This window comes from Hypomesus nipponensis, chromosome 16, assembly GCF_054491055.1.
Source record: "Hypomesus nipponensis isolate SF chromosome 16, ASM5449105v1, whole genome shotgun sequence".
Classification (NCBI taxonomy): Eukaryota; Metazoa; Chordata; class Actinopteri; order Osmeriformes; family Osmeridae; genus Hypomesus; species Hypomesus nipponensis.
Genome location: NC_140376.1, coordinates 5,913,351 through 6,030,000, shown reverse-complemented (window position 1 = coordinate 6,030,000; position 116,650 = coordinate 5,913,351). Strand labels below are relative to the sequence as shown.

The 116,650-nt window shown below is 45.4% G+C and overlaps 5 protein-coding genes across 7 annotated transcripts in view; all 5 read left to right on the top strand.

Annotated features, from left to right (window-relative positions):
- LOC146254541 (ephrin-A2-like) overlaps positions 1-25,517 on the top strand; it is a 95,276-nt gene extending 69,759 nt beyond the window's left edge. The window contains exons 2-4 of the mRNA XM_084675996.1: positions 17,561-17,853; positions 22,339-22,404; positions 25,384-25,517. Coding sequence (XP_084532122.1) covers positions 17,561-17,853; positions 22,339-22,404; positions 25,384-25,514 — 490 coding nt within the window. The 3' untranslated portion in view covers positions 25,515-25,517. The remainder of the gene's footprint in view (positions 1-17,560; positions 17,854-22,338; positions 22,405-25,383) is intronic.
- A 32,576-nt stretch (positions 25,518-58,093) lies between these two features.
- On the top strand, positions 58,094-70,784 carry LOC146254540 (calcium/calmodulin-dependent protein kinase type IV). Its single transcript, XM_084676061.1, has 11 exons — positions 58,094-58,200; positions 60,998-61,076; positions 61,160-61,222; positions 61,384-61,466; positions 62,123-62,195; positions 65,921-66,011; positions 66,283-66,357; positions 66,642-66,717; positions 67,330-67,456; positions 67,805-67,957; positions 68,734-70,784. The coding sequence occupies exons 1-11, from the start codon at positions 58,094-58,096 to the stop codon at positions 69,259-69,261; spliced, it is 1,455 nt and encodes a 484-aa protein (XP_084532187.1). The 3' UTR covers positions 69,262-70,784.
- Positions 70,785-75,270: 4,486 nt separating this feature from the next.
- LOC146254539 (uncharacterized) lies at positions 75,271-78,997 on the top strand. Its single transcript, XM_084675505.1, has 5 exons — positions 75,271-75,816; positions 76,640-76,736; positions 77,886-78,039; positions 78,167-78,291; positions 78,469-78,997. Coding segments are annotated over exons 1-5 (702 nt in total). The 5' UTR covers positions 75,271-75,492; the 3' UTR covers positions 78,471-78,997.
- A 332-nt stretch (positions 78,998-79,329) lies between these two features.
- Positions 79,330-84,961, top strand: LOC146254538 (PWWP domain-containing DNA repair factor 3B-like). 2 transcript variants are annotated; one of them, XM_084675783.1, is made up of 16 exons: positions 79,330-79,383; positions 79,933-80,031; positions 80,116-80,189; positions 80,286-80,356; positions 81,305-81,819; positions 81,951-81,993; positions 82,100-82,264; positions 82,365-82,429; positions 82,548-82,633; positions 82,910-82,970; positions 83,183-83,258; positions 83,527-83,577; positions 83,696-84,039; positions 84,168-84,368; positions 84,502-84,590; positions 84,690-84,961. In XM_084675783.1, the coding sequence occupies exons 2-16, from the start codon at positions 79,975-79,977 to the stop codon at positions 84,757-84,759; spliced, it is 1,968 nt and encodes a 655-aa protein (XP_084531909.1). In that variant the 5' UTR covers positions 79,330-79,383; positions 79,933-79,974; the 3' UTR covers positions 84,760-84,961. The 2 variants fall into 2 exon arrangements, with proteins under 2 accessions (XP_084531909.1, XP_084531910.1); XM_084675784.1 differs by lacking the exon at positions 79,330-79,383 and adding an exon at positions 79,401-79,476.
- A 160-nt stretch (positions 84,962-85,121) lies between these two features.
- wdr18 (WD repeat domain 18) lies at positions 85,122-115,565 on the top strand. 2 transcript variants are annotated; one of them, XR_014731458.1, is made up of 11 exons: positions 85,122-85,369; positions 85,672-85,782; positions 85,966-86,099; positions 89,049-89,190; positions 94,854-94,997; positions 100,188-100,252; positions 101,064-101,188; positions 108,776-108,942; positions 112,463-112,531; positions 113,917-114,683; positions 114,945-115,565. XR_014731458.1 is itself a non-coding variant. In XM_084675785.1 (10 exons), the coding sequence occupies exons 1-10, from the start codon at positions 85,160-85,162 to the stop codon at positions 114,043-114,045; spliced, it is 1,296 nt and encodes a 431-aa protein (XP_084531911.1). In that variant the 5' UTR covers positions 85,122-85,159; the 3' UTR covers positions 114,046-115,565. The 2 variants fall into 2 exon arrangements, 1 of the variants encoding a protein (XP_084531911.1); XM_084675785.1 differs by having other exon boundaries at positions 113,917-115,565.
- Positions 115,566-116,650: the final 1,085 nt, after the last annotated feature.

The window sequence follows — 116,650 nt, the reverse complement described above, 5'->3', positions numbered from 1 at the left end:
ATATTATTATGATTTGTCTGAGTACTGTACAATTGTTATTCCGGTGCTTGGCCTAGAATTGTGGTGAATGTGTCGTACAGCGTTACATTGGCATCAGACAAAAATGGCCTTCTCTCCTGGAACATAACTAACACAGGTTATACCCCACTCTCATGCTGGATCTGCTGATGCTATATTGCCTTTGGCCAGATGGCGAAGAGTTCAGAAAGTTTTCATGTAAATGTATATTCATGTAAATGTATATTCATGTATATGCATATTTTCTCATTTGCCCTGTTCTTCCTCTTCATCCTCGTCCATCCTTTTCTCCTTGCTCATTAGATGAGTCGGTTCCGTCTTCGCTCCTTCTCCGCAGGGCAGACTGAGAGAGAGAGAGACAGAGAGAGAGAGAGAGAGAGATTTTCTTGGACGGGTGTGATAGCCAGAAGGCTCCCGCTTGGCATGTGAAGATGGCGCTCCATGCCATGCCCAATTAACCCGCCAGTTGGCCTAATGGGCCTCTGCAAAGCCTGGGGATGGTAGTTGGAGGCGTCTGGAGGTGTGATCCGCGGTACAGGGCAGGGGGCAGTGGGACACGCCCTCAACCCTGGAGTTCAGGCCGAACACTTTGAAATAAGAGTTCTCCAAACTCCCGCAGAGCAATCAGGGTTGCGAAACCCAAATTGTGGGAGACAATTTGGCTCCCGTCGAGTAATGGTTCTCGATAGGTTAAACTGAGGGTTTTCAGTGGCAATCTGATTGGCGACTGGCGATTTGCTCCAGAGGGAGAAAGCATGGAATGGGAGCCTGGTAGAAGTATTAGAGCTCATCTCCTCTCGCTGGTTTCCTCATCAGTGAATCCGTCCACGCCCCCACCCTCCACCAGCCTGCTCCCAGCCCTCACTGTGAGGCTGCAGCGTGACTGCAAATAATTATTGCATTCGTCTCTATTTTCATCCACTTCTTAGACCTGTTGGGTCGATTTTGAGCCACTTAAAGAAGCATCGATATCCATTCGCAAGACTTCCTAAGGTGAATGCTCTGAACAAGTCTAAAACCTTCATATCCATCACTGCTGAATGAACCCTTAAGCGAGTCTGATTAAAGCGTTCAAGTGTTCCCCATGACAACAAGCAGGAACAGTAAGACTAATAAAAAAAATAAAAAAAATAAAAAAAATTAAAGGGGGGGTGTTGAAGGAGTTTTGGAAGGTGCTTCAAAAACCGCGTCCCTTCTCCCATCAGCACATTGAAGAGGGCTTCTGCCAGAGTGCGTTTGGAGAGTGGTGGCGACGGTGGTGTTTTAATGAGCTGCGCGGCCCAGCCTGGCGCGAGGCAGCGCAGGCATAATGAGAGCTGGGCCTGGCACAGCCGGCAGCATGTGAGAGCCTCCTGTGGCCGCCCGCTCCTCCCCGGCACGCCGAGCCATGCTGCCAAACCGGCCCTGGCTCTGGAGCTGAACACACTGGGAGGCTGCGCTCCGGCCCCAGAACCGTTTCTGTGTGTGTGTGTGGGGGGGGGGGGATTGGGTTGGTGGAAAAGGCATTGAAAGATCCATCCAAAGGGGAGATACAAAAGGAGGAACCGAAGGGTGGTTGTGTCTCGCGAAACCTGGTCAGCGCGAAACCTGGTCGGCGCGTTTCGGCCGCTCGCGTCCAAGCTACGGAGACGACAAACCCCTCGGAGGGTGCCCCCGTCGCTGGCTGCCTGCTCCCCGCTCTCTCCCCCCGTGCTCCGTCCTTCTACCGGCGAGTTAGCTGGAGCCCCTGTGTGTCGCCTCTCCCCCCCCCCACCCCCCTCTGCTCCTGCAGCCCTGTTGCTCCGTGATAGATTGAGCTGTCTGCCGAAGGCAAACGAGGCCCCGCGCCACACGGAGAGCAGGCGCGTAGCAGCAGCTGTCTTGATTCACCAAGAAGAGACACTTCATTAAATCCAATCAGAAGAGCTAAGGCAATGAGGGGAGGGGAGTGGGGAGGAGAGGAGAGAAGGAAGGAAGGAGGGAGGGAGGGGGCGCGCAATAAAGATGGGATCAAGTCAGTTGACTGTAACTCTAAATCTACCTGGGTGAGACTGACGTCGCCTTGGCTTTTGGAAAATTTCCTCTGAAGCGTCTCGCCGTCTATTCATTCGCCCGCGTCGACGCCTCCTCGCGAAAGGGAGCGATTCAAAGGCTGTGAAGGACAGAATAAATTGAGGTGTTTTGAGAGGGAAAAAGTTCCCCGAGGCTTTTGGAGATCAGAGAGGAAAACATGTCCTACTGTCACAGTTAGTCCCTGACTCAATCTTTTTTTTTTTTTCCTCTTCTTCTTCTGTAATCACTATCATGTGACATTTCAGAGAGGACTGAGAGCAGCTTGCGCTGAGCTCAGAGTGACAGTAGACCAGCCATGAGAGCGGTGACAGATGGAGTGCTTGGATGCTGTCAGGACAATTAGAGCACATTTCATCTCGCCGTCGATATTGACCGCGCGGGCAGTCATAACCTTTACAGCCGCCGGGCATTGAGAAGCCTGCGTAGCCGCGAGCGCAGGGGGGGGAAATTGGTCGGCTCGAATGCCTCGCCACGGACACACACACAAACGCACGCACACACTCCCACCGTTGTACTTCAGCGCTGTAAGGGGTTTCGAGAAGCGGCATAATTATCACAACACTGACTTGAGCATCGCTGGGGTCGAGTGGCAATCAGCAGTAGCTGGGTCCCCCCCACCCCTCTCCTCTGGTGCTGCTGGCTCCAGGCTGGAGGTCAGGGGCAAGAAGCCCGTCCCCAAGCAGACAATGAACGCCCCTCATCGAGGGCCTCGTTATGGGCCTCCGGACAAGGGCTTTTTAGCCCTCGTGGTTAATTTGCTGGTGAGGCGTCTGGGGGTGGCGTGGGCTCCGGGGGGAGGTTTGGTGGCGGTTAATAATAGCGCCGGGGGGGGGGGGGGGGGGGGTGAAGAGGCCCAGACTTGCTCTCCCCCAGAGTGTGGCTCCACGGTGCCCTTGTCTCCCCTTGATTAACACGGTGGCTAAATGATGCCCGCTCCCCTCCACACCCACACACGGACAAGCGCGTGCATGTGCGAAACGCGAATGCACACACACACAAACACACACACACACACACGGGAGCTCAATTCCCTTCATCCCTCAAGCCTCTCACTCTGGACCCCAATCGATCGGCCAATCACAGCTGCTTCTCAGTGACACAGGCTGTGAGGGCTGGCTGGGGTCGCGACCCCGCATCGATTCCCTTCTCTGGGAGCCGTCTGCTCCAGTGATGGATTCCGTCTCTGGCTCCTCTGCTGTTGGAATCCCCCCCTCCTCACAGCCAGAGTTTAATCTACAGCGTTGGCGTCCTAACAAGTGCTCAGGCTCTGCTGTCAGCTCTCTCTCTGACACCTCACCTAGTCTCTCACTCTCTCTCTCACTCTCACCTCACCTAGTCTCTCTCTCTCTCTCTCTCTCTCACTCTCTCTCTCACTCTCTCACCTCACCTAGTCTCTCACTCTCTCTCTCACTCTCTCAACTCACCTAGTCTCTCTCTCTCACCTCAGCTAGTCTCTCCCTCTCTCTCTCACCTCAGCTAGTCTCTCCCTCTCTCTCTCACCTAGTCTCTCTCTCTCTCTCTCTCTCTCTCTTTCTCTCACCTCAGCTAGTCTCTCTCTCACCTCACCTAGTGTCTCTCTCTCTCTTTCTCTCTCTCTCTCTCTCTCTCTCTCTCTCTCTCTCTCTCTCTCTCTCTCTCTCTCTCTCACCTCACCTAGTCTCTCTCTCTCTCTCTCTCTCTCTTTCTCTCACCTCAGCTAGTCTCTCTCTCACCTCACCTAGTCTCTCCCTCTCCCTCCGTGTTCCCCCTCTGTTCCACGGTGTGTGGGTTAACACAGGTCTGTTAAGGCGTCTCGTATCAGAGCAACTTGGAGAAAGTGACCCGCTATAGCTAGAGAGTCAACCAGAGTCGTCTTTCGAGCGATCTACTTGCGTTTCACCACGTTCATTGTTGCTTCCCTCAGCCTTCTCGACGAGGCTGGTTCATGCAGAGTTCACCAGGGGTCACAGTAGTAATAGTAGACAAAGAGCACAGGGTCCGATTACACCGAGCATGTAGTTTGGTGCAGTGAGGTCCTGCAGAACGGTGTGTGTGTGTGTCGATGCGTGTTTGCGTGCACGTCCTAACAGAGCCTGGATAGTCTTACTCTCTGAATATCTCCTACCATAACTTTTATCACTCGGAGGAAATGGTCTGACACCATGTGTGTGCGAGAGAAAGAGAGAGAGACTGTAACTATGTGGAATACAGTGTTAAAATACAGTGGCTTCTCTGTTTTAGCAATCCCTAGTAGCATTAGCCAGGAGCTTTACCTGTTTGACCGAGCGTCTCTCTCCTCTTCTCTCCTCCTCTGTTCTCCTCCTCCGCTCTCCACCTCCGATCTCACCCATTCATTCATAATTCCCCCCCCCATCCCAGTTTAGCTGAAGCTGTGGCGTCAGTAGAGGCTCTTTGATTCAGACTCCTGTGCGTTGCTGGCCTGTCAGGTTTCTCTCTCTCTCTCTCTCTCTCTCTCTCTCTCTCTCTCTCTCTCTCTCTCTCTCTCTCTCTCTCTCTCAGCATGTGCACCTCTCTCTCTCTCTCAGCATGTGCACCTCTCTCTCTCTCTCTCTCTCTCTCTCTCTTTATTGTTCTTTCTTTCTCTCTCTCTCTCTCTCTCTCAGCATGTGCACCTCTCTCTCTCTCTCTCTAGTATCTCTCTCAGCATGTGCACCTCTCTCTCTCTCTCTCTCTCTCTCTCTCCTGGCTGTAATCCCTTTTTTACATAAAAAACGTTTGAAACGGTTAATTGATGTGGTCATAGCCCTGTCGAGCCAACCAATGTCAAAGCACAGGTGCAAAGTGGCTTTGAAGGCCCCTCGCCGTGAAAAACACCCTCTCCTTTTTTTTCTCTCCACTTTTCTTTTTCATTTTTCGCCCTCGACGCCAGCGTACTCCACTGCCCCGCGTACTGAAAACACGCTCTCGCCACCGCCTTTGTAGCGAGAGCGAGCAGTTGAAGCCCATGCCGTACTTCAACGCAACCGAATCGCAACGCGGCCTCGTTTCCCTCCTCGCTGTCTGTTTCAGAGTCTTTTCTCCTCAGCCAGATTCATCAGCCGCACCCTTTGATCTGAGCGCAGGTTTGCAGGCAGCTTCTTCTCTTCCTGCAGGGAGAGCAAGCCCAAACTTTGCGTGATGGGCCCTGTCTCCATAAAGAAAGGCCTCACCCCTTGCCTCGTCCCACGTGAGAGAGCTTGACGCACGGGGGGGAATCTGAATAGCGTGCTCTCGCATCCGGCCAGGCCATACCGGAATGCAGCGAGCGCTGACATAGTGGTGGATGAGTTGCTTTGAGAGATCTGTCATCCTTTTGCTGGGCGTTGGGAAAGCTCCAGGTAGGATAACTGACAAGGAGTTTGTGTGTGTGTATGTGGGTGTGTGGGTGGCCCTATCTTCTGTGTGAGTCAGCATGTATTTAAGTACTTGTCTGTGTCTGTTCCTGGCTATCTGTGTGTGTGTGTACGTGTATGTACCTGTCTGTCACCTTGCGTGTGCAGCTATCTGTGTGTGAGAGTGTTTTGAAGCCAGCCGGCACTTTGACGTTGAGAGGGAAAGAGAGAGAGAAAAGCTCGGAGAGAGCCTGGGAAACGTATGGAGGGTGCAGCTTGTGTTACCCATCAGGCCTACCTGTCAGCCCAGAAGGGGGGGAGGGGGGGGGGGCGGGGGTCCTGGGCCCTACTCCCTGCCGTCCACCACTTCTGTGGGCGCTTCTTCCACACGCACACCGCTGCGCTCCGCCACAATAGGATCTGGTTTCCAGGCCCCCATCCGCAGATACAGGCCCGAGATAACTTTGTCTGCCTGCTTGTATCTTTTATCTCACATCTGGGAGCTTTGCCTGGGAGCAGCGCAGTGACAACACTGCCTGCATTGTCCCTGCTCTTGTCATGACAAGGCTCCGGTTTCGGGCGGTCCACGGAACAGCGAGAAACCCCCCCCCACCCCCACCACCCCTCCCCTAGCCCTTACCGGGGTGAGAACCGTGGCCGGGGGGGCAACCGTGGCCTGACACTGACACAGGGGTGGGGTAAAGGTGGAGGTAGGACTTGTGGGTTGGACAGTGTGGCCAAATCAGGTGCGAGTGTGCGTGTGCATGCGTGCGTGTGTGGTTTGGGGGCGGAGAGCAGGGTGAAAACCGATGACAGGAAGTGTTGTTCGCTTGTGTGCGAGATTCGGAGCTCTGACCAATCGGTGGCCTGCATCGTGTACCTCTGGGATCCCGGTGGGCGGGGCTACTGTGCTCTTCATGCCAGCAGGTATCTGATGTTCCCTCCCTGGAAACAGATTCCTGCCTCATAATGCCTGTGTCGGGAAGATTAGATGTCAGATGTATTAAAGTGGTGTGACTCACATTTTCTGTCTTTCTGACAATGCTGACTAGGTGTTGACATTACCACAAAGCATGTTCTTGCGTCAAGCGGTAATATGTTGTTTTTCGAACAGTTGGTGCATTTAACTTACGGTTGCTGTGTCATATAAAAAGCATTTCCATGTAAGAGCATCTCTTGGTAGCTTTCTTTAATTACACTGACATTTTATGAAAATTGTGTTTTGTTTTTTTTTGCCCCCCACGTTTAATTTTATTATTACTTTTCTTTTTTTCTTTTCACAAATAAGGCCCAGTACAAAAAGGCTGTTGTACAGTTGTCGTCATTCAGCCTTTGATTGCCCACCAGACAGTTTATAACGGCACAGAAAATACTAACTCTTAACCTTCCAGCTGATAACCATTAATCATCTCCCAATGCTGCTGCCATGGAAGGTAATTATTTACCGTGTTTTAGTCTTGGTACGGGAGGAGAACGCCCCCGCCACCCCCCCTCCTCCAGCCTGTGTCCAGCCTGCCTGGCAAGGTGACAAAAGACACTGACACATCTCCACTTAGAGGAAATATATATTTAATCAATACCTTCAAGGAGTGGACTGAGATTGAACCGTAAATCCTCGTAAAGCTGGTGTGAGGTGGGTGACACTGGCTACCTGTTTGCTTCCACCGAAACTGGGGGTTTCTGAAAAACATGGTAAGCCTTAAATACAATGTCCCGAGGTTTTCATATCCCTCAATGGGAAAGTCAACAAACATCCTATATTTTTTATCTCCTCTGTGCTTTTCTTTGCTGGTCCAGTGCCATGCAGTGTCGCAGTTGTCTTTGTCCGACTGTATGTATTGAAGTTCTACTGTAATGTCATTTTGGAGTGAAACTGGGTGATTGTGCTCATGTGGGGAGTTTTCGAGGGGCTGAACCTATGGACTGTTTTCCCACCTATTTTTCTCATTGTGTTACCAGCGAAAGAACATGCTAACAAAAGCAGGTTACATGCTGTGTGTGTGACTGTGTTGGTTTGTGTGCGTGCGAGAGAGAGAGAGAGAGAGAGAGAGAGAGAGAGAGAGAGAGAGAGAGAGAGAGAGAGAGAGAGAGAGAGAGAGAGAGAGAGAGAGAGAGAGAGAGAGAGAGACAGACAGAGAGAGACAGAGACAGAGAGAGACAGAGAGAGACAGAGAGAGACAGAGGTGCACATGCTGAGAGAGATACTAGAGAGAGAGAGAGAGAAAAGTACCTCCGTCCAACTTCGCTGAAGTTTATGTGCCTGAGAAAATGGCCTCTGTGCTCTTCCGAGAAAAGGTTATAAAAGTTTTGAATAATGACGTGATGGGACCTCAACATTGAACCCTGAAAGGCAGCCTGCGCGCTGACTTAAGGACGAACAGCAGGGTTTGGGCCTGTTAGTGTCACCCTATCCCTCAACGCTGAACTGCACTAGCTCGCTAACTGTATTACCTTGCACTTTGCTAATGGTGTTAAAAAAGACAAAGAGGGCAAGGCGGAGGAGAGGGTAGCGGGCATTATACACTTATCTCTGGGAGTGCATGGCATCATAATCATTTTCATTTAGCTTCGGTGCTTCTTCAAATCCTTTTCCCTGCTCACTGCCTTGCGCCCTCCCTCACACACACACACACACACACACACTCCTTCACTTGACTGTAATGTACAAAGAAGCCACAGTAACTTGATATGGACAAATAGGCAAACAGAAGCGTTTTGTTTCTCTTTCATTCTCCAATTTTTCAAGGTTTTGTTGTGTGTGTGTCTGTGTGCACCTATGTGCAGGGGAAGCAAGTTACTGTGTGTGTGTGTGTGTTTGTTTCCATATGTGTGTGTGTGTGTTTGTTTCCATATGTGTGTGTGTACACACCTCACACCATGCCTGACATCCCATATACCGTTTCACTTCACCATTTTACACAATTTCGTCTGTAGTTTGTTTGTTTCTGATGTTTTCTAATATGCCAGGTGGGCTCCGCCCCCGAGAAGCATGGCACCGCAGGGGGGCCCTCCCTCTGACAGCAAGAGGCCGGCCTCCTGCCGCTCCCACCAGCCCCCTGGAGCCCACCTCGCACGCATGCCCTGTTTACATTTCCCTCCTCTTCCACCGTAATAATCAACCTAATCTGGGAAACTTCCATGAAATCCTCCAGTTTGGTTGGACGTGAAAGTTATGGATTTAGACGAGGTTCATTTAGCTCTGCACTTTGCACTATTTTAAACAAATTACTTAAAAAAAAAAAAAAAAAAGATTCTACATTTCTTAAGTCACGCTCGCAAATGTTTTTGTTACACGGGGCGTGTTTGGATAAACGTGAAAGGAGCAGAATCTGCACGATTGAGCGAGATTTTTCTGTCGCTCTGAATTGTGAAGGGCTTCAGGAACCAGGTTATGTTTCGTCAAAACAAACAAAAGAAACTCAAAACATATTATGTAGATGGACTCCAAGTGCCTCTCATGATCATAATCAAATAAAATAAAAAACGTTTTTAAGGTTATTTTGGAGCACAAGTCACTTAAAGTAATAGATGTTTTTGTCTAGAAATCTTTCAGAATCATTGTTTTTATGTCAGGTCGCATGCAAACTTGGCGCAGGCCGAAGCGAAAGACGTGCCACAAATGTGGTCTGCTGTCTGTCTTTTTCCACAAGTTAAAATACTCATAAATCATAGCTGCACTCAGTGCTGCCTCACAGTCTTTCTCTGGGACATTTACCGACAGCTGGGATACTTAATCTTTCCTTAAGCTCTTGACAAGTACCTGATGCCTGTCCTAAACAGATGACTGTGTTACTTGATTACTTGCCGTTGTCTCCTGGCTTATCTGTACATCTGCACTGAAAAGGGGGCAAATCCTTTAGTTCTATACACAGCATAGTTTACATTCTTTAAGCAGATATCTTACCAGTACATGTACTGAACAGTTCTCTAGGTTTCTTGATTCGAGCACTTGCATAATATGCCGACTGTGAATACAGCATAATTTAAGTTAAATTGTTTTATATATAAACTGTCTATATGTTTGACACTTTTCAATTCGCAAGAAGGATCATCTATAATACACAGACAGAATCATTTAAATCATTTTTGACTTGAGTGTGATTCATGTATAGGTTGTATACCTAGGATACAATCCTAATTGTGTACTCTGTTACCTGATGGATTGTTTAAGTAGAGTCGAAAGCCCTTCCCTTGAGGCCGCTCTCTCATAATGTCAAAGTTTTGAAACCTCACTCTCTAAATTCACCAACTCAAGAATATCCAGTGACTCTAGCCGCTTGTAAAATGTCCCTGCTCCTGATCCGTGTTGTCATCTGAAACAGATAACAGATTCCCAGGGATCCATAAATTGTACAACCGCAAACCAAGAACAAAAACATGAGCAGGCTCTCCTAAAAAGAGAGCAGTTTTAACATGCCATGTGGACCTGAGGTAATACTGGTGATTGTATTTACATTTAATCATTAAGTACAGGAACCCAAGGCAAGTGCCTTGCCCAAGGACACTTCATTTGGCATGACCGGGAATCGAACCAGCAACCTTCTGATTACTAGCCCAATTCCCTCATTGCTCAGCCATCTGACTCCCTGTATGCATAACAATGACCCACAGGTATGCACTACTAACACCATGCTGTTCAGTCACAGGAGGAATTATTCACACCGTTAACAGAACTGCAAAATGACCGGAATGACTATTTCAGAATACTTTCTCTAGCTTTTTCTGAGGCTGCAAGTTTCTCCCCCGATTTATACAACAAACACCAAGTGACTCCTTTAATCAGGATCTGGCTGCTTGTTGTCCCAGTTAGAGCAGAGAGAGGCTCATTGGGAGTCATGGCGATGATGCGCCTTCTCACCAGGCCGGCGGACAGCGAGGCCGACGAGAATTAGCCAGAGTGTAATTTATCACCACTCTGCCAATACCCATCGCTTCGGATCTGTACCCCATCTGCAAGGGATGTGCTCAGTGTTTGAGAGAGCGCTTACTTTCGCCTCCACTTACGATTATTCCCAAGTGCAGCAGGAGGGGGCGGGGGGGTGGGGGGGTATTGATGAGACTCTGCTTGGACCCTGTGGCCCTGAAAGACAATGGATTGCATTAGCCATTTAAACGCTACTTAGCCCCATATCACCTGTTTTTGGCCTGAGGTGAAGTCAGGTGTCGGACGGCGTGTGTGTGGGGTGTGCGAATGTGCTTGTGTATCTGTGTGAATGGGATTGTGTGTGTGTGTGTGTGTGTTTGTGGGTGGGGGTGTGAATACGCGCACGTGTGTGTGTGTGTGTGCACATTTATGAGGGATCGTGCCCAAACCTTTCCCTTCCTCTCAAGGTGTGCGTGCTCTCAAGCATCCCCAATTAGTTTTCAACAATCCCCCTTCCTTCCTTCCCTCCTCCCCCCCTCCTCCTCCTCCCGTCCCCTGCCCGAGACCACTAGGGGGTTTTCCATTGCGCAAACTGTCACAGATGTGTTCTAGTTTTCTTCCCTGTGTGTTCGTGTGTGAGTGTGTGTTTTGTGTTTGTTGTTGTCGCGCCTGCCTCTGCTGTTGCCGTGGAGAGAGGAAGGGGGGGGGTTCGGGGTGGGGGCGGGGAGAAGATAAATAGTTTCCCATCAGATGAAGTGTAATTATTCCTCCCTTGTCTGGGAGAGTGTGAAATAAGAAGGGAGCCTCGTTTCCGCGGCCGATGCCAGCAGGTATCCAGAAGCAGTGTGTGTCTTCGTCATCTCATTTAGCAGCTAAGAGTCCCGGCGTTTACTATTATCACAGGCATAGAGGTGGGAACTTGCCAGGGAGACTGGGTAAGGCTGGAGCTGGAACGCCGCGCGCGAGGAGAAATGGCTCCTTCATGTTGATCAAGCCATCTCTTAGTACATTGTCATATTTGACTTGTTTAGGGATCAAAAGGCAGTGGGTCATATTTTTTTTATTTTTACATTCTTAGCGGAATGATTTTCCATCCCAAGTGACAAAGCCACTGAATAACGGTTATTTCGGCGCTATCATGTGTACAATTTGTGAAGTGGAAAACAGCAAAGGCTACCCCCCGTTGCAGGCCTCAAGAAACATCACACGATTTAAAAAGGGAAAGTGACAAAGAGGCGGTTAGCGCGGCCGTCTGCAGCCCCAGTCAGCGGACGTAAGTGTGATGCGGCCGGCCTTTGAGTCAGCGCCTCATCAATGATTTCACGGAAGCCCAGATATAGCTTGAGGCCCGTGTAGCGACTGAGACCGACATGTTTTCTAGCTCCCACTCCGCTCTCCTCTGCTCCTTCGTAAAGACTCTGAACAAGCTCTGATTAAAACACACTAAACCCGTGACTGTGAATCTATGTGTCTCATATGACCGCCCTCTGCTATCGTCTTCCTTATCGAAATGAGGTGTCACTAAGTACGGTTCAGGACAGACAGAGACATGAAAATGCAATTACCAGAGAAAGCTCGTTGCTGCTCTCCTCCGCCAGCCCTTTGCATTGTGGGTAAACAAGGGCTGCATGTTAACGGAGTATGGATCAAGCCCCTGACTCATGGTTAATTCAAGCCTGCGCAGGGGTACAGCACTGTGCAGATAATTATAGCCCATGCACACATGCTGTAAGGTGGTTTCCCGCCATGCGCGCACACCTACGCGCGCGCATGCGACCGCACACACCCTCACACGCCTCGTGTTTCTGGTTACAATTCAACAGCATGAGAAAGACGTAAGCGTTTTAAACAAAGACCTCAATCTCTTTTATCTCTCTGTGCACACACACACTCACACACACACACACACACACACACACACACACACACTCTCCTTCCCCCGGAGGCGTCCATCCCCAAAACATTTCTGTTTGTTTGTTTTGTTTAGCTGCAACGGTTCTTCTCGGAGTTGGCCGAACACCAACTGGAGGTTAAGTTTGTGTAAACGCCTCAATAGAAAAATTGCTCACAGGGAGTTGCAATAACAAGAGAAGTTACGTGGATGCAGTGAGGTCTGGGAGGGGGGGGGGGGGGGTTGGGGGGAGGGAGGGTTGGGTGGGGGGGCAGAGGGGCTGTCTGTGCGTCTGCCTGACACAAAGAACAATAAACACGTTCCACATGGTGAGAGGTGGGCGGCAGATGACGAGGCTTGCAGGACCAACACGTGGAAATGGCTTCCAGACCGACCTCACCGAGCACAAAGGGCCTTTCTCACCACCAGTCCTCCACTGCTGACCCGCCACCTAGCTGTCCTGTCTCTCAACCCCCCCCACCCCCAACCCCCCACCCCCCTACCCCTCCAGCTACTGCTGCCGCCGCTCCTCTTCGAATTATAAACACGGGAGATGTTTCAATCGCCTGAGACCTTTGCAAAGCCTTACGACTGAACTTTAAAGCTGGAAAGTGAGTTGATGTTTATAAAAAAATACATTAAAAAAAGAGTAGAAAAGATGAGTTTTGAGACTAAGTGCGTCGCTCTGTAACCCCCCCATCCCCTGTTAGGAAATCCTCCCCCATCCAACGTAATCACATGAAAACGCGCCAATGAAAAATGAGGTTTGAAGTGCCTGAAAGGGGTTGTGTCAAGTTATTAAGTCCATTTGTTTACATTTAGTCAGCTCTCCCAGGTCATCGGTTAATTGCAGAGTAAATTCCTGTGTTTTCTTTGGCTGTGTGTCAACAACGGAGGAGCGAGGCACGATTAAAAGAAAGAAAGAAAGAGAGAAAAAAAAAGGGTCACATTTCCACGTCTTGGACACTGGCAGCAGGCAGACGTCGTTGTCCTCATGTTTGCCAAAATCCACAAGATGGCTGGCTTTTGTGTTGACTCAGGGATTCCTGAGAAAGCATTAGAAACGACGACCCTCCCCTGCTCGAGTTTGTCCGACCGCGCCTCACATGCTGATTGGGGGAGGGCCACGGAGGCACGGAGGCATGTGGGTGTGGCGAGGGGGCGACACGGCCAGGCACAGAAACGAAGAGACTCGATTTTGCCTGCCCTTTCCCAAACGGTTTCCAAGGACATCTTCCCAGATGGATATGTGTAACATACCATCTGGTGAGTCAGGTGAGGCACTCTGGACCGGGGAGACAGAAGAGCTGTGTTTTCCCTGTGTGCCTCCCTGATTCCCCAGACCTGCACTGTCCCACTGCCTTGATTTATTCTGCATGGCTGGTGGTTTGTCTTGTAAAGTGTGTTTCACAGACAAACAAGCAAGCAGCTGGGGCTCTGTGACGGTGGTAGGGGAGGCGGCGTGGAGAGAGAGCACTTGTCTGCCGCTCCAGGGGGAGGGGTGTTTTCTCCCCCCGCTGCGATCCCTCCGTCTCATTGGTTGGGATGTCGTTAGCGCTTGGATGTGATTGGTCATGAGGGATGTTGGAACATTTGAGAGATTAGGTTTGTGTCGTCTAATGTAATGTGATGGCTGAGTGTCATGTGAAACCTTGTGTAGTGAATTATTTTTAATTGAATGACATCATGGTGTTAGGTAGAATATTATAGGTGTCATTTATATCCAATTAAAACAAATAGCTGAGACCTACATTTTAGGTGTAATATATACTCTAGCCTTATAAATATATTGTAAATCTAATGACTGTGGGTTAATGTTTCATTCCTTTTTATGTGAAACAATTTTTTTCCCCCAGCCCTGAGAAAGTACCTCATAATGTACATCAGCAATCAGTGAGTCTTTTACGAGTCAGTTATTTAGGTCCATTAGACGTGCTTTGGTTTAGACATCGATGGTTTTGCAGATGCTTCCTGTGCAGGAACTTCAAAGTCTCGGCGTAACGGACAAACATTTCCCCCCGTGAAGCCATAAAGAATGCAGAGTCGAACCACATTGCCTGGTCTGGTCCAGCCTGACACCACTGTAAATCAGAAGAAGAGGTGGAAGGGAAGGGAGGGGGAAAAAAGAGGTAGAACTCTAGGTCCATTTCAGGAGTTTGTCACTAAATCACCGTGTTATAAACACTTTTTAATGCAATTGTAAACATTTTGGCCTGATTAATTAAGGTCCCAAGAGGATTTGTTGGTGGTCAAACAGTCTGAGAAGTTCCCTGGGATACTTCAGAGACCTAGATCCCCTGTCTCTTTAGTTTGAAAGCTAAATTGATCAATCACCACCATGTGTTTTGCGGTCTCGGGAGGAATGGGTTTCGAAAATGGCTGGGCTTTGTCTACGCCAGACAGATCTCCCTCCGGCTGTGAGAAAATGTTCGGTGTCTAGGAAAGGGGGCCCTCGCGTTTGGGAAACTGAAGTTTTTGTTTCAGGTGTGTCAAAATGTCGCATCCATATTCAGTGAGCAGAACCTAGAGAAAAATGAAGAGATGTAAAAAAAATATATATATATCAATTGAAATGCTGTGATTCCAGAGTCTGTTTGATGGAAGGGGCTGGACAAGGTGCTGCACATGTTTACAGCTGTCATAACCAAAGCATCAGGGTGGAACCGGTCGTACACCCCCCTGACAAGTGTTTACGGAGGACATGATGAGATTTCATTTCCTGCTTGTAATGTCAGGGATCGGAGAGGCTTGTCAGGTCCCGGAGACCCACCAATCATGAACGCTGAGGTTATGGGGAGAGGGGGGCGGGCCAGAGACCGGCCAGGGATTGATTACAAGACCTGAGATAGCTTATGTATTATCTGTCTACACACACACACACATACACACTCACACGTAAAAGTGGGGGGAAAACCTCACAAAACACACTCTTCCGTGGCTGTCTTATTGATATTTTGATCCGTCTGGTTCCTCGCTTCCCCCCTCCCACCTGACTGCCTAACAAGGTCGTATTCCACAACTTGTTATAGAACTCAATCAAGGAGAGGCCATATCGGTCCATCAAGACTATTTCGCCGCCTCCTCTGACCCTTAATGACTGGCGGGGAGAGCGGCAGCGGGAAACTTTATTGATTTATCCCGACACGACGCACGATTTGAATCGGGAGAGAGGAGCGAGATGGGCCGGCCGCGCTCTGCAGGAATATGCAGAGACGACAGGCCAGATCCATTTAAGTCCCTCGAACACATGTTTTATGGAAAGAGAATTACATCTAGACCACAGGTTACTGCAGCGGGCATGGGTTGATTATTACATTTAGTAGTTACCAAGCCACTGCCTCCGCGTTGTCAGCCAGTGGGAGTCGTATAGAAATGCAACCCGTGCACTTTTCGCCCGAAAAAAAAAAAGGAAAAGTTGGTAGTTAAATTGTCATTAGGAGGGGCGTGCTTCACCCGAGCGCTGATCTAAGAACCATGGCCACGACGACACACAAACATTAAGTCCAGAGTAGAGGACGGCCCAGTCGGAAGGAGATGAAGGGCTGTCTCTCTTCTCCCCTCGCTCTCTCTTTCTCTCTCTGTTGCTGTCTCTCTCCCTCTCTCTCTCTGGAACCAGATCATCTTAGACATGTGGACCAAAGGGGCTTATATCTTATTTAGGTTCCCCTCTTTCTCCGTGGCGGGAAAGGGGGAAGGACGAGAGAAGAAGAGATAGGGTGGAGAGAACATTATTTTGGAGGAGAAGCTGCGATGTTGAAGCAATATGATGACGGGCATCCACAACATGTTTAAAAAAAAAAACTGACGTCCAAAGATTATGGTGGTATGATGGACTGTGAAGAAACTCGCTCGCTGGAAATGAAAGGAGAGGAAAGCAAAGGAGAGAGGGAGCCCATAGCACACACCGAAGGAGAGAGAGGGGGATTGATCTCTGGTCTGGAGCGATAAGGGGTGGCTGGGCGGAGGGGGCAGCGGAGGGTGAGGAGGAGGGTTCTGGGGAAGATCCTCATGTGGCAGCTGGATCTGGGCCTCCTTGCTTGGCCCCTCTGACACTAATTCCACCACCGCCCCCCCCCAGATTAGCTGTCATCTGATGCCAGGCCTGCCTGAGAGCTCCACCACCCACCCCCCCCAAACGCACACACACACACACGCACACACTCTCATGAAACAACCCCTAGTAACCTCATACCCCACCCACCGCCTTTCCCCTCTGGACACCTTCCGACCCCCCCCCCCCCCCCCTCCCCCATGCCCCCTTTTGCTTCTTAAAACTAAGCCCCTTCGAGCCAGAGCTGGAGCTGGCGTCGGCTGTAAACACTGGCCGGTGTTTGTGTGATGGTTTATCTCTACAAGACGCCAGAATGGGTCTCTCTTCCCCTGTGTCCCCCCCTCTCCGCCCCCCCCACCCCTCTCCTCTTCCCAACCAGAATCTTGTGAAGGATTATCAGACTCTTTGAGGGATATCGCTCATGGCGGACCTGATAAGGATGGCTGAGAGGTGTGGAGTTTGCTGACTGCCGAGGATGGGGTGACACGCGGCGGAATGGGCCGGAAGGCTCTTCTTCCGTGCCGCTGTCTGGTTTTTGGGTCAGTGTGTCAAGGCTGTTTGCGTTGGCTTCCCGTGACTTTGAGGTGTATTTGTGGTGATCTGTGGGTCAGTATACGTAGGCAAAGGGTTGTAGGGATCTGTGAAATGGGTCACGCCTGATTTCAGTTAAATGCAGGGTGAGAGAAACGGCTCCTCTGAGGCTTGTGTGTGTGTGTGTGTGTGTGTGTGTGTGTGTGTGTGTGGGGGGGGGGGTGTATCCAGGCTGCAAAAAGGAGTCAGGAATCCAACCCCCATACCATGGTTTTATTTCTCCAGCGATATTTAGAATGGGATTGGTCCAGAAGATATTTCCAGATGAAGTCCAATCATCGCTGGTCCGTAAATTTGAGCTTACGCGCATTGAGCTTGACCCTAATGTGAGGATTTAATAGCCGAGCCACTGGTTCCAGCAAACTCTCTAATGGCAAAACTCTCTGGGATTTTCCTCTGAGGGACCAGATCTGTGCCACCGTTTGGGTGCTCAATTTGTATCGAAATTGCCCTGACCGGCAAACTCATTTCAGCAGAGCTGGGTGTAAGCCAGGCCCCTGTGAAAGAGCTTAATAAAGCCTCTCTCACTCTGTGAACTCCTGTCAATCTCCCGCTCCTTCTCTCATTTGACTCCCCGCGTCACGGACAACCAGCTCGCGCTGGTTACGTTCAGCTGTTTGCTGTGTGTACGGTTGACGCGGTGGTAAGGATGCTTTTGGTTAGGTCAGGTACAACCAGAGTGCAGAACAACAACGTGTTAGGCAAACAAACGATGGTCGCCTTGTGTACCATCGTTGTGATCCCTTCCAAGCGTGACCTCTCCGCCTGTGATCCTTCTGCAGGTTTCTCCACGGCGAGTATACGGTGGAGGTGGCCATCAACGACTACCTGGACATCTACTGCCCGCACTACGAAGACCCGCTCCCGCAGGAACGCATGGAGCGCTACATCCTCTTCATGGTCAACTACGACGGCTACACCACCTGCGACCACCGCATGAAGGGCTTCAAGCGCTGGGAGTGCAACCGGCCCCAGAGCCCCAACGGCCCGCTCAAATTCTCGGAGAAGTTCCAGCTCTTCACTCCGTTCTCGCTGGGCTTCGAGTTCCGGCCAGGCCACGAGTACTATTATATCTGTAAGTTGTGTGTGTGTGTGTGTATAGTTGGGGTTGTGTGTGTGTGTGTGTGTAGTGGGAGGGTCACACTCCTTCACGTTATTTTGTTACACACACACATCATTCCCCCACTAACACGCACGCTCGCTCTTTCTCACTCCGGTACACACACACACATTTTTGAAAGTTGTAAAATATGATTGGCTCATGGATGCTCCAGCAGATGGGTCACATGGCCTGGAAACAGGGTTTTCATTGGTTAGAGCTAAGTTCCTTTAAGTAACACCAATTTGACCTTGTCCATGTTGAAGCAACCTTTGCCAACGAGAAAGAAAAATTGCATGAAGACCCCACATTGTGAATTCCTTTTGATCATCTCTGTTATTCTCCATGTCCAAATTGAGGTAGAGGATAAATATGCACAAAGAAATGGAATTCAGATCCCCCCCATGAACCGAACCAAAAAGGATGCTGCTGTGATTCATCAAGACACACTCCAGCCCCGTCACCCGAGATAGGTATCAGGAAATGGCAGAGGTATTGTCTTCGCTGTTTATGGTCTTTGAAGAGGTGATTTGGATCCCTTTTGGGGGAAAAGGATGGAGTGGAGGAGCCAAGCTCTGGCACCGGTGGGGGCTAAATTGATAGGCTTTAGCTTTGTGGTTTGATTTGGCATGGCCAGCCTGCCTCTTCCTGCCAGGACTGCCCACCAGGAAGCTGCTTCTAGCACATCTGAAGGACTGGGGGCCCCAGCTGAGAGCCAAGGGCCCTTTATTGTCTATCATAGCACTGACTATGTGATGGAGGAGCAGTATCGGAAAACAGTCTTCTGATGGTGAATGTTTGGTGGTCTGCAACTGATCTGCATTGATTTCTTTATTTGGATGTAAATAAAATAGAACAGCTGTAATTCCTTTGTGAAAACGCGGATTGAAAGTGCATTGTTTGATAGTTCTGTTAATTAGTTCAAACTGAACATGACTTCCCCTCATTTCAAAGATGTTGAAAGGTCGGCATCAGACGATAACAATGTCATTAAGTTGTTACCATGTAAATGTAAGCACTAGATGAAAGAGTGGACTGTGAAATAAGACAATGAAGCATGACTGAGTGCTCACACTGCTACCAATCACTCCCAATAGAGGGGGGCTCGGAGAAATCTTTTATCTCCGGTTTCCGGTTGGCTGTTTTTGTCTGACCCCAACATCGTTTTGAGTAGGAACCTGTTCGTCCCATCTCTTCCCCCCCTTGATGAAAATGTCAATTTGTCAAATGGCACGCAAGCTATTAGCCGGCTGCTTAGTTGCTCAGGGTGGGATCGGTACAAAACCAGTTACCGGTGCCCTCATGCGGAACGCTTCAAATTATGCTGATTGGTCAAATCATATTTAGCAGAGGGAACCTGATGGGGGTAATTGTGTCCTTCTGGCTCCGGCCGCGGTCATGACCATGTTTTTGGACGCGAGGCGCTAAAATCCATTAGCCAGGAGGAGAGTTTTAGCACAGTCGGGGTGGTCGCTCTCCTCAGAGAGGCCTGCCTTCCGGTCCCCCCACGCCCCCTCCACCCTTCAAGGTCACGGCACACAATGTTTCCAACGTTGGAGGTTGTTGTGTTTATTTTTTTTGTTACTTCCCCCCCCCCCCCCCCCCCCCCCCCCCCCCCCCCGGGTCCTCTTGCTGCTCTCCCCCTCGTGCCCATCCCGGGCGTGTCCATGCGCATGACAGGCGGGAGTTTGCCAGGGTGCATCTGTCCCTGTTTTGCTAATGGCCCTGTGAAAGGTGTCCTTTGGCCTGATAAAAGAGTCCCTGCTGGGCCCAGGCAGGGGAAAGGCTCAGGGCAGCGTGCCGGATGCATTAATGAGGCAATTTCAGCTCTCTCTTCCCCCCCCCCCTTTTTCTCTCTCTTCTTTTTCTCTCTGTCTCTATCCACCCCCCCCTTTCTCTCAGATTTTAAAAAGCGAAAATAAACTTTAGTGAATTTGTTTATATATATATATATATATATATATATATATATTTGGGGTGGGTGGTGGGGGGAGGTGAGGGGGGTGAATGTTCAGAGGGGAGAAAGCAAGTCAGTCTTTTCATCTTAAATTAATAAAGCTCATTAATTGGGTTGGTGCGGGCGGCCCTGTGTGTGTCTTTTGTTGCTAGGTAGCAGCTATTTAGCCTCCAGGAAGAAAGGTGACACAACATCGCCCTATTATACTCGGTCCTGAGGCACCGCGCACACCCCCCCCCTGCCCTCCCCAACCCCAAAACTACAGGCACATCCATTTAACATTGATTCAGCACAAGGCAAAGGACTCATCTGTGGCCTGAAGGGAGACGAGGCTTGATGGTTCTTCTCACAAGCGTTTCATCATTTTTAGTGGTCCACTGCCATCTGTTGTTTGTTCATGCCAATTTTGTTACCAAAACCACACTTTGCAATTTTGCAGAGGAAAACAAGCCTTTAAAAATGTGCTGCTCGCACACAAACGCCTCCTACTTTTCCATCATATTCATCCTCGACCAATGTTTCGTTAGGTGTTTCGCTGATTAACGAGATACCCGACACTGCACAAGAATCTGGCTGGTTTGCGCCCTGTCTGCATCCAGGTCAGGCCTCTTCCATGGTGTGGGCCTAGCCTGGTCGTGACAGTATTTAGACAGCCCCCCTGGGTGACGAGGTCAGGACTGACGGCCCCATACACCGCCGTCTCTTTCCCCCCTAACCCAGCCCCCCTATCCCATCACTCACTCCAGCCAGCCTGTGTGTATGCACTCCTACACTCCTACACATGGTATATATTTCAGTGCTTATTATCCTCTGGGTGATGGAAAGGTATTTAGGCTGAGGGGGGAAACAGTGTTGGGGGGGGGGGACGTCCAGCCTCTAACCGACGGGGCGTCGCAGGACTTATTATGCCCGGCGGGTTGTTGTCACTCCCACGTGAGGAGGAGAAGGATGGAGGACAGAGGGCTGGGCGACACAAAGTGAAGGCCCAGTTCAAAGTTAGCATTCAGTGTTCGGATGAGCGGGCGTTCCTCCTTCCTTCCCTGTCCTGAGCTGTTTTTAATGCACTCCGCCCCGCGCCGCCAGGCCTGGCCCCCTGCATTGTGACGCCTTTTGTCCCCCAACGGCAGACCAGGCTGGGAAGCAGCTCCTCCCGCCATTCCCTCCTCCTCCTTTACGTTTTTTTTTTCCTCCCCCCTTTGCTCAGAAAATGCTTTGGCTACTACCAATATCGTAGCTGTCTGGCCCCCTGGGGGGGGGGGGGGGGAGGTAGGGGGGGGTGCGCAGAGGCGAGAGGGGTGGCAGTAGGGGAAGGGGGGGGGTCCTGAGAAGTTTGGGATGTGGGGAGGTACCACTGGGGGTGAAAGGGGGGACTTAGCTTGGTTATCTGTGAACAATAGTGTGTCCATCAAAGCTAGTGTAACCCCCTACTGCTCTCTGCAGGCTTTTAGGCCTACATTTATCAGATGGGAAGTGGTGGTATTTTCAGTGTCCCATGTATACAGCCCAGTAGATAGGATCTGCACAACCCTGCTCTGCACACGCTCAAACATAAACTTGACTCTCACGCAATATATATACTCTTTAATATTCCTGTGAGTTTTCCTGTATTAGCTATGTTAATGTGTTCGGACAAAATGGCTTGATTACAGCAAGTTATGACTGAATGTGTGCATCCCACTGCTGCCTAATTGCAGAGCTAATAACCAAAATACTATTGGCATTTTAGTACATTTAATTTTCATGCCAAAAGCTAGGGTTTCTGAAGTGAAACATAATTTGGTATGCAGAAAGGAATATAATTCCATTCTGGGCACAAGAGTACTTTGGATCATTACATTTTGGTTCAAGGTTAAGAATAAAGCTCTGTGCCCAAAGTCTTCTCGCTCTCTCTCGCTCTTTTGCTCTCTCTCTCTCTAGCTTCAGTATGTTCCTTCCAGTTATGTCATTAACATATCAGAGGGCCATGGAGTTCCTTCTTGTTTTCTCTAACTCAGCCATATGGTGTGTGAATATGCAGAGCCACTTGGACCGTGAAGTACTGCAGTTTTGTTCTTTGCACTCGAGTCACAGAACAGCCTGCAAACTGATTAGCCAAACTAACATTTCGGCGAAGCACCTGGCCAACGCGATATTCCGACTGGAGTGGCAGTGATGCAGGGCCAGGGTCACCAGGAAGATTGACTCCCAAACTGACAAACTTGACACAGACGCCAATGTTTTGGCTCTAGGAGTTGGAATACCTAGATGACCATTATTTTACATTTATTTTGAAAGGGAGGGGTTTGGATCGAAAGGGAAACAAAAGCCTTATGGATCGCTGCTGTGAAATCTGGCTCCAATAATGGTTGAGGACATTTTAGTTTTAATGGAGCACTACTTATGGGCCTTCCCAGGCTGTATAATGTGAGCTATTTTCTCTTAGATTTGACAAGAAAACTGCTGCTGAATGTGTTATTCATTAACAAACACATGCTTGTCTCTCTTTTTCCTTCCTTCCCTCCCAGCATCCCCACACCCGAACCTCGTTGGGAAGCCCTGCTTGAAGTTAAAAGTCTATGTCAAGCCCACAAGTAAGTACTTCTTCTACAGTCTTAAGGGAATGTTGAATAAAATTGCTTACAGCGTCTGTTTCCCCCCCCGGAACACAGCTTGGCCATGTTAGGAATTGGTAAAGAAAGCAAGGGGCGACATGTTGATACCGCGTGCTTTCTGTGGTACACACTCGTATCGTTTACTCGTGCGAGAAGGACGAAGCGCATTTCAAATGCCGCCCTCAGAGCACTGCATGCACGATCCCTCTTGTCAAAGCGACCCAAACTACCCGCCGCTCGTCTTGTGCAGCACCATCAATCTCCCTTCGCCTTGGACCCCGTGTAACCTGCGAAAGGTAAACGAACGGCAGGAACACCTGCAGGGTCAGGAGACTAAGCTACTAAGCCTAGCTACTAGCCTTCTGCCTTGTGATTCATGATGGTATGCCTCCGCTCTATCTCGGACTAAGCTCACCGTGCTTCCTCCGACTGGCCCCCACCCCCCCTCCCCTTTCAGATCTGTGGCATTTAGAGTTAAACTGATAGCACCCATAGAACGACACACGCACGCGCGCGCGCGCACACACAAACACTGTAAGGTAAACACACCTGCCCCTAGGGCACAGTCTGGTGGAAGTGATTCATCTGCCACCGGCCAGATAACAATCCGACCTCTGACCTCCAAACGGTCATCATCCCCCCAGCCCACAGGACTGAAGGCTGTTTGCACGTGTTGCAGAGATGGCAAGCACTGGAGAAGATATCGGTTGTAAACTTTGGAGCTTGTTAGCGTAGCGGCCTTAGAGACGGTGTACAGACGCAACAGGTTTACATGGCAAAGCTGCACAGATGGCAAGGAAGGATAAAAACATGTTATGGCTATATGTAAGCTTACTGTAGGTGTGAAATTATCAAGTTGAAACAGGGGTGCGTTTTGATCTAGTTGTCAGTGTGTACCAAGGATTTTAAAGGCATTAGACCCCAACAACATCGTCACGATTCAGAGTCATCATGCTGCAGGTGTGTTTTCCGTACTGGACCACAGAAGGCATTCATTCGTTTTGAGCTATTTGTACAAAGCCTTTGGAGAAAAGGAAGGTATTAAACTCCCTTCACAGTTCAGACTACTGTGTCAATATTTGGAACTGTCATTTGCAGAGTAATATCCTTGGGTTTAAGTTTGGTGGTTGTAATTTCCAGTATAACTTTACCTCTCGCGTCAATCCATTATCTTGTGTGTAATTGTGAACAAATGTATTTAAGATGATCAATCACAGGGCTGTTAAAACAATTATGTCAATTGTAAGTCTGACTTGTATTTTTATTACTGAGTATTTTAATTAACAGTTTCCTTAGCTGCTCAGTCCAATTTGTCCAACCTCGTTTTATGTTCTTCTGCTAGACTTTTTATCCAGCCAAGGTCTTGTGTTGGACACAGTTCGGTGTCATACAGTAAAAGCGTGTCGTTCTATGAAAATAAAAGCTCAATGAAAACATAATAGGGAGATTGATAAACATACAGTATATGTATATTGGTATAGGTGCTTGTTATTTTCAATATATAGAGTAGTCTTTAACAATGGCTAGAGCCTGTCAATAACAATTGCACGCAGTCACAAACATCTATTCCTCAATGCAATCCAGACAGTTTCACCTGAAGACATTTCATAGAACAACTAAGGATTTCTTGCACAATCTGAGGCTTTTTTTAAATTTTAAACAAAAACCTTGTCTGCGCAAATAATACATTCTGTGACTGTTTGAATAGCTGGGGGAAAGTGGTTATTGGATTGTGTGGTTTATTCAGGATTTATAGGAGGATTTCAGTGTGGATTAGGTTGGAAGTCTGAATTGAATTTCCATAGGCAGTGACTACCCTGTGTGGGTTTGGTGACTGGGAAATATAAAAATATATATGTGCATATTTACTATAACAGAATGGTTTAGAATGACCCATCCTCCACACCCTTTCTGATTCAAGCAACCTGGTCTTATTACTCAGCCCACCATTACCATAATTTCCCTCGCCACGCTACGGTATGTAGCGCTGGGTCGAAGCCTGTATTTTCATAAGGAGCTGTATTTTAAAAATGTTTATTTTGAAGTGTTTGGGTAAAGTTTCCTACATACCTAGATAGCTAGGGTAATGTAGATGTATATAAAAAATTGGACCAGTTTGAAGAGCCAAAAAATCCAGGTGCTCGAAGGAGAAAGCGGAGGTGTCATAAACGGTGTTCAAGTGCGTAGTTTAGGCCCTGCCGAACGCCTCCCCACCACTCTGCCTCACGCCGTCAGGCAAGACTCTCGCTGAGAGCTGTAACTGACATTGAGCGGCCGTCGTTCTGCCCTTGTCACCGCGGAGATGACAGTCAGACTGATGGGTGTAAACAACGTTGCCGTCGCTGACTGGCGGTGGACCTTATCTGGGTCACAGAGATGAAAATAACAAAAAAGGCCCCAATATACAGTAGTGCTTTCCGCTACATTTAGTATGAATGAAACTGCATAGATTTCTGTATATGATTGCTTGTCACCTCAAGTGTAACCTCTCTTTATTTTTCCCATCTCTTCTCTCTTTCCCATCTTCCTTTGTCACCCTCTGTGGCTTGTCCCCCCTTTCTCACCTCCCTCTGTTTCTCCCTGTATATTTATATATTTGTATTTCTCTCTCCCTTGACTATTCACTTCTCCCTCTCTCTCCCTCTCCCCTTTCTCTTTCCCCCACTTTGCCTCTCCCTTCCACCCCGTCTCTCTCTGCCTGGATTTCTATTCATTGTTTTTTTTTATTTATTATTCCTCCCTCCCCCTCACTTGCTCTTTCTCCCCTCCCTCCCTCCCTCCCTCCCTCCCTCCCTCCCTCCCTCCCTCCCTCCCTCCCTCCCTCCCTCCCTCCCTCCCTCCCTCCCTCCCTCCCTCCCTCCCTCCCTCCCTCCCTCCCTCCCTCCCTCCCTCCCTCCCTCCCTCCCTCCCTCCCTCCCTCCCTCCCTCCCTCCCTCCCCACCTCTCTATCTCTCTCAGATGACTCAGTGTACGAGTCTCCAGAGCCCTTCCTAACAGATGACAGCACTGGTGGTGGCTGCAGCGTGGCCGTGCCCCGCCTGGCCCTCCTGCTGGCCGTGCTGCTGACTCTTCTCCTGGCCTCCTCATAGCAGCATGGGCCCTGGACGTCCCCCACCCCCGCCCCCCCAAAAAAACCCCCGCCGCCTCCCTCCGTTCCTGCTTAACCCGCCCCCCCCCCCCCCCCCACCCTGCACCCAGTCTGCAGCCTCTTCCCTCTCTGGAAAAGGGACCCCCCAACCCTCCAGTCCCACCCTGAGTCACCGCTGGACTGATCACCCACAACTTTACAAGCAGGCACCATCTGGACAGCTCCCCCTCCCTCCTGCTTGAACCCCTGCTTCAAGATTGCCAACCCTTGACCTTTCGGTCCACGGTTCCTATCCAGAGAGGGAGGAGTTACCAAGGACCAGAGGAGCCTCTGTAAAGACGTTATAAAAACAGCCTTGAGCAGGAAGTGGGCATTGTAAACAGAATTTCCGTGTTCACTGACCCCCCCCCTGATCCATGCCGCTTATGCCGTCGACAATGCCTCGCGAGTCGTCTCAACTCCTCCATCCACAGACTGTGTCTCTTCAGCGTCTTTGTGCTTTGATTACGCCGGAATATTCTCCATCTGTACATGCTCATTCTGTTACCCAATGTAAAATAGTCATAGTGTCTTTATTTGTCATGTCTAGTTACCTCCTCTCTTTCTGTCCCTCTCTCTCTCCTTCAACACCCCTCCCCCTTTCTCTCTCGCTCTCTGTCCTTCTGTGAGTCTCTGCCCAGTTCAACATCCTGATAATTTTTTTTGAGTAGCAATCCAGAGTAGGACAGGACCTTTTTTCTGTAAATCTGCCAAAGACACTTGTTTAACTTTTATACTGGGGAGGGGGGAGGAGGGAGTGGGCCTGAGTCATGACTCTTGAAGACTCTTGAAACAGGCCGTCCGGCTTAACCTTGACTGAGGCTATAGTCGGCTTCTTTACAGAGAGGGCAGTTGTAGATTTTTAAGAACACATTTTTCTTTTTTTGTCATACAAAAAAAAGAATGTTACATACAAATCTAAACAAACCAATCAAAAATTGCCTTTTTTCCACTGGTGCTGAATTCAATTATTGAGTCTTTTTGTCGAAAGCTGCAGTGCTGAGTCGAAGGGGGACATCATGTGGTGAATTGTGTTTTTGTGAAATTCAGGTCTTGCGTTCAAATTCCCCCCTCCCCTCACACCCTTATTTCTCTCCCTGTCTCCCTCTCATTGGTATGAATGTGAGGTTATCCTCGCGAGAGGGGGCGTACTGTAGTTTGGGACCGCTGCGTCCTGTCGCCGAGGCAACGGTGCCGCCACCCTGAACCCGGCGGGTCAGTCCAGGAAAGGAGGGCCTGAGCATTTTCGAGGGGGAACGGACATTAAGAATTCCCATCATGCACTGTGCCAGATCTAGGGGCTCGGGGCCCCCCCACACACAAACACACACACACACACACTCTGAAGTCAGAAGGATCCTCAGAACCACTCCAGCAGGAGTTTGAGAACTCTGTAGCACTTCTACTTATGAGATGGACTCTTAACGAAAACCGGGGACATGTGACATGCGTGAGAAACTCGACGTGAGCGTTCCTGCCTGCAGTCCAAGATGTGACCTGTGTGTCACAGAGAGCTCGCTGGAAAGATCAGAAGGAACACGATTAAACCATGAGACCTAACATGAATACAACTTTTATATTTTACTTTATTCCATGTTATTTTTTACTTTCCTTTTCAAAAAAAGCAGAACAAATTATTCATATGTGATATGAAATTATAACGTAGACCCTTGAATTACTAGAGAGAGGATGGTACCAGTCTCTACTGTCAAACAAGTCTAGAGAAGTCAGCCGTTTGCTATTGTTGTTGTTGTTTTCCTGCTTGTATCACAATGCATTCTGGTACTTGTAGTCCTGTATTTTTTTTTTTTTAAAGGTGAAGAACATGGTGTGGTTATCCAATCATTTCCTTTTTAGTTGGTTTTAATGTGGATGAAAATGTTTTGATTTCATACTGTATGAAATGTACCTGTTTTGGCAAAGACAAGCTATGGAGGTTAAATGGAAAAAAACTCAAATAAAGCTTTTTGTCTATAGTGGAAATAGCTCTGGCTTAAAGTGTGAGATGTCTGTGCTGTAGGCTGAACCACCAAGTGAATACATTATCATTATTGAACTGTTATAACTGCTGTTTCAATCTACCACAAACTCTTGGCCATTGTTTACAGTGTGTTTGATTAAAGTGAGTTGCAGTCTAATGTTGATACAGTACGCCGTTTTGTAGTAAAGAAGAAAAAAAAAAGGTCAGCATATATTCTTTGAGAAAATTTCCTGCTTTTGAATATTTTCTTAATGGATGCTTGTTACAAACATTGCAACATTTGCCAGAGAGCCCGGCAGTTTTAATCACTCTTAATTGAAGGATTCGACTTTCAAGATTAATGATGGAATTCCCACTTCGGACTTTTCTGTGATGCATGACAATAAAGTTTTTGCCCAGGAAAAAAAAACTTTTACAATCAAAGAATTGACTCTTGTCATGTACCAAATTACCTCTGATAAGTGTTCAGAGAGAAGATAATTTAAGAAATGTTTCAGTGTTTGATAATTTCACAACAAATAAAGCTTCCCCTAAAAGTAGCATTTGTTTGATTTCGACAGTTTGATTTTGAGTTCTAAACCACCAGCTTCTCCTCCTCCAGTCGCTCATCTCTGACCGAGTTTCATCTTGCTGTGAGATGCGAAGCTCGCGAAACTTTAGCATTTCTTTTACAATCTCATTCATGACAGAGTGACTAAACGAGGCAATTTTAGTCAAGCAAATCATAAACATAAAGACCACATTGTAGATATGTTCTTTCTCTGACCCTTCGTTGACTCGTTTTTTTTCAAAGGAGATGGAGAAGAGGAGAACAGGAGTGGGAAAATTGTACGGCGTTTAGGAAATAAGGTTTGATAGCACTGAATGTAGCAGGTACCTCATAGCGAGCCGTCAACTGGTAACCCGGGGAGACCGACAAAGGGCCGATGGGGTAATTGTGGGTGTATTGAGACGGTTTCCCCCCCCCCCCAGTTACAAATGACGTTATTTCCTTCCCACATCTCTTTTGTAGAAATCTTGAGGGCTCTTGGCCCTTATTTGTATTCAGAAGAAGCCCTGTACCGCTGTTCTATGACCATCTGCAACAGCACTGTATGTCATTTTACTTTGTACTTTCAGCAACCCTCTGGGTTTATGTATACAGGACACTGACTAGCTGGAGGGGCGCCTTATGCAGTGCACCTGTGGAGTTCAAAAGGTTATGCAGAAGTTGTTGACCATTAAAGGTGGTGAACGTTTTTTATATACAGTTTCCAAAAAACGAGGATCTCTTAGTTGTGGAAAATAACAATTTCTACCTTTTTTTTTGTCATCCCTTTTGCACAGGATGGAATAGTCAGAGCTGAAGGTTTTCCTGTATCGGATGGTAAACAAGCAACACCAACTTCATCAACAATATAAACAAAACAGTAAACATAGTTTGTACACAGGAAGGCCTACAATCACAGACTCATAGCAGAAACCTGAAAGGGCCAACTCAACTGTTTCCAGCTGGGTCCTTTGTATGTCGTCAATTAAAAGATTTCCTTTCAACCTTCCATGCATCTCTGGCACAGGTACCCTGGTAATGACCATCGATGCCATTGTAATTAGTTCTGTTAATGGGAGCTTAGACCATTAGATGAATATAAATTCCATGTGAAGAAACAACAAATGCAAAACATACAACCGCCCTCATGGCCAATTATCGGATGAAGTACCTTTGCCACTCTATAACAGCAGGATTTTAAAAGTTCCCTTGGGGAACCGGTAATTGAAAAAAAAAAACTGAGACTGATTAGTAATCCGTGGCTCTGTGCCTGTATCATTCCTCATCTCTGTTTCCTATCTGCCAGTGTGGACCGAGTGTCTCGTGTGCGTCGTCTTTTAAACAGGGGAGCGTGTGAGATACCACAAAGCTCCTCTTGACCTTTTCACAATCAAACAGGCAGCAGCTGGGGGCCCCGCCAGGGCCCCAGCGAGAGAGGGCTTCAGCGCTGCCGGCTCTTCGAGAGACACGGCACCGCAGGCGTCGCCTGACGAGATAGAGAGCGACTGGTAGCCTGGCTCACTCCGGGCGAGCCGTGACTGGCAATCTTTAGCTCCGTTCATTCTGCCAGAGTGCTTCTCCTTAAGGTGCCACTGATCGGTTGTAATGTCCATGCGCACACACGGGTGGATAGAAGAGAATTCAGACTCCAGAGTGTTTGGCAAAAGAGACAAAAAAATGTACGTGTGTGATGCATTTAGTCAATCCAGGTAGATAGTTTAAGCGTTTTGTTTTTCATCCAGTGGTTGTTTTGATGAGATGGGAGGTAAACTCTCGTCAGAACAGTCTAACCTCTAATGCAAGGTCATTGCGATGCTGATAGCTTCAGCCATGGAGTCCTGATGAACAAGACTAAAAGATTTTGCGTTTTTTTACACCCCTCTGCTTTGAACAAGCCCTCCGCGCTCGTGTTCCCGAAGCCAAGGCCCTCTACCTTTCTTCAACCCCAGGACACACACCCTCCAGATGTAAGCAGTTCCAATGCGTTTCTGTTCGCCACAGTAATTCCCCTCCGCTTAACACATATTTTAGCATAATTAACAAGAGCAAGACAATCTGCCGCTAATTGATCCTGCATTTCGGCCAGCTGATTCTCACTGGAGCCTTGTTCCTGTGCTCTCTTTCTCTCCCTCTCTAACACAAGAGGGTGAAGGCCTGGATTTCTTTATTAATGAGCACCATCTGTGCTCAATGTGGGAGAGGGAAAGAGTTTGAGCGCAGGGAGGAGAGGAGCAAGAGAAAAGAGGAATGTTTCATGTGTAGGTGTAGCCAAAGAGAAGCAGTGGTCACACACACACACCAAAAATCAAGATTGAGGGCCGTCATAAATGTCAAGATGTTTGAAAGTTTCAGGACAGAATACTGCTATGGGACGGGTATCATGATGCTTTTGCCAATAGTAAGTTACAACTTCCTCTCTTGTGCTTGGAGAAACACTGAACATTCCCATGTCTTGACTGTCTCTCCTCTCCATTCCCTCATTTATTTCGGTATCTTTTTATGCAAACTGAACCAGTTCATAAGTGCAAGCAGATGTTTCATCTCCATTCAATGAATGAGGCTGCTTCAGGCTCAGGAAATTTGATCCTTGGCACTGGATGTGAGCTGTGCAAAACAGGTTTTCTTTTTTCCATGTATGAATCCAAAATGTTACGAAAAGGCAACGGGAATGTCGACTATATGCAATGTGCGTTACAGAACTGGATGTCCAGTGAATGGTTCTCACATACGTCTGTCACCACAGAGTAAAAAAAGAAAAGAAAAGATTTGATGACTTCCAACAACGGAATTCCTGATACTTCTGAAAGGTAGCAGGAATAGCCACATGAGTCTAATACACTGGGAAGCAGCACCCCAAACTGTCAGAATAACTGACTGTAAGCCAAAACTCCTGTACAGATTCCCATTTCCTAAATAGGTAGTCTTGCACATGGAAATCAAATCAACTGAGATCTGAACACAGTTAAGTCAACGCTCAGGAGAATAATAATATTAGCACTGCTAATTGGGATTGTGGGGGACATCCATGGTGGGTCGTGCCTCAGGTTAGATTGAGGCATGATCATGAATCACAGGTGCAACAGGGTAAATAAACAACAAAGTTGAAATCATATTTAATTCCTTTAGGCTCTTCCCCATATCCGAAATCCCTAAATGATACATAATCTGTCACTGATATTGTTATCCAGTCTGTGTACAGTTACATTTCCAGACCTCTGCCAACTGTTACTTAACATGACTCTGCTTTTTATAATCCAGTCATCTGAACAGTCAGGAAAACCGCAGGTATTGGTCATTCTTTACATTCAGGCGCTGGCGGGCCGTGGAAACATTGTGAGACGTTTAAAGTCTGTTTTGGATTGAATTGCCCTGTTTGCATTTTGTTCTGTATCAATAAGGTATACGTCTATTATTTGGAAAAGAGAGAGGATTCATTGATTTATGTTTTCATTTGGTGCACACAAACAGCATTTAGGGACTTAAATCTGTGGGAATTGGAGAGGAACAGTTCGCATAAAGCAGTCTGCTTTCCTACAAGCATCAGATTAGATTAAACAAGAGCTAACTGTGAAATGGATGAAACAGCCATGGGCAAACTATATTCAGGATCAACAGTAACCATCAAATTGAATAGGAGAGCAGACCTCATTGAAGATGGTAAAAGCCGGGGAAAGTTTTCTTCATTTACATTTAAATAGATGTGCACGGTTGAGACGCTGGGAGAGTAAAATAAATATTTGCTTTTGTTGTCGATTTGATTAAAGTACCACTGTGTTACAGGAGTGAGATCCCGTCTTTGCATTCCAACAGCTGAATTCCAACGGCAGAACGCCATTAAAGCCAACTGTCGCTGTGTGCAGTTTCACTCATACCCATCAGTCTAAAACAGACCATCAATAAGTGATCTCACATTTCATTGGCAAATGTCAAAGTGTAGTATTACCTAACTTGTCAGGTGTGTCAAATTATTGACAGTGTGGTGGTGTGAGTGTTTATCTAGGCATGCTTCTAGAGCTGTAGTCTAAATAGCGTCACAAACATAATTAACTTCATTGACTTCACAAATGTTACATCATGAGTTCATTTGTTATCTTGTAGAACCATCTGATTTTTAGCGAATGGTTAGAGGAATGAACAAAAATACCTAAACACAGTCTCATTACACACACAAGACCTTCAACTAAATAATTGGATTTTCTCAACGTTTAAAAAAAATTACAAGCTGACTGATTTTAATTCAAACAGTGCCACCAGAATTACATGTACAGTATATACAAATATGTGCGCTCTGCATTATTCTGGATACAATAAGGAGCTCAACAGAATAGTTATTTTTGATATCTGTGTATCAATGTCAAAGGTTAAAACCAGCTGTGAACAATTATGTGCCATTTAACATTATGGCTCATTGCGTTTTATTGCTGTTTTGTACTTACAGCAAGCAATTAGGGCCAATCTTTGTCTAGGCTTTTTGCTTCAGTACAACTTCAGATTGACTTGAAGGTAAAAACTTCATTGTTAAGCTCATGTAGACCCTGTGGGAATTGAGCAATTGTTTAAAAATTATACGTTTAAGTCTGACACATCTCTATGATGCTGTGGAGAACAATGATTGACTTATAATGATGAATTGTAGGTGCCAGTATGGCGCCCGCCATACCAGAAAGAATGGCCCTCACACTTACAATAGGGTTAGCTTTTGGATTAGCAATGACAAGTGTTTGAGGTCCTTTGCATTTAATGCCTGTGAGTAATTCCCCTTTTCTCTCAATAAAAATGAGAACAATGTAAGATAAACACTGACACAAAAGATGTCTTCTCCACATCTATACCGCAGTCTGGTTTCTCCAATTCCCCACATAGCTACCCTAGACAAAAAAAAAGGATTCAGGCCAAAGAGTTTTATTAGAAAAGGTTCTGCCCAACTATTCTTCCTACAGCCTCCAAATCCCACCATCCCCTTTCTCTTTCCTGGTCATAGCTCACATTATCAATGTTGACTTTAGGGTTTCAGGGGATTGAAGTACACAAGAGGCTTGCAGGTCATTGAGTGGTCATGGTAGGGATACTCCATGGCAACTTAGCCCCCTCCCCCCACCTCCCCCCTGTTCTCTGAGGGCAACAGGAAGTCTCCCTCCGGGTCTGACTGCTTCTTTCCCACTCGTTAAACCATTTTGCCCTTTCAATGAAGTCAGAGAGACTTGAGGCTGAGTGAAAAATGGAAAGACCTCTTGAACCCAGGGCCCTCGTTGCACAGTGCACACTAACATACTCTGTCACAGGCGCACAGACACAACTGACGCGGCGTCTTTGGAAGGCAGTGTTTGGGTTTGTGGAGAAAGACAGACTCTGTCAGTTAGGTAACTTAGACCGCTAATGGACATATGGTGTGGGTTCAAACGCTGTAAATGGTCGCAATTTGCTAATGTTTAACGATGATGTATTAAGGTTCACTCAGCGCTCCCCAACATCTGAGTCCATGTTTTGGCTGAACCGAGCAATGTTTCTAGAGGATGGTGCACATACATTGCAAAAAAACTGTCGGCCATTAGTTATCTCAATGCAATTGTCCCTCGTTAAAATCCACTTTCGATAATTATAGTCACTTTGGTGTTTTTTTTTTAAGGGGTTGTTATGAGAACTAAGTTGTTCAACAGAGATTGTGATCTTTCACAAACCGGCTAGAGATGTTTCACAAACAGCAGGGATGTAGGCAAGGGTATTTGTTATCCCAATAATTCATTTAGTGCCTCAGCACGCAACCTTGTACACAATGACCGGTCCCCCCCCCCATAGTCCTGCACTTTTCCCTCTGAAACAAACTACGTAGATTAGGGGAAAATGGAATTAATAATTCATAGGCGACTGGAGAGAGGCTGTTTTTTTGAATCAAGTGTTTTGACATTTGTCTCCTGTAATCCAAAGTACCCGGTGATTGAGTGTTTGAAGTGGGGGCGAGAAGGCAGAAATGAAGGGAGATTGGCCTTGGGGGTGGGAAGCGGGGGGGGCAGGGGTAGTTGTGTGGAAATGGCGTGCGCTTTACATGATGATGACTCTTTGTTCCTTTCCCGTCTGATTCGCTGATGCCCAAAAGCCCCTGTTTGTATCTCCAATCACCTTGGGAGGGCAAAGAAAAGGGAGGGCTGGGGCTCTTGGGAAAAATTAGCATTCTGACCTCAGCCAGAGGGAAATATCTTGTCAATACACACACACACACACACACACGCACGCACACACACACAAACAAATGCACAATCATCTCCTGCACCGGCTCTACTATAGTATACGTACTCTTTTATATTCTGTACATAAACAAACTCCTGAAACCCTCCAGACATAAAAACCAAATTACAGCTGAAGTTGTCTCAATGCACCATGGCTGAAGGAAGTTTTGAGAGCTCCTCCTCTCGTTCTCCCCTCAGCAGCACACGCCGATGAAGCAACTCACCCAGACCTCAGATCCTGCCATGGGGTGATAGCTAACCTTCGTGAAAGATCTCTGACACATGCCGAGATTGGGCCGGGGTAACCAGGGGAGGGGGGAGGGGGCAGGGCCTGGTGGCTAAGCTCGATTGGCTGCAGTGAGGGACACCAAGAGGAAGGGAGTCATGGAAGAACGGCATCAACATTTGACGTTTGCTTCGTCCGGCAGACGCTTTTTATCCAAAGCTACGTACAAAGAGTGCATGTAGAAAGCGCAGTGGTTAAGCATCAGAGGGGTTCAGATGGTGGTCAGGGTTAGAACAGACGAGGACATGCTTGGGATGGACTGCTTGGATGGACTGCCACGATAGTCAGTGTCAACATTAGGTCTCTCAGATGATGCGCCAACAACGTAGTCACATATCAATTTACGTTTATGGATTTCTCCCTTGGCGGATTTTAATCTGTGAGGATACAGTTTCGGTAGACACCGCAAAATCAAAGTTCCTCTGAAAATGTTCTTTTTCATCTCGCTAACAATCCTTGTTGTCATTGTTTCCAGGCCAGGTGGCTTCCAGCCTGTTCCTTCTCTGCTTTAAATAGTTTACCTTTGCCCTCGGTGTCCAGGGCCAACCACCACAGGTTAATAGAGGAAGGGTTGTTGCATGGTGTGTACACAGCACAGGGGTGAGCAGGGGCACACTGCTTGGAACAGGCCTGGGAGGAGGGTAGAGGTTCAACCAGACCTGCGGTCCTTGCCGAGGTTTCCCAGCCCAGGTGGGGGGGGACCCCAGATAATGAGTCGCAGATGTGTCAGGGGGGGAGGTGGAGGGGGGTGAGGAGCAAGGGGAACGATCTCTCCCAACCCAGGGCTAGCAGCGACTATAAAGGCGAGCCAATTAATCTTAAGACCTGTCTTCCCTCATTACCATTCCGTCCCTACAGAGATGGATGAAAAGGCCAATTACACTTTGAAGTTGTGATTAAACACTGACGGGGGAGTTTGTTGGGGTTGAAGGCGAGGGAGGTGGGGGAGGTGGGGGAGAGGGCTCTCATGCTTTCGTTTAACTCCCCCCATCTCCCTTCAACCCCCCCCCCCCCCGACCCCTTTATTCAACCAGCAAAAAAAGGTAAATAGTTGTAATTCTGGGGGTTAGGGCTGTAAGGAGAATGTGAGTGCAACAGGGGCTTAGAGTCTTTAAGCCAGTTTAGCCTGTTCACCCGTGCTTCCTATCTATGTTCAAGATGTTTTGATGTTTTTTAAAGAGGGTCATTTGAAATCTGTGAGTTGCATTTTTCCACGTTGCAATGGTGTTGACTTCTAGTGATCAATATCTCCTACAGTAATCCCACTATAACTTGCCGAGAATGCAAGTTTATTTCAAACGTACTGCACACTTATCGAAGAATGCTAAAGCTGTCACGCCCCTGGCTGTGACACTGTTTCTGTTTCTCTTTTTCCTGTGTTCTACTTCCTCCCTTTTTGTTTATTCCATGTGTGTGTGCATGGGCGGAGTCTCCCGGGGTAGACAACCATCCTCACCTGTGGCAGATCAGCAATCAACGATCTATGTAGACCCTGCTCACCTTTCAGAATCTGCCAGATTGTTAACTCTGCTAGAACAAAGAACATTAAAAACGACCTCTTGAAACTTTTTGCCTCACGCGTCCGTTTTAAGGTCCAAACATTGCTGTACCGTAACAAAAGCTGTGAGAAAGTTCCAACCTGACAGCTTCCAAAATCCTCCAGTTTTTGCATCGATTGGTATTTTCTTCACCACAGGATTTGATCTGATGTTCTGGGCTGAACAAATTTCACTCAGCTGAGCAGTGTGCTGAAGTTCACCCAAAATAGAACTCACATACAGTACGTACTCACACAGCTGACCTTGTGTGTGCAAAGTTTGACCATATTAATGAGAATGCCCTATGGGCACGAATACATCGCTCCACTCGCACTATGATAGCTACATGGTACCATCTTGAGTATCTACTTGTCAGAGTAGACCATCAACCTATACTCTACATTCCATACCTCAAAGACAAATCTCTCAGAAAAAGATTCCTTAAATATAAAATAAATATTGGGAAAGCTTAAACAATGCTACGATACCTTAAAAACGGGTGAATCGCCACTGTTTGATGCTGTGTGGAAGATAAACTGATGGATCAGAAACTCTGTGTGTGCTCCTGCCTAACTCCGATTCTGACAACACGGTCTGAAGACAAGGTCGTTTCACCTTGACGTTTAACACTAAATATCCAATTTGTGTCGGCTGGCGAGTGCATCAGCAGGGTGTCATAATCCCGTCTAGCGGGGAGATAAATGGAGAGCAAGGGTGGCACCTCGCCGACAGTTCAGGGGGCGGGCGATGAAATCAAATTCAAATAGCGTTTTCTCTTTTGGAGATCTACCTCAGCTCTCCTCAAACAGTCAAGACGTGATTGAAGTCAAAAGGACGTTATGCGGGCCGCTCCAAAGAAGAGCGATTGAGTGAGATAGAAGAAGAAAAAAAACTGTGTTTGTTGTCAATCACCTCTTAATTGTACCAGTTGGGGGAGAGAGTTGGATGGAGGTTAGTACTCAGTCACCCCAGTGCTTTCTGTGTGGGACTGGGGCTTGGATAGCACTGGGAAGTGGGAGTTCATGCCAGAGATGCAGAGGGGCATGTTCGCTGTTCTGACATCTGACTCCAGGCTCTGTGTTTTAGGACCCCATTAGCTGCCCCTGACATGCCTGCACCCTAGGAACATGTCAGATCAGCACCAGGGAGGCACTGCAGCCATCAGCCTCGCAGACATGACGGGCCCAACAGAATGCCTGACTCACCAAATGTTGGCATCGAACACAGGTTGGTTAATTGCCTTTCGGATTGCCGTGTTTTCCATTTTTCAGAAAACTTTTGAGTTTGAGGAAAAGAGAATGGAAATGCAAATAGTTTCACACCAGGTGGAAGACAGTGATATGAATACAGTCACTAAATAATTCTTGACTCTCATATGAAGCCAATATTCCAAACGTCTTTGAAAACATCAATCGAACGTAAAAATTGACTAACAAATCAAAACATTAATTAACATGCATTGCTTTAGGGTGGGCAAAGCACAATATTTAAGCAATTGAAGTTGAATGCATTGGTTATCGCACATAGCAACACTGTCTGTTTTTCTGTTCCCAAGCAGAGTTTACATGCACTTAGCCTATGAAAGGGAAAGGGAAAAAAAGAGAGGCCTGCTTTTGTGGTGAAGAGAACCTACAGCAGGGCATTGACAGAGTGAAAATATGCAGCTTAAGGACAGAAAGAGACAAACACGCCAGACAGGCATGTTGGTCTGATGCCAGTTTGAACAGGCAGACGCAAACAGATGCGACATATCCTGGGTACGTGGTGAGGACCCGATAGGAAGGAGAGCGTGTGGGTGCCCTGTTGTCCCTCGCCCACACTGAGGGACACAGAGATGGCTTTGGCTGCTTGTTCCCCAAAGAGACAGCACTGACAGGCTCATGATTCTCTGCAGAAGTCGTTCGACGGCTTGAGATTCTCCGCAGAAGTAGTTCGACGCACACACACACACACAGACACGTACATACACACATTGTATGCTGGGCGCAGCTGCTCCAGCCGTGGGTGTCACAGTAAGAGTTGCGTGCGCGTCGACACACACCAGACTTGCGTTTGTGGCTGTGCAAGGTCCTCCGCCCTGGTTGTCCTACAGCTTAGCGGTTCAGCCCTCGGCCCACAGCTGTGGAGGCTCCGCAGACGGCCTGCATAAATCTTTCAGTGGTAACACGGAGCGAGCAAAATCTGAAAGAAAAAAGGAGTGTCGTACGAATGTGATCAAAGACGTATGCAAATGTCACTGGAAACTGGAATATTTAAGACAGGATTAATATTTATACCGTGAGCCCGTTTGTTGTCGAATTCGTGTCTCACCTCTTCAGTGTTCAGGTCAGGTCCGCAGGCATGGTCAGGTCATATATTAATAAGTTGGAGGCACATACGATTTGCACTAACCGTTGACTATGTTGTGTTTGGATGTTGACGCATAACTAAAGCCTATGTATGTACATCAAAAATACATAAAGGATGCCCCGGTATCTCATCGGATAAGTGCACGAGTCGTGTAGGTTGTAGCCTTCCCTCAGGTCCGAATCCTGCCTTGGACCCTTGCTGCATGTCTGCTTCTCTCTCGTTCTCTTGTTCCCCCTGCCTGTCCTGTCACCCTTCACCAAAATAAAAGTGTTTGAAAAGCTTTGATATGAAGTGTAACTACTTCACTGGTCTGAGGGGAAGTGAGTAGTTTGAGTCTGCCGTGGTGATGACCGAGTGAGGCGTGTTGAAAAAGTAATAAGACGTTTCGCCGGTCTCTTTCGACGGGTTTGAAAAATCAACATTGCCCTTTTGTGATAACACATTTACACAAGGCTGGAAGATGTCATGGTGTGTCTGTGTGTAGCGAGCTTTCAGCCTGACTTGCTGTCGGTTGGTCGAGCGAGATACAATCTCACGCTGTGAAATTCACCTCTGAAAAGAGAAAGAGGACTCTCCGGTCGACGTCACACCAGTCTGGGCCTGCAGATGAAGCCCTGACCTCCAGTCAGGATGTTTGAGCTACTGTGTCTTCAGGGACTTTCTTTTGCTTTTTCTGGGTCCCCTTCGCTCAGTCCGCAAGGCCACACGCCACATTCCTCCAGCTCCCCAAATGCTCACCACCCGTCACCACGGAAACCCCCGGAGAATCCAATGTCTGCTTTGGTCACTTCCCCCCCCCACTTTTTTTCCCCCTTTAACTGGCTTCTTTCTTTCACCGAGGTCTGTTTTTGTTCTCCGTTTCTCTCTCCATTCTCTCTCGTACTCGTTTCAACGCTTATCTCTGTGTCCCACCCTTACCTCTCTTTTCTCCTTCTACCTCTTCTCCTGCTTTTTCTTGCTTCCAGTCCTCTCCGGTGCACTCCCTTTCTCTCCCTCTCTCCGTCTCTCACCCTGAGCCAGACTTTTTAAGGTAGTATTTCTTTATTTTTATTAGGTCCCTGACATGGGCAGCGCTTTGATCGCCCCACACGGTGTAAAGGGTTCCTTCCACAGCCAGGTGCTGAGTGAAGCTATTTCCTCTGGGCCCTAATGCCTGGCTCCCACATACCACACAAGTCTGCAATTGTTGGGGCTGAACGCAAATCCACCTTGGTGCTTTGGGGCCTTAAGCACACGCCAAGGCTGGGAAGATTGATGTGCGATCGGAACGTTTGGGGGGACATGGCGGACGGGGATACGCACAGTTAGCGCGTTGAAGGAGATATTCTTTTTTGTTATTATGGAATAGAGATTTCTAGTCTGGGTGGAATTAAGTCTGTTCATGTTGTCAAGTTGGGATAATTGGGCTCTGTATCTGACAAGGCAAAAGAAAAGTGATGAGCTCGGCAATGGCTTTCAGATGAATTCATAAAAGGTTATGATTTTGGTCTGGACGGCTGCTGATTCTATAAATGGGTTTATGATATTTCCTTTGGCTTCAGCCGACTTCCGTGTATGTGTAAGTGAACTGTCCCATCGTGGGATGTGGTCATATCCTACATCCACTCTTAAGTCGAGTTTCATTCGGTCTCCCTCCATGTTTGGTACTCGGTGGCCTCACGTACAGTCGCACGTTACAACTTTAGGAACATTTGAGGATGTGTTTGAGGTACAGTCAATCATGCGCACATATTTCTGTATGAAAGTAAACTTTCTTAGTTTCAGTAATGTGAGGTTTAAGTTCACGGTTGCTTTTGCTAGACCCTCCTGTTTACCCTAGCTCCTGTGTATGTGTGTGTGTGTGCATGTGTGTGTTTTTGTGTGTGTGTGCATGTGTGTGAGTGAGTGCATGTGTGTGCTTCAGTTGCCTGTGGACTTCACGGAACAAATGGAGGTTTATCCCAACTTCTCCCTTCCAAACTTCCTGAAATCCTAACCCCACTTGCCCTGATCATTTCAATTAGTTCCAATGAGCCCACAAATTTCATTTTGTCTGTCCTTCACGACCTTGGATAATGCAGCAGTTCGGAAATCTGCTTAGTGTTCCGTGACACACGAAACCTTCCCGGGGCACATTTGTAATTTAGAAATAAGCCCGGTGCTTTCATTATGCGTCGGGAAAAAGGTCTTTTGTTGTAAATTATTGAGTTAGTGCAGGAGCAAGAAGATGGAAGGCGGTGAAATGAATGCCCGCTCTGGTACCGGAGGAGACGTCTCGCAGTGAGACCACCGCCTCCGCCCGCCGTCCCTCCGCCATCGCAGAGCGCCATGCCAGCCTGCTGGCCGCATTAGCGGCCTGGCGGACGGCGACGGCGGGGAGGAGAGGACCCCCCCGGGGTCTGTTTTTACTGCAGACGGCACCACGGGGGGATTCTAACATTCCCTGTCTTTACTGGTCCACCACGGCTATGGTTACTGGAGGGGGGGTGGGGGTTGGGGGGGTCTTCTATAGATATTATCTTTTGATCTTGCTTTTTCTTTTTTTTTTTTCTCATCCTCCAGCTGCAAAAGTGTTTATATTCCAGGCCATGGAGCTCTATCCCACGGGCGTTGTAATAGCGCAGACTTACAAAGGGAGGGAGAAAGAGATTAAATGACCGAAGAGAAATAAAACGACAAGAAACAAGATGAAGGTAGAGATATGTGATCTTATGGAGGGAGCGAGGTGTTAAGTTGTCCTCTGGGCATGTATAATGAGTAAGACCTGCTTCTTGGTTGAGCGTTTATCAACTCCCCCAATCCCTGAAATGACTATTTTGGGAGTTTAACAAAAACAAAAAAGGAAGATAAAATTCTTAGTTTTCCCTTGTGAGAAAACGTTGACCATGCAAAATTAGTATATGTTTCCATATCTTTATAAATACTGAGGGTACAATTACCTGACCTGGATTTAAACAAACATTTAAATACCTGAAATTCTTCTTGAAATACTAAAAGGGATCCGTTCCATGTTGCAAGTATCACCAATACACACACACACCCACACATACACACTCTCTTTCTCTCTAAAACTTTCTCTCTCTCTCTCTCTCTTTCTCTCTCTCTCTCTCTCTCTCTCTCTCTCTCTCTCTCTCTCTCTCTCTCTCTCACACACACACTCTCTCTTTCTCTCTAAACCTTCTCTCTCTCCCCCCCACACACACGCACACTCTCTTTCTCTTTAAACCTTCTCTCTCTCACACACACACCCACACACATACAATAAGAAAATTGTGTTTATCTCTATTTTTATTTAACAATCATTTTATGGAAATCCAAGCTAATGCATCATCTCATTTGCAAGCATTCCTCTGTGATTTTTCCATACAAAACTCGGCATGCTGCTGGCAAATTATCCTCCACCGTGGGTGCTCTCCAAATATGACTGGAGCAGGTTGTGCAAGTGAATAACGGATTGACTCACACTGGGAGACTATGAGATCCCCAGGCACAGGGAAGAAATCCTATTAAAACAGACAGGGGAATGTGTGAGTTCTCTCTCTCACTCTCTCTCCCTCTCTCTCTCCCTCTTTCTCTCTCTCCCCTCCTCTTTTTGCATTTGTTTGGTCTTTGACTGGCAGCTGCCGAGACCTCTTGCTCAAAGTTGCTTCCTGCTGTCAATCAAGCATCCATCTTAGGTCTCCAACCTTTGTTTTCCAGTTTTCCTCTCTACGTTTATGAGCAATGGGCCAGTAAGTAAAACTTTTAACTGTTTTACAGTTTTCAAGTCTTTTGTCTTCAGGAACACATGGCTTTCACCGACAAGCAAAACCATCGGTGTCTGTTCTTCTCGACATCTTCACAGACTTTTTAAACCCCCGTAAGACAGATTTGGATGACTTAATGATACATTGATGAAGCTTATTCTTTGGTCGGATCACTGTTTGGTCTGATCAGCTCCATTTTGAGATGAGGAGATGCGTTTTCACTTTAAACTAAATCCTAATGATTTCGCAACAGATAACGGCATCTTTTAACTTTGACTGAAAGTCAGACAGATCACTCTAAGCGTGATTCTTTTATCACTCTCTATGATGTAGGTGCATTTGAAAACCTTGACGAGAGAGACGAGATAAGAAGATGACTGCTCTTACTAATACCTCCTCTGGGCTGTACCCTGGCTCCTTTAAACTTTGTTAAACGCTCACAGGCGACCTTTTAGTTAGCCTTTTATTGATTCATGTTTCAGATATCAATTACCTTTTGAAATCTTCCAAGCATTAGCTGCTCAGTTCTGCGTTCTATTCTGGCGGGTCTGAGCAGGGGGAAAGACCGACATGATCTGCCTCGAGTGAGATATTCAACAGGGCTCTCTCTCTTTCTCTCTCTCTTTCTCTCTCTCTGTCTCTCTCTATCTCTCTCTGTCTCTCTCTGTCTCTCTCTGTCTCTCTCTCTCTCTTTCCCTCTCACTCTTTCTCTCTGCCCTGAGAAACAGAACTGAAAGCGGAGACATTGTTGTGATGGGACCACTATGGGAGGCGCGCAGCAGCGGGAGGGAGGAAGCAGGCTCAGTTGATGGCGCTTGGCGGAGCCGTGAAGGATTCCAAAGCGTTTCTGCCTTTTCCATATTGGCTCCAATGCTTACTTAGCATGCCCAAGAGAAGCCTAGCGCCAAGCCCAATCTAAATATTCATCCTCCCCACAGGAGCGTAGAAATGGAGACCCCTCGGTGCATGGGTAACTAGCTGTCGAGTGGTATGACGTCCCAGGGGCAGCCAAGGCCTCAAGACTGATCCCAGATCTCTGTGTTGGGAGGCAAGACACCAGCATATGCAACCCATCAACCCCTTCAACCCAGCCAGCTCAACAGGCCAATTCCTTGCCGATCAATCATGACTGATGACCTGTTTACAGGTAAAAACCACTGAGCCATGTTATGGTGTCTTGTTGGTTTCCTGACACTGTTTTCGGGGCGTTTTACAAGACGCGCATTGCCCACATACCATGTGTCACCTTAGTGTGTGATTTCTTTGTCCCTGGGACACATTAAAGTCAGGGCATGTCAAAAGGAGAGGACTAATGCTATCTCAATCAGCCTTCATACATAACGATACAGTACTCTTTGAATGTCGGGACTGTGTACTTAGGCAAGGAGCGTCAAGTTACACAAATGGGGACAGCATGGCAAATGAAGCTGTCCCTCACACATTGGTCTCCATTATTGAAATTAATCTTGAAATAAACCAACAGAACTCGATAGAACACCCAGAGACTTAGGGTTCCAGCTTAAAATGAACGCTGACAAACACTCACACATTTATTCTTCAACACACACACACACACACACTCCCCAGCCCTGGTCGGTAGTCTTCAGAGCACAAGGAGAGTAGGAATCCATTGGCTGCCATTGATCCTATAGAGAGCAGTGCAGTGGGTTGTATCATTATGGGACTGCATTTGGGTCTCTCCCTCTCTCCTCTCCCCCTTTCATGTCTTCACACCCGGTGTGCGTTCAATCGACTATCTTTTTCTGCTGCATTACCCTTTCAGCAGATGTAGAGCGCAGAGCCAAGCCACTGATGGCGGCAGAGGAGATGAAGAGAGAAAGAGAGTCTGTGGAGATGACTCCACGCTCTCTCTGTTGCACCCTCTCTCTCTCTCTCTCTCTCTCTCTCTCTCTCTCTCTCTCTCTCTCTCTCTCTCTCTCTCTCTTTCACTCTCACTCTCTCTATTGCACCCTCTCTCTCTCTCTCTTTCACTCTCACTCTCTCTATTGCACCCTCTCTCTCTCTCTTTCTCACTATCGCACACCCTTCCCTTTCGCTCGCTCGCTCTCTTTCCACAAACAGAAACCACATCATTTCTTTTACCTCATGCTAATGTACTGTATGTATTCATGTGACTGTGCTCTCTGGCTTGAACAATGCTGGGAATCTACATTTGATAGCCCTCTTCGCGAGCCAAACTGTAAACCCCTGTGCGTGTAAACTCTGGGGCATGTTTTCACCATGCAAGTGTACGGGTACAGTCCTGTGTTTATGTGTGCCGTGTATACCTTTTCTCTCCGTTTGTGTGTGTGTGTTTTCGCTTGACTTCCCTAACCCGAGACACACAGCACACTCTCTGCTAATCCATAACTCCTGTCAGGAGACTGCCTGTGGCGTTGTGTACTGAAAGAAGAAGTCTTGACTCTCGCCCAGGTGTCAACTGTCAGGCATCGCCGCAGTGCACAATTACAAGGCAGAGGTCCTAACGACGCGCTCGCTCCGACACGCTCCTGCCTCTCTCCTCCCATTAACCTGTCAATTAGACCTCACCTGGGAGGGGGTCGGAATCTTCCGAGAGGGGCGTCACGTAGAGTGACTGCCTCGCGTCGGCCCCTCTGCCCCCCCTCCGGGTTACCTTGACGATGATTGAGACCCCCCGCTGGTCTGTTCCTGCACTCCCGTTCACTTTCTCCATCTCACCTCCCCCTCTCTCTCTCTCTCTCTCTCTCTCTCTCTCTCTCTCTCTCTCTCTCTCTCTCTCTCTCTCTCTCTTTCTGTGTCTCTCTCTCTCCCTTTCTCCCACGGGACACTGTCCTTCGTCTTCTCTTCCTGCCTCTCTCTCTCCCTCTCTTTCATCTCTCCATCTTTCGCTCTCCTCGAACACACTCCAGTCTCCGGAGAAGGGCGCCCGACAGAGAGAGAGAGCGCGCGTACGCGTGCGTCCATCCATCTGTGTGTGTGTGTGCATGCGTGCGTGTGTGTGTGGTCGTGCATGTGTGTGTGTACGTAACTGTGGTTGTGTGTGTGTTATGGTGCTCTTACCTTCATTGGTAATCAGATCTCATCGGCGGGCCAGCGGTCAAACAGAACAGGGGCGAGGGATGCGTCTTTCTCTGCTCCACTAATCCTTCCTACACGGCCGGGTGCGCTGGTGTCAGGCTCCCTGCCCACGCTGCACCACTGGAGAATGTGACAGCGTGCCCCTCTTCACATGCACACACAGGCCTGCACGCTCACACGCGCGCGCACACACACAATCTCTACATTCTCTCCGACACACATGTTGCGGACCTGCTCTCCCATCCCTGCATACACACACCACCACTCCTGTGTGGTGTGTGCATGCATTAGAACGCCCTCCCAGGTTCATACAGGAGCATGTCACTCACAAGTCTATGTTACATATTGATTTTAAAGTCTTAAGACACCACTCAACCCCTCACTGTCACCACCAACTTGTTTCCCTCCTCCTTTCCCAAAGCAAACACACACACACACACACACACATGCACACACACACATCCCCCCCAGGTAAAGGTGTGATCAAGGCTCTCGCCCTGGATGTTCATCCAGCTAAAGGAAGAGGCCCTTGCGGTCCCTGCGGAACAGAGCAAAATCTGGATTGTACCTGCTGAATTATTAATGCAATGTCGACTATGCATAATGTAGGCTTGCTGGGGCTGGGGGAGGCCTAGGGCGATGCTGCTTCCACTGGCAGGCGGGCAGGGTGGCAGGGAGGCAGGGAGGCAGGGAGGCAGGGAGACAGGGAGGCAGGGAGGCAGGGAGAGAGGGAGGCTTGGAGGCAGGCATGGAGGCAGGTATGGAGAGAGCTGGGAGGGAGGGAAGCAGGGAGGGAAGCAGGGAGGGAAGCAGGGAGGGAAGCAGGGAGGGAAGCAGGGAGGGAAGCAGGGATGGATGGAGGAAGCCAGGCAGGAAGCCAGAAAGTCAGGCAGGGAGACAGGAGGGCAGCGAGGCAGGATAGCAGGGAGGCCCTTTGGAGCAGATACTGAGCGGGGTGATTCTTTTTGTCTTTTTGTGTTTCTACCAGACCTGGGTGAAGTACAGAGATCAATTACACAGATATGATCTTTATGTCATAGAGATGTGTTTTATTTTTAAGTTGGCCCTTATTGGACAGACCATTTTTTGAATGGACTAGGTGAGACACACCATGTCAAAACAAGTACAGGCAGTAATACACATATTTTGACTTTGGCGTTGTAGTTGTCATTTAAAAAATGTACAATTAGAAAGTTGAAATGTCACCAACCCCTTTCAGACAGTGAAACATACCACACTCAGAGGAACACGCGCACACACACACTCACAGAAACACACTCAGACACACTCACTGAAGCAGACACATTATTTCCACTTGAAAACTGCCTCTGAACTTTGAGTGACCCCATCTCTCAGCATATATAAACCCAGACAAAAAGGGCACTCACCCCAACCCCAAACCCCCCCCCTCCCCATCTCCCCCATCTCCCTGGGCATGCGCTCAGCCCTTACCCCAGCGCTAGCGTAGCATCAAGGGACTGACAGAGTGTCTCTACATATTTGTGAAGATACCCCTGACAGTAAATATCGCACCGGCTCCAAATGCTGTCTCGTTTGCCACACACACTTGTAATGATTGTCTGGGCCGCCGCTGTTGCGTGCCTAAAACAACAGACTTGGGAGACTGTAGGCATCCTGCTCTACGTTGTGTTCTGGCATAAAGGAAGGGGAAAAGATTGTATCGCGTTCATTAAAAGTGTGCTGTTTTAGCTCACTCCTTGATTCCTTGAAAGGAGGGACCTTGTTTGGTCAAGGACCACGGAATCTACCCAAAACATCTACCCCGAACTTCCGGAAATGATCAAACGACCAAAGAGGAGGCGATGGAGGGATATGGAGAGAAAAGAAGCGACAGGGATAAATATATATATATATGTTTCGTTGTCAACGCTCATAACTTTGGACAGACCTTGTTTGCGCTTGTGTGAAATTGTGAATCCACGCCTGTGCAGTTCTGGGACGCGCGACGGAACCTTGGGAGACGCCACCAGCAGAGAAGCTTGTTCGTCGTTGATACGCTTCACCCTGAAACCCGCCCTACCCCTGCCCCCGCTGCCCCTCACGCCCAAAATAAGAAGAAACAAGAGCGGCAAAATCTGGCTCCGTGTCAAGGGAAAGGAGGTTTGAGCTCAAAGATGAAGAAAAATGATTCCAATTCTCCAACCCTGTCTCCATGAAGTCTCCCAAAGGCCGCTGCAGCAATTACCTCATACAACCACATGGCCATATTGGATTGTGAGACAGGGTCTGTACACAACAGCTTTGAGCTGAGTCTCCCGTATGGGACAAATGTAATAAAAAAGATAATGTCTACAGGGGAAAAACAGGCCCTCCTGGTCGATATGTCTTCGAGAGAGCCCCGTTTCGGTTGACGGAACGCATTTCAATGGAATACAATTCAGCCCAGTGAGGAGCGCAGGGAGACCAACCCCCCAGACGCCCTCCTGGAGGAGGCTGAGGACCGGCAGGGGCTGGGGAAGTGATAAAGCATCCTATCCGCCTCAACAGAGGAAAGCTCGGAGGAGGAGGGTTCTGGAGGCGACACACACACACACACAAACCTACTGTACACAAACATCCACACATGAACACACACACACACACACACGCAAACACGAACAGACTGTACACAAAACGTATGCGAGCATGCTCCCATGCGTGCAAACTCCCACACACACACCTTCACAACAGCTCTCCCGGTAGCTGCTTGAAAGGCTGTCGGCACGACTTTGCTGGTGGGTCTGACAGTCACACACACTGATGTTGGGACCCTGGTCGCAGCGTGGGGACCCGGCGTCGTACCGTGGAACATCCATCACGTTGGAGATTCCTCTGTGGCCGGGCAGAAGATAGAAAAATACATGACCCTCCAAGGATGGTAACAAAATATGCTGCTTGAATTCATCCATGTCCTCCCTCTTATCCTCTGTGTTGTTTTAGCTAGCCTGCGAACAGGGCCGCGTAACAATGAGAAGCAAGTTGAAGAAGTTAGATCAACAAAAGGAGAACTTTATGAAGGTTTTCCACTGCCAGAGGAGGAAGGAGATGGATGGGGAGAGGAGAGGGTTTTCTCCACTCTGGGAACCGGTATTTCAACTTTGCCACGCCCGTGCTGGTCGCTTGAGTTCAGCTGTGCTCCCGGGCCTTGTTTACACGTGAAAGCCGCCAGAGGAAGCCTGCGAAAACAAAGTGCTCCAGGAGGAGAGAGGAAGTGAGTTAGTCCGTTAGATGGAGATAGGAAGACGGCGAGGTGGGGAGAGAGACAGAGAGGGAGAGAGAGGAAGAGAGAAAGACAGTAAAAGACAGACAGAGAGAGAGAGAGAGAGAGAAAGGAGGGTAAGAGGCAAAGCCAGAGAGAGAGAGAAAGAGAGAAACATAACGATTACATCTATTCTAAACATCACTGTTCTATGCTGTAGACCAGGAGGAGGGGCATTACTAAAAGTACAGTGCAGCATGACGTTGCCATCATCCTGCCATTGTGCCACTTGGCAGTATTTGAGCTTCACTGATCTACCCTCTGCGGCTTCCCTACACTGCCTTCCCCTCTCTCTTTGCTGTTGATTACAACGATGAGTAAACATCCTGTTGCTCTCTCGCGACAGCCAACTGTCGCCCCCAGATGATGTAATGATGGCAGGGTTGTCATCGAAATGCATGTATGACTACTGATCCCTGGGAACTGTTAATTACCAACAAGTGTGTCGTGAAGACTGGGGATGGTGTCTCCTGGGGCTTTCCTCTCCTTAGACGCGTTCGCTGAGTTTGTGTGTCTATGTGTGTGTGCACTTTTGTGTTTGTATATGTGTGTGGGTGTGTTGCTGAGGTCACATGACCTGATAGGAAGCAGTCTTTTTCCTGATCAGTACTATTCGCCAGCATGCTGTCCAACTTTCAATGTCCTACTTTCCAGGTGATAATCCCTCTTTGTGGACCTCTATCCTTTGACGATCTTGAATCCTTCAGATCTCCACGGTTTTACTTTGTCAACTGCGCTTCTTCGAAGACATCACAAGGAAAAGGAGTCTTTTGTAATGCCTTACCAATAGAACCGCCCTGCCAGATCGTTCCATTTGGACTTTCTCCAAATGGTCATTTTCACCGTTTAATTGCATTTGTGGCCAAATGCTTTTTTTTCCCCCTTCATGTAACTTGCATTTATCTTCAGTAGGGTGATGATAATCTTTTGGCCACAGTGGAAATAATTACTGATGGTTCAGTCCCAGACAAGAGCATGCAAGAGGGAGAAAGGGAGAGAGAGAGAGAGAGAGAGAGAGAGAGAGAGTACCATGAGGGTAATATATGAGTCACAGGATATGTGAGGAACCAGATGGGAGAGATTACTCTTCAATGACACTTTCCCCTTTTTCCAGTGTTTTTCTTCCACACAAAAAAAGCCATTATATTGTAATGTGAAAAAAGACAGGAGGACGTTTAATACATACAGATTTTATTTTTTAGAGTTTTGCAGATGCTCTTTCTTGCTCTGGTTGATGTTTGTTTCCTAAAATTAGTTGTACTTTTCAACTCATCTTGAACGTATTTTGCCTTTTTTCTTTGCTAACAAAAAGTTGTCAAAGCCTTTTTCCATGTCTCTTCAAAAGTATCCCACAGTGCCTCACAAATTCAATTCAATTCATTATCTACAAAGTTGCTTTTGTTTTGTTTTGGGGGGGGGGGGGGGTGCTTCACAATTTCATCAAAATCCCTCAATGCCTTGAAAAACACAGGCACGTCATAGATTGCAAACATGTCCAACCAGCCCTGTGCTTCCCCGTCCCATAAATAATCATCCAAAATTGGAAAGGAGTTTGTCTGTTGTAAACCTTTCCCTTTGCTATGTGTGTATCCAGAATAATCAATACCATTGTTAGTGAATTAGAATGTGGTGTGTATACCAATGGGACTCAGATGCAGCATCCAAAGATTGAGGAAGAGAGAAGGAGAGTGATAGTGAGAGGGACAGAGAGAGAGAGAGAGAGAGAGAAAAAGAGAGAAAGAGAGAGAGAGAGCGCAAAAGAGAGAGAGAGAGAGAGAGAGAGAGAGAGAGAGAGAGAGAGAGAGAGAGAGAGAGAGAGAGAGAGAGAGAGAGAGAGAGAGAGAGAGAGAGAGAGAGAGAGAGAGAGAGAGAGAGAGAGAGAGAGAGAGAGAGAGAGAGAGAGAGAGAGAGAGAGAGAGAGAGAGAGAGAGAGAGAGAGAGAGAGAGAGAGAGAGAGAGAGAGAGAGAGAGAGAGAATGTTAAAAGGCATCCTAAAGAACTCGGCTAAATGCGACGATCAATACCAAACCGGACAACCCTACAGGGAGCTGGGGAGAAGAGCCAGAGGAGCAGGAGAAGAGAAGCGAGGACGTGACCTAACTATTTTATGCAGGGGCGCCTCCATCAGATATACCATTTACCTCAAAGCGCTGATGCAAAGTAGGGGTGATTATATGATGTTTCCCCCTATCGCACTACAAAAGGATGGCCGGGGAAGAAAAAAACAGCTCCGAAGCCTACTTAACGTGTACAAAAACATTCAGCGATTGTGCTACTGCAACAGCTCGGAGTGGAAACAGTGGGGGTGCGAATTAACACACGAAAAGTGGGAAGCCCAACCAGGGTCAGAACTAACGTCGAGGGGGCACTGAGAGACTGGCGGTAATCTGAGTTTCTCATCTCTTGTTTGGGCTCTGTTCTGTGTCTCTGGGGGGTACTTTCTGGGGGTGCTTCTCATCCAACATCAAGCCAATCAATGTCATTTTCCACTCTGCAAATGGTCCCGTAACACAACAAGAATTGCATTTTCAGGGCCTTCTTCTGTCCTGTCAGCTTAATTTGTTTAAACTTGCTGAAAGCCAAGACTCCAGTGGAGACCCAGAAGCACCCTTTTATCCCCAGACAGTCTGCCATTCCATGCACTAGACTAGACACTACTTATGAGAAATAAATTATGAATTGACATAAGACCTGTCTGGTCTAGGGCTGTTTTCCTGGTGTGTAAATAAAGTAATGTAAAAGAATAGCTTGGTGAAAAGGGTTATTAATTGCCCTATACAGCCCCCCTACAGTACACACATGTCAGATCCGATCACTTCACACCTGTGGAGTTACAGTACTGTAAGTTACCATGTCTCTGAAATATGAAGCTTACAGCACATAACTAAAACATATATAGTACTTCTCCATTGGGGTTTTTAAAAGCATTGCATTTCAAACACTTGGAGAAATGAAATATAGTTTATAGAGAACGTGACATAGCTCCATCTGTTACCTGCAACGTGCAATGGTGCGGCTTAGAGTAATTCTCCTCGTAAAGCCAAATCTATCATATAATATAATCTCTCCAACAGTGCCAAAGAAGGTCCCTGGTCTCTGGTTAGCACCTGTTGAACAGCTGGTGAAATGACAGAACCTGGTTTCTAAAGTCCCTCTTTGGTATCCTGGGACTTTGGAGTTCTGTAAACATGATGTTCTCTCAATATATGAATTTTGAAAGAAAAAAAGGCTTATGGCTTGTGACTAGGCTACTTCATATTTCTGTTTTGGAAATAAGACTATTAGGCCTGAACGTTGGCGCTCAATCACTGATGAAATTATTGGGAATTTATGAACATTACATAGATCACAGGGAGAAAGGGCAAACTGTCAACCTTAGCCATGAATGACTGACTGCTCCAAACTGTTAAGATGAAGGATATTGCATGTCTTGATGTCATGAATCTTACATTTAAATACATATATTATCTAAGCCTACAGTCACACAATCAAGATACATGCAGGGGATAAGAATGAAGAAAAGTGATGAGGTGACAGGGCTGCCAACTGCCGACTTCAGGAAATATAGGACGCATTTTCGTGTTGTGTCTCGTGAAGATATACTATTTCAAGTGAATGCTTATGAAACGGCGAAGTAGACCGTTTTAATAAAGGCGAGCGTAGCAGGCCTTCAAGAGACTCTGCCCACGAGGTTTCGCGTGCTATCCCCATCTGTGTGCGTGGCAGCTAACGCACAACTGGGATATTATTAATATTCTGGAATCGACATTGATAGGCCGTCTTTATTAGGTCCTAATGAAGATAAAAATGTGTTGTGTGATTTTTATGGAGGAAACTATATAAATGCAAATTCACCCTGGGACTGTTTTGCTCTTGCTTTTCCTCTCTAAGCAGCGGGACGGGCGGCTTTCGTCAGGCTGCCTGTCGCTGCGAGATTTGTAAACAATTTAAAGAACCAAATTGATTCACCCCCTCCTCCTTTTCCCCTATTCTAATGATTTAACTGTATTACACAAGACACCCGAAGTTCAGCGGCGTACCTACTCCAAACAGGAAGTGAATGTTTGTAGTATCAGCGTTTATCTGGAGGTAGCATCAAGATAATGCTGTGAGACTGATTGGAAAGTAGATTTATTTGGATCGTGTAATAACCTTCGAGTCGCTTGAATCACCGTCAGAATCTTGTTAAGCCAGAACGTGAAATCTTTTCATGTGTAGGAGGGTGAGTAATCATTGGGGCACCACACTAATGGGTGACTAGGATGTCTCAGTAAGCTCTAGAGCAGTGAGATGCGGTGGATATCAGAAAGGTGTTGGATACAGACTGTGACTGAGGGCTACAAGGAGCCAGCTGGGAATTCCATCTAGAGCTGGTAAGACCTATGTAAGCATTGAGTACCTTCATTGCGTGCTTTTCAAGTGAGTTAACCTTGCACTTGATGAAGGTACTTTGCTAAGTGTCATGAAATTGAGAGGAATAAAAAAGCCTTGAGTATGGTGGCCCGCTAGCTTCCTAGGTGGCAGGCTGTGCAATTCATTTCTAATGGACCTGAGCTCCTATTATCCGGAGGTCTCAGGTGTGTGTGTGTGTGTGTGTGTGTGTCTGGGTGTGTGCGCCTGTGTTTAATTTAGTTTACCATACCGACTCTATTTATTCTGCTCCCATAACTGGAAAATTGATTTCCTCGCTTTGCGTATGCTCATTATTCACCAGTGTTGTACACCAACAAGACTAAATGCATGGAAATAAAACATGAAACACTTGTGGGTTTTAATTAGCTTTCGCTACACTTGCTTCCACACACAAACCGACAGAGTAAAAAAAGGGAGGGGGTCTTTTTGAGTCGGTAGATAGAAGGCAATATATATTTTAGATTCAGAAAGCCTGCACAGTGGCTGGACCATATACTGAGGGCTACTCAACAAAACAGGCCTTTTCTTTTAGGCATCCAGGTTTATTCGCACTGTTGAACCAAACTCAAATTGTCCTAAAAATGTGTGCATCGCAAAATGCATCGATCATCACAATAGTGAATGAATAGTACTTTAAGTGTACCTTGTTATTGTAAGTTTGATTTGCATGAAATGTGCTTATTTTGTATCCATACATTAGGCATATATACAGAATAATACCCCACATACTACTCCATATTCAAACCTTCCTCATATCCTTATTCATTCAGCCTTACTAGGCCAACGAGCCTCGATCTAATATCTGCCAACTTAACCCCGACACAAACTCACCGCCCATCTTTGAAGTATGATAATCCATGAGTTAATTGCTCATTGTGTGTTACAATGAAAACAAATAAGACCTCATCTTGCCCCAGTTCTGTGCTCAGTCAGCGAGTAGTGTCACGTCGCGAAGGGACTGTGCCCCCTGGTCTGTACAGAGGAACTGGTACCGTAGCATCTGGTGTCATTACCTGTTTATTTTGGGGGCAGTCACTGTGAAATCAGCAATTAACTCAAATACGGCCCCAGCTACACAGTGTTGTTTACTTTAACCTTGATCACCTTTGGGAGGAGAGAGGGCATCACTCCCTCTGCACGCACATGTACGTGCACATGCAAATGCACGTGCACGGACGCACACAAGTGCACCCATGCATGCACTCGCTCACACTTAAACAGCAAATGCACTCAGGCACACGCATCCACACAGACACGCACCATTGTGTGTGCGCACACACTATACAAAAAGGAGAAAGGTTTATGTTATGAATTTGGATGAAAACCAAAGTTTGCAGTAGTTTAATGGATTTGATGACATAATACGCTGAGAAAAATATGACCTTGAAACTCTCGAAGGAAAAACAGTTGAATTGTCCTTCCCAAATGACAGGCAAACAAACAGAACAACTTTTGTACAATAGAGGTCACAATAATTAATTGCAAGGTGAATTTATCTTTATAGATGATGAAACTCTGTCCTGGTTTGAATATATTTTATATAATTAAAACCTTCATTTACAAACCTGAATATAAATCAATTGTTTTTGTCCTCAGTACGGAATGTTTGAAAATATGTTTAGCATATGATGAAAGTTGTTTGATTAACTTTTGTTCAAGTGAACATTTTAATGTCTGTAAGTGTAGGAAAAGGACAATTCAGATGTTATTCCGTGAAATGAACAGCAGTAATGGTATCATTCTCACCCAAACAGTCAGTGCCAGTACGCTGGACAAAAGATTCAACATCAGAAACACACCGAGGTGCTGCTGCCCCGAGATGAAATAAGAAAGAGACCATGATTCCATTTAATGGCCTTTGAAAATGTACGATGACAGCAAGATAACCACATGTTTTTTCCAGAGACGTCCATGCCTACAGTAATAGGCCCTCTCCCCTTTTTCTGAAAGCTTGCACACATCTCTATATTATGTCAAATTAGCCGGTGCAATTTCAGAGGGCTGAAAAATCATTTGATTCACCAAATACCAGATATATAATTGCAGTGGATGGTTCCAGTAAGCTTGCAAAAGTTGAATGTGCGCTGCGCCTCCACAATACACTGTTGTCAATTAGAGGTATCAATATTTTTCAGACGGTTTTTATGAAGCTGTAAAATCCTTGTAAGTAGAACATGCTGGTAAGTGCGGGAAGGAGAGTATGTTGGAGAGATAATGGGGACTATGCTCTGCTCTGCTCTGCTCTACCCTACCCACCCACCCCCCACACTACCCTACCCCACCCCACAACTCATACCCTACCTACCTACCCACCACACCCCACACCCTACCCCACACCCTCACCCTACCCCACCCTAAGCCACACCCTAACCCAACCCTCACCCTTTCCTACCCTACCCCAACTCTCACCCTAAGTTAGTTTCATTGTGTTATCTTTTTATTTTATTATTTCATGCTGTGGATTGCTGTTCCATCCCGGTTTGATTAAGCCTACAGTTTCAAATGTGTCAGTGCAGAAGGTGCTTGATTTTGTTGTTTGTTTTCTGATGACAGGAATATGAGCTATAACGTTCCAACGGTATTGATGTAATCTCCAAGGCAACTCTCAAGCAACAAAGAGTTTGCCATCTGGGATTTACCTCTGGGAAGTGTGTGGTATTGCTGTAGATGTTGCTCCACTTCAGCAACATCTTCAGGGAGTGGGTGGAGAGGGTGAAATCATTGAGGTTGCCTCGTTTAGTGTAACAGCATACTGTTAGAAGACTGAGGCTTTCTCTGGTTCAACTGTTTCTTGGTATGTGCTGCCATCTGGTGGCCGTCATTATAATTGATGAAATGTTACTTGTTCTACGATTTTATGTCGTCAGGAGGAGTACTTTGGCATCAAGTGGTATTCACGTTGTGTATAGGGCTAATATAGTTTTTGGGTTTACCTTAGTGGTTAGAGCATTTGACTGCAGATCAAAAGGTTGCAGAGTCAAATCCCCCCTGTACTGTACACTACTTTGGCTAAAAGTGTCCCGTGAATGGATAACATTTTTAAAACACACTTTAAAACTCCAGAAACATTGTGGACAGGAAATGAAACATTGAAGCCCAGGTTGCACAATTTGTTCTTAGTTTCTTAAATATTTGTCGTCTCTAAAGGGAACAGACTTAAAGTGACTCTGTGAGCTCTGCAGATCTTCAAACAATGCTTCACCTAATTGAAACCTCCAATGTTGTCCCATGTTTCAGAGCCCCGAGTCCGATAACAGCCATGCGCCAGATCATCCGGTAAAACTGGTCTGTGCACGGTTAAAAGGTCTGAGTCAAACCAGGCCACTTAAAGACCCAGGCTTTTATGAAAACCATGCGCATGAGACTGATCTTTGCTTGATTAGTTGTGGCTGACAGTTGCTCTCTGTGGATGTAGGTTAAAAGACCCAAGGTTAAACCTTGAATACTGACAAGCAAGGAATAGACACCTGTGACACTTGTCAAATGCAAATGTCACTTACCCATGGGAGTGACACACACAGAGACTTGAGAATTATAGGCACATTTTCCTTAGCACTACATTGCTCCAGTTAAGGTGTATTTTAGCATTCAATTCAACCTTCTCAAAAGCAATTAGGTTTAGTGACTACTGTATCGTATTGTTTAATGTGTAGATTATACATGATCTGTTCAGATTTGTATGCGTTTTTTAAGGGACGTTTTAGGTATCGATTTAGTGTTGTAAATGATCTAATTAGTGTCTACATACAAAAATATTATATAACTAGGATATGCTGCAACAGAAAGCAAATGAAATTTAAAGGCACACGTTGCTATTACACTGCCCTTATTTTTTATGGGTAGCTGTCCAGGGTGCTGATTCAGGTGGAGGGAAGGCGGAAGCAATGCCTGTAGTTGATGGAGGCTATATTCGATTATCGCTCATAAGGCTCGTCTTCATCACACATGGTGAGGTGATTTCCTGACGCTCTGCGACCGAGAAACCAAAACAAACACACCACGAGCAAGAGACAGACAGATGTTGGCTTCCGTCGAAAGCAGTGGGGTATTTTCCGGGCAGACCCTTATTATGAATGTAGGCTGTACCGGAATCGAAGCAGTCCGAACAGGATCGTGTTGTTAATATATATATGCGTTACAAGGTCTAGATTGAGTGCTTGACTTCCAATTGCAGTTTATATTGTTGTTTCTGAATGCGACGGATTGGGAGGAATCTGTGGGCGTGGAACTGAGATTACAGATTTCCCTTGCCGCCCCCCCTCCTCCAGCAACACCAATACACCACCCTAACCACCAAATCCCAGCCTTATACCCACCAAGGCCGAGGATGGAGCGAATAAACTACAGATATTCTTACGGAGCCTTGGATGAACGTTAACTATTAGGCGTCAGTAGTCGTTCCTCTTGTGAGCTGATAGCTTGTTAGCCTATTTGGTGCTCTTTTGGAACAATAAACACAGGCTGTTAACCGATCGATCTTTATTTGGATTCGTATCGTGAACGCTTGTATTTCGGACCATGGAACGTTCGCTTTCCCGATACCTAAACGCTATAATCGACTAGACTGTCTGAGATGCTTCGTTTTTTACATTTTCGAGTACAAATATTGCTTCCAAGCCGGTTAATGTTAATATGTTTCTGATGCTGAAAATCAAAGCGGAGGCTTGAGGACTTGTCACCTGATACAGCGAGGCCCCATGGAAACTGCGACAATTTCGGATACAGCTTAATACCATATAAACTTCAAGTGAAATATATTTTCTGATTGCCCAAATGGATTCGTGCATGGACAAGTAATTGATATTTTAAAAAGTCCAAACAGAATTGGATTGTTCTTAAATGATTCATTTTAGAATTCCCAGGTCTGGCTGAGCCACCTGCTTTCATATTTCCACCGACGCGCGCTTTGAGGGTAACAAAAACAGCAGGATTTATGACAAATTCTGCCACAAACCATGCGCAGCCAATTTGTAGATATTGACTGAACAAACCAAAGACTTATCACGAATGCGCACAGTGGCATGAGGCATTGCTGAACAAGATTATGCATTCTCCTCGATTTACTTAATCTGGGCATTACGTTTCAATCTTAAAAAGAGGGCAAGTCGAGGGTTTACGCTTCTCGGGAATCCTCTCGCGCAAGTGTGTGTGTGAGAAAGTGCGAGAGAGGGGCCAACATGCCCACTTCACGTTCTGGTGCCAGCCTTGTGGAATATTGGGTGGACGGCTCGAGACGAGATGTCACCGTGGAGGAATTCTATACCATGGGCCCAGAGTTAGGAAGGTAAGGAGCAAGTAGCCTGTAGGTAAAGAGATGTAGTCGAACTCATAAACACTCGTTCATTGCACGTTACTCAAGTCTGTTTTTCTCATATTTAGACTATTTGTTGATGAGTGGGGAATGGGCAGCAGCCAGCAGGTATTGTGGTCTGTCTTCCCAAGTTTCCCACCATGGACTATAATGTATGACCCCTGACCTTTCACTACTTGGGGCTTTAACGAAAGTCCAGTTCCACCGTTCATACCGCTTGTGAACAAGTGAATAATCTGATGATTCTGGCAAACATAAAAAAACAACACGTCATCTGGGTGGTGTAAACCAGAAGGGCTCATCTAGAAAACTGGCCCATAAATATTTTAATAAAAAAAACAAAAGGCAACATGAACTATTATGTAAAATGATACCACTGTACACAAAGGGTGATAAAAACTAAATCACTGTTTTTCTTTTGCTACATGATGTTTAACCCTTAGAATAACTATTTTTTGGAATGGAATAAATGAAATTGATATTATAAAGCCACTGTACACTGTTTAGCTTGTGTTGGTATTAGTAAGGTTTCATAACATTTCCTGTTGCACGGGGTGCAAAGAAAACATAATCTTCTGATCCAAGTCTTTGATTTTTTTTAAACTCAAAACCATATCAAACACCTCATTTCACACTAAGCATTATTCTATGCCCCACTAGGTCTTCGTTTCTCACTTTTAAAACGCTTTCGACGTGCTCCCCACTTCTTTCTCTCGTTTAATTTGACGTGTGAATCAAAGGAGGCGCACTGTTCCCAGTGGTCTGAAATGCAAGTGGAAAAATATGCCTCATCCCAAAACATCACGTTTAATAGGACAAATCTGGTGATGTCTCTAATGCAGGCCTATGTTTGGGAGAATTAGCAGTAAAGTGCTGAATTACAACTGCCGTGCTCTCAGAATCAGACTTTTAGCACGTAATCCTAATCTGTGATTGACGTTAAAGTCACTGCAGCACAGACAGAGTAAACAAGAGGATGGTTCAGCAGGGTGGAACGGCTGGCATGCAGTTAACGTCCCTTGGATCCCAGGTCTATGGGGGTTTTTTTGTTAAAGGAGAGGTGTCCTGGTTGTCAAGGAGATATACAGTCATGAGGGTAAAAGATGGAGCTGTGGGATTGATAGATTGCATTAGGACAGCTGGAAAAGGAAGTGATTCATAACGAACACAGGACAGGCTACAAATCTGAGTGGAAACTTTTGCTTCAAGTAAACGTCACTTGCGTAACTCATGCCAAAGAGGCAACTCAGTATGAACGTTTCCAGTTAGTACATTTTAACCCATACATCAAAATGACTAAGACCGTATTTGGGTCAGGAGGAATGTTGTCTCAGAATAAAAGTTAGGAGAACCATTTGAGAAACTTTAGAACCATTCTTAGATCAGAGACAACCATTGTCATTCTCTAGTGTATACAAAAACAATTTGGAATAGGAAAGGGCCCTAACTGACCTGAACACATTTGATCTGGAACCTATATTTCTAGAGAGTTACACATGAATAGTTGGTTTTAAATAGCCCTCTTCAGAAAATGTAGATTCCAACCATAGAGGCTTTAATGAATGGAACCCTCAGAGCAGACTCTGTCTACCTAATTCTAGAACGGCATGGAGTGTCTGACAGTGTTAAGTGTCAATTAGCAGTCACAACACAATACCAGATATGCCTTTTGTGAATACATTATGGATTGATAATGGGCGTCTGCTGATTTGAGGATTGATAACTTTACTAGAGTATCTGAAACAACCAGTAACTCATAGCACATTCTAAGTACACCTCTATCTCCAGCAGTATTATACTGTACCAACCACAGGTCCATAGCCATGTTTTCACCGCTGATAAAGGTGTACTGTTAACCAATGAGAAACGAGCCAGTTCTCCTGTGACCAGGAGAAGGAGATTGCGTAACAATGCAGATTCCGCAGACGCTGTGGCTCTTGAGCTCTCCTAGGCAACTCACTCACAAACAGTCGGGCCAGTGCTTGTGTGGACAAGCAGGTCACAGTGATGAAGATATACTGTACATTTGTCCAAGGCCTCACACACAGATTTCAAAGTAGATTTAAAAGCAGGGAGGACACGAGACAGACCTGTCACGTTTTAGATTATTCATGGTTTTCAGGCTGGATTTAGTGCTCTGCTTACTCTGCCCCATTGTAATGGTGTCAGGGCTCTGAATAGCTTTCTTTCAGCAATAATGTCCTCCATGGAGGTTCCATTCCCTTTATTGATGAGGACTTATTATAAGGATATCTTATAAGGATAGGGAGTCAGATGGCTGAGCAGTGAGGGAGTCGGGCTAGTAATCAGAAGGTTGCCGGATCAATTCCCCGCCCTGCCAACTGATGTTGTGTCCTTGGGCAAGGCACTTCACCCTACTTGCCTCGGGGGCAATATCCCTGTACTTACTGTAAGTCGCTCTGGATAAGAGCGTCTGCTAAATGACTAAATGTAAATATCTAATGGTTCTTAATAGTGACTCTTTATTGGCTCCACATAACAGCCTACTTATGACCCACTTTATCTAGTACATGAAGTAGAGTTAGAATAAGCATTTGGTCATTTAAAAGGTTTCAAGTGTTTTGGTGTATTTAAATGTCATTATGATACATGAAGTAAATGGATGTAGTAGACATAATAAAAAATAATGGAATCGTCGTTGTCGATGTTAAATGAACAAATAAGTATCAAAAGGATTCTTTTGTACATTGTCAATGCAATACCGCCTTTCATACATGTTCATATCAAAATCCTGTTTGTGTTTCCTCAGAGGGGCAACATCTGTGGTTTTCCGCTGTGAGGAGAAACAGTCCCAGAAGCCGTATGCTGTTAAGGTCCTGAAGAAGACTGTGAGTATCTGCAATATTACAGTCATCTGCTCCAACCCCATCAAGATTATATCTGTAGAGGTTATTTTCCTCCTCTATTGCAGATTGACAAGAAAATTGTACGGACTGAAATTGGAGTTTTGTTGCGTCTTTCTCATCCCAATATTGTAAGTGTTCACACGTTGGTTACACAGCGTTATTACTAGTGCTGTGTGAACACAACAGAAGTGCACATTGCTCATAAACATGGAAACACTGAATGTGAATTTTGTGTAAATCGATGATACCAGCCTAGTCATAACGTTCTCTCGTGTGTTGTGTCTCCCAGATCAGATTAAAGGAGATTTTTGAGACGGAGACAGATATTGCTCTCATCTTGGAGCTGGTTACCGGAGGAGAACTCTTCGACAGGTCCTCAACAACACAAAATACACCCTCACACACATACCATACCCTACCCGACCATACTTCAACATCTTACATCCATGACCAAATTGCTTTCAGTCGTAATGGGCAAAGGTGGAAGCCATTTCCCTTCCACAATCTCACAGTTCCATTTCCCCTCTTCATCATTAGTGGCAATTTACGGCACAGATGTTATTGAGATGCAAAGTGCAAAGGGAACAGAAAATGAAATTTGTTATGACCCCCATGGCTGTTGCCAGGAGACAGACACGAGAGCTGTGGTGGGCCACAACTCCAGCCTATCTGTGGAAGTCTTGTAAATGTTGCCCTTCCACGCAGTGAGCTCTGAGTCACTGGTGCTCCTGTGGTTTCTCATCGTGGTCGTACATTGCCGGAATTTACTTTGAGTGCTGAAACACTGTTTGGAAATGTGAATTACATTTTTGGTCAGTGGTCCGAAGACTTCCAAAGTGCAGCAAACTGTTGCCCAGATGGACCAATCAATGGAATGTGTGTGCGGTATTTTGGAAACCTAGTTAACAATCCATCCTCAAAGCAAACCACAGGGTTCGGATTCAAAGCGGTGTATGGTTAGTTGGGTAAATAGGTGTTTGATAGCTATTCAAGCTTGTGACTGTGTTCCTTTGGTTCTGTTCTGACAGGATTGTGGAGAGGGGCTACTACAGTGAGAGAGACGCAGCCCACGTCATCAAGCAGATACTGGAGGCAGTGGCGGTAAGATGATGACCTCGAGGGGCTGCTGGCAATAGCCTTCAGCCAGTTGCCTTGGCATTTTGGATGAAGTCTTTTGTGTGGACACATTACACTGTGGGCTTGTGGGTGTGGGGGATCTTTCACCGTGGCTGGCCATCCACCAGGCACCACCGTCGCACTTGAACTGGGAAGGTTCTGGAAACCATTCCGGAGAAACACCACTTTAGCCACTATACCACTGAGAAGCTGGCAAACTGAACATATACACCATGGCCCATGGCGGGGTCTGCATGTTGGCTAAGCTGCCCTTGTTTGGTCATCTTAAAAATAACACGGTTTACTACTGTCATATGTGCTCTTCCGATTTGTATTTAGGAGATCGAAATGCCATAGAACGTCTTACTGTCTGTTCACGATTATTTCATGGAATTTTGCGTGTTTTCTACAGGCATTCCATAGTTTTTCAGATTAAGATAATCACCCCTACAGCAAAGTTTAATGCTTGAGATTTGATATTTGCAGAGGGCATGTGTGTGTAACCACTGTGTTGATGCCCAATCTCTCCTTGGCAATGTACAACAGAGTTTTAAGTTGAATGATATCCAAGTGTAAAAATAGAAAATGCCACGACACATCATTTTGGTGAGTTAGCATAGCGATGGCATGTGAATGTCAACCAGAAGATTAGTGTCAGAGCCTTTATTTTGAAATACAAATGTATTGTAATCCCAGGGCATAGCTTGAGACTTGGCTGGACACAAACATACATAACACACACACATACACACACACACACACATAGATGTGGGTCAGATGTCATCAGTCCATGCTGGAGGAAAGAGCGGACGTTTTTGCATCTGCGTATCTGCGTGTATATGTGCGTGTATCTGTGTGCGTGTGTGCGTGTATCTGTGTGCGTGTGTGCGTGTATCTGTGTGCGTGTGTGCGTGTATCTGTGTGCGTGTGTGTGTGTATCTGTGCGTGTGTCTGTATCTGTGTGTGTGTGTATCTGTGTGCGTGTGTGTGTGTGTATCTGTGCGTATGTGTGTTTGATGAGCTACAAGTGTGAAATAATCCTCTCAGAGAGCCATCACAATTTTCCCCCCTTTTTAATCTTCTGACCAAGAGACACAGCCGGCAGCAGATATGTGGGCTGCCAGTTACGTAACAGCTCTGACAAGAGCGTTCCTGTGTGACAATAAACCTACTGCTGTGGCCGCCATGTGTGCGCGCTGGTTTCGAAAGCATGCTTAACACTGGAGGACTTTAACCCATGTTTGTTATTTTAAAATTCTCAACTGAGTGTTAGTGCCTGTGTTGATGTGTGGTGTAAAGTAAGAAGGAGATCATTTGAGACAATAGGTGTTTGTTCATGTGCATGTGGATAGGTGAGCAGGTTAACACTTGATGCTTCTTTATGTCTTTGTTTTTATGTATCTCTTGAACCAAGCGTCTCATTATGTTCCTGAAATTCTGTATATAACTTACAACATAGGATTCTTAAATACACTCCAACCTGCATGCCCATACTTGGATTTCATTGAGAACGAATCCGTCTGGGATTCAGAATGTTGTGACCACCTGAAGATTTGAAGTTCACATTTTATCACAGCAAAAAAGCATACATAGAGGGGGCAACACTCAAACTGTTTACATACAACGCACAGAATTTGATTGCAAACACAATCATTCATATGGTTACTGTAAATCAATCCTGGAGCAGAGCGCAGCGCCTTCCACAAATCCTTCCACGTGTATACCGAAAGTGGAGTCGGTGTGATTCATCCTTAGGGCCTGGGAAATAAATCATCAAGATCAAGGTTAAAACTCCCTCACCCATCCCATCTCCCTCCCATTTCTCTCTCTCTCTCTCTCTCTCTCTCTCTCTCTCTCTCTCTTTCTCTTTCAATCTCCTGCACACTGTATTCCGAGGACCTGCTCGCCTTTTTTTGTGTGTATCATCTTGTTAAAAAGCCACATCTGCCCAGACCCTCTGAGCGCAAACGCAATTAACACGGCTCGACTCAGCAATGAGTCATGGCAGGCGTACTTTAGGCTCCTCCACCAGATACAGTGAACCGGCAGACCTGTCCTTAATGGAGGATGATTCTGTGATTAACGGCCCCTAGCACTGCCAGACAGACCGCCAGAGAATCTCAGGAGAGATAGGTTCGAAAGGTTTGCTGGGGGGGACCATCAATAGGAAGCATGCGGGCAGTGAATATTTTTCCATTAGTGCTAATAGCAGTCAAGCCGGCCACTTAGCATGGATGGCGGCTAATGGGAGACCTGGGGCTTAACCACAGAGCTTTCTCGCTGAAGCATCGCTCGCTAATTTGCCGAAATGAGTTTCCCTGTGTCCGTTGTCCGTGTGCGGCCAGGGGAAGTGCCCGGTAATGATGAGAGTGCCCCCCTAGTGGTGCGTGGGTGAGCAGGAGGACGGAGGTCGGACTCGGTGAGAGGGTCGCCCTGGAAACTGGGCAAATATTGTGATGGTTCCCTCCAGGGTTGTCGTGGGTTGTGAAAGGGCCAGTGGAGCAGAGGTGGATTGGCCTCCTCCTGGGCGCCTCCAGGAAGGCCCTCCGGTGCTGAATAAACACATCATAGTCTGTTAATCAACGCCCCGATGAGCAGCACACAGAATCTGGTATGTTAACATAGGCTAGATGGTTATAGAATCAGCAATATAGTCCGTGGACTTTGCCCTAGTCAGGAGGAAAATCGGTGCCCAATTGCATTTTCTGTTTCATTAATAACAAATCCTTTAGGCATGTCTACAGACCATTAGAATGTTGTAATTGGATTTCTGTGCACCAAACCCAGAACACATCAGGAAATGATCGACATGCTAGACCCCAATGACCAGGAAGCAGAAACCAAATCAAGTTAGAAAGCAAACTCTCTCGAGTGACAGAGAGAGGACTTCTTCGTCTTGCGACAGAGCAGTGGGAGATCTTGTGAGCTGTTCGAATTGACCCATCTGTTGGGTCCTATTTTGGATTATGGGGATGCTCATTTACAGTTTCAATTAATCCTGCCAGTGCCCTGATTGAGTCAAATCCCTCAGGTCCCTCAGTAATTAACTTCCTTCTTTAGCTCCTTCAGCGGCTCCATTTTGTGCTCTGCTCTGCAGGGGTAGACGCCTGCTCGGATCAGTCATCCTGTTGACACATCTGCAGCGCACACTCAACACCTTTCTGGGTTTCTTACACAGACAGTTACGTGCTGGAGTGTTTCAAAATGTATTGAGTCACTAAGGACATTTAGACACTTGACTTTTTAAGGAATTCTGTTCCAAATAGTTCCTAACACACACCTACAGTAAAATGGTTAGAGTTTAGTAACCTGGTGAAATAGACTTATATCTGTAAATATATCTTAAATATGGGCATTACTTGTGTTGTTGGACTTGTGACAGTGAATGGAGAAAGAGAAGCGGTTGATAACCTTTTAGTTTTAATAGTGCAGACGTCCTGCTGTTGAGTTTGACAAAAAAGACTCCAATAAGAGCAGTTCCAGGTCGATGTGAGAGACAAGAAATGAATCGTTCTTAACAGAAAGATCGTTGTTCTTAACAAGAAGATAGTTGTTCAAAGTGCTGCGCTGAGTCGGCTTCCATTTGTGTGTGTCATCTTCTGTAAGTGATACCATCAGGGTCTTTAGGTCAAAGTGACTGGAGATATAAATGGCAGCGGCCCGCTTTCCACTGACTGTGCTTGTGTTGTTGTTCTGTGTTTTGGTGACAGTACTTACATGAGAATGGAGTGGTGCACCGAGATCTCAAACCAGAGAACCTCCTCTATGCTGACCTGTCATTGGACGCACCCCTCAAGATTGGTAAACCTCATTACGTTAAATACCTCCTTGAGCAAAGCAAAATGCTTCCATCACTCGAGTCATTCTGTAATGTCATCCAATTGTTTAGTCATTGTCATCCATGTCATCTCAAATGAAAACATGAATTGTGATTGATTAGAATAGAAAGTTCAAAGCACATCACCTGAGTGAATTTTAACATGTTGTGGCAATGTAACAAGCCTACCTTACCGTGGTGGGCAGGTATACATTTTATCCAAGTTTCCTAATGAAATCTCGGTTTTGTTTCCAGCTGACTTTGGCTTGTCCAAAATAATTGATGAGCAAGTCACCATGAAGACAGTGTGTGGCACTCCTGGATACTGTGGTGAGTTCCCAACTGAAAGATTTGAATTGAAGAAGTCTGTTGGAGAGGCAGTAGTGCTTTAGCAGCTGTACTGCAGTTACCCTAGCGTTATACAACAGTACCTCTCTCTGGAAAAGAAAAGTCCATGACTTTTTGTCAAGTTGTTTGAGCTGCTTGTTTTTCAAGTCGGTTTGCTAGTCTTACATCATGCATGTTTTGATAGTGGGGTGTGCTGTGTGAGTCAGCTGAGCTCTCGTCTGTCTGTGTGGGAACTGACAGCCTGCTCTCCATCTCTCTTCCCTCAGCTCCTGAGATTCTCCGTGGCAATGCCTACGGTCCCGAAGTGGACATGTGGTCTGTGGGAGTTATCCTCTACATACTGTGAGTGCTACAAAACACTTGGAAATCTGTCCCAAGATCTGGACGTACTGTCCTCACCATGGGCAAGCTGGGTGTAGGATGTGCTGGGAACACACTGAGCTTCTCTTTTCACCGCAAACATTATCAAACGTGATCTGATCCCATCTTAGATTTCCCCCTCTCCTTGTTCGGCTGCATAGATTTTCTGTTTCCCAATTGCCTGATCTGACGGCTGCAGTTTCTTATCAGAAGCTTCCAGTACCTGTTAGTAGAAAGTAGATGCATTAAATAGTATTAAACAAATCAACAGTGAAAACAAATCTAATCTCTGTTACTTTCGCTCTCTGTCACTTTCTCTGTCACTTTCTCTGTCACTTTCCCTCTCTCTGTCACTTTCTCTGTCTCTCTCTCTCTGTCTCTCTCTCTCCCACCTCATGTCTTATCTTTCTTTACTCCCTCAATCTTTACTCCCTCAATCTTTTCCCTCCCTCTCCCTCTCCCTCTCCCTCTCCCTCTCCCTCTCCCTCTCCCTCTCCCTCTCCCTCTCCCTCTCCCTCTCCCTCTCCCTCTCCCTCTCCCTCTCCCTCTCCCTCTCCCTCTCCCTCTCCCTCTCCCTCTCCCTCTCTCTCTCAGGCTCTGTGGGTTTGAGCCTTTCTTTGACCCAAGGGGAGACCAGTACATGTACAGTCGCATCCTCAACTGCGATTATGAGTTTGTCTCCCCCTGGTGGGATGACGTCTCTCTCAACGCAAAAGATTTGGTAGGTCGGCCATGTCTGCACTTCAAATACAGGCTTTGATCTGACAGCTTTTTTTGCTTATATAACATTAAAGGATATACAAGTTGATATTGGGATTTTTTTTGTTGAGAAAATTCTGTTTATATAATGATTATAAGACTATATAATATATACTTTGAAGGCTAGGATTAGCAATTCTTTCCTTTATCTAGCCTAGATAACAGCCCTATGTTTAGTCAATGAGACCATATACATATTAATACAAAAAAAAATACAGATGAAAAGCATCTACAACACGTACATCTTTAGTCAACAAGCCCTTTCTCTCCAAGGCTTAACGTGTTCAAACCCGTATTTCTGTGTCACCAGGTCAGTAAGCTGATAGTGCAGGACCCTCACAAACGCCTCAGCGTGCAGGAGGCCCTGCTGCACCCCTGGGTGCTGGGCAAGGCGGCCCGCTTCTCCCACATGGACACCACACAGAGGAAGCTGCAGGAGTTCAACGCCCGGCGGAAACTCAAGGTGGGGGGGGGGGGGCTGAGGGGGCTGAGGGGAGACTGAGGGGAGACTGAGGGGGGCTGAGAGGGGGCTGAGGCGAGGCTGAGGGGGGTTGAGGGGGCTGAGTGGGGGCTGAGTGGGGGCTGAGTGGGGGCTGAGTGGGGGCTGAGGGGAGACTGAGGGGGGCTGAGGCGAGGCTGAGGGGGGTTGAGGGGGCTGAGGGGGGCTAAGGAGGCTGAGGGGGGGCTGAGGGAGAGCCTCCACTTTAAGTAATACAATATCTAATTACATGTAAAATACAGTATATTGTTATGGGTGTAGTAGATGTAAATCTAATAGGGTTGCATCACATGATATGAAATGCAAACTTGACAAGTGTAGGCACTGACAGGCAATAATAGTTAATATGATTGTGTGTTGTGCTTTTCCTTCTAGACATGCTTATGTATGTGCATGTTTATGTCCTGTGAAAAGACTCAGTGTACTTCAACTTATTCCTCATACTTTAATTGTGTATTTGCCTCAATACATTGGCTGCTCCTTTATCTTTACTCTGAACATGTGCTGGCCACTCGTCTCTTATGATTACATAAAAATGGCTTCATGCCAGTACACAGCTGTGAAAATAACCAGAGTGTGTGTGCGGTGTGCATATGTTTGTGTGCGCGCTGTGTGCGCGCTCTGTGTGTATGTGCCTGCGTACGTGCTCTATATGTCCGTGTGTTCGTACGAGCATGCGCGCGTGTCCCTGACGTGTGTATGTGTGTGTTCGTACCTACGTGTGTGTGTATCTCTCCCAGGCTGCCATGAAAGCCGTGGTGGCCACCAGCCGCATGCACGAGAGCTCCCGGCGGCGCACCGACAGCTGCGACATCCCTGGCTCCGACAAGACCTCCAGGCAGAGCAGCATGCAGCAGGATGCCCCCCCGGACTCCCAGGGAGAGGCCAGCCAGGCCAAGGACACCACCGAGGGGACCCAGGAGGACGGGGAGGTCCTGGGTTCCCAGAACCAGTCCGTACCATGCTCCCTGCTGCCACGCAGCCCCAAACCGGCCGCGCTCACCTCCCCTCTGCCCAAGGGGGCAGCCCCCGGGTGCCCACCACCCACCAGGCCCCCCCTCAAGCCAGACGGGCTTCGGCAAAATTCGGTAATCCCCAAAACGGCGTTGGTACGACCCAGGATACCCCAGAGGAGCTGTTCGTCTGTGGACACCGTGGCGAAAAGTGAGACGGCTCAGGTGTTGGCCACGCCCCCGAGTCCTAAGAGCATCAGCAATGGGTACGTCGTGGGGGTGGAGTCTGGCGGTAAGACCGCCCAGTGTCAGTGAGTGACAGGTTGCAAAGACACAAGTTACAAGCATTCGAGAACTCCTACTGGTGGATTCAGCAGCTAATGCCGTTGTGCTGTAGAGTCTTGCAGAGACTTGCGTGATATGACCAGAGAAATGATGACCGCGTTGAAGAAGAAGGCTTGGCGACTGATTGACTTTTCTCACACCTCACCTTCCTCTGGGCCGCATAGTCTGGAAAAAACGACCGATTTGATATCCCTCCATATAACTTGTCCTTCATTGTGTGAGATGATGAGTTTGAACATGTAAAATAGATCAGTCAATTAGCTTTTAACTTCGGTCTCCACTTTGCTGCCTACCTGACCTGCTTTAACTTATCTACTTTTCCATTTGTTTTCAAGGCGAGGTCGACCAGGAGAAAGGTTTTCGTTAGAGACAACTTGAAAAGACAATCTGTTTTCATACTTTGTATGCTCTGCACCTTTCTACTAATAAATGTTGGAATCTACTGACTTCATATGCAAACTCATGAATACAAATATAATCCTCTTCTTGCACCTCATTGCTTTCAGGTAGTAAATATATTGTATTTGTGAGCTGACGAATATAGTCAAGATGTATTGTAAAATGTTTACTTTGCAATTATTGTAAATGCTGACCTAATGTTTGCTTTATATATGGCTTGAATCAAAACAGATAACAGCGACAAAATAACAGTAATTGTTGTAAATATCAAAGTCAACAAGTCAACAAGTCAACAGCTATTTCGAATCCTTTAATCCAAACCTTCTCACCCACTCTCACCCTCCACCACACTCTCTACCTCTCTTTGTACAGGCGCTTCCAACCTGTGATAGCAGATTCTGTAAAGAGACACCACTACTGAATATATACAAAGCAAAACAGAGCGTTTCCCCAAACTGCCCCTCAAATGATATTGCCAGTGCCAGGCAAACACCTCTGAGGAGAAAACATCATTATCATAAGCAAAGGGCTTTTCCAGTTTCAAACAGTTGGAAATCTAAATGTTGTGATCAAAATGAAACAGTTTCATATTTCCTTGATGAAGTTTCTGTTTAATGGGCACACATTTGCTTTTCTGGAATGCATTATCTTATTAACTCCAACATTGCCAAATAGTATGTCTTGTATATTGCTGACATGATAACACAGGTAGAAATAATTTGCAGGATATGATGTTTAAAGTGGATTTTTGCTTATTAGTATTATTATTGAATGCACAACATATTTATTTAGTGGGAAAACACCCCAGTTGTAGTTAAATATATTGTATTTGTTATGTAGTTTCAGTATTTCCTGTTTTCTTGATGAAAAAGGTACTTTATTTTGGAACATATTTTAGACAGAATATTGAAACCAATAATCATAGCTATATAAAGAGTGGGGAATCTATAGGTGAGTGTAAAGTTCTATTATTTTTGGATGTTCTATCATATCACAATAATCCCAATGAATCAGATTTGATTGTTCTGTATTCTGCATAAATATTAAAAACAGCACATGTTTACAATGGTAGATGCTGTTAACAGATACTAAAAGGAATAAAATGTGTATTTTAAAGTCAAACACTGACTTTTGAATGTAATGTGACCTGAATGACAGTTAATTGAAACTAGGCATGGGAATGAACAGGCCACTGATAATTAGCTATTTTATAGCCAGTTACCTACCAACCTACCTACCTACCTACCTACTGACCTAAAATAGGCCTTCTGGGGGGGAAAAGTATTACCACAGACCTGAACATAATGTAAAAGTACAACATTATACTTCCAGATATTGTACTTAACTAAAGCCAAAACACCGAGAGGATTGGGTCCCATTCCTAAACGTATGTCCTGCTTGCACGACTCCACATGAATAGCTACTGCTGGGGTTCCATTCCTCTGCAGAAACGTTCCAGATACCAGTGACGGTGTGGGTTCCATCTTGTTCCCTGGCTGTCAGAATAGTGTTTTGCTTTGGGTCCACCACTGTGTCGTTGACCCACCAGGTCATGTCTGCGTGCATTGGCTCTAGGCCACTGAAAACACACACAAGTACTGGGGTGGTTCCTTGGTTACCATCCACCGAAGACAGGATGACAACAGAGGGATCAGTGCTTTGTAAACCTGAGAATGACAGACAGAGCCAAATTAAAACGAATTTTGTGGGGAAATATTTGAGGGGTTACCTTTGGAAGTCCAAACGTTTTCACAATGATTATTTCCTTAGTAAAGGTTACCTTTCACAAAAAGCTCGATCCCTTTACTGAAAAACGCCTCCTTCTGTGTCTGCTCACTGCCGTATACACACCTGAGAAGACAATTTTAACATTAGAATCAGAATATCTGAACTAATATATGAAATGATGCTATGATGTGAGTTAGTTATTGGACAAGCTTACCTCAGTAGTAGTAAAGTGAAAGCCAGTCTTCCTGTTTTCATTTTTGCAGAGTGGGTCAAGTCACTACATGGGAGAAGAAAACATGCCTCTTGTTCTGAATCCAGCAAGGAGGATAGTTATCCAATCCTATGCCCCTTCTTCTTAAACTAGAGCGATTCCAAACACAACCTCTCTCAAACACCCCCCCCACACACACTCACACACATACAGACACATGCACATTGGCACACACACACGCAGACAGACAAAGACACACACTCATGTCTCAAATCAGCATTGGCCTTTAGTTTACTTACCACATTTGAATGCTATCTATGATCCTCTTAGCTTATACTTTTACAGCAGACTTTCTCAATTAAAAGAAAACATGCAAAACCATTGGGGTGGAACAGCTTTGTTGTCCCAAAGGAGCCTCCTGTCTCTCAGGCTCAAAACAAGTAGATCAGTTATTCAGTTAGGAGGATGATAGAAAAAAATGTACCAACTGTTCTTTCCTGTTTTTCTGTCTTAAACAGATGTATGCTTATTAGGAAGCCATCCAGTTTGGAGGGTTTGATTCTAGCCAGAACAATAATCATCATCTGTCTTTTGAGTTCTAACTCAGTTAAATCACCTCTGCTGGTTTCCAATTAGTTAACTACTTATAGTAAGAATTGTGTTCAAGCCTTCATGCCGAGTTCAACATTAGATCTATCAGCTGTACTACTGGATGGAGGTGCATTCTATGAAGGAAGCCTTACTGAATCAGACTTCAAAACTACAGCTGAAGAAAAACAATCGAAAACGTCAAACATTTCAGTCAACTTTTATTATCAAACAGACTTATGAGTGACAAAATCGGGAAGCCATGGCCCTCATCCTCACGGTCTCCTTTTCACATTTCCTTCTCCATGGTAACCCAGTCCACAGTAATACACAGCTGTGTCACTCTCTGTGGATCTTTGGATCAACAGCTGATGGAGATGTGGTCCGTTCTTGCCAGGCCGGGCAGTGAATTTGTCTGGTTGGAAGCCTTGGCCGTAGATGACAAGGGAGACATTGGTCAGAGGGTAGCTCAGAATGAGCTCCGGTTTCTCCGCGTGTCTGTGTTTGTACCAGCTGAAAGTGCTCTTGTTGAAGGAGATGGGCAAGGGACAGTCAAGAATGGCATTTTCCCCCATTCTCACTGATAGCTTGCTGCTGGACCCTCCTCTCCATAGGCCTGCAACAGACAACATCTACTGAATTGTCGGTGCGATGACATTAAATATTTGTCCAACAAACGGCACTTCTAGCTATCATTCAATTAAAATAACAGAAGATACTTTTGGAATTAGGCTTCCATTCATTCATTTCATTTGTTTATTTGGAAATTAATAATACATAATTTTATTCGTACTGACTGGAAATAAATTATGAACACAGTACAGCACTGATACAATATATGCTTCCATACAATGAAACATGTTTGGAGGAAAACACTTACCAAACAATACAATTGACAAAAAGAGTATTCCTTTCATGTCTTCTGTGTTTTCTGTTTCTGTTCCTGTGTGTGTGGTTTTGTTTCTGAACGAGAAGTAGGCAGGTGTCAAACTAACTGAGGCTCCGAGCCTCTTGTTATTGTATTCATAATCCATAGCCAATCTCTGTCTGTGGTGGGACCAGGAAATATTTGCAATTTTTTTAGTTTTTTTAACCCCTCCCTATTGTTATAGTTTATGAAAAAGAGATGCCCTGTGTCATTGTAAATAAGAAAAAAAAAAGATTTAGTCCCTTCACTGGAGACTATTCACTACACAGAAAGACTTCAGAGAGATTCGATAAACACACTCAACATGTACTTTGAATATTTCCTTTATGACCAAAAAGAGTACTCAAGCATATAACAGTAGGTGACTGTGTCATTGACAAGAATCCCTTTAAAATGATGTGGCATTTAGGCCAGTTCTCCTTGGGTGAAAAGCAAACAAGGCGCCTTTCAATGATATAGTTGTTTTCTATTCAATCTCTGCTTTTCTAAAGCATGTTTCCTGTCGCATTAGTGGTTGTTTATGGAAAACAGAGAGAAAGCATGTAATTACAATACCTGCTGCTAGATGGAGCAACACTAAATCTATCTATACTTTTTATTACTTTTTATTTATACTAAATCTATCTACACTTTCCGTTTCAGTTGTAGTGTAGCTGAAGGAAGGCAACTGCATCATGACAGGCCCCTCCCTTTCTTTAAGTTTGTTTCCTGCTACTTTCCTTTCACCACCTGGGAGTAGTGTTACCTAGGGTCATTGTGACCCCACCGTCGTGTTGCGACAATTTTACCTAATATAAAAATAAAGTAAAGCATTTTCTTTTAAACGTCGAGCTGTCTCTCACCCCCCACAGCGCGAGAGTTAAAAGAAAATGCATTTTATTTGGTTTTGTATTGGGTAAAGTTGTCGCAACACGACAATGGGTCGTTGCAAACCTTTGGGTCATTGTGCCCCGAAAGCAGGGTTAAGTAGTAGGTTCAACATTGTGTGATAGTTCTGGGCAGCATATGCAAACGTTTGCACCAAAAAGATAAGAGGACACACCTATCACAGTTCACAGTGTCTCTATCCAAGGTCAAATCTGTTGTTGTGACTTTCTGTGTTTTCAGAAGCGTCACGACATTACTATCCTATACTATACTATTATTTCACGACATTACTATCCCCTCGTTGTCAAAACGTGTCAATGATTTCAACTGGTTTCATTTTGATTGAATTAAGTTTTAAACCTCAAAATCGCAACTCAGACACTGAAATCCCCCCATGTTTTGATGATTTGCCAGAGAATGCAGTTGCAGAATTCGGTTGTGACACTGGGTGAGTTGTTGACTTCGCTAAAGAAAACACCTCAATCCATCAGTGCAAACTGGGGTTTTACATTCCTCTTTAAATCACATAGACTGAGAAACCTGGAGATATTTAAGCACTTGATATTTTCAAAAGTGTTTTTTACGTCAATTAAAAAATACTTTGAATACACCGCTGTCGGACTGTAGATCTGATTACGTTATCAAAATGAATCGGAAACGAGAGCTTTCCGCTGCTGTGTGGCTGGCTACTGTTCAAGTTAGCTTTGTGTGGACCATGCCATGCCATCTCTCGGGCCTTGGCATCAGGTCAGGAAACACTGAGACGTTGCTACAGCACTTGTGCAAGTGTTTAAACTAAGAGATGGCTGAGGAATCAGACAAGCTGCGGGAACTCGTCCTCCCCCTGCAAGAGCTGGCGTTCGAGGCCAGCTCGCAGTATGTTGAGCTGGGAGGCCTGCCAGGATGCTCTCTGAGACCCAGAAGTGGAAACAGAAACTACAAGCAGGCTTTTAGGGGAACTCCAACCCCTTGACACAGCATCCTAAGAATTCTGCTGCTTTAACTTTCATTTTCCAAGAAAAGGTGTGTGTGTGTGTGTTTATGTGTGAGAACAACTTCTATCTTCATAAAGTTCTTCGTAATTTCCTCTAGCCCCCCCCCCCTGCCCCAGGGCACGAAGGAGAGGATAGTAAGGGTGTGGTGGGGAGGGTGGAAGGGAGGGAGTTTTTGTAGAGAGAGTAACAGGTTTGCTGTCCTCACTCAACCACTGGCAGGGCCACACCCCTTTCCTGCCCCAAACCAGTGGAGACCGTTGGGGGAAGTTCATTTCTAACAGCAACTAACAGAGCACACACTCTGTAAACCTTGGCCTCCCAAAGACAGGCACACTCTTTACTAAAAGGATTAAGAAACTCAGAAAGAAAGAGACTAAATCAACTGGCTTTAAACCAAGGATTAATTTTTATTATTATTTACAATCACTGTCATCATCATCACCTCCATCAACTCCACGGTGTACCTACCTACCACTACCGTCGCCATGGCAAACTCCAAGTCGTCTCAGACTACCCGCAATATCGTCATTGCCTTTCTGGCCCTCTGGTCGGTCATCTCCCTCATCATCATCGTGGTGTGGGCCACCACACCGGATATGAAGAACATCAAGGAGTGCCAGACCAGACTGCAGAAGGTGACTGCGGAGTTGGAGGGGGCAAAGGTGGTGTTTGAAAAGAACAAGGTAGCACTGGAGGAGATGGTGGAAGCGAGCAGAGCAAATCTGACCAGGCAGCGCCAGGAGATTGACCGTCTCCTGGAACGTCTGGGAAATACCAACACGTCCCTGGATGATTGTCGTTTGGAGAACGTGAGTGTTCGCCTTGATTTTCTGCCACCCCTCCTTCTTCCCTCCTTTCTCCCTTACTCCCGTAGTCTTGAGGTCTGAACTGACTCACTCTCTCCTTCCTGTGGCCACAGTCATCCCTCTCTTCCTGCTTGTACTTGCCTCCCTCCTTCTCACAGAGATCTAAATCCCAAAGACTTTTACTATTCACCTCATAGTTTTATATTTCTCTAAGGAAGAAAAACCCAAGAAGAGTGTTAGTCAACTAAACAAGCCATGACCAATACACAAGCAGATTTATCAACTGATTTGTTTTTGTTTTGATTGATGGTGGAATTAAGAGTAAAGGCCAGTGATGTAAAAGCCACATTTCACCTTTACATAACACGCACAGGCACAACGGATAGAATGAATTGAGTGCAGTCGGTTATGCAAATACCTTGGAAATTGCAATCAAATTCAAAGCAGTCGTTCCTCTCATGGAGTGGGTGGGAGGTCAAGCTTGAGTCTTCCTGGAGACAGACGATAAGGCCCATTGCAGCACATGCACTCTGTTCTCGTTACAAAGGTTATTGTCTTACATGTCCACAACAATTCTGTCAGTAAAATCTATCTTCTTATGTGGTACTATATCTTGTTATATACAGGTAAGTGTTCTTCTGTATAAAAATCCATCCCTGGGTCAAAGGAATGTTTTCTAACGCAGTTCCTACAGCCATGTCTCGGGCAGACAGATCTGCTTTCAGTCACAATGACAAATATGTGATAGCAGACATAGGCATGATATTGCCAGTGTCCCATCAGCCACTTGATTGTGTTCGCTCAATGATGACATTGTCTTTTTCAGGTCAACTTGAACTTGAACATCACAGTCTTGGAGAACGAAATTGAGAAGCATAAAGAAATGGAGGCGAACCTCACTGATGTAATCACGCTACACAAAGGTAGGAAAATTGTTGTCACAGTGGTTGGGTATGGGATTTTTGCCTCTGGTACTGGCTACCATGAAAGGAGCACTCTCTCTGCCATGATATTCTTAGCTACATTTTCCCCTGTAACCATGGAGACCGCTGAGTCAAAGTAAATAAACAAACATTATTGGTTAGTTATTGCACCTCAGAAAAGTCAAGTAAAATGAAAATACATTTTTTGAAAAGAAGAGTAATTAGGAATTATGTAAAATATTCAATCTTGGTTGGTCAGTGAAAAGTTACTTTAGTTTACCATTTTAAGCTTGATGAAAAAGTGGGGGTTAGAGGAGTATGGAGTGTGTGTGTTGGTTTGTGCTATAGTTTTATCAGAATTACAATTAGTATCTTATAATATGTCATAATTAATGCAACATATGTGCAAGAGTGACTACATGTGCAGTCTAGTACAGGGACATTGCGAAGAGATTTCCTGACTTGGAATAAGCCAAGGAAGTGATGAATTCCCAAACAAAAAACGATAAACGGAAATTACATTGTGTTGAAGGTGGCTGCATTTGATAAAAATCAAGCACAAATGTGCTTGTACAAACACATACTTGATTTGAAAAAATGTAGTTGCCTGGGCTGGGAAAGTCCTACGACAACAGGATAGCCAGCATATTTCTTATGGAAAAAACAGGCTAATATGTGAGTGAAACCCCTCTGCTGCCAGCCAGTTCCCAAAATAGTTTGTAGTGACGTCATTGAGTCCTGCTCACAACATACTCTGATAAGTAGTCACAGGGCCAGATATTGCCTTATAAGTGAATGCCATAATCCAAAAATTCTATGTTACCCTATTTTAGATCACTGACTATCTTCTCATGGATTGCCTGAACTGTCTTTTGAACATCAGAACAATTACAGACCGACCACCCCCCAAAAAACACTGACACTGTAAATGTTTTTCACAGACAGTGGTTCATCTAACTTTAACTAACCCTTTAAGTAATTTCACAGATAAAAAGCATCGTAAAGAAAGTTGTAAAGATAGTGCTGTAAGGGCACAAAAACCCCCCACAAATGAGCATGACTGCAAAAACAACAGTTAAACAATTGAACAATTAAAGGTCACAAAAGCATATCACAATGTATATTAATCTGGTCTTGATGCAATTTCAGACAACATTGAGAACCTGCAGGAGAACCTGACCCAGGCGTCCCACCAGATGATGTCATGCCAGGCACTGAACTCCGCTGCGGAGAGCCAAAAGCTGGCTGCAGAGAGCCAGACCAAGGCCTGTGAATCCAGCAAACTGTACATACAGAAGCAGCTGTGAGTATCATCATAGATTACAAGAGCAGATGGGTGACTGGTGTGCATCAGATAAACAAACCTGACTAGTTTACACGACAGGAGTGTTGATCCTGTATCTTTTCTTTGTCACGGTTGCGGTCCACAGGCTGAAGTGTAGAAAGGAGGCCAATGGAGAACACTCTGAGTATGTAGAAGATGGTTGTGCCACACCGAGGACGAGCATTCTTGCCCTAGCGGTGGTTCTTTGCACTTGTCTGCATTTGATAACATGTGAGTATGTTGTTTAGCACACAGAGCCAATCTTGGATGTTCAGCCCTCCTCTTGCTCAGTCTTTAGACACAAATCTTTTCTAAATCTTTAAATATGTGTGAGACTGTACCATACTTTGTAAAAGAAACACATAATGACAGACTTTTATTTAATAACTGTATTTTCGATGTTTTTAGGAACGCTGTTCAAGTCATGTAAAAGTGGAACACTGTCCTTCAGGATACCATGAAGTCCAGATGTGGACTTGAAGAACACAATTTCATGGACAATATCACTGCTGTAAAAAATACTGTTGGTAAACAGATGATTGGATCTGTAGGCTATGTGATGCTATACTTTCCTCTTTACAAACATCAAGCTAAGGATGCCAAAATGGGCTGTTCACGGACTTATCTTTTGAGTTGTGCTAGTTAGCCATCACCTTTTTGCTTGATAAGCCTATCATTTCACAAATGATGTACCCGCAACAAAGTTTTTTTTGTGCTTTATATATTTTTGTTTTAATTTTTTACGTGAAACACTTCAAACATTTTCTAGCTAGCAATATTCTTGTATTTATTTGTATCTGTTTGGAATGAACTTATGAATAAGTATGGCTGCCCACTTTGACCATCAGTTACAGCAAATCTAACACATTACCATAGTGTCACAATGCCAAGTTGGTTTCAAACAGAAGAATAAAGTGTGTCCAACTCTATGTCTGTCTATGAGGCTCAGACTTTCATTTTGTCCAACTGGCTATGGACTAAAGTACATTTTACATGAATTAGATAAGGTTTACTCTGACCACTGAGAAAGACCACACGACTAGGCTGGCTGCATTAAAAACGTCCAACTGTTCTCATATTATATCTCTTACTATATCAATTACATGGGTAAAGAACAGTGAAAAGGGTGGAGTGTGGAAACTGCAAAGGGTCTGAAAATCAGCATGAAATTAGAGCAGAGTTTACAGTGCAGACACCATTTCCCCTGTCCTCGCGTTACCTTTGCCTATGGTTTCACATTGTAATCGCCGAGATCTCGTTGATGTGTAATGCGCACGCGCACACACAAAGCACTTGGCGGGTGACTGAAGTTGTAAACCACAGGTAGGTTTGCATCATATCAAAGTTAAGACTGTTATGACTTAAGTTACTTGTGAACAAATACCAACATCATGCTGGCCTTGTGGAATTAAATAGGTTACCACATTTTTTACCACATATTTTTATGAAGTCGCTAACGCAACCGAAGCCGCGACCTAGATACTAGTAGGCTACGAGGTTTTTGGTTTGTTGTCAAAACACCTATTATCTTCTTACAGTATCATTACAGAAGTGTCTGTAAATTAATTGTTTCTTTAATGTCGAAAAATTATTTATTTGGTGACGTGAAAGAGTAGCTTGATAGTAATGGTGGATGGAGAATGAATTTGGGATTGTAGGTATTTATGTTAGATACCTTGAACAAGATGTGGATACAGTAAGCTTTTTGCAGTATGTTTTGCCTGTTGAACAGTACTGCTGCTGGCGCAGGTACAGAAGATACATTCTAACCTTAACCCTTAGGTCAGAAACTGGGGTAGCGAGCTGGCTTGTAGGCTAAGTGAATTGTGGAGTCCGACAAGGCTGAAACGTTAACATCTCATCCTCTGGCAGGTTAAACAGCCTCACTGTTGACGAGTTAATTCATGCCATTCGATGGAGTCGTCAAAATATATACTATTCAATTGGAAAGGCAAACAATGGCCTGCCAAGGTAATATGCAAGCACTACCTTACGCTGTGGTTTTCAAGTTATCACTTCACTCATTTCATTTACTTATCTAACATGTATGTTCAGGTTTTGAGGAGAGATAAACTCAAATCAAAGCATATGAATGATGTTGAAGTTGAACTTCTCGGTGAAGGTCCCAGGTATGTGATTAATCTAAAACCTAACAAATTGTATCAACAATATGGTATATTTAGAATGAACATTTGAAAAAACTAAGGCATGTAATTTAATTGCAGAGTGTGGGTGCATGAGAAGAAAACGCTACCGATGACTCTGGAACGTGTAGAGCGCATTTCTGCCCGTTTGAGTGAGTTTTGATTGCACTAATACGCGATCATTTCCTACCCATTCCACCCATTTAGCGGGCACGAAGACAGATTAAAACTTAAATCAGCGATTAAAGCAGTGATATTTAAAAACATCTTTTGGGGTTTAAAACGGGTTGTGATTACTATGTTTGTACATTTGTTCCATACTGTAAACTAATAGTAACACACTCACACAGTATGCTTACATTCATATTTGGGCTTTGTATGTTGTGTTGGAGTCTTTCATTCAAGTACTTAAGCGAACAAATCTAGTTCAAGGCTAGTGTTTTCCGCTCATCATAGACTTATCTTGTCACACAGGCAGACAGCCGTTTGAAGTGGATCTGTGTACGTAATGTGGTTGATTTCCTATTTAGATATATGGACACTGTCCAAGTCTTCCTCCTTGTATCATCAACACACCATCTGTAGAGTTTGTTTCCTTGTTTCGGGCTGGTCATTGTGACCTGTTTTGTTTCTCTTCAACAGAGTTTTTACAAATACTGAATGATATTTTAGGCAAGCTATGCCATCATACACTTGTAAAAGCAGTTAAGTTGCATGTTACTTGGACTTGGGTGGAATCTGTAATGCAATAGCCTGCTAAGTATGCCAACTGCCATAGTTGGTGGTACTGGGACTATGGCAGACTCTCTGATACGGAGAAAGAAAAAATAAGAAAAGTAAATGACCTAATTCATCAAGTGCCACATAGTTACTTACTGCAATAATGGATGCTGTTGGATACAATCCAGATCCACTCTCAACATTGCAGAACCAGATAAGAGCAGACACTTATGAAACAGTGTTCTACACTAAACCAAAATAACACAATAGGTATTGTCTTTGACGACCTTTCTACATGTGGTCATGTGAATAATTCTTTGCCACAATAATGGTTTGTGAAGGACACCACAAAAGAAAACAAACACACCTTTGTTTCACAGTTAAATCGACTTCCAGACCAACGGACACAATGAGAGAGTTGAAACACCGCAAGGCGTTGCGGTTGGGATTTGAAATGTGTCAAGAGATCCCAACCTCTTCCCTGCCAGAATACCCAAGCACGGCAGAAGTTCGACGTGACCGATGGACTGTACCATACTTTGATGGAGCGAAAGGTATTGGCCGGACGAATGTGAAGACAACGGATGCAAACGCAGACGAGCATGACAAGCAAGGCCCACCCCAACAAGCGACAAGGGATACCAACCCAAACCAGAAACCTTCAAGCTCCAAGGTGGTTAGGAAGTGTCGATCTGCTTTAAGAAGGCCGACCTCACAAACTCCAAGTACCAGCTTGTTGCAGTGTTCGAAGGAAGAAACCAGTCTCATCCACCCCAGTGCTCCACAGCGAACCAGACATAGCAACTCATCTCCTGAGAGCTTCGTAGGCCATTGCAGCCCCATCTCAAGGGCTTGCTCGAGGCAAGGCCCGACATTTAGCCTGGCTGATCCTCAGGTAGTACATTGAAAGCCCAACAACGAGTTGCTGCTGATTGATAAATGTTTTTTTGGAGCTAAAATCACACATCCTTATTTGTCTTTCATTTGACTGTTTTTAATTGCACCTCTTTTGCGTTTCCACCATAGGAATCAAAGCCTGAAGCCATACCATGCAGCAAGGGAAATAAAGGTAAGTAATGGGACAATTGTTCGTTAGAGGGTTTACTACCATGTAGTAAAACCGTGCTGTCAATTTAGTAAAATCGCCTGTGCTGTTGTTTGGTGTCATTGCACAGGTGTGGTCACGTCATTGTTCGACACTTCCAGTGAGCTGACCGTCACCCCGCCACTATCCCTCCCTCTGAAAGAGCTGCAAGGGCAGACGGTCCCAGCCAACAGCCAAGACCACAGCGAGGAGAAAGAGGAAGATCTCCCCAGGTTCTGCATGCAAATGGAGGAACGTGAGTATATAAATTAAGGTTATGTAAGGTACTTTTACAATTTGTTAAGTTGTAAGAGAGTGTGTGTTTGTCTGTCTGTGTGTCTGACTCATTCCCATAGAGGCTCTCACGAAGGGTGTGTGTGTCTGGTGTACAGTGAGAGGATTCCCCTACTGGCCAGCCATGGTATTTTCCCTTCCATGTAACTTTTGGTTGTACTCATTTGAAGCAACCATTCCGAAACGATTATAGAGCAACAGTGAATGTGATTGTCTTTCTGCATTTTTTTTTTTTCCATTGGTAGGTCAACTGTCTTTACCGCAAGGAAAAGAAAGCAGGTGTTGTGTTCATTGATGAATTCATTTTCCAAAAGAGAAGGACTCTAAATGGGTAAAGGTTGACATTTGCGAATTTCTTTTTGTGTTGCTGCATAGCTATATGGGCAAAAGGGTAATATGAAAAATGTATCATATATATTTTTTGAGTAACCATAACCATGTTTATGGCATAAAAAAAATAATGTTCAAGAATATGAAATGGGGTAAATAAATATCCTAGTTTAACAATGAAAGGTCTTTGAAAGAACATGTACAGTTAAAGTAACTATAGTGACCGGTTGTTGATGCTTAGAAAATATATGATATCTAATTCCCTGTGTCTTCTTAGAATCAAGGTCGCCTTAAGAAACCTAAAACCTTTTGATGGTGCGGAAACTGCTGAGTTCGTGGTAAGAGATTTACCTAAAACATGATGTTATTTTACCTCTCAAAATATGCATGGCTTTTGACAATTCCTTAAGCAGAACTGCAAATCACCAATAGCTTAAGATTCACTAAATTAGAAAAGGCACAAAATACACATTGTGTTTACCTTGGGTGATTCAAAGGCATATGAAAGTGGGAGACGGCTATGCAAATGTTGTGGTTGCCTGTCTTACAGGACAAAGCCAGGGACAGGTATGGTGCTGCCATTGACAACTGTCTTGAACTTATTCGGGACTATAAGATACGCATTGGTAAGAAAACAGCCTCAGCCCTCACTTGGTAGTCCTCCTTGGTCTGTCTCTGCAATGTGGTAGTTGTTTCTGGTTCAAATGACATCAAAATGCTTTATACTTAAAGTATCTTAGTATTTCATATTGTAGCAAAAAGAGATTCTGAAACACTCTAAACTCCCATGCGTAAGTAAGACCTATTTTGGGTGACACCTTGTTGTCATCTGCACTAATCTACTAAATTGTATTGCTCATTGGGTGACATTCATATCTGGGTTATCCTTCATAGGTTGTGGTTCGTTTTCTGGTTCCCTAGTAGAGTATATTACAGATGACATCAGTAAGTTCAAAAGACCTGTTCTTCCATGACATATTTAATTTAATTTATTCATACCACTTCATAGTCTTAGAGTGAAGTTCTTGTATGAAAGTAATTTTCATTCTACTCTGTCCAAGAGGCATTCCATTGAGGAGGCTTTATCTGGGCTCGCCCAACAAGAACATTTTGAAGGACCACAAGTCACCAGTTGACCATCAGAACATTAGCAGCCCCTCTACCCAGGACGTACAATCCCCTGACCAGGAAGTACAATCCCCTGATCAGGAAGTACACTCCCCTGACCAGGAAGTACACTCCCCTGACCAGGAAGTACACTCCCTTGACCAGGAAGTACACTCCCCTGACCAGGAAGTACACTCCCCTGACCAGGAACTAAACAGTTGTAAGGTGGCTCACAACTGCAATAATGAGAAAATGGTGCACTTCATTGTCAGAGAGCGGGGTTTGGAGGGGCACCTACAGGTGAGTGAGATATCAAAATCAGTGTTTCAAGAGTTGAGAAACCAGTCTACAAAAAGACAAAGATGTAGATAACCTATGCCGTTCATGATTCTTAAAAAAAAATAGTTTTATCCCCATCTTTTCAACAGGGCGTCATCAATGGCAGTGTGTTATCTAAGTGGCTTCAGGCCTACAAACGACGCTGTCGCAAAGTTGTGAAAACCTATATTGAGGATGACGAGCAACTGGACCAGGTCTTCTACTACCTGAAGGATGTTCTGGAGAAAACATCTCCTTGTTTATCAGAGTTGGAGAAGATCCACTTCATTTTGGATGTTCTCTTACCAGAGGTGACTGGATGCTGTTAAGTGTTATTGTTGTGAGGGAGATGGCAGTTTAATTGTGTGTTAGTCGCTAGGGGTTCATCATATTTTTACATGAGAAATGAAAATGCTTATTTGTCTATGAAAATCTTATTTTCAGGCTGTCATCCATGGAATCTCTGTGGTTGAAGGTATATCTGTCAAAAAGGCAGAAGATAAGTACATGCAGTGGCCTTTTGTCAGTGAAAGGTAAGTGGCATTTAGAGACCGTCAGTATCTGAAACATTCTCTGTGCCGTTGTTAAATTTGGTTTAAATTTACTGGGAACAATTTTTTTTATCTCTTCAGAGAACGGAAGGAGTTTGACTTCATGATTGCCAAGCAGATAAAGAAATGGCACAACAAAGATGACGTATAGCCATAACATTAACTTGTGACCTGTATTGGCTGCATTTCTTAGGCAGGAAACTTATTTTGTTCTATTTTAAATGTATTTTGACAGGGAAACTTTTGTTATTTATGATAAGGGTTGAGATATTTATTGTTCTGCAGGTGTCTTAATACATCTTTGACTTGCGTTTGTAAACACACGTTGAAAATAAAGTTACATTTTCCCAAAATACATTGTATTGATTGTTAAATGCAACACTACATTTTTTTTTTTGAAGGTTTGAAAATCTGAATGTGATGCAGTTGGCACATAAAGGCGTTTACCATGTCTTTCTGAACTACATTATCCACAATCCCTCGTCGGGAAATGACGTAAAGAACGGGGTTTCATTGCCAGCGTGCAGCACAATCTCGCTTCCGAAAGCAAGATGTCAGCGCCTATGGAAATAATTGTAACTGCCGACTCGGCCGGGCAACTTTGGAATTGTGCAGTATTTGAGCTCCATTCCGGTACGAATCTACTGACATATCGTGGTGGTAATAGCTCTTCAAGGTCCCTTACTGTTCTGAACGGAGAATATATTCTTGGAGCCCAACTCGGGAAAAACTTCATCAACGTGTGGGAAATCCAAAGAAAGGTAGCGTGTTGTTAGCTCACTACGTGTTTTAGTCAGCGTGTGCTCCATATGTTGCCTAGCAGTTGATGCTCAGTTATGCTGCAACGTGACAATCCCTTATCTGAACACTAGCTAAGATAATTGTCAAGGTAGCTAAACTGCTGCATGGTTTATCTACCGGCTATCTAGATGGCTAGTTAGCTGTGCTTTATTCAATAATTGACTGTCAACCTTTTTTGTTTACTACAGAATCAGTTCTATAGAAACTATCCCGCTTCATCATGATTTGTTTTTAAATACATTTGTCTTTATATTTTTCTCAGGATCAGTTACAACAGAAAATTGTGTGTCCTGGAATTGTAACCTGCCTGACTGCGTCTCCAAATGGATTGTACCTCGTTGCTGGGATTGCTGAAGCTATTTACTTGTGGGAGGTAAGAAGCACGTAGTGATTCACTGCGTCCATTTATAGTCTATCTCTGAAGTGATGCCCTAACCTATTGCATAGAACCAAGACTGGCAGACCATAAGAACTTTTCAGACTGTACATTTGTCAGTGTGCCTTTAAAACCAATACGACCATTTACAAGTGCCTCATGATTGTTTACCCGTTTCAGGTGTCCACTGGGAATTTGCTGGCCATCCTGAGCCGTCACTATCAAGACTTAACCTGTCTGCGGTTCACCGATGACAGTAGCCATTTTATCTCAGGGGGCAAAGACAACCTGGCACTGGTGTGGAGTCTGGCCAGGTACAGTCTTCTATCCCTCTCTCACCCTCCACATAGAAGTCAAACATTTTTGACTGCGTCAGTCTGTTACAGTATGTTTGGTCTCGACACTGTGGATAATCTAATCTGAATGGTTTGTGAGGTGATATACTATTGTACAGTTTATCAGATCTGAGAAGTTTAAGTTCAAGTATTTTATTGTCAGATGCACAGAACAACACAGGGTCAGACTGGGCACTGAAATTCTTCGGACAAGAGTTATGTTATGCCAGGTTGCTTTGTGTTGAGTGCACACCGCATATGGTTTTCAGTGATCTGTCATTTAACAGCCATCAGAAGCCTGATAACGAACCATTAGTTTGGATTAGGTGTGTGAAACGTCTAAAACATGTAGGGCAAGTGATCCCAAGGACCAGGATTGAGAAAGACTTGCACAAGAGTTGGATGAAATTAAATTGTGATGAGAATTGTTTTGCTTTCATTTCACGCCACTAGGTTGCAGTGTCAGACTTCTATTGCAAGTTCAGGCAACCACAGACGGGAGACCGGGAGACTGGTTTCAGCTTAAGGATGCCTTTTTTCCTCTGGGCACTATTCCCTTTACTGTGTGGTTACTAGGGGTGGGAATCTTATGGTACCTCATGATTTGATTCAAATTGATTCTTGGGGTCACGATTCAATATCAAATTAAATGAATCAAATTTTGATTCAATATATGCTTACATTTGATTCATGTTTAGTGTTTAGTGAAAAAAATTCTCCCATCTATCTTTTACATACCCAGTGTCTTTGATAGCAAATTATCCAGTAGAGACTAAATCATTAGGCATTAAAGGGTGTTATGTGTTATTTTTTATTATTTGAGCACACCTGAATTGCACACCTGTATTTTCAGAATCATAACATCCTTGTAACTGATTTCTCTATCTCAGTTTTCAGTGGCTTGAGGCCTTTTTATTTATTTTTATTTTTTTACTTCAAATTCATGATTTGTATGGTTTAGTGGCACAACTTGGAGCCTTGCAATGAATGCCTTCTTTTCTACTGTGCTACTGTAGTTTCAAACAGCTTTATTCCACGACTAAGCCGATTTCCCCCTTTTGAAATAAGCTATTCTACATTGCAGTAGAGTACTGAACGCTGTTTGAAATCTTTCTATATAATTAACTCTTAAAATTCCTTCACAAGTGCAAAATAATGTGATTGTCAGGGCTTCATTGATATGAGGTCTGCTCTGTTACGGTACTTATGCATAAGAATACCCCCTCTGGACAGCCTACATCCTGTTCATGTACTGAAAGTGAACTGGAGATCCCTTAACTGCGTCAGTCGGTCCTTCACCTGGTCACCTGAAACTCTTTGTTATGGCATGGACCTGAATGTTAAACAAGTCCTTTATGATTTTATGATGTCCTTTGATGAGAGAGGTTGGTCCAGATCTCCAAAAAGGACATTGTCCTTGAGTAATAATACATGGAAAAGAATACTGGGAAGTACATGAAGCCGTGCTGAATAATGCAGCGTGTTTCGAATTCTACACGTCGAATGGGTGGGAGGCGATGTGGAGACGTCTTTATGGTGGGCCGCCGCGATCTTCTCTTGGGTAGGCCTCGTTCAGCAGTCTCTGCTTGCTGACCGTGTTTGCACATGGAGGCTGTTCACTGTGGTAACACGCAAACACATTTTCTTTTCTTAGCATTGTTGGACCGCCTTTGTTCTTTTGGGTAACGCTGCCTTTTTATTTTTTATTTCAAGAAATCAATGAAAGACTGGATTGAGACAGCTAAGCACGTTGAATTAAAAAGTCCAAAACAAAGGCCTCGATGAGTCACTTTTGGAAAGCAAAAAAAGTTTGAATAGGGAAGGTTCAATAGGGAATAGGGTTCAATTGGGAAGTCCAAAAAGTTGTTTCACTGGCTATGACCTTCCATTCCTCAAGGGACACAGCGGAGCGCAACGTAGCATGAAAAGTAAAGTGCTACAGGTGCCGCGAGAAGAATGTTTAAACAGCCACCAGCCTGCTTTGGGTAATGCACCTTTCACCTGTGAAGGATGGCCTGCCTTGGTCCACGCATCAATATTAAGTGGGCTCTATTGACCACTTCCTAGGGTGAATGAATGAGCGTGGCTCGAGTCCTCTTCAGTAGCTGTATGCTGAGCAAAATTATGAGAAAACAGGCAAATTGGCTCCAAAAAAACGACGGAAACCAGGAACTGGAAGTCTGTGAGGAGAAATACAAGTTTCTCCCTCAAAGCCACAGCCTTTCCCATCCTCCCATTCCCCCCCCCCGCCGACCCCCTGACCCCCCCCACCCCCACTCTGTGTCTCTGCACATGCCAGGACTGCGGGCCATGCGCTGGCGCGGGTCCCTGTGCATCAGTGCTGTATGTCGCAGATGTTTCCACAGACAGGTTGCCCCTGAGATCCTGCCAGGGCTCCGGCGTTCCCCGCCACCACGCTGACAGAATGGGGCCTGGGTCCCCTCTTCTCATCAACGCAAGCCCCCCCCCCCCCACTCTTCTCCTTCTGTCCCTTGGATTCTTCTACCTGGTACAGCTGCTCCCCCCCCCCCCCCCCCATCTCCTCTCTCTGTCTCTCTCTCTGTCTCTGTCTATTTCTCTGTCTTTCCTTTTCTCCCCCTACCTCCTGTTCCTGGCAGGTTGTGGGCTGGTACAAGCCAGAACCAGTGAAGGCCCTGAGCTGGACTGTGTGTGCTCTGGAGGCTTTAATTGCATTTTTCAGCCCAAATGCTCTCACTGCCACAATCCAGGAACACATCAGCGTATTGAAACTCCTGTATGCCTGTGGAACCGAGAGCAAATAAACAGCAGAGAATGTCAGAATCTAACCGAACGACGCAATCGTTTCGGTGTGTGCACAATACAGTTGCATTACTAATGCCAGTGCCTAGCAATGCGACTGCTAATAACCCTTCCGTAACTGTAAGTCCTCTCGTCTTGTGTTGCCAGCGTGGTGCAGCTGGACCAGTCCCACACCCCTGAGCCCCGCCACGTCCTCACCCGTCACACCCTGCCCATCACGGACATCCACTGCGGCCTCATGGGACCTCAGGCTCGCGTTGCCACGGCTTCCCTGGATCAGACCGTCAAGGTGAGCGTTCTAGTTTGAAACATTGAATAGTTACATCTCCAAAAAGCGGTTTGGAGTCCTCTTTATTGATCGGTTGGCATGACCGTGGATGCTGTTTTTTTTTTTGTCTGGGATGTGGAATAGTATCGTATATATGTCGTATATATGGGCTGATGAAAATGGATGAGCATTTTAATAACATCACTGTTGTAGACAGACATCTGCCAGATCTTTGTGTTAACAAACTGTCCAGACATATCCTCGGCCTGTCAGAACTGTATTATAAGAATATTCTCCATTTTAATTGAAAGTCTCTCATGTACGGTACTCTAGAAATCAACCTTAGTCATAAAAACTACAAGTATATTTTTTACAAACTATCTTATCGCAGCAGGTGTGTCAGCTTATGACAGAAATTGCCAGGAAACACAAAAAAGAATATGCGAATACCTAGTAAGCTACACCACAGGGTATTAAGTTTGAAACTTAGAAATTCATCCATCCAACAAGCAAAACCCTAATGCATTATAAAGCATCCTTTTAATTAGGTGGACAATTAATGGCATGAGTTTTACTCGTGAGTTTGACTATTTACTATGAGTTTTTATTAGTTTTCACTTCCCCTGTCAAACATTGAACAGACCTTTTAATTATATTTTAAATATGAAAGTGGCCAATGAGTTTCCTAAATGGAATGCGTACGTACATCACAATCTCATTCGGAGGGTAATGGAAGGTGACCCCGGAGCACTCGATGCCTCTCAAACGAAATTGGATTACAAATAATCAGTTCTCCTGGTTATGCAAAGTGTTGCAGCTGTTTGCCCTGGGTGGGGAGCCAGGCCACTCTGACTAGATTGAGAGGAGCGTCCTCATGTGGATCGATGCACCTCTGGGATGGAACGGCCATCAGTTGGCGGTTTAACTGAATCTTATCATTGAATAGGAAAAATACAGCATTAGATGTCTTTTTTTGTGTTTTTTTTACTTCAACATGTCCGGTAACCATTCATTGTGCCATAAATACACAAATCAAGTCGTTATCTGTGTGTGTAAAGTCAGCACCTAAAATGTTGTCTGGAATTAGGCACACTGTATGATCCTGGAAGTTGGAAGCCCCACAGTACAACGTCTGGTCTGAATGCAAACGTCGGTGATGTGAACTCGCTTTGTTTACTTTCCACAAGGAAGAGAGGGAAGGTAATTCTAGCATGAAGCCAGCCGGTCACGGGCTTGTAGCCCTATCCTGCATTTCTCTTCCATTTTATTCACTGTGTGATGCAATCAATACCCTGCCAACCGGCTGTAAAGAATGTTTAGCTGTGTGTGGAGGCTGTGCCGGGCTGTGTCGAGGGGCGCAGTAAGAAACGGGAACCACCGGAACGTTCCACAGCCTTTACAATACCAACGTTTGAGAGCTCCAGGTTTGACAACCAACTTTTCCACCAGTGAATCCTTTACCTTTAGTCTTGTGTAGTGTGCCCACCTATCTCTTCAGTACAAACAGGGGACCACGCATTGCTATGTTATTCGCTTCTAGGTCCGTGACGAGCGTTTCCCATGTGAGGTACGAGGCAAAGCCGCTCAACAAATACAAATGACATCTCGCGGAGACTACGAGGTTGATTTAACAATAACGTTTATATGTAGTCATGAATGTCCAACAGCCATAAAGTTTGACAAGCCTTGAGTAGCTATTTGACAAGGTATTCCATAAGAGAGAGAGAGTGAGAGAAGTGTTTCATCAATCCATCACGTCAAAGAGCCTTCCGCGGAACTTTCATGCTCTCTGTCATTGACTCTGTGCTGATAGGATTTGTAATGAGGTAATCAGGCCTGTTAAACGACAACAGCGGGCATGACTGATCCAAGGGCTGTTCCCTGAACGTTTGTTTTTGTGGAAATTGACTTTTTCGGGAATAAGGGCGTGACCAGATTTGATGGGCTGACGAGTGAGGAGCCAATGGCGGAGTGAGGTGTGGGACAGGGCAGTCCCTTGACGTGAGGGAGCACAATGTCAGCGTCAATGCCGTTTGTAGTCCCTAGAACCTGGAGCAGCCCCCGTGGGGCCCTGGGGAGGGGTGTCAAGTGGCACAGGAGGGACTGGATTTTGGAGCTGGCTTCAGGGACAGAGGGTAGTGAGAGATGACTTATTGTAAATGCAGCGAAGGTGACCAAAGAGTGTCGGCTTGTCAGACTTCTCGTCCGAACATGCTGTGATCAGATCGCATCGTCTACTCCGCCTCCAAATATTCCCGTCATAAGTGAATATCAAAGTTTTGATTATTAAGAGTTGACAGCCATCATAACATGAAGTTTTCCACGCATTGATTTTACATATTCAAAATCCTTTGGTTCCCTTGCGTCCAGCCTCCTTATCCTAGACGGCTCACCCTTCTGCCCCTTGGAATGTTTTAAGAGCGTCTTCAGGTTTCCTTCTATTCAATCATTATTTTTCTGATCTTTCTCTTCAGTGTGAACGTTCCCTCCAAACCCTTTTCCCTCTGGCCCCCGAGGTACAGGCATGCACGCCTGCTGTGAATGCAAATATTAATTAAGCGATGAAGGCAAGTGGTGTGAACAGAATAAGCCCTCATGCTCTGTGTTTGATGTCTGTCTCTCTCTCCCTCTTTCCCCTGCCCTCTACTTCCACCTCCTGAGACTGAGAGAAAAAGGGAGTGCCAGAGTGAGAGAGAGAGTGAGAGAGAGTGAGAGAGAGTGAGAGAGAGTGAGAGAGAGTGAGAGAGAGTGAGAGAGAGTGAGAGAGAGTGAGAGAGAGTGAGAGAGAGTGAGAGAGAGAGCGAGTGAGAGAGCGAGAGAGAGAGCGAGAGAGAGAGAGAGAGCGAGTGAGAGAGAGAGAGAGAGAGAGAGAGAGAGAGTGAGAGAGAGAGGGAGGGCGAGAGAGAGCGAGTGAGAGAGAGAGTGAGAGAGAGAGGGAGGGCGAGAGAGAGCGAGTGAGAGAGAGAGTGAGAGAGAGAGGGAGGGTGAGAGGGAGGGTGAGAGGGGAGGTGAGGGAGGGTGAGGGAGAGAGTGTGTGGGGAGAGAGGTGTGTTTGAAAGAGAGGAGCATGTGTCTCCACACTGCTCTCATGCGAGGCCTCAACGCGCTCTGATTAGCTTTTTGACTGGCTGCGGTGACTGGCTGACGGCTACCAGCAGCTCCGTGATGAAATCGCACCCAGACTTTCTCTTGGCCAGCGCTCCTATCGATTCGTTATAGATAGAACGCCATCTTGCTGGCGGCTGACACAACTCTTGGAAAACAGAACAACATTTCAGTCTGTCAAGGTCAGTTGAGTGAGTTCCAAACATCCCCGTCACCGTGCTTACCTCCATTCAACCAGGCTGGGATTCTTATTTAATGCCTGCTTAGCCTTCACATGAACTGTGTCTATGTCTTAAGCTCAGGTGATTATCATTTTGTAGTGTAGTGCTATGTTCTGTGTATTCTGTTTTTCTACCAGTAAAATCCTCAGAGTCCTCCTCCTTCATGCCGAAGGACCGGCAGGAGACACAAGTATTCCTCTGAGGTGGGATTGTAATGCGCATGGATCAGTGGACGATAGATCATGGTCTTGTCTCGTTTTATCTCTAAGAGTCGCGTTGCAAATGATCCGTGAACAACATTAGACACCTGCTCAGGGCAGGAGCAATCTTTTCGAACAATGTCCCTGTCCATGAATTGTGCATGGAGTCAGCTCTAATGAACGCCTTCTCATTCAATGCTTCATTGTCTTATTCAATGCTTTGTTCTTATGTTATCTTAATAAAGTACGCGACATTCATATAAAATGGCCAGACAACATGGTGAACACACTCTTTGGATGTTTCTGCTGGACATGGAAGGGGGTATTGGATGGCTTGATGTCCTTAAGCAATCCAGTGCTTTGTTTACATTTAGTTTTAAAGGGTATCGGCTTATTGAAGTTGTTAAATATTGATTAAGACAGTCTGGTGTAATCATAAATAGAAATGGGTAAATGCTCTCCACTGTACAGAAGTATGAAGCGCTTCTCGCCCTGAAAGAATGATTTATTTAGACATTTTCGAAAGCCTACATTGGGAGAGGAACATGGAGGACAGGAAATGATTTGTTACAATAGGATACAGATATCATCAAAGTTTAATAAATGGCCCAAGTGGGGCTTTGATAATTATGACTCAGCTTTTCCTCCCAGTGGGTTTGTAGTTAATTGACAGGCGGGGTAGTCTCCGCTCCCTTTCATTTTGAAAATGGTATCTTAGCACCATCACGGCGGAATGAGCAGTGCACCATCTTCAGTACTTATTGCCAATATGCCAGCAAGTATCATTCATTTTTTTTATTGGGGCTAATGTTCATACATTTATTATTTTGAGTGATTCACACAACTTGATTGCATATTTGTTAGATATGAAACAAGGAAGAAAAATGTGTGCTATCGTGAAGTTAATATCCATATGTTGTTAAATTCTATATAGTTGGGTTTGAGTTTGTTAGATTGAACATAAAGAAAGGGGCTGTGTTGAGAGAATATCTTCATTGCCAAAAGATCAAAGGTCAAACAATTCTCTCGTTGCAAGGCCTACTTTTGCTAAACAATTTTTGTTGCATGTGCAAAATTAATGCACTGCATTATTATTTTGTACAGTGGCCAAAAAGTTCCCTTTTTTATTTGGCCTATTTAGCCCTGAAGTACTCTTCTTTTGTCTTTGCTAAATATTATTCCTGTTTCTTCTAGATCAAATTGGTCAGCTCCTCATGGCATCATGTTCAATATCATCAGCCTCTCTGTGGATTACAGGCTGTCAGTCTCTTCTGATAAATATCTCCCTCCCTGTAGAGGACAGGGAGTTAGATCGTTGGCCAAAGGAGAAGTGGAGGTCACGCAGGAGAACAGAGCTTATTAGCAAGGAGGAGAGGCTTTCCATGGCTTTCCAACCCTATGACAGAATGTGTAAACCCTCCTTTCCACCTAATGAGTCGAATCATCACGAGTCAATGTGATAGAGGTATTCTGTGGAAACACACATTTTATTAGTTGCTGCAAATGGTCGAGTCAACAGGATGTTATGGTTGGTTGTCTAATTCTTAAGAACATCATAATATAATCTTAATATAACATAATTTATATTATGTTTAAAAGACCCTCTATCCAGGGCTTTGTAATAATTGTTTTTCTGTTGTGGGGTAAATCACTGAAAAGGCAAGCCTCAAGTCACCAACCTTACTTTTTCCAAGTACTTTACGATCCAAAAATCTGTTACCTCAGCTTCCCCCCCCTCCCTGTTCTCCAAAAGCCGTAGTAATGAATTAGCTTGGGGTTTGACGGTTACCATTCTAGATCTTGGCAAAAAAATGTTAGGTGTCATAACCACTAAATGATTTGATCTATCTATGTCATTAAGTTGAGTCTGGAACAGAAATGTGCAGAGGTTCTGCAGCCTGAGATGGATTTTAGAGCCTTGAGGTATGAAACGGCCCACCCCTCAAAGACAGACAGGGTCATGATCTTCGTTGTGGCGTGTGTGCTCAACTGACACACACCTCGCTGTTACTCTTCTCTTTTTTTTTTGTTTCTTTTTTTTACCTCGCTTTCTCATTAATTAACTTGAAACATGAAACTTAAAATGGTATCAATTTGGTCACTCTTCATACCTAGACGTTTACAAATGTTAGGATAATCTCTCTCCCTCTTCCTCTAGCTCTGGGAGCTGTCATCGGGCGAGTTGCTCCTGTCTGTCCTGTTTGATGTGGGCATCATGTCAGTCACCTTTGACCCCTGCGAGTACTGCCTCTTCTCTGGCGGCAGTGACGGCAACATATTTCAAGTGTCCCTGCGCAGCCAGGTAAGTCTTGTGTGTTCTGTCTGCAAACCTTAGCCTGGACATTTATCCCTGAACCTCGACTGATGAATGGCCCTGTAATGCTGATGTTTAAAGATGACTGTTCACTTCTTTTCAAAATATTACTTTGTCATCTTTTACAGGTAGTGTTCTATTACGTCCTATAATTGTTGTTGTAACAAGTAGTTTATTCTGTATACATCGGGTTGACAGTTACAATTTATTGCTGAAGGCTTTTTAAACAAGGCCTGTTAACATATCTCTAAAATTCACCTGACACTTCATTTCATGTCTCATTAAGGTTTACTCTGAAAGCACACATAATGTAGCAGCTGGAACAATGTATTATACATGATTGTAGAGTGCTTTTTTGTACTTGTTCACATGTTTACCTGCTTGTGTTTTGCTAACTGTGGGTAGTTGTAAGGACCAAGGGAAAATAACATAAGCAGCTGTCCTGCCAGGCTGGAAGATCACTCATCAAGCCTTACCTTTTGATATATGTGGCATACCTGCATGACAGTTGGCTCTAGGGATTTTTGTATTCATGTGTCATTCTTTTACATCCATAACGCTTGACGTCAAAACCAGCAGTGCATATTAATAAAGTCCTTAAGAACAAAATCTGAAAAATTTAAGAAACCGCAAACAAACATTAAGCTAACTTATTGCCTTATACAATAAAATCTGTGTTTAGTTTTTTCACATAAAAGCACAAAGAAAATCCCCTTGAGGTCAAAACGGTTGAGAAATGTGCATCAAGAAGGTAAAATAATCCATCAGCTGTCAGTTGCCCCTAAATTTAATGTTAACCCTACTTCTTCTTTTATGTGAAGTCCTAAGATAACTTGGAAAATTCCTAGTAATTTTTGTGTCTTGTCTTAAAGTATAACATTTATTTCACAAGAGGAACGGAAAGCTCCTTAATGTCCTTCTTTAAGAGCTGACATAGTTAGTTTACAAAGTTTGTTGGCAAACACTTAAAATATTTAGGGGATAAGTGAAAATGGTAGAGTCAGGATACACTTAATTAAACCAAACTGCGAGGAAAGTCGAGTGATAAACTTTACCCGCGTACTGTAATCCCCCCCATCATTCTTGATGCTGCCATTTTGTTTGTGTCTACTGAGCACAGTTTCTTCAGACGCTGGAGAGGGGAATGGCCAATAACTGTTTGTTACTCTGTGAAATCATTTTGTCGTCGTCACTATGGTCTAGTGACTAGTCTATTGCTTTGACAAGCACTTTATAAGCACTGCAGTGAGAGGATTCCTCCTCAAGCATTTGGCAGGAAAGTTGTGGAGGCAAATGAAAGTGAAATGATTTAGCATGTTTTATTGTGTTATTGATGTAAATCAGCAGGGGTCATCATGAGCGTTCATTGCTCACACCCACCTCCAATTAATGAAATGTAATAAAATCATTAGGCTCGTCAATGTTTGCCACATCATCGAGGTTGCCTGAACACGGTTCAAAGGGTTCCAGCTACCTTCTCTCTTTTGTCCAGTAAACTTAAGTATTTCAGGTAACACTGCGAAAACAGTAGTTTGAAAAAAACAAACATGTTCATTAGTTTCCATTACAGAACAACTCAAACCTCTTTTAAAACGTCCTTTCGCTCACCCTGGCCCCCTGCAGCAGCATCAAAACTGTGAACCAAAATGAGTCACCAGGCATGACTGGTCCCCTCCCCATGGCACCCACATCACGATGGAGGCATCATGCCTTCCTCTTCTCCTGATAAGGCTTAGAAACTGCTGAATGACTCTGGAACTCCATTTGAATGTCATGGATCCATGATCCATCGCATTACATTTCCTCTATTACACTTCCATCATCTCGGCATCACATTAGTTTGTCATGCCCCCACCCGCCCGTCTTTTCCCCTTCATACCACAACTGGTGGCACTGGGGTGGCATGCTCGTTGAACATCTTTACAGCTGGTTTTCCCCCTCCTAAAGGGGTTAGAGTGTAGTGTAGAGTCAAATTGTCACTGTCTAGCAGGGTCTGACTAATTAGTTCTCTCACTTGCCACGTTGGGCCTGTAGGTCTAAAGTCGACTTTCCCACTAATGTGAAGACGCCCTGGGTTCTAGGTAGCAGGGGAAGGAAAAACCAGGACAGATTTATTACATTGAATGCTATACTTGACGTGATGAAAAGTGAAAGTGCTGCAAAAAATACTGTTTAAAATGAGTGCTTGTGCAGTAAGAAAATGTCACTTGCTAAGATTTCTTAAAATATTGTGTAATTTACTTAAAATCAAGTCACGAGATAAGCCAACTCGAAACAAGTCCAGCTAGGTTTATAGATGATCACCCTCAGATGTCGAGTTTTTGCTGTGTGTGCTTTCCTACTAATGTGACAACGGCCGTAATGTAGCAGGGGTTTTCACGAAGCAGGAAAAGAAACAGGACAGATTTTTTTGTTTGTTAAATTGAATGCTTTAGCTTGACATGAAAAGGAAACAGGCCTTTGGGCCATAACAGTAAAAGTCACCAGACAGTGTAAAACTCTGCAGGGGTTAGAGGGGTCTGTGAAGGGTCCGACTCAATCTCTCGTTGTTGTTTTACCACTGGTCTTTATTCAGGCATTTTATCTTTACCTTGTCAGCTTTGACTGGAATGGAATGGGTTGGACATCCTGAAGAATTGCTGAAAAGTCATAGATGAAACATTCGATGAAAGATTGAACGCAAATCATCTAATGGATTCATATTGAAGTTGTCTGGCTCGCAGCAATTATTGATACGGAACTGACCAGTTCAAGACTTGCTCAAGTGCTGCTCAATTGACTTTGACTTTTAACAGCCGTCTGCTTGAACTTAATTATTTAGGTAAGCTATCCTCCTGAGGATCAATTTGATAGTAATTAAGGTAATTGGAGAGAAGCCTGCTCTTAGAGCCTCAGGTGTGAGTTGAAAGTACAATTGATTATTTTAATAAAGAAGAAAACGTGTTTGCAATTAAAAGGTAGGAATTCAGTTAAATACTCTGTATTCTGCAGCACACCTTGGCTACCTTGGCTAGGATTAAAGATATCGTCAGTGTGGTTAAATTTCAGCTTTTTATTTAGGCCTTACTTTTTAAGCTCAAACGCTCCATCCTCCCCCTGGCCGCCCCGAGCTCTCATGGTATAATGATCTATCTCATTATGCTGCGCTCTCTGTCATTCACTCTAAAGGGATTCCAGTTAATCTGAAAGTCATTCTTTCCGTTTTTGTGATTGAGAATGGATATCATGTTGTTTTCCTTCCGGAAAGATTTGCATTTTGATGAAATAGTTTCTCACTTCCCTTTCCTTTTTTCGTTTGTTGGTTTAATCCCATAAGCTCATGAGCTGTGATAAAGATGTTGGCTCTTTTTCTCGCTCAAACGACTTGTCTTCGGGACTTGTTGAGAGTCGTGAGTTGACAGGAGTACTCTAAGATTGCTTTGGGTCATCAGGCCTTAAAGCTAGCACTTGCCTTTGAGAATATGTGGAAATTGTGGATTCCTGTGATGGTCTAAAATGTTGTTGCCCTGTGGACAGAGAGGATACCTAGCTGACTACAGAGTTCATAGTTGGAGCTCTCCTTGTAGTTATGACAAGAACCATTTAGCCAGTACTTTCTCCTGATCTCAAACATCTATTAACCCTGACACATAGACACAATCTACTCTTATTAATAGCAAGCTTACATGAGAACATACTAACTAGTATCCAATGACTAGTTCTCTTGATTAGTGAATAATGTAAGCACACAGGAAATCAAAATTTCTTCCACAGCTGGTATATAGAGTTCTCCAATGCAGCAAGATCTGCCACTCTCAGCACTCTTGACAAGTTCATAGAAGAATGTCTTGTTTCCTAGACCACATAAGTTATATTTTGATGTTGTTTGAACCCTGCATAAACCCTGTTAGTAAGCTTAAGTTTCTGTATCAATACAAAAATGTTTTTTTTCTCGTCACGTTGTAGCTTATATATTATGTTGAGCATTATGTCATCTTTCTGCCAGCCCTGCACGAAGGCTTTCGGAAAATACTGTTGGTTTTTCCAGCAGGACTTTTCCTGCTCCCGTAATTGTGCTGTTTACCCAAATGGAGAGCATTTTTCATTTCCTAGACAGCCTAAAGTGCCCATGGTTTGTTGTTAAATAAAGCGGATTTCATACCCCGGCCATAGCCATTTGATACCCTGGGCAGAACTGACGATGTGATGAGTGTTTCAATGCATGGCAGGCTTTAACTCCACCAGTTGGGTAGATGAAGGCTGCATCTGAACGGGTGCTCTGTTGGTCTGTATTTTTGTTGTTGTAAAACATTTCATCTTTCCAATACCTTTTTATATATATGTATGTATATGCATGTATATGTGTGTGTGTATGTATGTATGTATGTATATATATATATATATATATATATATATATATATATATATATATATATATATATATACTGCTAAAAATCTAGTGCACAAATCTGTAACATCTATTACTCCATTACTAACGATACTAAGTATTTAACCAATATGGAGTAATAGATGTTATAGATTTGTGCACTAGATTTTGTAGCAGTTTAAAAGGCTTGCATATTTATATATAAATATATTACATTCCTTCTGAGTGGATTAGAGTAATTACTGTTTTTCACCCCCTTTTAATGTTTAACATAATCTACTGTTGGTGGTAATCTACTGGAATTAGAGAGGATGATTGCCCCATCTTAAAAGTAATATGGTCATTTCTGCAGATGTATTCCAGTCAAGTCCAAGCATGTACACAAACAGACAGAATAAATGAATAAGTGGGGCTCTGGCCAGAAGTCGTTCCCTTTTAAGTCCACTTGTCATGTTTAATTGAGTGCCATGAAAGCTAGCAGAGTAGACGTGATGTAATGATTTGAGTCGGTCATAGTCAAATCCAGTGGTGCCCAGTCCTCCCCCCACTACCCAATGCCTATCTGACGCAACCTATTCCTTCATTAATGCAATTAAGTCAATCGATCAAACCATTTAGCAGCCAAATGGGGGGCCAAAAATGTAGCAACTCAATGGCAGGAGAGGGAGGTAAATGTCTACCTGAGATGCAAGCAAATTCTATTTGGCTAAAAAGAAAAGAACAATTTACTCTCCAACTTTTGTATTTTGGTCGAAACTGTGATGTGTGTGTGTGTGTGTGTATATCAATTTTCGTTTCCCTCTGATCTTCAGGGCCTGACTCGGGATAAGACCTTCCAGTCCGACAACGAGGGAAACCAAGTTTTCAAAGGACACAGGTGTGTGTCTCTCCAAGGGGCCAAGGACAGGCTATGCAGAGACTGGGCTGCAGAGGGGGGAGGACATAGCGTTTTGGTGCTTTACCTGCTGGGTGGCTGTTTCGATGGCGGTCGGATACCCTTACGGTATCCTTGCAGAATACATTTTGTATGGAGCACCAGGTGCAGCTAGCTACTCAAGCGTCCTAATCTCTCATCCCGTCTGGTACCTGGGTCTGTCACGTGTGAACTGAGTCCATGCTGATGGCTGGGGAATTACATTGGGGCGACTGCAGAACTTTACTTGGTGAATGTCAAGAAGCTTGGAGCTGCGGAGTTGAGTGAAGGTGCCTTGTGTTGTGGCTTGACTCATTCGGTAGCTGTATATGCCTGGTTTTTGTTCTCATACCTGGAAGGCAAGCACATGGTAATTAGGTTGCTAGTAATGTGCAAACAGAAATACACGAGGTATGAGATGGAATTCTGCAAAATAACTGAAAAGTTATAGATTTTGTTTTACAGTAATGGCTTTTTTGCTTTTTTTTTGGGGGGGGGGGGGGAGTAGATTCAGTGATGGATTTTATTCATGAATAGTGAAGGGCCTGGTCATCTTTGAGAATATCCGCAATATGGATTCAGGAAATCAGAACGAGTGATGTCATTTTGGACGTCTCAAACTCAAGACATTTGAATTCTTTGTTCCCGCTTTTTCTTTTCTTTTTTTAGTAAGCCGATCAGCGATTTCAAATCACTGTGATATAAGTCTATTTAAGATAGTCAATTCAAAGAATCAACATTCCCTCAAATGATGAGTTTCTTCCTTCTTCATCAGGAGCCTCGTGACGTGCCTGTCAGTGTCGATGGATGGCACTGTTCTCCTGTCAGGATCTCATGACGAGACAGTGAGACTCTGGGACATCCAGAGCAAGCAGAATATCCGCAGCATCACTCACAAAGGTGAGTTTTCCTCCTGTCTGCTTACCTCTGTCTGTCCCCCCCCCCCCCCACACCACACACAGACACACACACTCAATTTAGTTGACATTAGCATCCATTTCATTAGCAGATGAAGGCAATGTCAAAATAACCATGCCAACATTCAGTGTCATGATTATAAGGTCACTGTATTGAGTTAGCGGAAGGCCCAAATGACTGATCCTAGAAATTAGTGCCAAATTACCGCAACAGGAAATTGGTGCCAGAATTACCGAGACACATAAGGAGGTTGCAGCGATGTTCGACAGAAAATGTGCAGTAAGTACACCTAATTAAACATTTCATCACGGCGTCCCCTTTGCCAGACTTCACGGAGCTGTGAAACTGTAAAAAAAAAGTTTGACATCGCTGTCAAAACTATAGTTTGGATTCTAATTAATCCAGATCAAAGGTTGCATGGTCCAGTTAGAAAAGTCAACCAGGCAGCAGATTAGACAAAATGTGGGCCTGTTGGTGGCAGTCTCTGTCCCATCAGTCAGCCACACAGGATGCAGGACATCTCAGAGGCTCTTAAATCTCCCCTAACCCTCCTCACAGTCCCTCCCTTGTCTTATGTGAGCCGCCAGGGGGATTTCAGGCTGTAGTTAAGATGTCCAAAAGGTCTCAATCTCTCCTCGCCCCAAGAGCCCCACTCATTCTCTGCAGCTCTGTACGATAGCAGTGTCTGTTAAGGCCCCTCCCTCCCAAGACCTGCCTGATCAAGGAGGCAATTAAAAAACCTTCTCGCTGGCCCCTTCGCTCCGCACATTTCCATCCCTCTGTGCTAAGCTCCGTGGCGCAACCAACACAAATCGGGGAGCAGCGGCGGAAAATTAGCTTGGAAAATGAAGTTGGTGCTCGCTGTTCACAGAACAACACGTTGATTTGATATGAGGGTTTTTTGTTATGTAAGGGTGACTTGCCAGCCGATACAGGTAAGCAGGGAAATACGTTGTCGTCTTGGGGGAACACATTGGTACACCATTACTGGGGCTAGCCCTTTCTTTACAGTCAGCTAGCTTATAAGGAAAGTGCATTAGAGTGTCATTGACTGCTTCACCGGATTCACTCCGAAGGAATGGGCAAAATTGGAAGCCCTTTCTGTGTGATAATAGTTAATCTGCTAGCGACAGATAATGACTTACTTTCCAGGTGGTTGACCCTCTTCATAAACATTGGAGAATGCAAGCTTGAGGCCAAGGGGGGATCTCCATGTTGAACTTGGCCAGAGTTTTCTTGTCTTTCTCATAAATAAAATAGGAACTTTATCTCTCTTTCTCAAGCACCTTAATCACAAACCCACAGGTTATCGTAACCGGCATTCTAAGCTTCCGTGCCCGGGAACAAACTGAAGTCTAGCGTCTGTTGCTGATGGGTCCAGGGTAAAGTAACGACCAAGTATTTAGACTTCAAACAACCCCTCCCCCCTCCCTCCCTCTGCTGTCTGTGTTGCTCCTCCTACGTGGATGAAACTGCCAGCTTCGCTAATCCTCAGTGGCTCTGAGGCATTACCGTGTTGTAGATCCGCTTCCTTCTGAGCGCCTGGCGCTGATCAGAGAGGTTGAAGAACGCGCGTGAGACGGCGAAGGGGATGACGACAAGTTGCATCGACACACTTGAGTAAAAGGCACAGTTTGTGGAATCTTTGTTGAAACGCTAACTGCGTAATCACCTGTTAATTAAGTCAGAAAGGTCAACCCGGTACATTCATTTCCCTCATCTGCCCAGTGTACTAGTCTAGACTGCAAAACCAGGACACGTATCCATTAGTGAGGATGGTGACATGGGGTATGCTTTTTCCGCCAAGGATTCTTGGACTCCCTAAGAACCGTGCAATTCCATAGGCCTACACCACTATTTCGCCATTCCCCTCTTCACCACGGGCAGCCTTGGCACCTGCTGAAGCACTTTCTTGCTTAGGCCTTTTTACACATTGATTAAAGAGTCATCGAAACTGACACTTCTGAGTGGGCCGAGGGGGAACGTCCAGGACAAGAGCCTGGTGTCAGTCACTGTCTAGCTGATGCCTACCTGCTGCCATTCACAGTGAGCTCCAACTCAAGACCCTACTCTAGGCATCACAACCTTTTGCAGGGAAAAATAATTGACGTTTATTTTCTCTGACACCCAAGCCAACATAGGGCCCGGTCTGAGAGTACTTTAACCTGAGGTTCACGCAAATATTCCCTGATGATGATGATGGTGGTGGTTCCTAGCCCTGGTCTCTGTCCAGGGACATCTTGATCCATGTCTTAGTAGCTGCATTGTGTTGGCATGATATGTCGTATCCCTCCCCTACCTTGGTCTCTGCATTTGTGACCCTCCTTGGCAGCTGCCAGGATTTATGAGTGTGTAGGAGCGGCACAGAACCATTAGTGTAATTCCAGGAGTGGGCGCCAAGTCCATGGGATCGATATCTGTAATTGAGTGGGAGTTAATTAGCCAGGCCTTATTACCACAACAAGAAATAAATATACTGTCTCCCTGTTACACCATCACAAACTGCTATTTAAACTGCCCCCAGTTCTTAAAATGGCTTCATACCTTATACCCACTGTTTTTTTTCATTACCCTTTTTTTGGGGTTGCAAAGTAAAACAATTGAAAAACATGCCCGGAGGCAAAATAATGATATATCTCTGTTCAACTCTGCTGAAAATCCACAGTGACTCCACTGATAGACAGTGGGTCTAACTCCAACTGCAGTCGGGCAGAAAGAATCAAGTCCTTTGGGCCCAGGCAAATATAATACCAATGGACAGGGACAAAGAAAGCATAGCAGATCTGCTCCCTGTTTACTGAGGTTTATCGCAGTGCTTATTAGGCACAACATTGCCCCAGTCCGCCCTCCATCCCTCTCCTGCATTATTCATGATGGTTTTTGTTAGACGTTGGGGATTATATTTATGTGCTAATAAATGAACTGCAACCTGTTGGTTTTACTGGCCCATTCCCATATTAATGGGGGTGTTTCTGTTCACAGCTTGCTTTCCTCACTTCTGCACCCTGCCATATAATGGTTTAGCACCCTCCCTCCCTCCGTCATTCGTTTCTAGGACCCGGTTTCCCTCCTTGTTTGACATTTCTCCTCTGTGTTTCCAACCCTTTCTGTTCTCTCTCACACACGCTCTCCCTCCCTTTCTTTATCTCGGTTTCACTCCTCGAGATGCTCCACTTGAGATTTCCCAGGATACAAATGCATTATTCAATTCCCTCTTTGACTGGAAGACAAACAGAAATTGGGACGTATTGCTGGGATTTTATTCCAAACATCAGAATTTTAAAGGTTGTTTAAAAACGATCTGACTTGTTTTCATGGTTGTACAACCAAGACTTTGATAGCTCATTTAAATTTGAGGTTTCACCTATCCAGTTCCCTGTTGTAATTCGACATTCATTGTCTAGTTGTACATTAATCCTTGTAAGTTAAGTTGACTGTAGGGCTTTATGTTTCAATCACACTGTATAATGGAGGTGTTTTAGTCACCCCGCAGTGCTCATACAGGATTTTATAGAGCAAATTATACGTTTAAAATAGGATAAAGAGTATAGAGAAGAATAAGGGTATAGCTAGCTAGCTCTGACAAAGATCAAGTCATTCTGGAATTCTTATAAAGTCACTTTCTTATAAAGGACAGACCCTCACACACCCTTCTTTCTCGACTGTTCAGTCTCAATTTCAGTCAAAACATGAATTATTGCTGAGGAAAGTCTTCTATCGTAGATAGCCGGTCAAGCCGTGATGCTGATTAAACAATGTCCACCTCGCCCAGCGTCCTTTACTTTGGCCACGGTTACCATATTAATTCCGCTCTATCGTTCATTTTTCCAATACTATGCAAACGAGGATTTTGTCTTCAATGACACATGTCGATATCAGTGACAAAACACTCTTTCAATCATTTAAAGAGGCTCATTCTTATGTATCCCCAGTAGTTTGTCAATCGGCGAATCAGCAACTAGGCTGTAGAATTGACACCCAAGGTTAGCCAATGGAATTTAATCCCAGGTACCAAGACCGGGCGTCTCTGACTAAAAGTAATAGTCAAAGACGAGGAATGTGGCTGACTTTAACAAACACGTACGACTGAACAGCTAAGAGCCTCTGCTTTCCGAGCAGAAATGCCAGACAGAGTGGTCGAATGCACCCCTCCTAAGCACAACACGCCATTGAGGAGGGATTTAGTATGCCAAGCGATTTAACGGTTAAAGGTTGTGCTCTGTGCTCACAACTGGGTAGCAATAAATCAACACCCACAATTTTTTTTTCTCCCCCTCCCCTCTCTCCCAGTTATAACCTCCCTTGGCGTGAAATGACTCTGGCAGCAATATCGGTGCACTGATGAGGAGTTACAGCCACCCAGCCTTCCTTTGTCAATTTAGCAGCTGATGTAAAGATTTTAAGTGGGAGCGAAAGATGAATGCATGGACAAAATGGTGACTTTTTCACCTTTCCTTTTCCGGTGTCCACTGTGCGAAAAAGCTGAGCCAACGAGAAGGTTGCCAGAAACTGTCTCCAACTTGGAAAGAATTTTTTGCATTTAATGATTGACATTGAAGTTCCGTTAGACAAAGTTGGTCAGGTGTAGACATGTTAGACTGAAATCGAGAACACCTTCTCAGCACTTAGGACTCGTGGACCATCATTTATTTTTTCGTGAAACACTAGCAAAAAAAACGAGGGTATTGGACAATGTTTGTGGTTCTGCGCTAAGCTCGCTCCAGAGGTTGACACCCATTTGCAGTGCCAACTCTTGCAGTGCCCTGGGGGCTTTCTCAAACCTAGGCTCCATAATGTCGACTAAACGAACAAAGCTCGCAATCTCGCCGCCTCGTGTTTGTCCTACAAGCCTGGCTCTGTACAACCCAATTGATTGGAACCCCTCTCAATCACAACCCCACAAACAAATCCCTCCCTCGCTCCTTTCGGCCTTCCTTCTCCACACTTCCTTCTCCCTCTTTTTCTCTGCCTCTCAACCGTTTCTTCTCAAGCGGGGGAACAATGGGTTCTAGATTAGACGTCTGGAACGGCTTTGATGCGTAGCCTGTGCACAACCCCCCCCCCCCCACCCTCCACTGGTTAGCTTGAGTCTAGCTTGAAGACATGGCGTATGCTGCACAAGGAAAAAAAAAAAACCATAGCTATAAGGCTGTGCCAGCGTCTGACTCACTGGTGTCTCCTGCAGCATTTGTTGATGGAGACCACAGAGAGAGAGGACCCGAACAGTGTCTGAAGTGTAGGATGCAGCACACCCACCTTTTAAACCCTTCTTGGGGGCATGAACCTTCACAAATGTAGATATTCCACCCCTGTCTTTATCATCTCCCACCCCTCCTGTTTCCTGTTATCGCCTCCCTGCCATTTATTGACTCATCATGGTTGCCTACAATTTTGAAGAATGTTGATATTGGAAGACTCTTTTGGGGGGGGGGGGTTGAAAAACAAAAAGAACACTGTAGTATTAAAAGGAAACAAATCAATACTTTCCCTTGAGTAAATGCACTGTGCTGGATCAATGCAAGAAAATATCTGTCTGGCCTGCCTCGATGACTGCAGTGTGATTTGTAGAGTGCTGAGAAGCTGCTGCAAAGCTTCTTGATCGAAGGCTCAAAGCCTGGCGAGGTGAAGTTCCATCACTGGATACATGTCGAGGAAAGACCCTAATCCACTGTCTGTCTCTGTCCGGGTCACCTTATCAGCAAACCCTGTGATGGGGACCTGTCTGATTTACAGTCCCCTGGGGTCACAGCTGTCCATCGGCGTGCCGTCCGATTCCTTGGACAAACCCAGAGGACAGTTAGTGTAATGTAACGTCCTGAACTGCGTCAAAGGCTATAACCGCTGAGCTTGGATCTATCCCTAATAGCTAATGTAACAACGTGTTCAATTAGCAGACACTCTCATATTTAGATTTGCTGTTAAGTGCTCCAACCACTGAGCTATTCCTTCCCTTGTGTATCCCAGATGTACTGAAGCCACATTGACTGCTGTATATGGTTGCTTTGTGGTTTTTGGTTATGTATGAAAGTTGACTCAATTCAGTTTTCTATACTTGCACATCACTGGATGTGATCAAAAGATCTGCTTCGCTTAGAAAGCCTAGTCATTAACTTTTTTTGATGTTTAACTTCAACTGCCAAAGCTCAGAAACCTTTTTGAATCCATTGATTTTTTTTGTCAGGTACTGTTTTTCTTTCCATTTTGCATTTAATAATTAATTTGAAAGTTTGGCCCTCTATCAAAATTATACATCTGTTTTCCTGAAATGTCTCTTAGATTTTTTGCCCAGACCTTGCTGAATCCCTCATAAATGAATGCCAATGGATTGTGTGAAAAATGGGTGCTCGGTGTATATTTTGTAAGATGAAGCCTTTTGCTCAATGACTGGACATTACTTCACAAAAGGAATACATTGGTCAAATTATTTGAAATTACTGTCTTTTAATGAGCCCAGATGATTCACTTTTTAGCCACACATTGAAATTGCTATGTCAGATCCTCCATCAGATTCGAGCTCCTTCTGTTGGTCTCGGGTGAAATAGAAACCAGCACTCTGTTCACGATGATGGCTTAATGTCTCTTGCCTAGAGAGACAATAAAATAAACGTCAGATTGGCAATACCTTCGCAAGGATGTTTCTCTCCCGGTGGACAGATGGGCAATTCCGGTGATTTGATGCCCGCTTGTGCAGGACTGACACTAATGGCCAAATAAAAGACTAGGCGTCAGGTTCAAGAGTTGAATGAGCACTAAAGCTCGCGTGTAAGCATTGGCATCCTAAAAACAACATTCAAGGGCAATCACTTTTAACTTGAGTTATTTTGGAGAAGTTTCTCCATTGCCCGTGGCTTTGGTGAGGTAGCCTGTAGGTAAGCGGTTAGCGGAAGGGAGAGATTGCTTCTGTAGTACCTCAAGTCGTTCGTTCACCTTTTTCTTCTTTGATCTGTGGCTTCCTTTGGGCAGGCACAGCATTCCAGCGTGGCAGGGGGGCCTGACATTTAGCTTTCTTCTCTTGAACCTCATGTCAGTTTTCACATCACGGGCCAAGATGAAGTCCACTTGTCGTATGTGTAAAGAGGTGACTTCAAAAGCTCATTGCTCAAAATGCTTTTACAGAAGAAAACCAAGTAGATGCGCATTATATATATATTTTCAGTCACTAAAGTCAGTGAAAGTTGAAGGGCCAGTCAGCTACTTCCCTAACCTGCCCATCCAGAGGAAGTAAAAGACCTGACTTGACCAATCGGAATTTGGCAGATGATAATGCATGCAGTGAGGAAATCCTATACTAAATTGTCATGAGGCACATAAAATGTGTCTTCCCACTTAGATGATTACCGCTGTTGTGTTGTCTCTGTCTCTCTTTTCTCTTGCGATTTTTCTCTCTTCCTCTCTTCCTCAAGGTCTTTCCCTCCCTCTCTTGCGCTCTGTCTCTCCTTCTCTCTCTAGTGCTCTCCAGCTCTCTTTAGCTCACGCTCATCCCTGACCGTCTCTCTGGATCTCCGTCTTCCTCTCTGTCTCCCACTCTTGACGCACGCCAACTTCCCTGATTTTCCTCCCCCTTCTCAGGTCCAGTCACCAACGCCTGCATCATGCCAGCTCCGGCCAACATGTTCCTGCCGGACAGCCGGCCGGGCGTGCCCCTGCTGCGGTTCAGCCGCCACCTCAACCCCGCCGATCAGGGCGGGGCGGGCGAGACCGGGGGCGTGTTCCTCCGTCTGGGAGCCCGCACACAGGTCAGTCAACCCCCCATAGCAGGGGTCTTCAAACCTGGTCCTAGGGGCTCACAGCCCCTTGTATGTTCTAGATGTTTCCTTGTGCCAACACACCTGATTCAAATGAAGGGGTCCGTTGTGTAGCTTTGCGGAAGCCTGATAACAATCTCTTCATTTGAATCAGGCGTTTTGCAGCAGGGAAACATCTAAAACAGTCAGGACAGTTGGGCATTCAGGATCAGGGTTGAAGACCACTGTTGAGTCCATGAACTGCAGCTGCAAATTTCCTCCCCTTTCACAAAACCCCTTCAAGTAAAAGTGTCTGACAGGTGATTAGCATGTGCTTTGACCTTGGCGTTGTCTGGTGGGAGCGTAGCAGCCCTGGTTTTTTGATGTGTAATACCGGGTGGCTCGTGTTCAGAGGGTCGGCCTCTGTCCTGTCTGCTGCAGCTGTGCTCAGCAGTTCTGCTCATCCTCCAATCACGTTCACACCACCCACGAGGTTCTGCTTTTCCTCCAATCACGTTCAGACCACCCGCGAAGGAGGGTTTGGGTTTCGTTCCGAAAGCTTTGAATAACGTGAGACCCCTTATCTGTATTCCTGTCCCATTTCCTTAGATATAAAGTGTAATGTCAGAGGAATAGAAAAATAATACAAACGTATTTCTTATTTAAGTCATATGACAGAAGACTAGATTTCTGGTAAGAGGGCTAGCTCATCACTAATTAGTCAATAACTAGCCTAGCTTAGCCTAGCCAGCAGGCCATTTGCATTTTTTCCCTCACAATGATCCTTGAAATGGATCCCTGGCCTAAGTGGATTAAACTCCCGCATGTGGAGGAAGCATATGTATTTGCTTACCGTATGGAGAAATCCCCTCCACCCTAACCCCAATACACCGGTAACCTCCCGCAGTCTAAGTGAATGGCTGCAACATTGTGACGAGCCATCTGTGTGTGTCCCGTCAGTAATCCTTGCACTGTCAAAATCAATTACACCCGGCTAAATGAAATGGTCATGCACGGGTCTCTGTTCAACCTACCACCTGCTCAGTCAGGGGAATTCACCTTTCATGAACCGCTTCACCTGGCCAATATTTTCTTGCAGCTATCGCACTCTCCTGCCTTCTCTCTCTCTCTCTCTCTTTTCCACACAGTTGTACCCTCGCTCCTAAATCTCTCTTTCTCTCTCACCTCCGGCTCTCGTTCTCGGGCTCACCATTTCTCTCGTTATTTCGCTCCCTCGCTTTTTCAGAGGCTATCTTTCTCTACCATTCCTTCTCCCATCATTTCTCTCTGCCTTCCTTCTCTTTTCTCTCTCTCTCGTTCTCTCTGTCGGAGGTCTCTTATTTCCATAATGGCTAATCTCGGAGCTGCTGGGAATATTACTGTTGCTGTGGAGGAATGAGCTTCACCCTCCCATGTTCTGAAAGCCAGAGAAACGTAGAACATGATTAGAAAACGTTTATCACAACTACAACGAATCCCTAAAAATAAAAAGAATATAGTAACAGGAGCCAGAGGTGTGTTGCACATTCACACCGTCACTGGTGGCAAGGTGCGCAAAGTAAATCATACTGCAAACAAACGCTAGTTATTGTTTTCTCTAGGGAAACATCAACTACTGGTACCCTAGGGAAACATCGCAACTACTGGTACCCTACGTCAAGTCTGGCACTGATTTTTTGTTGCGTTTATGTGCAGGTCTGCTAACAAAGATATCCCCTGCAAATACCCAAGTAAAGTTTAACCGCAGGGTTTCAACGCTGGAACTTTCAGCTACGGACTGGAAGTTTTGAAAACGTGCGACCGGTTGCCATAATAATCTCAAATAAAGACGTCAGCCATCTTCTCTTCTCTTGGGGGCTTCCCTCAGATGATTCCACCCAGGGTGGTCGGGCCCCAGAGAATGCCCATGATGGAGGTGACCACGTGGAGTGAAGGGTCAGGGGGAGGCAAGGGAGCTGGAGAGAGCCGGGTTTAGATAGGGCAGAGACGGGTGTTCCCCAGGGAGCTTCCAGAGGAGACGAGGCGATGGCTCTTCATGGCCCCTTTGATAGTGTATCTCACTGGTCGGCTAATTAGATATTTCCTTTAGGGTGGGGGGCAAAGATTCAGAGACTAATTAGTGGAATGGGTAGATAAAGGTAATGCTTATAGATATGGTCCTTAAGGACGTGTGTGTGTCTGTGTGCGCACACAGTCAGTTTTTTTATATCACGCGTTTGAACTTGTCCTTTTACGTGTGTACAGTGCTTCAATGTAAACCATATGAAAGAGTATGTCTGTGCACAGGACAGTTGGCTACGCTAACTTGTCTAGTTAGTTACTAACGTGAACTCCTCTCAGGAGTAACTGCATCGTTCAGTTGTTTCTACCAGCTATATAGATGGACTTCTATTTAAGAGACAGTGACTTCAACTGCCTTAAGTACCATCACAGTGTTTGTAAACTATGCTAAAAGGGATACTTTTACACAGTGTTTAAGTTTGAGTCCCTAACTGGTTGACTGCAAGCGCCCTAACAAGCCGAAAGTTCGCCTTCGTTTCGAGTCAACTTTGGTGATTCGACCGCCATTCACCACCCACAAGGAAGAGGACTCTACGGCCAATCAATAACGCTGAGAAGAGGAGGCGAAGGGGCAGGGATTAGACAGCCTCGCTCCACACCACATCATTACGCGTCCGCCAACTCGTAGGCGTGTGTAGCTTGGCTTCCCCCCCCCCCACCCCTCCTCAAATCCCCCTCTCTCTCTTTAGCACCGTCCAGCCGCTCGGCCCACCCATGTGGTATCGACGGCGGTCTAATGAACCCCCGACTCCCACACACTTGGGCGTCGTCAGCGGGGGGAACTGCCCAGGGATCCTTGCGCGTTCGCCGGCCCAGGCGCGGTGGTTATAAATCAGCCTCAGAAACCGGGAGGCTCCCCTCCCACTTCCTCCTCCTTTTATTGGACAGGCCCCCTTAATTGCGGATCGACCTTGTTGTTGTTGTTGTCTGGTGTTGTCATTGTCGGCTCTTTTATTGGCATTGTCAGAGGCACATTACGGCCGTCACGCCTGCGGCAAAGTCGTCTTAGCCGCTCGTCGGTCTGGTGGGCTTGAGGGAGGGACTCGTAAGTCAGCCATCAGCGCCAGTGACCTCCGTGTGGGAGCGATTCCTCGAGGCACATTGGACTCGCCTTTACGTGTGTGTTTGAAAGGTCTTAATTTGCTGTTGCATGTCGGCCCGTTGGGAAGAAATTAATTTAAATCAAGTATTCAATAGCGATTGTTTTTAAGAGTCGAACCGTGTAGACTGAACGTGCCTTCTTGCATTTATCTCAATCTCATTCTTCGTCTCTGTTTGTCTTTTCGTCTCTTTCATTCTGTCTCTCTCTTTCAGTCCCTTTTTTTTCCGGTATCTCTCTGTCTCTCTCTGTCTCTCTCTATCACACACACTGATGTATTTCACACATTGACACGGCTTTTCTTTACCGACTGTCGAGGGAGAGAGTATTGAATAAACCCATCGTTTTCCCCTCCTGCTCCTCTCCTCTCAGGCCCAGGCAGAGACCTACTTGGAGAAGGCAGACAAGCTTCACTCCCTCATGTGCTCAGTAACAGACAAGGTGAGTGACGCGCCCAGCGTTGCCCCGGACGACGCGCACACTCTGATGTGGAAACACTCTCCAGCAGTCTCCAAGCACACAGCAGGAAAAGACCTGTCAGATGTGAACTATTCTCCCACCCCTGGGTAGATTGGGTTTGCAAAAGTCGGGGGGGGGGGGGGGGTAGGGGAATGAGCTAAAAGCACAACCTGTTCCTTCCCCAATCACATACCGTGACGGTGATTTTAGGAAGGGGGAGGGTGGCAAATAAGACATTTCAATATTTTACGGACCAATATACCCCCTTTCCTCTGGTGAAATCCACACAGATAACTGTCTGTATACTTCCTGAAGTAACTTTTTGAACCTTCAGTCACCCGTTACCTCTTTTTTAAATCATACTGTAGCCACTTCTGTTGGCGTTTCCTGGTTCCACAGACTGGGTAGAGGTTAGTTACCCCCCTGGCAAAGTTCAAAGCTGATGACTTGCAAAAGTGTCATTTAGGTCTCGTCTTATTTCTTGATGCAGGTTATATTAAACGAGCGTGACACATTTTTGATCCCAATGTCTTGAAGCGGTCACAGGATTCGTCAGCTACTGTAACCAGACGAGGTCACCAGAGGCATCTTATCCCTGCCCCTGGGAAGCTACTGATGACTCCACTGCTTGGCCTTTCAGTCACCAAGTGGCCCCCTTAAGTGGATTAGTCTCACTTGGCCCCAATATAAATAAATATAAGATGTGGCGGGCTCCCTGGTGCACGTTGTGTGCACACACACACACGCCTTAAAAGCCCCCCAAGCGAGTCCACAGCACTGAATAACGTAGCAAAGGAATAAATCAAACACCCAACTGGCAGTGTGCGCGCTCTCTCCCTCCTTCTCTCCGCATCTCTCTCTCCCTTTCCCCCGCTCTCTAATCTGGAAGGAAATGTGCTCTGCTGTCATCCAGCAACTGCCTGCGTGGTAAAATCAGACACAATGGGAAATGTCAATATTTGCTTGCTGAGATTAGCGAGGGGTTTTCAAATGGGATTTAAAAGTCCTCACCAAGCGCCCCTTGCCACCCCCCCCCCCCCTGCCCCCAATCACCACTGATAGTGTGCTTTCATTTGCGAGGGTTTTAGTCCATACACAGTCGTGCCCCCCCCCCCACACACACACGCGCACACAAGCATACACACACTGTGTTCATTTCCTCCCAGTTGACGCTGGGAATGCATGAATACAAATATAGGAAAGCTTTCATTCTGCGATCATTCATGTGTGTGTTGAGAAGAGCCGTCTATGAACCAGGACCCACATGTCTCCCCTGTCGATTGAGCCGGCGCATGATTCAAAAAGATCCCTTTCTCCCCCCCCCCCCCATCTCTGTGGTTCCCTCCCCCTTCCTCGCTCACTCTCAGAGTGTATTTGGTGACGGAGAGACGGCGAAGGTGCGCGTGTCGGAGCTGGAGGAGGAGGTGAGGACGCTGAAGAAGGTCAACAAGGACCTGTACGACTTCTCCACGCAGTTCCTGACCAAGACCAGCTAGACCCACACCTCCCTCCGCCAAGGCCCACCGCCTCTGACCCCGCGCCCCCAGATCAGGGCACCTGGGACACCCGGGGGGATGGAAGCCCGCCCTGTAGGAGAGGAGAGGGGAATAAATAGGTTACGTATTTGTTTTGGAAAGGGAAAAACGTATTGTCGACGGGCGTGTCTTTTCAAGAGGGAGACAAATTGTTATTTCTTGATGCGTATCTTGTTCATAAAAAATGTGGACTCAGTGAACACACTGAACCTTGTTTTTGTTTTTTTACCACCCATGTTCATCCCGAACCACTCAACCACCACCTACGATGCAATCTTTGCTCGCGAGTGAGTAGAAGAGATGCCCCACATCGACAGCCCTTCAACAGTTTGATTCTCTCCCCTGTTACCACTCCCTCCATCATGGACCCCAAATCCCATCGCCCCAGAATCATTCACTGAAGCAGATCTTGTGATTGCCCTTTGACCCTTGTGTCCTTTTTATATTAAACCCACCAGGTCCCTTGGTTCCTTTCCCAGAAGGCTTCATTCCAGTCTGCTGTGTTCTCCCCCTGTTGTGACCCTTCCCCCAATGCCAAATCATTCAACCAGCTCATAGATTAGATGGATTTGTGCGACAAGGACCTGTTGTGCCCCCAGGTGTGTTAAGCTTGCCAACAGAGCTCATTTCATTTACCTAATAGGTGTGACTGACAGGGTTGGTAGAGATAGACACACAAACACACACAAGATTAATAGTTTTTTCAAACAAAAATAATCTGTATGGTCTAAATCGGTACAATCTAACTACCCTTTGATGGCCATACAGAGAAGAGATGAGGGTAGTTTGCTTCCTCCATCTTTTACTTAATGTTAGGCAGTGTTTGTTTTTTACCCTCAGTGTTATAATTTGCCTTCCAGAATTTCTTCACAGCAGCATTTTAGGGGAGACAATCTTGTTTCCGAAACGGCAAAGAAACAGGAAAGCGTTTGACTCTGAAGTTCATCTCTTTCAACAAATCGCCGCTCATCGCCGCGTCGTCCCACTTTCAAACACTGCCAGAGTACGTAGGCACAGCCCTTGATGCGATCGCCTCCGTCGGCCTTAGATTGAGATCGCGAGCGTGCGCGCCTCCTCAGTGGAGTGAAGCCGCCGTCTGAGCGAGATGGAGGACCCTGGATGAGATGAGGCTTTTCTTCTGCCCTCTGCCCTCTTGTGTGGAGGAGAGTGCTGGCTTACTCTCAGCCAGGACTTGACCCCAATTAGAGCGCTGTCCGGGGTTGGGGGGTTGGGGGCGTCGTCAGGCCACCTAGATTTGAACTTCTGAAGGCCGCGATCACAGATTGATCAGAGTTGAGTGGTTGGAAGATTGAACGTGATGGGTTTCTGTTTGGCGACTTGGGAGAGAAAGATTACCGCTTGCCTTTGCTCCACTGTTTAGTACTTTTCATCTGCGATTTGTGTTTGTCCTCATGACTGTGCTAACCCTTTTTGTAGTTTTTGGAAATGTGGAAAAAATAAATATAAAAAACATAAGTAAAGGTTTGTGTTTGATGAATGTAGCATGTGCTATGAAAGAGAAGCCGCGGTGAGTGGTCGTTCTGAAAGTACTTTCTTTGTCCAAAAGAAAGACACAGATTGGTGACCTTGAGAGATAACGAGCTCTCTCAGTGAAGCATGAGCTCTAAAGCCAGCAGGGTGGAAAAGTGCTCGTTTGACCGCAGATTGTAAGACCTCAAGATTAGACGGCAGATTCTCAACGTCCTAATTTCAAGACCATCGGCATTTATCCACTGGTCTAGGAAGCTTCTTACACGTTGTCGATGATTGAATGCGATCAAGCCAATATGACTGAAATCAATCAAAGTTCAAGACTAATCCATTGACTGAATCGTTTGACCTAAGCTGTCGCATGTACCGTGGGTGCTCAATCCTCATTCACCTCTTTATGCGTTAACGCCGCTTTAGGGGGTGCTACAACTACCAGGAGAAGGGGAGGGACGTGCGAGATGCATAGAGATAAGCTGTTGGCCCACTGGGAAAGAAGTCTTGGTTTGATCAGAACGTTGTGACACTCCCTTATGAATCAAAGATGGGCCGCGGAGATGAAATGGGGCTGATTGCTGTGACCTCCCAGCTGGGCTCTACAGCGATAATCATGGCTTTGCGGGGAACGGCTCTGAAATGTGACGATCCGACGCTCGGATTTGCTCTCCTTTGTTGGGATTTGGACGTGCCTCACTTCTAAAAGAGACTCAAATCTGTTTGTTATCCACTGAAGAAAGACTGTCGGATCAGTCAACAGTCATCCAATTGTCTACAATGCAATTGCAGCATGCGCCACAATCAAGTGCTATTCATCTTTTTCATAATTCCCCCCCACCCTGTAGATATCTTAATATACTTACATGTCTCAGTGAGTACATCGTTTCCCACTGGGGCATTCCCTGTAACTTCTCAAGGCCAATTAAGCTAAACTTGCAGTTGTATTAAGTTACATGAGACAACCGGGAGTAGAAGCAGGCCTCTTCATTAGTATTGAACTAAACCTGCCACCAGGTTGCCCATGGGACTAGCCTTTTAATCAGGCTGGAGTAAGTAGCTTACATCCTCGACATCTTGCACC

Coding starts and splice junctions, on each gene's coding strand:
- LOC146254540 (XM_084676061.1), top strand. CDS start 58,094: ATGCCCACTTCACGTTCTGGTGCCAGCCTTGTGGAATATTGGGTGGAC. Junction 66,012..66,282: donor GGACGCACCCCTCAAGATTG/GTAAACCTCATT, acceptor TTTTGTTTCCAG/CTGACTTTGGCTTGTCCAAA. Junction 66,358..66,641: donor TGGCACTCCTGGATACTGTG/GTGAGTTCCCAA, acceptor CTCTTCCCTCAG/CTCCTGAGATTCTCCGTGGC.
- LOC146254539 (XM_084675505.1), top strand. CDS start 75,493: ATGGCAAACTCCAAGTCGTCTCAGACTACCCGCAATATCGTCATTGCC. Junction 75,817..76,639: donor ATGATTGTCGTTTGGAGAAC/GTGAGTGTTCGC, acceptor TGTCTTTTTCAG/GTCAACTTGAACTTGAACAT. Junction 78,040..78,166: donor CTGTACATACAGAAGCAGCT/GTGAGTATCATC, acceptor TGCGGTCCACAG/GCTGAAGTGTAGAAAGGAGG.
- LOC146254538 (XM_084675783.1), top strand. CDS start 79,975: ATGGAGTCGTCAAAATATATACTATTCAATTGGAAAGGCAAACAATGG. Junction 80,032..80,115: donor GCAAACAATGGCCTGCCAAG/GTAATATGCAAG, acceptor ATGTATGTTCAG/GTTTTGAGGAGAGATAAACT. Junction 80,357..81,304: donor GCGCATTTCTGCCCGTTTGA/GTGAGTTTTGAT, acceptor TTTGTTTCACAG/TTAAATCGACTTCCAGACCA.
- wdr18 (XM_084675785.1), top strand. CDS start 85,160: ATGTCAGCGCCTATGGAAATAATTGTAACTGCCGACTCGGCCGGGCAA. Junction 89,191..94,853: donor CCCTGGATCAGACCGTCAAG/GTGAGCGTTCTA, acceptor CTCTTCCTCTAG/CTCTGGGAGCTGTCATCGGG. Junction 108,943..112,462: donor GTCTGGGAGCCCGCACACAG/GTCAGTCAACCC, acceptor CTCTCCTCTCAG/GCCCAGGCAGAGACCTACTT.